This window comes from Phocoena sinus, chromosome 21 (genome assembly GCF_008692025.1).
Source record: "Phocoena sinus isolate mPhoSin1 chromosome 21, mPhoSin1.pri, whole genome shotgun sequence".
Classification (NCBI taxonomy): domain Eukaryota; kingdom Metazoa; phylum Chordata; class Mammalia; order Artiodactyla; family Phocoenidae; genus Phocoena; species Phocoena sinus.
In genome coordinates, this window is record NC_045783.1 from 6,415,259 (window position 1) to 6,559,437 (window position 144,179).

Genomic DNA, 144,179 nt, shown 5'->3' on the forward strand with positions numbered 1-144,179 from the left:
ATGTGGTCTCTCCCATTAAATGTGGTTTTTCCATGCGGAAAGAAAGCCATCACCTAGTCACAGGCCTCAGACTGGTCAGTGGCCAGTGGGAACTGTCCTCACAGCACTGCAGATGGAAAATTAGCCTGCATCATTTTGTCCAGTCCCGGGAAGGGCATTCTTGAATGATTCCATGAGCTGGAGCAATGGAGCAATGGCTTCTCCCCGGCCCCCAGGGAGGCCTTGAAATTTAATGGTTCATGCAGTTGTAAATTTCCTTCAGTTCATTGGCTCATTTAAGTTTGGGGAGAGCTTTTTTTTACTTTTTTTTTCATGAAAAACCAAACCAAAAAAGAAAAATAACACGGTTCTTTTTTTTAGCCTAAAGATGATAGCTTCCCAGTCACCGAAAAACAAACCAGCTTAAAATTTACCTTGATTTCCATGGACTTCTTTGAATGTTATACTGTCTTCAGGTCTTAATTGCAAACATTTATCAAGCACTTATATGCCAGCCCCGATGCACCGTTTCATCTGATTCTCCCAACTAATCCAACGGGGAAGGAACTGTGTTACCTTCTGCAGTTGCAAATGAGGAAACCAGGCCTCAGAGAGACTCTTCCCCAGAGCCACTCAGTAACGGCAGGGGGCCCAGGCTTACATGACCACCGGACACCAGACATGGGAGCAAAAGCCCGCACTCCATGACCCTCCTGTCTACGCCAGCTTCGTTCAATCTGGAAAGGAACGCATTTCAACAGTAACCCCAAGAATTAGGATCTGTTGCAGATTAGACATGGGGCCCTAAGCATTTTAATAACATTCCACAATGCATTTCTTCCCAAGACCTTCTTCAGAACCTTGCCGTGTGCATTTAGGGGCACGATTTTCCACTAGTCTGTGGAAGGGGAATTACCGAGGGGTGTTTCCTCTGTGTCTCCTGGCCTCTGAAATCCCCGCGCACCACAGGCCTCTGAGGCCAGGCTCTCTGTGATTCCCCTCTCTGCAGCTCTTGGAAGCTGTCCCCTTGCTCTATGCTTGCAGTCAATATATTTCCTCTGGTGTCCAAAGAGAAAGCAGACATCTCTACTTACAGGTATTCTGCACAGAGGGAAAATCAGTCTCACCAGCACGTGTTAGCTGGGCCTCCACCACTTACCAGCAACAGCAGCTCTCCTCCTGGGAGAAGGAAGCCCCCAGCCACCCAAAGGCGGGGTTGCATCCTAACTGAAAAGTGGGCTCTGCGTTACTGGTGTGCGAGACTGTGAAAGTGGGAGGTTCTGACCCAAGGTATGAGGTCCACAGTACACAGGGGAACTTCTGTCCTCGGCGTTTATCATATGAGCCATTTCCCCTCCTCCACGGGCCGCATTCCTACATCCAAAGGCCACCTGTGTCAGAATCGCCCGACAGGTGGTGAACAGAGTGAATTTCTGGGCTTATCTCAGACCTGCTGACCCCGTCTCTGGAGGATGGGCGTGGGAGCTTAAGGACCAGACCTCCCGGGACCCACCCCACCTCTCCCCACACTGCGAGGCAGGGGTGACTGCTAAGGGCTGGGGAGCTGTCCTGCCAGAAGGTCAGTTCTGTCCTCCCAGCAACTGGGAGGCAGGAGGGAGACGCTGAAAGGACCAGGTCACCCTTGGGGCAAGCGAGGGCCCAGGAGAGAACCCAAGACCTGAGGCAGCTACAGGGTCGCTCCGTGTTAACAGGATGGCCTCTTGTTGCCACTGCTGTTGTTTTGTCCTCTGCACCTTCGTATTTACCTAACGACTTGGATTCAGGCAGACCTTCCGCCTCGAGGGGCCGAACAGTCGTCTCTCCTCTCGCCACTAGATGGTGCCCCACCCCGGTCTCTGGCCCCTCGCCCGCCGGGAGCTGCGGGCCAGCGCCCACCCTGGCTGGGAAGGCAGGTTAGAGGAGAGAAAAGGGCAGGGGAGTCAAATCCAGGAGAGAATTTCGACAGCATCCAGGAAAAAAAAGAGCCAAAGGCAAATGTGCTGCATCTGGAAGCCCGTCTGGGAAAGAGTATGGAGCCAAAATAATTCCTGGGTCACAGAGGCCGGGATGCTCTCCATGGGAAGCGTCGTCTCAGGCCCCCAAAGGTGAAAATCTTACAAGAAACGGGGGCCCCCCACCGCCAGGAAGCCGCGGGGCCGCCCACGGGCCTCCCTGACTCCCTGTCTCCACCGCAGTTGCGTTCTCCCGGGCTCCGCTCGGAAGCAGGCGGTTGGTTTTGTTTTCAGCCTGGTCCTTCTAGCCGCTCCATCCCCCGCAGGAAACCCGAGCTGTCGGTGCCTCTGCGTCCACAGGACAGGCCCCGGCCTCCTGTGCTCACCAGGCTGGTTGTGAATCCCTTAGCACCTCGGGCAGGCTCATCCCCTGATGAGCAGAAAGCTACCACCTTTGTGGCCCGTCCTGTGGAAATTGCCTTTCCGGGCCGTGACTTTTGAGTAGGGCCCTTGGGAGCGGCAGGCGGCAGGGGAACTGGCTCAGGCAGCTGTGACTCCTGCATCCGGTGCCGTCAGCGCCCGCAGGATGCTGCCCTCCCAGGAGAAACAGGAAGGCCTGGGCAGAGGTCTGAAGAAGCAACAATCCCAGCTTCCCTGAACTTCACCTTGATCACCTTTGAGAGTGGTCTTCTTATCATGGAGGGGATAGAGGCTTTTCCTCGCCTCCTAAAACATCACCAGTTTGTTTGCTTCTGCCTCTGAAGTAAAATGAACAGAAACAATGAGGCCCTAAGTTTATATAACATCACCTCCTAAGTTGCTCCAGGCTCGCGGGCGGGATCCCTAGTCCTGGCGACTCATTAATTCACTTCGTGTTAATGGAAATCCTTCCAAGCCCTGTGCCCCATGCAGAGAGGAAAACTGCTTCCCCCCAGGGGTCCCCGTAGACCATCTCAGTCAGCCTGGGCTGCTGTAACAAAATGCAGCAACGCATGTTTGTTTCTCCAGGTTCTGGAGGACGGAAGTCTGAGATCAGGTGTCTGGTGAGGGCCTGCTTCCTGGTTCACAGACGGCCGCCTTTTCGCTGTATCCTCACATGGTAGAGAGCATGCCTGCTCTGGTCTCTTCCTTTAAAGGCACTAATTCCATTTTGAAAGCCCACCCTCTTGACCTCATCTAACCTAATGACCTCCCAAAGGCTCCACCTCCAAATACCATCACATTTCGGGGGGTAGGGGTTTAACATACGAATTTGCGGGGGGACACAAACATTCAGTCCAGAGCAACCTGGACCTGGTTTAACAAGGAGGGATAGTTTTAAGAGGTTTAACAAGGAAGGATGGTTTTAAGAAGGTACTAGTCAGCTCAATTTGGGGGAGACAAACCCCTGAGTTGGGTTTTGAGAGACGTGTAGGAGTTTGCCAAGGACATTACAGGCCAGGGGACAGGGGATCCCATCCAAGGGTGTAAGTAGTATCAATCTCTCTCAATTGTTCAAAGAGTGAAGCAATGAAAAAATCCATCCAATAAGTCACTCCTCCAAAAAGCATTTGCCTCAGCTCCTATGGATGTCCCTCAGAGACCAGCACAGAAGTCAGTCCTTGGAGAACCTCCAGAGTGACTGTTCCCCTATAATGGACCTTAAGAGATCTCAAGACTGAGAGTCACTGAGTTGCTTTTAGAATGTCAACGATAAGACGTTTATAGATCTCAGCAATTTTAGGATGGAAGGGAGACGGAAAAGCCTCAAGGGCATCTCGGTTCACTTCTGTCTAGACAGTTTCTGTATATTCTTGACCCACCTGAGAGGGTATTCCGTCCCCAGCAGCAGTGGAGCTGGGAGTGGAGCGGCAGAGGGGAGCCCATTGCATTTCTGATGGACCAGGTGTTTCTTAGGTGTCAGTGTCTTCTGCTGGACAGGGAGTCTCTGAGCCCAGCGATGATGTATTGTTGATCTCTGTGTTCGTTTGCTTGGCTGCCATAACAAAGTACCACAGTCTGGATGACTTAAACAACAGAAATGTACTTCCTCACAGCTCTGGAGGCTGCACGTCCAAGATCAAGGTGTTGGCAGGGATGGTTTCTCCTGAGTCCTTGGCTTACAGATGTCCGGCTCCTTGCTGTGTCTTCACCTGGCCTGTCCTCTGTGCACACACATCCCTCTTCTTATACGAACACCAGTCCTCTGGGATTAGGGCTCCACCCTAATGACCTCACGCTACCGTAATCACCGCTTTTAAGACCTTATCTCCAACTACAGTCACATTCTGAGGTCCTGGGGGTTAGGCTTAAACACACAAATCCGGGGGGACACAGTTCAGCCCATAACAATCCCCATGATCCACAATCAAGCACAGACACACGGACAGCCGGCACACCTGTGATGGCGGAGGGGACGGACACATATCCGTTCATTCACCCTGCAGGTCGCTTTGCTTCCACTGGACGCCGATAGGCCCCAGAAAAGAGGGCTGACAGATCAACAGTGGATTTGCACAGACCGGACACCCCAGGCGTTTTGAGAGCTGGGCTGGGCTGGGAATTTGGGCAGGGTCGAGTGCACAGGAGGGGAGAGTCAGGAGCGCCTCTGGGCCTCTGCAGACGCTCCTTCTTGGGGAAATGCCTACCTGGTGTCCAAAGAGCCACTTCTCCCCAGGTTTCACCTCGAGCATCCACACGGAATGGCACCACCCGGTAGACAGATGCCCAGCGAGAGTGCATGTGGATCTACTCACCGCCCCCCCAACCACCCAAGTCTATTCTTCAGCCCTGGTGTCACCTTACTGTCCTCACTTGCTTTCCTCTCTGTACATGCAAACCTCCCCCCACCCTGCACCCCAACACACCCCCCCACGCACAGCAGGAGCTTGTCTGAAGAAAGCAAACCAAAGCACAGAAAAGCTGAGAAACCCTGAAGGAGGATGTGCACATCGCAGCCTGTCCTCTCTGGGTTTCTGGATGAGTTGGTACATTGAGGTCATGGTGGTCCAAGCCACAGCTCCCCTGAAGGGAGACACTTTGTGAACAGGAAGGACAATGAGAAAGCAGGATGTCTGACATTGGGAAGAATCAGACCCTCGTCAAGGCTGATTTCAGTCCTGCCGGGCAGGTCCATCCTGGAGAAAGGGGAAGAACGCAATCAGAACTGCTCCACTGGGCTTCCCTGGTGGCTCAGGGATTAAGAGTCTGTCTGCCGATGCAGGGGACACAGGTTCGAGCCCTGGTCCGGGAAGATCCCACCTGCCACGGAGCAGCTAAGCCCGTGCGCCACAACTACTAAGCCTGCGCTCTAGAGCCCGCGAGCCACAGCTACTGAGCCCGCAGGCCACAACTACTGAGCCCACGGGCCACAACTACTGAAGCCCACGCACCTAGAACCCGTGCTCCGCAACAAGAGAAGCCACCGCGATGAGAAGCCCGCGCACCACAACAAAGAGCAGCCCCCGCTCGCCGCAACTAGAGAAAGCCCGCACGCAGCAACCAAGACCCAACGCAGCCAAAAATAAATAAAAAAACCAAAAAAACAAAACTGCTCCACAATAGCACGCGGGCTATGACCCAGGTCACCTGCCCAGGCTCTCGCTCTATGGGCAGAGTGCAGTCCACAGCCAAGAGCTTCTCAATTAGGCATTGGTTGGGATGACTTTTCTAGAAAACTGACCTTTTCTAGAGTCTAAAGTGAAAGTGACCTTGTGGATGATCTCAAGCCACCAACTTTCCCATGCACGAGGGAAACAGCCCAGAGCCACGGGTGCCGGACCAAGCAGAGCAAAGGCCAGGGCCACACCAGAGCTGCTTCTCCTCATTTCCAGCCAGTGATGGTTCTGGAGGCCTCACAACGGAGCTTCATCAGAGGCTTTGGGGGTGGGGGGGAAGCCCTGGTGTTGGGGTCAGACACACCAATTTGGACCTGGCTCAGCCCCTGACTCTTTCAGGAACTTTGCATAAGTTATTTAATCTGTGTGAGCTTCACTTGCCTCAGCTGTTAAAACAGGACAAACTTCTGTGTCACTGGGGTTTTGGAAGGAATGAGTGGGACAGTGCACAATTAAGTCCCCAGCGCGGCACCGCTGTGTCCCAGATGTGAGCCGTACATCCTCTCCTTCCCCGCAGCCCCACGTGGTGTCACCGCTACACATGCCGTCCCCACCGGCAGGCCCGGGCCCGACCTCACGTGCTCTCCTTGCCGGAAACGACCTTCCCTCTCCATCTCTCTGCCTCCTAGGGCTTTTCATCTATGACCAGTTCTACAGCCTCGGGCGTGTCCCTTCCCAGCTCTGAGACTTAGTTTTCTCATCTGTAAAGTGGGAACAGTGATGCCTGCTTTATAAAACGGTGAGGATGAAACATGTCAAACAACAGACGTGCGGTTGGCACTCGAGATACGACAGACGCGAGTCGTTTTTGCTGTAATTCCTCGAGTTTAGCTCAAGACCCGGCTGCTCTGCCAGGCCTAAGTGCCCCCTGGAAATGAGAAACAGTTGACACCTCACAGGTCTCGGGTCATTTCCAGGGCTGGTCATGTGTCCGGGGCCCGGGGTCCTGCCGCGGAGCGAGGCGCCCCGGGGGGTTCCACGCCTCTGGTCGCTCGGTGCAAAGCGGGGACGAGGCGCGAGCGCGGGAAGGGCCGGGCTTTGGGCTCAGCGCACGAACGTTCCCCATCGCTCCTGGGGTGGCCTCGGGCCACACCGCGCCTGGGGGCCGAGCCCTCCCGCCGGGAACACAGGACCTCACCCGCCGCCCGCCGGGGCCGCCGAGGAGAGCGGGCTGGCCCTGCTGCCACCCTGACGTCCAGGACCCTCGGGCTGAGCGGCTGCCGGCCAGGGCGGCCCGGGGCCGAGGCGACAGCGGCGCCCCACGCCGAGGGGCCCGGAGCCGGCAGACAGAGCCCGAGGGTCCCCCCGGCCCAGGCCCGAGCAGGGCCACAGGTGGGGGTCGTGCTGGGACGCCCTCGCTGTGCCCCTCACCCTGCCACCTGGGTCCAGGGGGACCACTGCCCCGGGATGGCTGTCCCTCGGCCGCTGCGGCATCCGGGGAGACCCGATCGCGGCCCCCCTGCCGGCCAGGCTGAGGCCTCTGTGCCCTCGTCACCGTCCCCGTGGCACACGTGGCACAGGACAGTCAGGGAGGCGGGGTCCAGGGCCCCCGGAGGAGGTGAGCCGGGGAAGGTTCTCACCCACGTGGCCTCCGGCTCTCACCTGAGAGGCACCTCCACTCCGTCTGCCCGGCTCGGAGGCGGCCCCGCTGGGTCCCCGAAGCCTTGGCGGCCGAGTCTATCCACTGGCCGCAGGAGATCACCCCTATCCTAACAGGACCCCAGGTGCTGTCCAAGGCACCCCGACCAAGGCACAGGGCCGCCGCCATTCCTGCCCCGACGTCAGCGTGAATGAGGATGAGGCAAATGCCTCCCCCGAGGCTCCTGCCGGCAAGTGGCCACCAAGGTGGGGGTCGAACAATCATGGAGAAGGGGCTGGAATACAAAGGCCCGAGGGCGGGGTTCCCACTCACCCTGTCTACACTTGATGCCCGCCTTTTACCCCAAAGTCCGTGAACCTAGAGGAACCCACCACTACCCACAGGGTATCTGGAAGTAGGCTTCAAAGTAACTTGTATCGTGAAAATCTAAGGTATTGTGCAATGCTGTCTATGAACTAGGCCATTTCTTTTCTTACATGTTTACGGTTCCAAAAGAAATTATTGGTGACTTCTTTTACCCTGTAAACCCTGCCCTCCCAGAGGCAGGGGAGCTGTTTTTCCAGCTGGCCTTGTCTCTGCAGACCTGTTTCATCCACTATGGACATAAGAGCAAATGTCAGGCGTCTCTTAGGACCCAGCTCTGCTTTTGGATGAGATTTTTCAAAGGTAATAAATATTCATTCTTACAACTAGGACATTTTAGGGACCCCTGTCTACTTCCCAAGGTTACCATGAGAATTTAAGTAGAATGTATGAAAAGCACTTAGCACATTGTCTATCAGATAGTAAATAATAACGGAGCTATTCTAATTATTATGAATGGGGCTTTTATTTGAATATGGGTATGGCTGATAATTTCAGAATTTTGTCAGCTGTGAAACCCTTTATTGATTAAATATTTTTGCCCTAGTTTAGTGAAGACAGATACACATGGCAGGACTATGCATATAAATGTATGTTTTAGGAAAGAAAGATTTCTACGAGGTAAGAGAGACAGTAACGGCATGGATGGATATTAGAGAACACAAGAAGTCATGTATCAAAGTCAGCCGTCTCTGGGACGAAGTGAGAGAGTGGCAGGGACATATATACACTACCATGTGTAAAATAGCTAGCTAGTGGGAAGCAGCCGCATAGCACAGGGAGATCAGCTCGGTGCTTTGTGACCGCCTAGAGGGGTGGGATAGGGAGGGTGGGAGGGAGACGCAAGAGGGAGGGGATATGGGGACACGTGCGTGCATATGGATGATTTGCTTTGTTGTACAGCAGAAACTAACACACCATTGTAAAGCAATTATACTCCAATAAAGATATATATATATATAAAAAAAACAAAGTCAGCTGTCTCCTAATTAACTAGGAGGCTTCAGGGCAGACGCTGGTTAAAGAGTTTATTATGCCATTGAATAGGAGGTCACCAGCTCAAAAAGTGCGAAAGGACTCTTCAGAGAAGGTCCCCGAGATTCTGGATTCAACATTAAAGAGGTGAAGAGAGGTAATTCAGTATTGCCTGAGAATTCTGATCGATTGTAAATCATATTTTTTTGTACATGTGCACGTATATACACACACACATCTCATTAATATGAACTCAGGTTTCTACATCCTGTACATTCTTTTGAACGTATTATACTCCTAATAAAGTCCCACCAACATTGATGATCACAGTTCAAAGTGGCTCTGGTTGGCATCACCACTCGCCCCTCTGCCTGTGAGATCTGAATCCAGTCCCCATGCTTCCTTGGTCGTCACGGTCATTTCTGTAAAGTGAGCCAGAGTGCTTGACTCTCTCCCTCTCCTTGGTTATTCCAACTCAAGCTTCCCTATTGTATCACTGCCTTGAGCTATTTAGAAACTGATCTGATATTGGGACTATTAGTCTTAACCTACAGTGAGACATTATTCACGAGATTACAAGATTGTTCTTGTAACAACTCGGGGAATTATCTTGTTTCCTATCCACTGCTGGAAATTAACTGCAACCTTCTTAAAAAGTCTCATTCTTTTGCTGTCAGCATTTTTCATGTGTCTTCTGAGGCCATTATAAACACACTGCCTTTCAACACAATTCATCCCAAGTAATTCCCTCTGGGAAGAATGAAAGGAGCAGACAGAAGTGACAAGATTTTAGCTCTTCATTAGAAGCCAACGCAATAGCGCACACCTATTTCCAATAACTATTTGGAAACACTGTACCACACAACATTAACCGATTACATTCATTTAGATACACCAGATAGAGGATTTTTCAATTCCTGCAGATTTTAAGACTTGACTGGTTAGTAATGATAAAAAAGCGTTGACATTTAACTAGTCATCATGGTACCATATGGAATTATGTTCAGAGAATATTGCTAAACAAAATAACCTATGTGCCTAGTACTGATAAAATTTAACATTTTTTAATTTGGAAAAACTTACAGATTAAAAAAAAAAAATCCCCCTCTCCCCGCACAGAAAATGGTTTGATGTAGCATCCACTCTAAGCCCAACCCACAATGAACACATTTCAATATTGTCCTGTTTGCCTCAGATTGCTGTTCCTTGGTTGCGCTTTACTGTCTTGAACATCAATTCCTGGATGGTCCTTCCAAATAGTAACTTCCCTATCACTTATTTTATTATTATTATTTTTTTTTTTTTTTTTTTGCGGTACGCGGGCCTCTCACTGTTGTGGCCTCTCCCGTTGCGGAGCACAGGCTCCGGACGCGCAGGCTCAGCGGCCATGGCTCACGGGCCCAGCCGCTCCGCGGCATGTGGGATCTTCCCGGACCGGGGCACGAACCCGCGTCCCCTGCATCGGCAGGCGGACTCTCAACCACTGCGCGCCGCCAGGGAAGCCCGCAGCAAGTGCTTTTTTTTTTTTTTTTTTTTTTTAAAAAAGGGACTTTTTTTTTTTTTTTAATTTATTTATTCATTTATTTATTTTTGGCTGTGTTGGGTCTTCGTTTCTGTGTGAGGGCTTTCTCTAGTTGTGGCAAGCGGGGGCCACTCTTCATCGCGGTGCGCGGGCCTCTCACTGTCGCGGCCTCTCTTGCTGCGGAGCACAGGCTCCAGACGCGCAGAGCTCAGTATTTATAGCTCACGGGCCCAGCTGCTCCGTGGCACGTGGGATCTTCCCAGACCAGGGCTTGAACCTGTGTCCCCTGCCTTGGCAGGCAGACTCTCAACCACTGCGCCACCAGGGAAGCCCAGCAAGTGCTTTTAATCTTCCTGGTTCCAGGTGAGTTGCCTCTCGGAAGAACATGCCAGCAATGCATGGCGTCACCAACAGCTGTCATCCGTGTAGGTCCTCGGGGCGTCATCATGGTCTGCGAAAACCTGAACGAGGGACGTGGCAGGGTGGCCGTGTCCAGCAGTATCACCTACTTCCTAAGATGTCTTTGGCTTTGCTGGATTCTTCACCATCTCTCCTTGCACCCTAAGTAGGCTCCTTTGGAAATAGCTGTGTCAGCTCAGCCCTCGCAGGTGCTCCGTGATATTTTGTGAGGTGAATGTGCAATGCTGGCTGCAGCTGTAGAAAATATGGGGAACAACAATCACACCCCCGAAATCTTCAAGTGACAGTAACTGTGCTGCTAGCTCTTGAGATCGCCTTTCAGCTAGAAGGTCAAACTGTAACCACCACCACCAAGAATAAAATCAAATCAGCCAAAGCAGGCACAGGACAAAGCCCCGTAGATATTCTTCAGACACCATCCAGGGTTCCAGAATGTTCTCCGTCAGCTCCCCACACCCCATACACAGCAGCTCGACAGGGAAATGCTCCTTTACTTCTAGTTTTCTTCAGCGGGTCCTGAATTTGAAACTGCTCTTCCTTCTAAGTTGGGTTCTTTCTTTCTTCATCCTGGTTTCCATTATACAGCAAGAAATGATCTCCAAATGCGCTTACTGGTATGTCCCATTCTGAGCAGTGATTAAGACACTGGGATGGGGTGGGGAGTGGGAAAAACACAACTTTCTTTGGCACCTTCCCCGAAACGAACTTCCAAAGACCTCGTAAAAGATGGAGACAGTCGTGAACAAATGAAAACTGGCTAATTGTCCTGTGATGCAGATGGAAAGTAACTCCAGGATGCATGGACAGAACACAACATAAACGTGATCCTGAATGACTCAAAAATGTTTAATGATAAATATTCCTATGTGCATCAGAAAATAATTATTTAGTCACACATTATACAGCAAGTAAAGCTGAAATAATTTAGGAAGAATTATAAAAATGAACTTTATGTAAGAACGTATTTTTTTTGGGCTGTGCTGTGCAGCATGCGGGATCTTAGCTCCCTGACCAGGGATTGAACCTGGGCCCCCTGTAGTGGAAGCACAGAGTCTTAACCACTGAACCGCCAGGGAAGTCCCTGTAAGAATGCATTTTTACAACTATTATCCCATTTGACTCTTACTAAACTCTGTGAGGTAAGTAAGTATTCTCTTCATTTTATAGATAAAGGAGGGCTCGAACAGGGAAGGCAATTGTTCTAAATTATAAACATGTAGTGATAAAGCACAGATTATTGTACAGTTGTGATTTCCCTTAGTAAGGGGACTTAGGTGGGATAATTTCAAACATTACGCTCCTCTGTGCCGCTGTAAGGAAAGCCCTCTGAACCTGCTGTTCACCTCCTTTACCAACGTGGGAAGGATGCTGTGCTACCAACCTGAAGGACGGGCACCTCCTTGGCTCTCAGGACCAACGTGGAGTCAGTTTGGAGAGACCATGAGACTGTCCTATGAAAATATGGAGAATCTCTCCTTCTGTGATCTCTGGATTATTTGATCTAGATTTAAGACAAAACCTGTTATCTTTAAATAACTGTGATCATAGTTACGATCATCCACCTTTAAAGGCACTTAAGTAGCTTGAAGTACTGTGTTACATCGTCACTAAGCAGAAAAGAATGGGAGCACTTTTTTCTGCCCGAATTATTAGTTATGTGACTTTGTATTATTTTAATCAAACTCTGAGCTTCAGTTTCCTCATCTGTAAAACTGGGGGCAGGAGGAACCTTCCAAGAACAAGACTTATTTAGCACCGGCTACATTCCATGCACTACATATCGTGCTTCAGACGCACTGACTTACTGAGTCCTCCGCAACTCTTTGAGGTAAACACGATTAGTATCGCTGTTTTACAGATGAAAAAATTGGGTCACAGAAACTTTAAACTTTAACTTGCCCAAGGTCAGATATCAAGTGGTAAAACCAGGACCCCAAACCTGGCAGTCCGCCTACAGACTTGTTACTCTCAAAGGCCAACAGATCCCCACTGCACGGGATCTATTATGAGGAGATCATCTATTATGGAGGAGATCATGCCTGTGGGTAAGCACAGTGCCCAACGCATAGTAAGCACTCAACAAGTCTTGGCAAGTATAAAAGCAAAATGAGCTTTTAAAGCAATATACAATATTCTATTGCTACAGTTGTCAATAAAACATACCTACGTATCACATATATATGAAGTAACTGTAACCAAATAGGCCCTTTACCATCCCATGTATCACCGAATAACTTTTGAGATTTATATTTTCCTTTTTGTTGAAATAAGGAAACACCAATAAGCCCAAGAATATGTCAGAATTTATTCTGAACATACCGTAAGGAGACAAGACTGTTAGTAAATATTCTCTCCTGCTGGGCACACGGAGAACATCCATAGCAACTTCTTCCACTTTTTTTTTCAGATGTAAAGATTCATGTAACTAAAATTGTAGAACATGTCTTTCTTACATATTCACATATAAGATCATGAATTGTCACTAATTTGGATGAATGACTGACCTGTCTCGTCCCCATCAGTAAACATTTATTGAGAGTTTGCCGCCCACATCAGATTTTCTCCCACACAGTAGAAGGTACTGAGCTTTCTATTTAGAATGGCCTTCTGAAAAAGTTTTTTTTTTTTTTTTTTTCCTTTCTGCTCAGGATAAAAACCAGGAATCTGTCTCTTTGACCTCAGGCATGAATGAGGTCAAAAATGACCCCCCAGTTGGTAGAAGTAATGGATTTACTTTATCATCCACAAATTGGAAAAGGTGTCAATGAAATCTTAGGGATTATGTCAAATCATAACTACTCTAAACTGACATAAATTAGTGACTGCAGACATGGCACTCCAAAACATCTGAACGAAAAGTTTTAGATTCCGTCAATGCAGATTTTACCTATAAAACATCAAATATCTGAATATTTCCAATGATCAGTTTGGCCAAGTACCGATTTTCAGTCTAATGCTTAGGTGTTAGGTTAAGTCAGTGTGTTTATAATGCCAGTTATACCAAATGGTAACATAATATTCCAAGTTAGCCAATCTTTAATCTAAAAATACGTGTAATTCATAATAAAAACACGTCCCTACCCAAAAAAGAAAACCTACTTATAAGCAGAGATGACATCTGGAATGGGGGCCAAGGAAACCTCTTCCCCATCTGACACTTCAAGAACAAACAAATATGATTAAGGTTACAGTTTAATTTTACTTGAGGGGCAAATTTTTTATATTATTTCTTTGTTTTAATGGTCAATTTATTCAGATCATTTTATCGACATGGACCTATTCAGTGAACATTAAGTATAAACCACATAATATTACTAAGGAAACGATAAAGTTTACGTAATCTGGCTATAAAGGAGAACTGTACCATTCTAAATGAGAAAAAAATCACACGGAACTGATACATACGAAAGAAATCACTGGTACGTGTGATGTAAGGAGTAGTCAGATTCACACTTGACTCACCAACCTGGCTAATTTCAGGCATCTGACATGTTTCTGTGAGGTCCTAATTATTACAGAATTGTTAAGTAATTAATATTTGCCATACATCTTATAAAGTATATGGATGAGTTAACCAAATATACTGCTTCACAAGTTTGAAGATTTTAATGTATTAAAAGAAAACTTGCCCAATACTTAAGAAAAATTATTATAGCTTTATATATTCAGAACACAAGGCCAGCCATGAAGCCTATTTTATGGAATAAGAGACTGCTGGTGAATTTTTGGGTCACAAAATAGCACAGACATTAGAGACAGTGAAAGATTTTATTTTTTCTTTTACTTTCATCCCAACACACCCTTCTGCGAAAAACATAAAAGCATGCACATTGATTGCATTCTTTTAAAGATAAACCAAGTACCAACTAAGCTGTAAATCAACAGTAGCACAAACAAAAGCTTAAATGATATTATGTGAAAAGATTTACAGGTATACAGGGCTCTTAATTTCATAAAATAATTCAAGTCATATCAATACATGTTAAAAAGAAGCTTCTAATTTTCCAAATATTTTGATACAAAAAAATTTTAAACAAATATTTTATAGACCTTTTGCGAGAATATAAGGATAGTTACAGGAAACATGCTGTTCAAGTGATCTTATGCAGGTCACCTGGCCTTCTTTAAATCAGTTATCATCAGCATGATTCCAATGGTATTGCTCCTTAAAATTTAAATTGAGAACATATCCATGACATTCAAAGTAAGTTACACAACTTACATTTCTTGTGATCCAATTAGAAATAGTTTCTAAGTTTAGGACTGTTAAAAAGAGTATTTAACGAAGACATGGGATTGATCTAAACTGCACTTTACAGGGTAAGAGAAAATTGCAGTTTGGCATGAGAACAAGTTTTACCTGCACCCCCATTCATAATGAAGCCAACTGTGTCCTGTGGGAACGTGTGTATCAATACATACACACATACTAACATACACAAACCAATTCACACCACCCAACTCTTCAGAGGGGTTACTTGAAATGGCTTACTCTGGTTCTGGAAAATCAGACCAAATTTCCCTTAATTTGTGTTTCCATTTTGTTTATCATGATTTAAATGGTGATAAAAATCCATTACTCGGAAGCAGAATTGGTATCTTAAATGACCAGCAGGCAATCAAGCTTGAATTGTAACATTAAAAATAGAGCAGATTACACTTTAAAAAAGGTCCTCTTCTAGGGGATTTATTGTTCCATGACTGAAAATTGTGTGATTTGGTTCCTGAAACAAAGCTCTTCTTTTCAGGTGATACAGATGAATTGTGTGGCCCCATTAATTAATACCAATGGGAATGAAACAAATTCACTCCGTCCTGATGGATTAAGTCTGTACTTCACTGGCTTGAGGAAGGTGATTTCTTGACATAAGACGAACGCAAAATGCCTTTGCTGTGGATGGTGGGCTGCTCACAAGAGCTTACAAGGCTCAACTCCGCATCAGGACCGACGCTGGCTGGCGACACAGCGCTTTCCCGTGAGCCCCTGTGCCAGCCCCGAGCAGCACCCCTGCCGGCGATCCAAAGGAAAAGAACTCGAATACAGTGGAAACCGACCACGACGACATAAACAGAATGATTTGGGGATTACATAGTTTGCTAAACCCAAGAGTAACAGGCAAAAGGCACATGCTAATAAACCTAGTCAGGTGTTTGAGAGCTCCCACCATCTCAAATATCTATGGACTCAGGTCCAACAAAGGTTCACACTGATTATTTCGATATAAAAAATAACAGGAAATCGTAAGGTTTTCAAGTACTTATGGCACAAATGTCATGAAGTGCTAGGAGCTTAGCTTAAATCTTCAAAAAGCTGAGCAATTTAAAGTTCTGCTACCATGAATCAGGATCACAATTTTAACTTAAACTTAATTCTTGTATTTTTATACATTATTCTTTTGTATAGAGTACAGGGTGTGCAAATGAAGCTGTTTCAGTAAATACCAGAGATGCTAATCACTTTGCCAACATAAAGTGAACTCAGCTAACAACACAATACAATACAAGTCCTCGCTAACCAGAGCGCCCCTCACCAGCATTCCTCAGCCTCTCCTCGTGTCCTTCTCCATACTTAACTACAATTTCTTTCATCGACTTGGAGAAATTAAACACAAGGCAGAATATTACACAGTTGCAAGACACTACATATTTCAGTGATAAGAGTTTGGACCAGTCAAGTTGTAAAAAACTGAAGAAAACAAATACAGTGAAATATACTGCCAATTGATGTTCACGAATGCAGCTATCGGAATTACAAAACAGTAACAAAATATATAATCCTAACAGTCTTCTGGAGTTGACATTAGTTCATAGGAAATGCCAACTATAACATAAACTCTGTTTATCTTTTCCCTTTCCAGCAGCTTCTGGACTAAAGTTGTAAAACCATGTATGTTTGCCCAAGACCAACTGCATATCGGCTTTAGTCAGAAATTCTATTTCATCCAATGTTCAATCAACAAGGCTTTATTTACACTTCTTATTAAATTCAGGAACAATCGGATGCAATGTGCAGCCGCCAGTAATAAACAACGTAGCACATCCCACTGCCTGGAGACAGCTACGCGTTTACGCTTTAATACTAACCCACAAGCAGCCAATTAAGGTTCCATAAATCCACGTTTTTACATATAGTTTCCTTCCAGCCTCGGTCATAAGCATACCAGCAGTCAAACCACTTAAGATCAAGAATGACGGGAAGGTCTTCTTGAGACTTAGTTTAGAATTAACACTTTCTCCGGGAAATTTGTTTCTTCTTTCCGGATCCAGTGAATCATAGAATTCTATAAGCAATCTATGGCCAGAATGAAAAAAAAAAAGTGTTAACTTTCAGGTTTAGCCATTTCAATATCGTAATTCAACAAATATTTATTGGCTGCCTATTATATGCTGGAGAAGTTATAGGTCCTTATAGGAAACACCCAGAGAGTTGGTTTAAGTGGAGTTTCTAGACATTAAAAATATCTTTAATATGCTCTATGATTAATGTATAGGAATTATATGTAATACGTAAAGACAGATGGTTTCAAGTAACTTTATGGGGATGTTTTTTAAACTTTAGATCTTTAAAACTTCACAGGGTCCTGACACGCACGCGGGCTTTTTCTCTGCCTCCCCCCCGCCCCCCCCCCCCGCGTCTTTACCCCTCCAGACACTCCTCCGCGCAGCTCCTATTCTACCACAAGTCAGAGAAAAGACCAGCAGCTCTTATAGATGGAGAGTTACCCCCCAGCGCCCCTATTCGCATGGAATTACAACAGCAGGTAAAAGAAGGAAAAGCAGCATAGCTAATGCAGTTTCCTTATTTTAAAAATGTAAAGTTATAATAGCAGAATACACTCAACATAAAAATCTGAAACACAAAGTACAAAAAGGGAAAGTCTTTCTGTTGCCTTTCAACTCACACTCCCTAGAGAAAATCACTGTTTTAAAACATCCAGACTCATTCTAAATATACATATAAACACCTATAACACAAAATACATAGGATATTAATCATATTGTTCAGGGTTTTTTTTTCTGATAACAGATTTTCATGTCAAAACACATAAATCGTACTTCTAAAATTTCTTCCATATCCCAAGTGGGTAGCGCTGATTAATTGGTTTAACACATTGTCATGCACAATTGAGAGTCAATGAAATACAGAAATTTGTTTATAAACTTCATATAGTTTCATTTTCAACACAGCACATTTTTTTTTTTTTTTTTTGCGGTACGCGGGCCTCTCACTGTTGTGGCCTCTCCCGTTGCGGAGCACAGGCTCCGGACGCACAGGCTCCGGACGCGCAGGCTCAGCGGCCATGGCTCACGGGCCCAGCCGCTCCGCGGCATGTGGGATCTTCCCGGACCTGGGCACGAACCCGTGTCCTCTATATCGGCAGGCAGACTCTCAACCACTGTGCCACCAGGGAAGCCCCAACATAGTACATTTTTAATAGCTTTCACTTGTTAAAGTTAATCTAGGAGGGTTAATTAGGAAATATTTTACTGCCATACAACAAGGAGAGGAGAAACAATGGCAGTTTCCTGAGAAGAAGCATTTTAGGAGACTAAAACACAGGTAAAATTTCTGAACATAAACAGAATTTTGGAAGTATTTTTTTCTTGTGGCTGCATTGGGTCTTTGTAGCTGCACGTGGGCTTTCTCTAGTTGCAGCGAGCGGGGGCTACTCTTCGTTGCGATGCACGGGCTTCTCATTGCGGCGGCTTCTCTTGTTGGGGAGCATGGGCTCTAGGTGCGTGGGCTTCAGTAGCTGTGGCTCGTGGGCTCAGTAGTTGTGGCTTGCAGGATCTAGAGCGCAGGCTCAGTAGTTGTGGCGCACGGGCTTAGTTGCTCTGCGGCATGTGGATCTTCTCAGAACAGGGCTCAAACCCGAGTCCCCTGTATTAGCAGGCGGATTCTTAACCACTGCGCCACCAGGGAAGCCCTGGAAGTATTTTCTAAAGCCTTTAAAAACCATTCTTTTCAATGTGGTCTTAATAAATTTAAATGGTGCATCCTATAACTCACAGATCCATTTTTTTCAGAAAGAGGAAAAAAAGTATAGATGTTTAAAACACATCTTTCAAAAAACAAAAAGGATAAAAGTTCCACTGAAAACAAAACGAATAGTAAATAAATAATATATGCTGAAGTTTTCATCCACGGAAATTCAATTTCTAAGTATTATATCTAAACCTAAGAACCCAGTTTTTATCTTCCTGAAAGGAGAAGAAAATTCTAAAATTTCTACCTTTAGAAATCTGTGTAAATCACAGGGAGACTAACAGGCTCACCCTCATCTGACCTCGAGCTCCGCCTTTGCCAGAGGCATCCAGAGGCCCCACCTGAAACTTAACTCACAGCAACTCTCAGCCAGGGGCCAACACTGCACTAGCTCCCAAGTCATGTTATTGGTGGGAGAAACACAAGGCCAACCCCAGAAACGGTTTAGGTCCCAAACTACTAAAAGCAAAAGGACACTTTTTTCGTGACAATGTCAACTGCCCCTTCTTCTTCCAACAAATACACTGGAGTCAGTTCCACATACACGTGAGACACCATCCTCCACCCCACAGCCCGATTCTCTACACACCGCCGGCCTGCCGGCCTGCCCTCAGCACGCACACACTCCCCTGGACCCGGGAGGGTGGGCCTGGGGCATCTCAACAGTACAAAGCTTTCTGTGTGTCTCTCTCTTCTTTAAAAAATTTTATATCTTTTTACACAAATTATCGAAATGCAGTAAATAACAAAGGACAGCCCCCATAACAAGATCTTTCACAGTGACTTGTAACAGTCAAGTTTAAAACATGGACAGAGGAGGCATGGAATGAGATCTGACTTGAGTTCATAAAAGACTTTCTTAAGATAATAAAACTGTTTACATTCGTCTCACGCTGTTTACTATAGTGACTGTGCTGAGCCACTGTTTCTGAAGGGCTAGAACTGTCGTTACTCACTTATCTTTTATTTCAAAACGTTCATGAAGCCATCTTTTCATGTATACTTGTTCTTCCGGGACATCTTTTTTGTCTATACGATCGATGTGAATATGAATTTTTGGACATTCTTTGCAGAGAAATTCTAACAAGAAACAAAAATATTTCATTTTTATTATTTTAGAATTCAGTTACATAAAACGATAAAAATGAGCTTTAAAAAAGTTTAAAAACAATGAAGAACAGATTTTTTTCTTTAGCCAAAAAAAAAAAAAAGAAGAAAACAAAGATCATAAACTGGTGGTTTTGGGTTTCAAGCTGAAGTAGTAATAACTTCCAAGTCTTCCACAGTTAACTAGGTCATGAGTTAGATCAACCAAGTGTGACTTTCCATACAACAACCTTTAGTAGATTCGACAGGCAGCCCAGGGTCAGGAGGCTGGCCTCTACTAGAAGCACGGACCCACCCTCCGAAGGGATCCCCAGATGCCAACCACCATCAGACCCACCAATCCCCTTCACGGGGCCACCAGCCTCCGGTCCTAAGCCTCGGGCTTGTCGCGCGTCCTCGCCGCTCCCACTGGGCGGTGAGCCCCACAGGGCAGGGACGGGTGTCGCTGGCAGCACTGGGTGCACAGGGGCACTTAACCCCTCGGTCCTAGTGCTGGGCCGGCCCGGGCCCTGCCTCCACGGCTCCACAGTCCTCCCCGCTCCTCTGTGACTTGCCAGTGGTTTCTACTCACTGGTACTCCTTGCTTTCCTGATCCTTGCTGTATTTTAACGTATTCTACGTGGTTCGGGAACCAAATTTCTTTCCGTGGAATAGCTATGAGCCCTTCAATAATTACAGCTCCCAAAACATGCTAATCTGAAAAAAGCAGATGGTCCTTTTTGCAGCCCACATGGCACAAGGGATAAGGTCAGGATTTATTCCAAGATAAGACAGAACTTTGAGTCCGGAAATACCCTTTTCTGCAGGTGGCTTTCTGTGGAGACATGAGCATATTAACATACTTAAATTCCTGGAGAACAAGGAAATATTGCTACGAGACTTAAGGGAAGACTATGTTCCCTGGGTGGGTACGCAAGTAGGAGGCCGAGACCTTTTATCTCAAGCCGATATGTGTCCAAAGACGTGTTCTGAGAAGCGGTGACTAGTGTGCTGCAGAGTTGGAGGAAGACCGTAAGCTAACCCTTAGAGAAGGTTCCGCCTCTGGACCACACACACCTCTTTCTGCCACGTGCTCGCCACAGCTGCTCTGAGCAACATGCTGCACTTCGGTCGTCAAAAAGTCTCTCATTTTTTCTACACTTTTAGGAGTGAATTGGCTTTGATGATAAATGTGCAAAAACACTGCCACAGGGAAGATTTCACTTTTTCAATATTTTTCTCTTAATTTTCCTCAAGTTCCATTTCCCTTTAAATCAAAGACTGGCTTAAGGAGTGCTTTCAGGAGCAGAACTGGGCATGGGCCAAGAGCACAGCCAGTGAGCCAGCGGCCTGGGTTCTGAGCCCTCACCAGCCCTGCGCATACCTGTCAGCCTCTCTGTGCCTGCTTCCACGTCCGTACGAGGGAGGTGACAGCAGCAGCCCCTGCCTGAGGTTGTCACGAGCTACGTTATTATGAAGGGAAACAAGACGTAGCCGACCACGGAAAGCCACCTCCTCTGATTCCTCTTTGCAACGTGAGGGTGTTGGGAGCACGTGGGACAGGACCCCACACACGCGTGCGCTCCAGGTGACTGACCAGAATCTGCTGGCCGCACGTGACTTCTCACCTCACCCTCCTATTTCTATTTCTGATACATAAAAACGCAGACGCCGACACCAACTTTCCTACCTTCACTTAATTACCTACGCCTGCCCCTCAACATTTCTGTTAATTAAGTGGTCATCCAACGGACACTGCGTTTATCCTTGATACTCCAAGTCCCATGCACAGACGTACAGAGTCCACAAGGAAACAAAACCGACTGCACTTCCAGCGTCAGGAACGAATGCTTGTGAACTCAAGTGTTTGGGACGTGTCAGCAGGGCCTCTAGTAAGATGCAGGCGTGAGGAAAGGGCCCTGAAGTTCGCATGGGTGCTTTTAGGTTTTCCCACCTAAAATGTACACGGTACTGTGGTATTTACACCACGCTTTCGTGCAGGTCACTTCACCGGACCGTCGTGCACCTCTCTAGGCAAGGACTGCTGTCTCCCCGTGGGGATGAACGAACCAAGGCCCAGTGTCGTCAGCAATGGAGACAGGCTGGCCCAGGCCCTGTGGTCAGGCATCCAGATACAGACCATGCAAGCACCAGATCAACTCTCAGCGCACCCAGGAGGTTCTCCCACCAAAGATAAGAACTGAGTAGCGAATACTTTCCTCGATAGTCAACAAAGCTTTTGTGTCTATATTAGTAAAAACGCTTTTAGTTGGGGCACATTTCATAGGGCATGAGCAACAATTATCCATAATATTTAGGGAATGTAGGAAAGTACTCAAATTAAGGTGTAACTGTTTTCTAACTATAGCTTTTCCAGCAGGTCCCTAGAGTATATTGATACGCTAGGGCCAAACAGAAAGTCTTCCAAGTATCCACACATGTCACAAGGTCTAGTCTCTGCAGAGACCGAGTCCCGAGTGCCCTGTGCCTGGGGAGCCTAGCGAGAAAGGCAGAGCACAGACAGCGGGGCCCAGGATGTGTGCGGGCTGAGCTGTGCGCCTCTGCACGCCGGGCCCGCGGGTGGTGCCCATACTGCTTACCGTCCGCCTTACAACTGCCCCCTTCCCTCTGAAAACAAAAACAAAAAACCAATATGACCTAAATCCAACAAAAACTGGATAGATACACTGTTGTATATTCACACCAATGAACACTACGTAGCCTTATACAAAAATTACATAAGTGTATATACTGACATGTAAAGATGTTCATGACACACTATTAAGGGGAAAAAACGCAGGATATGAAGATATATATACATATATAAAATCTCATTTAAAAAAATACATAAAGGCACATCACGCCAACATACAGACATTACAGAAAAGAAGACTTTGAGGGAAACATCTGAACTGTTTGTTGTCTGGGGCTGCATCTGGACAGGTGAGTTTGTAGAGTTTTTTCCCTTCTTTCCCTCTGAATATGTTCTCTTTTCGTATAAGAAAGTATTAATACAAAAAAGTTACCTAGAACCATATAAAACGCTTAAACAGAATATCAATTGTTGTCCTTTAGCTCACAATTTCTTCTGGTACACCACCCATTTTAAAAACAGGATTTATAAATCGATTACAATCAAACTGCCCTGTCTCACCTCTGCCCAATGGACGCTGTCCACGAAAGCGCTCAGACTTTGCTGAAAAGACCAGATGAACCACAAGAGGACGCCCAGATGGCTCTGAGCCATACCCACATTCCAATGAAACAGACCACGAAACGGGAAGGACACGGTTCACTACCTGCCGTCGCCCTCTCTGACACGAGGCCTCATGAGACCCACGCTACTAGACGCTGGCCACCGCAAGGACCCCTGCAGGGTCACCAGCACGCAGCTTCAGCCCCGCTGCAGCGAGCCCGTTAGCAGTCTGCAGTGCAGCTGAGGCCACCCAGGTAACTCTGATGGAACCTCGATCCTCCTACAGGGCTTTGAGAAACACCGGTCTACGGCATACCTATGAACAATCTAGCAACTTTATGGAAAAAAAATTTTAATTGGGCTATCAAATATGAATATTAAATAACAGCCCACTGTGTACGGAGATGGCATTTAATACTTATTCAACTCAGCCACAAGGTACCTACAATATTCCAAGTTATGGAATTTTATACTTAACCCTACTTACACCTAAATTTAAAGTGAATCTTAATTTATACTAGACTAAGTAGAGCAGCGTATCAATCAGTTTATGTAATAATGAGAGTTTTTCAAGCTACAGGTCTCAACTCACAATCAAAATCAACACACAACAGATGTCATCTCTTACGTGCACAGGTATATTTGTAGAGTAATGTCTCAGCAGTGGGAATGCAAATGCTCCTGTAACTTTGACAGACATTGTCTGGACAACTTCTACAGAGGTTGTACTGTATTGCACTCCTATCAGCAAAGTATGAAAGTCTCTGAGATACTTTAATCTCACCCACAGGGCCTGTTATCTAACCTGTTAATGGGGATTTTTGCCAGTCTGATAGTAAACAAATGGTATCTCATTATACGTTTTAATTTGAATTTTTCTTATTATGAATGAGGTTGAACAATTTTTTTCTGTGAACTGTCTGTTCTTGCCCTTTACCCATTTTTCTGAGTTACTACTGATCATATCAATTTATAGGAACACTTTGTACATTAAGGAAATCAGCCTTTTTCTCTGCAACCCTCTGCTTGCCTTTTGGTTTTACACTGCTATAGTCTTCCTTGCGGAAATATTTACTCTTAATTGACGAAATGACACATTTTGTTTTCCACATGGCTTCTGAGTGTGACAGCTAGGAAAGCCAGCCTTTTCAAAAACAGAGACCCTCCGTCATGAATACACAAAGCCCCGTCGGCTACGGTGCAGAGCAAGTGGAGCAACGAGATGGGGCGCCGGGTCTGGAGCCCGGGAGACACAGCTGAAAATGGTTTGCCTCCAAAGGCACTTCTGATCTACCTGGGCGGGGGCTGATTAGCCACATGCCAAGTGCTAATCTTACGTGCACTTTGTGCCACGGGAGTGGAGAGCAAGAGGAAGCTTCATGAGCTAGCAAGCAGAGGAGCGAGGGAAGCCTTCATGGGGACAAGGTTGCAGACCTGGATGAGAGCAACAGAGGGGAAGGTGGCCTGGCCTACACACGGCCCTCGGTCAGAGCCCGCGTGGAGGTGCAGGAGGGTTTCAGTGACAGCGAGGAAAGCGGTCCCACCCAGCAAGCAGCACAGAGTAGGAGGAAACGATGTGAAGGTGGGGCTTAGGGACCAGGATGCTGAGTCCCAGGACGCCAGCGCTGATCCCGTGGGCGTGGCCCAGCCCACGAGTTCCTAGGACTGGATGGTGACATGATAAAGCAGCATTTTTAAAAGGTTATTATGGGAATTAGATCTGGTTTTCATAAACAATAAAAATGTGTTTAATCTTACTTTTTGAACGTTTGATAAACGGATGGCAATACTGCTGAATAACTAAATGCACTGTCCTCAAATGTAGAACTGGGTGAATGACTCCTTCCATGGTTAAAAAAGAAAAAAAAGTATTATATGTTGCCTTTTCTGTAAGAGGGATGGACAGTAAATTTGTACACACGATACACAAGAAAGGAAGAAAAGTGGTTACCGCTGCGGAGGGGAAGGGGGAGACCAGGTGGATGGGGACAGGGTGGAAACAGGCCGTTTCACTGTACACTTTATATACTTTTGATTTTTAAACTGTATGATGTATAATATATGCCAAAGAATTACACTTAAAATAAAATTTAGAAAGCGTGAGCTTCCGGCTTTACTCGGAGTTGAAGGTGGTCATGAGAGCGGTCAGTCGGTCTTGCTTTAGGTGCAGCTGCCCCAGGTCTGACCTCCTCCCGCCACCATCAAATTTGCCACCTTTTAGTCCCTTCCTGCCTCAGCCCTCTGTCCGCTCTCCCAACATCTGGGAGCTACCCTCTGTGCCCCTGAGCACGTTCTGTACAGCTGCCTTCAACAGCTGCTATGGAGAGAAGCACCCTGACAAGCAAGCTAGTCCCACGGCCGGCAGCTGCCAAGGCGAAGCGTGAGGCCCCCAGCAACCGACACCCTGAGGAGCGGACGGCAGCTCCACACGCTTCCTGCGCCCACCCCACGTTCAAACGTCGACCGCAATCACGAGTGTCTGTGGGTATGTCTAACTAAAACATTCTGCTTGCTTACGATTCTAGTTTTTCCTGGTTATTCTGACATAAACAGTAGCTCAAAGGTCCCTAATACCTAGCACATGGCTGAAAAAAAGAAAAAGTCACATAACTGTCAGTGACACTAGATGTCACCAATGTTATATGAAAAACACATACAAAGATAGACACTGAGCATCAGTGCACACCTCAGCGCTGCTAGGTTGCACTCTCCTGTCTCACTCCTTCCTTAGATTCACCTCGGCGCTGCTAGGTTCCACTCTCCTGCCTCACTCCTTCCTTAGATTTATGTAACTTTTCCATTTCTTGGTGTAAACCTTGGGAGGAAAGAGGCTGAGTTAATGATATTGGGCAAGTTCAAGGACTAACAGGACAGCCAAGAAGTACCAAACTTAGCAGGACTAATGAAATTTCAACTGTTACAGATTAATAAAAAATATGTGAGAAATACAAGTATATATACTTGGAAACCATATCAATGTAATGTAATAGAATACACCTACCTTTTTTAAAAAATAAACTCTACCTGGGTAAACATATATGACTCACTCGAAACCAACTTACCAGCCATGGACGGCGCTTCCTTCCGCTGCCCTTTATCATCCACAGTCCCCTCAAAGGCCACTGTAACATCATAAATTGCATCTAAGTAATTCTTCATAGAATCAAAAGCAACATGAGTTGCCTTTATTCTTGGTGTCAGCACATGTTTTAATACTGGAAGGCCTAGAAAAGAAGTTGATTCAGTGTGGCCATAAATTAGTTACAGAACACCTTGGAAATAGAACATAACATCTAAATTGTTTTTAAGTTTCCACTAATAGACCAGTATATACTTTCGGTTAAATCTCATACCTATAGGACGTTAAGAAAGTTTAGACAGCACTCTCACATGACTTTCTCAATTTAAATCAACATTCATTTAATACACATTTATTAAACATCTACATGTATAAGACCCGGTGGGAAGCTGTTGGAAAACCTGCCCTCAAGAAGCTTATGGCCTCTCAGAAACCCTTTGATTTGGAAAACTCTGACAAGAGTAAACATATGATCCTCATTTCTGGCAACAGAATAAAGGTGGTAGCACCTTGCCCATGGTCACTCAAGATTCAGGAACAATTCCCTAATTTCTGACTCCAAGTCCCTGATTCTTTCAGTTCTATTTCTACTCAAATAGAGGTGCAGTGGGAACCTAAATGACCCCCACTGTGTACAATATTTGAACTAAGAGCTGATGTGGTCTATATAACATGAAATACTGGCCTGACTTTTAGGGTAACCAAAGAATCTAATTCCTCGGTAAACTTTTAAAAAAATCTGAACTCTAATTCACATACCATAAAATTCACCATTGTAAAGTATACAATTCAATGGTTTTTAGTTTATTCAAAGAGCTATACAACCCTCACCACTAACAAATCCCAGACCATTTTCACCACTCCAAAGACACCTTTCAGCCACGGCAGACACTGCTCCCGGCACACACCCACCCCACTACCACAAATCAACTTTCGGTCTCTATGGATTTCCCGATTATGAACATTTCACGTAAATGAAATCACAGCATGTGGACGTTTGTGTCCGGCACATACATCAGTACTTCATTACTTTTTCTGGCTGAATAATGTTCCATTGTATGGATATGCCACATCTTGTAAATCCACTGACTAGCTGACAGACACGTGGGCTGTTTTCACCCTCTGGCTATGTGAACAATGCAGCTATGAACATTCATGTAAACTGCATATGAGTGCTGCACACGAACACGTCTTGGTATGAACATACGATTTCAATTCTCTTGAGTATATTATTTATATATACACACACACATATACTTTTATTTTTTAAGTTTTTATTGGACTATAGTTGATTCACAATGTGTGTTAGTTTCAGGGGTACAGCAAACTGAATCAGTTATATACCACACCTATACTTTCAAAAGCTTCTTTAAGTGAGACAATATTGCAATTTATATAGAATAATTAATCACATTCATTAGTGTGCCTGCTAATGCTAAGAATTTGTTCCTTTCCCCTTCCTATTTCCTACTGTCCCCCTTTTCCTGGATTAGAATATTTATTGACAATTTAACAGAAAAGTGTAGCTCTCCGAAGAAGTGACATGAAAATAGACTAGAAAAAAACTTGATTTGGATTTTCTATGGCTTCTCTCCAGGGAAAATTAACTGCATAAGAAAGAACAGCTATAGTATGTTGGGATCTTCCCGCAGAAGAATTTTTAAAATGCAGAGTGGTGTGGGAAAGACAAAGATTCCCACAACCACATGTCTGACTTGAGTCCCTAGGGCAGAAACAGTTTAATTTATTCACAAACTTATAACAAAAATCTGAATAGTATACCAGGCTGGGAAACATTGGTTTGTCAATTAAATTAGTTAATACTTCCTTCTTTGCTATTGGAACTCACCCAGTTTTATTACGTCCATAGTTCTACAGAATCACACTGTGGTATTCAGTAAGAACAATTATTAGAATCTAAGTTAAGTCAGTAAGAAGATAAGAAGACAGAAAAGTAATACTTCCCTAAAAATGAGTTACAGTGAAGGTTTGGAGAAATCAACTTTGTGGCAGATGAATAAGAAATACCTATCACTAGCGTGTAGACAAAGTGAAGGCAAAGTCTTCTCACTGAGGAATGTACTAGGGGCCGCTCCAAACCTTGGGTCATTATTATAAAACCAATTTCATAGGGACTTCCCTGGTGGCGCAGTGGTTAAGAATCAGCCTGCCAATGCAGGGGACACGGGTTCCAGCCCTGGTCCGGTAAGATCCCACATGCCAAGGAGCAACTAAGCCCGTGTGTCACAACTACTGAGCCTGCGCTCTAGAGCACGTGAGCCACAACTACTGAGCCCACATGCCACAACTACTGAAGCCCACCTGCCTAGAGCCCGTGCTCCGCAGCAAGAGAAGCCACCGCAGTGAGAAGCCCGCGCACCGCAACGAAGGGTAGCCCCCACTCGCCACAGCTAGAGAAAATCCGCGCACAGCAATGAAGACCCAACGCGACCAAAAAGAAATAAATATAAAATAAAAAATAAAACCAATTTCATAATAACACTACAGAGACCAATTAGAGTTTCAGTACAGAGAGAGCCAGATAACAGGCATTTATAATTAACTGCTTGAGCTCGAGCTCACCATACTGAGGACTGCCTCTGCCTCTACGGAAGAGAAAACCCCTGAGCCCTAAATAGGAAAACGGTAGCTAATTAAATTGTTTCTGGTCAATATCTAGCCTGTTTTAGTATCTGCTGTGCCTTGTTTCCATCTCTAGATCTCCTGAACTTCTAGCTGGTACTAACGATACTCTACCTTACCTTTTGACCAAGCTTCTCCCCGAGGGCCATTATAGTGATGCTTGGTATAACTGAAATTGTGTTGTTAGTATTATATATTGGAAACATAAATGAATGATACTCATTGGACAGAAAATCTTTATTGATCCATGCAGGGGATTCTACATTTTATATCTATCTATCTATCTATATATAATATATATATACATGAACACACACATACGTATTATCATCTCACTTTACTCCCACAAATTAAGTAACCAAGGTTCAGAGGGATAAAATCATTTGCTCAAAGTCACACAGCTCACAAGACTTTATAATGTCTTGTTCAGTACTTTCTTATTCAGTAATTATTAACAAGATACTACTCTAAACCTATAAACATGTAGGTTAGAGGTTAATGAGACAATAAAATAAATAGCTATAGTACCTGGTAGAATGTCTTAAGAGATTAAAAATATCCTCAGAATATAAAAATATTACTCACACTTAAAGATACTGTCACTCACTCATAACTTACTGGTATAGGCTTCAGGAAAAACAGCACGTTGGAGCGAGGCCAGGATGGAGGCTAGTAGGGTAGAAAGTGGGGGAAAGCCTAGCGGATGAATGAAGGAAGAGAGGCAGGATGTGGAAGGTCTGTGGAGCACATGTCCAGAGCCAGTAAGGAGTTAAGACTGCTAAGTGCACCGGGCGACACTGCTGAAGGCTTTAGAACGACGGGCGGATGTACTTATGTTGGTCTGTGGGACTCCATGGATTTTAGGACAAAGGAGAAATAATATCTAGGTGCTAAGAAGAACGGTTTAGGTTTCAGAAATAGTTTAGGACATCAGGTCATAGGCAATGAGGTCCTGAATTAGGACTGAAGTAGTGCAACTGGAAAGAGAAAATGTAGTCAAGTGATGTTCAGAAAACCAAATATACATCGATTCAGCAAAAATTAAATGTGGCAGTTAAAAAAAAAAACGGAGTAAAAAGTAACGAGGCTTCTGCCCTAGAAGACATGGACGAGGCTGTGCCGTCAACAGGAAGAGAGGGGCATGAGGAAGCACCGGGGGAGGGTGTGTGTCAGCGTGTGTGCGGATACCCATCGTGCAGGAAGAGCACAGGTGGCAGAGCAGGAGGCAGCTAACAAGGAAAAGGTGAGGCAAGTTGGGGCGCTGAAGCTGAAGTTGGAGAGAACCCTCTACAAGTAGTTGAAAATATGGTGTATAAAATGGCAGAAGTAAACATTTGGGAATCATCTGACTAGACATGACAACTGAAGTAACGGCAGCGACTGAGAATACTAAAGGGAGAGAAGCCAAGGCGCGCGTAAGTAATGACTTTGTATATTACGTGAACATTAACAAATACGACAAGTGACCAAAGTGACGTGACACTCCGTGAGTCAGAGCTCACTGGGATTAGCTTCCGGAGGCTGGGTGGAGTCAATGTGAGCACGCGTGGGGCCCACACTTCTCTAGCGCCACAGAAAAGGACAGAGGCAACAGCAAAGCCTTAGGCGGGGTATATGTGCACACTCTCTCACACACACACACACACACACACGATCCATCCATGTGAGAAACAGGCTGTGCTTGTGAACCGGGGGAACAGTGTGGAGGTAATGCGAGCAAAAGACAACTGCTGAAGCATCAACATTAAGATTTTGAAACAGAGATAAATGTGATTGTATGATACGATCTTGTCAGAGAAACATAACTTCTTCAAGGCAGAGAAACCCTGAGATGTGAGGGGGAAAATCTGAAAAATAGAACAGATAGTCAAAAAGAGAAAAATAAAGAATCGCTAAACACAGCGTAATTGGCTCAGCTGAGATTTGATGGTGTGGATTGGTTGCAGACGGCAATCAGCATGGATTTTTATCACGTTCCCAGTTGCTGAGAAGGTAGAAAAAGCCGGGTTACTGACAGCTAAGGACTGTCAAAAGGCCAGGGGACGGGAAGTACAAGGTGAGGGGAGCAGAGTGCAGGGCCAGGAGACACAGGAGAGCTCCCGAAGGCCTTCAGAGTTACCTCAGGGCCAAGGAAAGACAGGTCAGAATTAAGCCAAAAAAGAAAAAGGTTCAGAGGAAGGAACAGCAAGGAGGAGGTAGAGGCAGAACCAGCTACATAATCTGCAGGACCCAGTGCAATTTCAAGACTATAAACGCAGAGCATTAAACCATCACTGAATCCTGTGCAAGAAAACGGACTTTCACCGAGAGCCTATGAACAGAACTACAGTTATGCCCACACTGATTGCAGCCCGTGAGACCCATTTCACACTCCCAGCTGCCGGCACTGTAAGAGGACACATCTGTGGCAATTTGTTACAGCACCACGGGAAACAAGTATGTCGTCTTAGCGCCCAGGAGAAAGAGAAGTGTGTCTTTTCCATCAAACCTGGGCCAACACTGGGCAGTAACTTTCTTTTTTAATGTTTGCCAGGTTGGCCTTCAAAAGCTGGTTTCACAATGCTCATTTAATTTGTATTACTTTGCTTATTAGGGAGGAAGGACATTTGTTCACTGGTGTGGATCATTCATATCTCTTAAATTTCCTATTCATGTCCTTTTCCCCATTATTTCATTTGTCTTTTTCTTACTAATTAGCAAGATCTCTTTCTATACTAAGTTTATTAATATGCCATATATTACAAATATTATTAGCTTGCCATTTAAATTTGTTTATATGATGTTCCAGATATAATAATAACTTCTACTGAGTGAAGTCTACCAAAAAAAATCCTTTTGCTTTTATGTTTTGAAAGGACCCTTAAACCTATAAAATAGGCAGTGTTATTCAAAGGATGAAAGCTGAATTCCACAAATCCTAAAGAGTTTTAAAACTACAAAGATCTTGATCAATAATATAACTTGCTCAATAACATGAAAATTCTAGGTATCTGTTTTGCCATTATAGGTGTGTCACTAAAATTTCTGTCTTCTACTACTAGAGTTCTAAAAGTTTATGTCTATCATCCTGCTGGCTGTTGTGGTAAAAACGACTTCTGAGCTCACTTTAATAGCTGCAGGGGGAAGATTAAGATACATAAGATGCCAAATTTCTTAGCAACCGCTGGAAGCCAATTTTCCTAGCAAAATATCTAAAACGCTTCTAAGGAAAATGAGTTCAAATGAAACACCTCACATAACTGAGAAAGATTTAAATTAGGAAAGCAGTACCTGAACGTTTACAGGACCCAGATGGAAAGCCCCTTCCCTATTCCCCATGTCTGTTCCCTACAATGGGTAAGTAACTGCTATTATTTTTTTCTTTTTCTTAATGAAACAAGAATAAAATGGAAGTTTACCAATAAATAATAGATCCACATGTTCTAGTTAAAACACCAGAATCTGACCCAACTAGCCTGTTGAACACACAACTAATCTTACTTGGACCAGTGGTTCTAAAACTTTGGGATGCCTCAGGGTCATCTGCAAGGCTGAGCCTCAGCCCCAGAGCTTCTGAGGCAGTGGGTCTGGGGTGGATCCTGAGAATCTGGATTTCACGCCAGTTTCTGGACAATGCTGATGTTGCTGGTTCCGGCACCAATCTGAGAACTGCTGACTGAGAGTTCAGACCAGGCTTGAGTGGATCAAGAATTCGCAAAAGGGCAGCTGAAAGGACTGTGAAAAGGCAGGAGGAGTAAACAGCAATATTTATTCTGGTAAAAATTTTTAAGTAGGGCTTCCCTGGTGGCGCAGTGGTTGAGAGTCCGCCTGCCGATGCAGGGGACACGGGTTCGTGCCCCGGTCTGGGACGATCCCACATGCCGCGGAGCGGCTGGGCCCGTGAGCCATGGCCGCTGAGCCTGCACGTCCGGAGCCTGTGCTCCGCAGCGGAGAGGCCACAACAGTGAGAGGCCCGCGTACCGCAAAAAAAAAAAAAAAAAAAAAATTTAAGTAAATGGTATGGAAATGACCTCAAAGAGGCAAACCAAAGCTCTCAAAATCCCTGAATGTTTGCTATGTCCAAAGCCCCACAGGAGTGTTGTGACAGGTGACCTGGTCTCCCCCCACCGCCGAGTTCTTCCAGATCTACAAGCACTGCTCCCTGCTGCCGCCGTTCCCCTGAGACTGCGACCTGAGCGGGTGCCAGTGGGAGCCACGCTACAGAAATGGAAGCAAGAGGCCAGAGGATCGAGAAGTGAAATAACTACAGCTGCGATTTAGACGGTGGAGGAGGATGGTGACTATATCACTACAAATATAATTCGAAAGCCTTCTCAACTCCCTTTGTTCACTCCTGTTCTTTTTCAAAAATGACCAGCATACAAGAAAACATTCTAGACTGGGAATATAAGGTTCGAGTGTGGTTTTCCAATATAATTCTTTTCTGTTTGTATATCCCGAACCATCTATGATCTCTGACTCAACAGTAATTGAGATCCATGAGATTTACTTTGTGGCCTTTCTAGGAACAAGAGCGTTCTACAAATCGCGGCAAAGATTAACAGACGCGCAACGACACAAAACAGCAATAACGCTCAACAACGGGCCGAAAATGAACTTCCTCGGGACGTCGGAAGAGGAAGAGGTCACTGTGTGATAGGCTGTTGGATTTAAATTAAAATAATCTAATTGGTTACTTAACAAAATAAACAATTTAGAAACACAAAAAGATCGTTTTTACCTGCCATATTATTTTCTTTATATTTATTTAATACTATTATACTGTATAGTACTCTTTTATACTATTTTATTTACATTTCTATAATACTGTTATACCATATAATTCTATTATATGTACATATTATGTTGAAGCTTTCCTTACTAAATGTTTTACCATAGTTTTCTGAAATGACAAGTTCTATGTTAGCATTTCTGAAAAAACAACTCTCTTTTCCCTAAATGTAGGGGATTGAGAGATTGCTCAATTCCCAAAATTGAGCAGCCTTCAATATATACCTTGCTTAGTAGTTTCTTGAAGACTCTACCGATATTTCAGACTTCTCAAAATCTTAATTTTTGTCCTGGAGAGGTTGTAGTTAAACAAAATCTTGACTAATTTATTTGGAAATATGAGTAAGTCTTTTTTAAAGGAATGACTAACATTTGGTTTCAAGTAAGAATGGAATTTAGAGATCATTAATCTGACAACCTTTGAAGTGGACTATATTAAGAATTCATGACGCTCTAACACAGACATACCTTAAACAACAACTCTAATAATAAATGAACATATTTTGTGGTTAATATTTTTTTGAAGCAACATATACTTCTAGGAAGTAGTGTTATCCAGGGGCTTGAAATATTTAGGGTTTATAAGACAGACAAACAGACACACCCACAGCCACTACTCCTCCCTCTTAAACCGGCCATCACCGTCAACGGTATATGGTATAATGACTTAAACATGTAAACAAGTACCAAATTTAAAAAATCTAAATTAAAAAGGTTCATTTTGGTTTGTTTTTCTATTTGTTTATCAAGTCAGATTCAAATGAAGGTGTACTTTAGGAGTAAAATTAATAATGTTTTGAAGCAAAACATATCACAGACTAACAAGTCCTACTAAGTTTCAATTTTCCTGAAGAAAAATTAGCTTAACAGCTGGATAAACAAGTTCATTTGTTTTTATTTTCAAGCAATGTCATTTAGTTGTGACCTAAGAGGAAAGAAAACAGGAAACACTTTTTCTACCTATACTGTTCACAAATCAATTTCCTTTATGTGTGGTGGGAAATAATTACCTTTATAGTTACAAGAAAATATATTTCTAATAGATAGCAAGTTTTCCCAGTTACAGAATTTAAAGAAAGAATACTTAGCGGTTAAAAATTATATCCATGAGACAAATTATTCATTCTTTTCCCCCTTTTGGTAACTTTGAGAAAGATCTACAACTCATAGAAAAATGACAGACCAATAATGGTCAGTTATTGGTGACTAGGGTACTATTAGATTTAAAAAGCTACAGTATATATCATTATTATGCTATTTTAAGAATTACTTAAAAGTACTTGTTTTAGGGCTTCCCTGGTGGCACAGCAGTTGAGAGTCCACCTGCCGATGCAGGGGACACAGGTTTATGCCCTGGTCCGGGAGGATCCCACATGCCGTGGAGCGGCTGGGCCCGTGATCCATGGCCACGGCCGCTGAGCCTGCGCATCCGCAACGGGAGAGGCCACAACAGTGAGAGGCCCGCATACCGCAAAAAAAAAAAAAGTACTTGTTTTAGCATTATAAAATTAGTGTGCATTTTTAAAAATAAGTAACTTTTAGTAGCTATATATAAGCTATTAAATTTATAAGGTAATAATATTTATTTAATGTATTTATATACATTGTTTTTTAAATGATAAATTAAGAAATATTAATATTAAATGTAATTACATATAGAAAAATAATTTAAGGCCCTTTATGGACAGAAGTGTCTGTCCCTGTCCCCACCCCACCCCTGCCCCACTAATTCATTTTGAAGCCCTAACCCCAAAGGGTCTTTAGGGAGGTAATTCAGGTTAAATGAGGTTATAAAGGTGGAGCTCTAGTCCAACAGGACCGATGTCCTTATAAAATGAGGAAGAGATGCCTGAGACCTCGCTCTGTGAGCGAGCCCACAGAGGAAAGGTCATGTGAGGACACAGCAAGAAGGTGGCTGCCTACAAGCCAGGAAGAGAGGCCTCAAGAGAAACCAACCCTGCTGGTACCTTGATCTTGGACATCCAGCCTCCAGAACTGGGAGAAAATAAATGTCTGCTGTTTAAGCCACTCAGTCTGTGGTGGCTTGTTACGGCAGCCTGAGGTGACTAACACAGGCCCTAAAACCTGGACTGAAACGACAAATCTGCGTAAACATAACACAGTAAATAAATCTATTTGCAAATAACCATTTGTCTTACCCAACTGAAAAAAGTACACCAATAAATAGGAATACACACACACACACACATACACACATGTAAATTGTACAAAAGAAATCATTAGTCCTTCAAAGCCAAAACACACAATAATTCTATGTTATTCTCCACACAGACAGTAATCTGGGATTATACTCATTCCATCATGCAAACTTATTATACCCCAACAACAACTAGTGATCTGACCCGTGACAAGATACAATAAAATGCCCAGGGCTAATTCTGACTTGCTTAATATATTTAATGAATTAGTCCATCACACATTATGAAAGGGTTGTAAGAGGTGAAGGTGTTGAAAACAGCGTACTAGTTTCTGGACATCTGGTTACTACTGTGAGGACCTCAACTGCCCCTGCGGAGCCACGCTCAGGCCTTCCTGCCAGTAGCGGGAACCCCCCAGGCTCTCACTCTGCCCCACGCCCCACACACTGACTGTGCTTTGAGACAGCAGAGAGCTCTCAGTGCTCCTGGGCTCGTGCCACCCTTTCCTACTGAAAGGCAGCCTCCCCACGACCAACGCCTCTTCCAGCGAGGCTCTTTACAGCTGCCCAGATGCTTCCTCTCCCAGGAAGCCTCACGGAACCCGCATCTGGAACTGAGTTAACCTCAAGGGCACTCTGCTCATCGGTGTCTCAGCACAGTCTAGCGCGATGTCACTATTTACGCAAAACTCCTACTTGAGCACCACTGAGGTCGGCAGCCTCTAGCACGGCCCTCTTTGTAGTCACACCCCTGTACAGTCTCCCCTGGGGTGTGGGCTGGACCCAGTGAACTGTTTCTAACGAAGAGAATATGGCAAAAGCGACGGGGTGTCACTTCTGAGGTTAGGTTCTGAGAAGGCCATGCTTGGCTCGCTCACCCTCCCCTATGCTCCCACTGTCACTGCCTCTCCCTCTTCCTGTCCCCGCCCCTCCCTGATCCATCGCTCTAGAGGAGCAAGCTGTCCTGTTGTCAGGAGCTCTGTGAAGAGGCTCAAGTGTCAAGAAACGGACTCTGCAGCCAACAGCCACAGAGGACCCGAGGCCTGTTGACAGCCGTGTGATGAGCACGGGGGCAGCTCCTCCCCAGGGAAGCCAGGATGTGACCACGGCCCCGGCGGACACCTTGACTGCAGCCTCAGACCGACCCTGAGCGCGAAGCCACCAGCTAAACACATCTGACCCACAGAGACCGTGAGATAATAAATGTTTGTCATTTTAAGCCATTAAGGTACGGAATAATATGTTACACCTCAACAGATAATAAATACAATCATGTTTATCTCTCCTTTTAAATTATAAACTCCTAGAAGACATTATGGCTAGTTGTACCACCTTAGCAGAATGTGTTACATGTTAGAAATCAAAAATGAAATCAGCACAGTCTGTGAGGACTTAAAGCACTCTAGGTCAACTTCTCCAGAGTTCAGCTCTCTGTTCAACTCATTGAAAACACGTGTTCCAAGATGTAGTTGATTATTTAATGACAACAAAATGCATCAGATTTTACAAGACACATGAAAAGTAACAGGAAAAAAATTCCTAAATATTAAGTTTATTGTTTCCCTTTCATCTCATCTAACATAAAATTGTAATTCCTAAACAGAATTAAAAGTGGATATAAGAGGTGACACACAAGTGTAACTGAAAATTTATATAGTTTATGGCCTTCATAACTCAAGTTTTTATGAAGAGTCTCAAACTAATTCATCTATAAACTATTTTAAGCTTCAAAGAGTAAAATATATATTTTGTTAAAGTCAGGGCTCAGCAATCTAGAATCATTGGAGAAGGAATAATTCAGGAGAGCCGCAATTTTCTGAAACCATAAAAATTTACTTCATGAAAACCCCAGATTTTGTGTAACCATTTTAGATCACTGTTTTCTTATACAAATCTAGAAAACGGTTCCTTCAACAAAATAAGACATTTTCACAACAGTACTTTTCTGAGACTAATACACAAACGTGAAGTATAACTCCCTGAGGAAAGGATATAAAATGCAACATTTTCTAAACCCATTTGGACATGAAACCCTTTTTTTCCCCAAAATATCTTGTGGGCTCAGTTACAGAACACGCTTTCAGAAAAATGGAATTAAGACTGTGACTTCTTAAATAAAACATAATGAACTAATTACAAAGCATACTGTTCAATGACTTCCATTCAACTCTGCAGTGACGCCCAGACCACTAAGCCTAAAATTCGCCGCCTGCCGTGACTGATACTCACGCCAGCCTGACGCACCAAACTCACACAGCTCTCCTTCACTCATCTTTTGCTTGAAGACATCAGACTCTTTGCTCTTAACTCCATGTCTTTGCTATTGTTATTTCTCATACCTAGAATTCCCTCCCTTCCCCATACGTGTCGGCCCTAATTCTACATTTCCGACGTCACCTCCTCTTGGCAGTCATCCAGACACCCTGTGTGTCACTAGTTCTCTTTTCCTTCAACTCCCAAGGAATGTTATCTGTACTTCTCACACCTTATCTCTTTGTACATCATATACGTGTGTTCTCATCTATCCTCGATTGGATAAGGACTCGTATCTGCCTTGTAATAAATATTTCTTAAAGGAATGTGGTTACAAGACATAGCCTTGCTTGCCTTTTACATAATAGCTCCAAATGGTAATGACTGGAGTTCTTACATCCAATTTTATTAGCCCTTCTGTTTTATCCCTCAGGATCGGCTATCAATTTTTGCCATTATTAATAGATTTACCTGTGGTGGTACCTCTCCTCCATTTTCTAAGTTAGCAGTAATGACTTAGTAAATATATATTACATACCAGGCTTTCTATAAACATTATGTCACTGAATCTCACAAAAGCCCTATGAAGGAGATATTATGATTCCTGATTTACAAATAAGGAAATAGACGAAAAAAAATAAAGTAACCTGCCTAAGGTTATAGGAATTAATATGTGCTTGGGAATGCGGCCCAAAGCTAGTGGTAATGTTCCTCTAAGACTAAATACTAGTTCAAGAGGGAAACGTGCATATTCTGTAAAGAAAAGCTGAAGGAACCTTGAAGACAGAGGCCCAGCTGATAGAGCGTATGAGTGGAAAGGTAAATACTGTATTTGACACACCAAGTCTGGGACGTGCCTTTGAGTCAGTCAGGTGAAGCTCTCCCTGGGCCACTGTGAATACAGGTCTTGAGTCAGGCAGAGAGGTGCAGATGGGAGAAAGCTTTCTGTGAGTCATCTGCAGTGAAATAAATGGTGGCGACAGCTCTGGATTTTAGATGAAGGCCACCATGAAAAACACAGAAAGTGAAATAAATGAGAAAGACCAAAGTCAGACACCAGAAATAACATGAAACAGGAAAGAATGAAGCAGAAGAGGAGGCTAGAAAGGAGACTAAGCGCGAAGCGCCAGAGGGTAGGAGGAAAATGGAGACTAGCCAGATGGAAGTCTAGGGGGGGAATTCCGTCTCAGATCATGATGAGTTGACTCAAACCAGCTAGAATTAAACATGCATTTCCTCTGATGCACCAACCACATTTCGAATGATCACTACCACATGGGTCAGAGCAGACACAGAACAGTACCACCCTTGCAGCAGGCTCTCATAACCTCAGAGGCCCTGGCAGAGCGCTGCAACAAGGCATCTGTTCAGGTAGCGCTGCTGATCAAAGCAGGCAGACCACATGCTAATCCACGGTCAATCTTCAGAGACACCTTTGAGAACACAGCCAATTTGGTTAAATTGTATAGCTTATTGGTGTATCAGTTATCCAATTTTCTAAAATATGATGTTAAGAACATTCTCATTATTGGGGACGTTAATAGCTTTTAAGAACTGTGAACCAACTGTGTGTAATATTCTCCAATAGGAACTTCACACATCTTCTACTCTAATTCTTACACAGACTTAGGCATACCCCTTGGTATCCACAGGGGATTGCTTCTAAGACTAGCCCCAATCCCAACTCCACCCCTTGGATACCAAAATCCACAGATGCTCAAGCCCCTTCTAGAAAACGGCCTAGTACTTGCACACATCCTCCTGTATGCTTTAAATCAGCTCTGGATTTCTTCTAATAACCGATACAACACAAATGCTATGTAAATAGTTGTAAGTGCAACGTAAATGCTTTGTAAATAGTTGCCAGCATGGCAATTTCAAGTTTTGCTGTTTGGAACTTCCTGAAAAAAATGTATTTTAGATGTTTTCCATCTGTGGTTGATTGAATCCATGGACGCAGAACCCACAGATCTTTCTTAAGAGACGAGCAACTCATGCTCAGTGACACCAGGCAGCTTGCAACCACACTGCTAATAAATGTCAGAATCTGGATTCCAATCTAGGCCTGTCAACCTACAAAACAGAAACTCTGCCCATCACACAGAACCCACACTGCAGAAGAAGGTTCCATCTAAATAAGCATGAGCCCAGATAGATTCTGCCTAAAGCCACGGTACCAAAATACGTGCTGTAGGAAGCACCTGAATTTAATCTCGCAGACATATGTAATAACACATATGAATTAATGAGAAGAAACTTCATTTCCTAAGGAATAATACAGACATTCATTCAAGGAATAAAAACATTCATTCATTTCACCTGTCGTAAAACATAAATATCTTCTCTAGGAACAAAAATTTAAAAGGTCATTATCTTTAAAAATTTTATTTTCAAATACAGGTAATGTTTTACTTACCTTCTTGAGCAGCAAATGTCTGACTAGCTGAAATGACCTTTGTTAGTTCTGGATTATACCTTGTTCCCTCTGGAAAAATCACAAGATACATCTGTGAAGCCATAAAGAAAATTTGGTTTGTTTTATGTGAGTGTTTTTATTGTTGCTGTTAACTTATCAATGCTAACCCTATTACTCCTAAGAGTATTTCCCATGGTGGGGGAAAAAAGAGGTATATTCAATTACCTATGACCTTCATTTCAAGCAGAACAACCAAAATGCACAAATTCAATTAAGTCTTAATATTAACATAGACTATATGTGAAATACCGTCCTACATTCATTTGTAGGTCAGCCATTAAGAATCCAACATTTCTAATTACATGCAAATATTCACTAATTTAAAAACTGGCCATAAATGACTCATACAAAGCCTCAATTCAACAATGAAAGAGGTTTTTTTTCCCCCTAAGATTCTGCAAAATGACTTTTGAAAAGGTGTACATTTTAGGGCTTCCCTGGTGGCACAGTGGTTAAGAATCCACCTGCCAATGCACGGGACATGGGTTCAAGCCCTGGTCCAGGAAGATCCCACATGCCGCGGAGCAACTAAGCCCGTGCGCCACAACTACTGAGCCTGCGCTCTAGAGCCCGCGAGCAACAACTACTGAGCCTGTGCGCCACAACTACTGAAGCCCATGCGCCTAGAGCCCGTGCTCTGCAACAAGAGAAGCCACCGCGATGAGAAGCTTGCACACCGCAACGAAGAGTAGCCCCTGCTCGCCGCAACTAGAGAAAAGCCCACACGTGGCAACGAAGACCCAGAGCAGCCAAAATAAATAAATAAAATGAATAAATAAATAAAAAGAAAACGTGTAAATTTTAGACATCAGGGTCCCTAAGTACATCTCATTTGAGGGATGAGATATATACTTATATACATAACTATATAAATTTCCACAATATAAAAGGTAATAGATGTTCGTATTTCAAAAGATTCACACAGCATTCTTATTTTATAAGACTCCCTTAATGCATTTTAAATGACTCAATTTACAGGTGGCCTCATAAATTAAAACAATGCAATTATAAATGAGTTATAAATCAAGCTGGATGTTTACTAAGTAATCAATTAGTCTAAACTTAAGGAGCTCATGAGAGAAAAGTATGCTCATTTTATCCATCCTTACCAGATCCCAGGTAAGACCATCTACCTAGATGTCCAGCACAGAAATATTCTTTTATCTGAATGGTCTATGATTTTCACATAGATATAAATGAACCTATGTGAAAATCTGAATTTTTTCATTAGATAAACATATGATCATTCTCTTCCAAAGTTTAACCTGAAAAGCTGGTATAATGGTGGCCCTGCAATTTTGTGTTTTCAACTTCCATGCAAATGCAGAAGCTTTTTATCCATCTGCATATATAATTTTTAGAAGCTACTATCTTTGCCTAACTTAGAAACTAATAGGTTGTGTTTGGTTATCTTTTCAGAGTGGTCAAAAAATGTAGAGAGAAAAAAAAAAAAGAGAAAAAAAAAAATGTAGAAAACTGGGTAAAGAAAAATTTTTAATTAAGAATTCCTTATTTTGTTTCAGGAGCCAGAAGGAAAAACCAGAAGAAAAATACTAAAATTAGTTCCCAAAACCACAAATTCATTCTCATGAGAAAACATTTTAAATTAGTAAAGTTTGTATTCAAAGCCATGAAAGCAATTACTGAAGCTTATTAGCTTTTCACTCAATGATTTATAAATAAAACAATTCATGATTGGAATGGTTAATAACTCATGTGGTATTATTTTCTGTCTCTCAGATGTTTTACTTAAAAAACACTGACGGTTAGCAAGAAAGTAAGAAAGAACTATTCATGCAGGGTTCATTCAAGAAATATTTCTTGTACACCTATTATGTGCCAGGTGCTATATACAGAGTAACAAAACAATATGGTCTTTGGAGACAAGTGAGAAAATAGTACACTAAACAAATACAAATATATAATTACACACTATGTGACTACGAAGAAAAAGAACAAGGTGATATAAAAGAAAATGACACGAGGGAAACTAGAATGGATGATGGGTCTAAGGCCTAAAGAATGATAAAAGAACGGGTGCTTTCCCCAGCAGACAAGGAACAAGGCAAGGACGCCCACCCTCACCAGTTCTATTCAAGGCTGCTCAGCAGCGGTAAAAAGAAACAAGCTATTGATACATACAGTGACTGGAGGAATCTCAAAATGATTATGCTAAGTGGAAGAAGCCAAACTCACTCCCAAACAAAGAGTACAAACTGTATGATTCCATTTATATAAAATTCTAAAAAGTACAAACTAATCCATAGTGACAGAAAGCAGCTCAGTGACTGCCTTGAGACGGAACAGGCACAAAGAGGCACAAGGACACTTCTGGAGCTTGTGGATATGGGCAGTATCTCGACTGTGGCAATGGTTTGTATACAGACACCCAAACTCATCAAATTCTGCACAGTAACTGTCTGCAGACTACCGCACATCAATCACACCTGACCAGCAGAACTTCAGTAGAAGAGAGAGAGGCAGCCACCAGACAGAAGACGCACTGCGTGCAGACTCGCAGGTGGGGAAGAGCCGGGGCGCTGCAGGACTAAGGCAAAGCCAATGTAACTCAATGTGGAAGTGGAAGAACGGCATGAAGCAAAATTAGACCACACAAGTTGTACAGATTTTCTAGGCGCAGGATGGGAAGAGGAGCAAGCAGGGAGCGACTGCTAAGAGGCACAGGCTCCTTGGGGTGATGAAGACGTTCTGGAATCACATAGTGGTGACGGCTGCACAACTTGGCCAATACGTGGAAAACCACTGAATGACATGCTTTAGGATGGTGAATTTCACGGTATGTGAATTACAGCTCAACAAACAAATAAACAGGCCAAAGCCCATTACTATCTTCCACAAGTCAGCGAATGGGTTCCAAACTGTAAAAGAAACTAATCATTACACAGAATAAAAGTTACATTAAAAAAGTAAAATATGACAGTCACACAATGAATTATTATTAAATTATTAAGGTCACTGGCTAAACAATAAATAAGGCTATTTTATGGCCATTACGCCACAGAGTAGGTGGTCTTCTATAGGAAATCGTATTTACACAGACTGTCACTAGAGAAAGCACAGAGCAGTATGAATAACTGACTTCAATCCCGACTCTCCCCTCACAGGCCCTGTGGTGGCCCTGGATGACCTCCTCCTCTCTGCACCTAAGTTTCCTCATCTATAAAATGAAGCGACAGTGGCACCTACGCCTCACTGGGATGTTACAACGACAGAAGGTGGTAAGTCGACGCGCCGCCGGGACCTGCCATGTCCAAGGCCTGGAGCTGCCGTGACCGTGGCGTCAGTCATTACCACTGCGGACACGCCCCATGAGGACGTGATTCCCGCAGGCTTCCCGAGCAGCCCTCCCTCTGCAGCGAGATGCCCAGGCAGACCACCGCGGCACCCGCCGGGCAGCCTGCTCATCTGACGACAGGCCCGTCAAGACCTTCGACGCGCTCAGCGGAGGAAAGATCCTCGTCGCCGACCTCAGGCGTCATGAGGGTCCTGTGTGGCGAGTGGCCTGGGCCCACCCCGTGCATGGCAATGTCCTGGCATCCTGCTCCTACGACCGGAAAGAGGAAAATGGCACCTGGGAGAAGACGCATGGGCTCACGGGACACGACTCCTCAGTAAACTCTGTGTGCTGGGCCCCCCATGACTACGGCCCGATCCTAGCCTGTGCGAGCTCGGATGGGGCCATTTCTCTGCTGACTTACACCAGGTTGGGCCGGTGGGAAGTGAAGAAGACCAACAGTGCTCACGCTATTGGCTGCAATGCCGTCAGCTGGGCCCCTGCTGTCGGACCTGGAAGCCTCACAGACCAGCCATCTGGGCAGAAGCCCAGCTACATCAAGACGCTTGCATTTGCTGTGGCTGTGGCTGTGACAACCTCACCAAACCGTGCACGGGGGAGGAGGGCGGCAGTGCAAGGAAGGGCAGAAGTTGGAAGTGCACAGTGACTGGGTTTGAGATGTGGCCTGGGCCCCCTCCATCGGCCTGCCCACCAGCACCATTGCCAGCTGCTCCCAGGATGGTCCAGTGTTCATCTGGGCCTGTGAAGGTGCCTCGGGCAGTGCGTGGTCCCCCAAACTGCTGCACAAGTTCAGTGATGTTGTACGGCATGGGAGCCAGCCCATCACAGCCCACATCCTGGCCGCCTCAAGGGGAGACAATAGGGTGACCCTGTGGAAGGAGTCGGTCGACGGGCAGTGGGTGTGCATCAGTGATGTCAAACAAGGGCCAGGGTGCTGTGTCCACTTCAGTCACTGAGGGTCAGCAGGACGAGCTGTGGCCAGACAGGCAGGGCCTGGTCTCCACCTGATGCCTCCAGGGCTGCCCCGTCCTGGGCCGACTGACCACACAGCTGGGAGGAAGAACGCCTCGCTCCCACAAGGTCACTTGCCCGGGAGTCATAACAAATGCAACCAGATTTATCATCTGCCTTAACATGGTTTGACATGGTTTGTAATTTACTGTCCAGCTGAACACACACTTGCTCTGAGGGAAAAACGACAATTAACCCTCAGCTCTATTATTTTAAGATATTTTTGGTCATTTTTAGGTACCTTTCAGGTTCAGGCATCATTTGGGCGGTGATCGTTTCCAGAGTAATTAAACTCATAGTGCTTCTTTAAAAAAAAAAAAAAGGCGGTAAGTCATATAATCTACTCAATACGGTGCCTGGTGCAAAATAACGTTGCAATTTGCTGTTACAGTGAAAACAGATCTGCTTTAGAAATCTGCGACAGTGCATCTGGTGGGAAGAAGAACAACGTGACATGAGTAGCTAATCACCCTGACCGAGGGGACCTGCCTTCCCTGCCACCAGCTTGGTGTGTTGCCTTCTCAATAACTCCCTCCAAAGGCCATGAGACAAAGCAGTTCTGCTTCTCTCAGGAATGAGAGCCCAGGACAACAGAGGTGTTCTCATCTGATAACTTCCTTGCTACGGCTTTCAAATTGCTGACCAAAAGGCTGCTCCCTTCTTTAGTTCCCCTGGAAATAGAGAAGGTGGCAGCAGAGGAAGTGGAGGGATTAAAAGTAGAGCACTAGGGCAAGAGAAGAATGGCCACAGAGACTGACATTTCTGGACCTGCTTCTCAATTAAGGAAAATATAAGTGAAATCCCTGCTCAAGGACAGGGAAGCAACAAGGAGGACAGGAAAAAACTGACAAACTGTCACAAACCAATCAAGTTATGCACAAGATTTTTGCTACTGTTCATATAACTCTTTTATTCTGCTAATTCTCATTTGGAAGGAACCAGAGAGTCTGTTTTTCTTTAGTGATGACCTTCCACATCAGAAAACTCTATATTCAAGATGTGACATACCACTTTAAACACACGCACTTTGGCCCCTACCTGAAAATTAGCAGGTTATTTCACGTTAACAGTCTATTCGAAAAGAAAAGAGCTATTTAAGAGTTTAAAATACGTTCAAATTGTAACCAACTATTGAACTGATGATTTTCTACTAAAAACAGCCTTTTCTCTATGCTTACGAAAAGTTAATTTACTTGTTAAGTGAACCTCAGTTTCTCACTCCCAAATGAAGACTCGGCTTTGCTGTGAGGATTAAAGGAAATATGTGATGATATCAAGCCCTGTGTGGCAGCTCTTCAAACATATTGTTTCCTCCCCCGCTGGTTTTTAAAAATTCTCCTAGTTTACTGAAGAGTTCCAAAGCAGGCGCATTTATACAGAAATAATATCTCAGAACGTAATAAGTTTTGATTAGCTAGACATCTTTTAATTACTTGCTTTCTCTTTATATAAAAAGCTATTTCATACCGAGATGCACAGAATATAAATAAGATGGTTCCTCTCTGCCTTCTGTCTCCCAAATTAAACCAATCTAGCACAGTATAACTTCTTTACAAAGTTTTCTACATTTATAATCAGAAACATTCAACCCATTAAAAATTCCACTGCACATTTACAGAGGAAAGAATACAAAAATGTGGAAGATACAAAGTATCTATCTCTTTCCTCAAAGAGTATATTACTTAATTATGCAAGTGCCCTATGTATGATCAGAAAACAGTGATAAAATCACACAGATGCACACGGGCGAGGCAGGCAGAATAAGGGCCCCTCCCCCAAACGTCCAGCTCCTAATGCTCGGAACCAGTCAATAGGGCAGGTTACGGCAAAGGGGGATTTAAGACTACCAGCCACTGGACCTCAGGGTAAGGGCTGATCGTAGAATGCCGGGGGTGGGGGTGGGGGTGGCCCAATGCGATCACGTGATCACAAGGACAGGAAAGAGGGAGGCAGAAGAGTCAGAACCACAGACACGGCCAGCACGAAGGAGACAGACCGGCCACTGCTGGCCTTGCAGACAGAAAGAAGTCGTGAGCTAGGAGGGCAGGCAACCTCCAGAAACTGGAAAAGGCAAGAGAATGGATTCTCCCTCGGAATCTCCCTAAGGACCTCAGTGCACTGCCACCTTGACTTTAGTCCAGTGAGACCCATTTTGAACTGCTGGCCTCCAGAACGATTTAGATAATAAATTAGTATTATTTTGTTTTCTGGCTTTATTGAGGTATGATTGACAAATAAAAACTGTATATATTTAAGGTACAACGCGATGCCTTACTATACGTGTACACCACAGAGTTACTGTATTTTTTTTATGGTAGAACACTTAAAATCTACTCTTTCAGCAAATTTCAGGTACGTAATATGTTATTATTAAGTATAGTCACCATACTGTACACTACATCTCCAGAATTTATTCATCTTGTAACTGAATCTCCCCATTTCCCCCAACTCCCAGCCCCGGGAACTACCATTCTACCCTCCGGTTCTATGAGTTCAGCCTTTTTAGATTCCACATATAAGTGAGACCATGCAGTGTTTGTCTTTCTGTGTCAAGCATATTTCACTTAGCATAATGCCCTTGAGGTTCATCCATGTTGTTGCAAAGAACAGGATTTCCTTCTTTTTTAAGGCTGAAACAATTCCACTGTGTGTGTGTGTCTGTGTGCACCACATTTGCTTTATCTGCTCATCTGTCAACGCAGCCTTAGGTTGTTTCCGTATCTTGGCTGCTGCGAATGAACATGGGAATGCAGATGTCTCCTCAAGATAGTGATTTTATGTTTTTGGATATATACCCGGGAGCGGAACTGCTCGCTCATACGGTAGTTCTTTTTGGATATATACCCAGGAGCGGAACTGCTCGCTCATACGGTAGTTCTTTTTGGATATATACCCAGGAGCGGAACTGCTCGCTCATACGGTAGTTCTTTTTTTAAATCTTTTGAGGTACCTCCATTCTGTTTTCCATAATGGCTGTACCACTATGGAATTCTTATATTCCCACCAACATCGGCTAACTTTTCTATATCCTTACAAACACTTTCATCTTCTGACTTTGTGATAAGAGCCATCCTAACAGGTGTGAGGTGATCTCTCACTGTGGTTGTGACTGGCATTTTCCTGATGATAAGCAATGCCGAGCACCTTTCATGCACCTGTTGGCTATTTGTATGTCTTCTTTGGAGAAATGTCTTTTCAAGTCCCTTGCCCATTTTCAATTGAGTTATTTGGTTTTTTGCTAGTGAGTTGCATGAGTTCCTCAAATATTTTGGAAATTAACACCTTATTGGATAGGATATGTGGTTTGCAAGTATTCTCTCGCATTCCGTAGGCTGCTTTTTCATTTTGTTGATTATTTCCTTTGCTGTGCAGAAACTTTTTAGTTTGATGTAGTCCCATTTGTTTATCTTTGTTTTTGTCACCTGTGCTTTTGCTGTTATATCCAATATTTGTGTTATTTTAAGCTGGTAAGTTTGTGGTACTTTGTTACAGCAGCGATAGGAAAATACAATAAGCATAATTTTCAAACATGTTATTTAATCCCATCTACCAAATTAAGTAATTATTAACAAATTTACCATATAAGTAAACTAAAGCTTAGAGAAGTTAAGTGATGCACAAAGTAACAAAGTTTAAATGGCAGATCTGGAATTTAAACTCAAATCTGATGTCAAAGCCAATACTCTTATGCACTAGGTTGCCTCACATTTGAAAAGGAACTTGAGTTAAATCTGGGAAGAAACAAAGCACAAGATTCCATATTTGTGCTGTAAACTGCATGGCTCCAATGCTGACTAAGTGACTTCTATAGATGAAGTAGTTATTTTTATCATAAATGTTTCATTTGCACCCCCAACCGATAAGTACCTTATAAAAATATTGTCTCAGCAATATTTATTGAGAAGATGTATTTCTTAGTAATTGATAATTCAGACATATTTTTGGAAACAAAATTCTGCAGTCTCTCAAATAATACTAGTAGTGAATAGTAAGAGCTGATTTAATGATTAACCATAGATTTCTGTGAGGAAAATTAAGCCATATGGAAGTTGACTTGATATATTCCACCCTGTCAATTATGTGATTAACTTTCAGAAACAAAAGAGCATAATGAAGAGTCTGAGATTATGTATCTGTTTCATAGCCTTTAATATTAAAAAATGAAGGGCTTCCCTGGTGGCGCAGTGGTTGAGAGTCCGCCTGCCGATGCAGGGGACACGGGTTCGTGCCCCAGTCCGGGAAGATCCCACATACTGCAGAGCGGATGAGCCCGTGAGCCATGGCCGCTGAGCCTGCGTGTCTGGAGCCTGTGCTCCGCAACGGGAGAGGCCACAACAGTGAGAGGCCCGCGTACCGCAAAAAAAAAAAAAAAAAAAAAAAAAAGACGATTCATCCAGGTTCTAAAAACCTGGCCTCAGACCTGTAGTGACCTGAAGTGACAGCGGCTCACAGCACTGCCTCACGAGCCTGCCACTCAGCATCACTGCATGAACATCAAAACACTAGACTCTTGCCCTTGAAAAACAGAAAAGTTCTCCGGTAGCCCAAGATTAGGTTATTTGAACTGACTTTCCTACTGAAAACAACTTAAAAAGCTGGATATAACATCATCTTAAAAGTATCCAAGAGCTGACAAGATGGTAAGACCAAGATTAAAGCAAACACAGTAAAGCAGAAGTAAGCCCAGGAAAGAACTTTCATTCTAAGAGATTCAAAAGGTGAGGGGAACCGAAATCGAAGGCCACAGACCTCCTATTGGAAACAGTGAGAGTGAACCAGAAGTGGAGGGAGCGCCACAGGCTTCACTCCTGGTACAAAAGTAAAGCAGGCAATCCAGGCCTCACGTGCACTTGCCACCTTGGTTGCGTCGCCTGGGTTGTCCAGTCAGCCTCAAGCTCAGCATTTGGTCTGGGCAGGCCCAGGCGAGAGGAGCCTCGAGGGGCCCAGCTAAAACAAATGCCACCGTTCTCTGGGGGAAGGCACTTTCATCTTACGCTTGCGCTGATTTCTGCAAATAATTTTCCAGGTACAATCAGCAGACAAATATCACCAAGCACACAAGGAAAGAAGGCACCATGAGCAAGAAGAGAAGACGCGGAAGGCGGAGAGCGGGAAGGAAAGAAGAAAAGAACTGGTAACTGGGAGCTAAGCCCCTGAGCACCAGGACAGACAAGCATGCCATGCACTGGGGAGTAAAGCTCAGGAGGTCACTGCAGTCACGGTGCTCTGTCCTCGGAGAGCGCCGGGGAAGAGCCATAGGGCAGCAATCGGCATTCTTCAAAGAGAATATTGAGATTCCTTCTGGGCGGAGCAAGGTTTTATAAGTAACATTTACACTCAATGATTCTTCATTTGTAGATATTCATACTTTTCCTGACTTTTCAAATAACTCAACAGATACAAGAAATCCAAATTTATACCGACAGAAAACAGCTGTTCTAAAACTCCATGTGACTGAAGAAGCGGAGTTGGAGGAGCTCTGAAGTGGCTGAAGCTAAGGTTACAAGCGCAGTTCTGTTTTCTATTTATAGACTGAAGACAGCAAATGTTCTTGTTACTCCTCTTTAAGGTCAATACTGACAACTACCGGCAAAGGATCCAATCGCCTGGAGCAATCTTTCTAGTGGCCAAAAATAACTGCTTACCTATATTTAGAGGGTTTTTGTTGCCTCGAAAACTCTGAATTATTTATTACACACGGGATACTATATTTTCAAAACAATTCTTAAATGCTAATTTAATGTTTAAATTAAAAAATGAGAGTTGATAAGAAAAATAATGAAAATGAGCGTAATCTTACTGGAGTTCCTGCATTGATGTAGCTCTGCAGCTTTTTTCTCATTTCCTTTTCATTGAATTTGGCACTTCTCTTTACATAGATCCCTCCATGCTGCCACATAAAAAAAGAAAAAAAAGAAAAAAAAAAGAGGGGAAAAAAGTATTTACTATTAAAATATCCAATGGCCAGTCATCAAAAGGGTTAACTTTATTCCCAAAGAGTGAAGAATAAAATTACATTTTAGGAATTAAATTATATTTAATACATTCATATGTTAGCATCTAGAGAACACTAGCTGAAAATTCTCCTACGTTTTTAATACAATTCAAATAAAACTGTGTGCGACATTTTACTGGAAAACACATGAATATTTAGTTCTGTTGGCAGTTAAAAATGCTTTCTTTCTTAAAAATACATTTTTTTAAAATCAAAAATTCAATCAGATGGATCTTAGCTCTCAATTTCTCCAATGACTTATTATGGAATAACTAAAAATTCTCCTTTCAACAAATACTATCTTCGAAATTTTAGAAACTGACCCTGCTACATATTTATGTCGTACTGTCATTGACCGAATTCGGTTCTCCCCCGTGAGATTCTTATGTTGAAGCCCTAACCCCCAATGTGACTGTATTTGGAGATGGGGCTTTTAGGAAAATAAATGAGGTCATAAGAGTGGGCCCTGATCCAACAGGAATGGAGCCTTAAAAGGAGAGATTAGGACACAGAAAAGTGCACGCAAAGGAGAGACACAGGAGAAGGCAGCTGTCTACAAGCCAAAGAAAGAGACCTCAAGAGAAACCAACCCCGCTGACACCAGGACTTGATCTTGGACTTCCAGCCTCCAGAACTGTGAGCAAATAAATTTCTGTTGTTTAAGCCACACAGTGTGATACTTTATTATGAGAGCCCTAGCAGGCTAATACAGGCACCTTCATAAAAATTAAGGTAGCCTTAATTAAACCTCATAAGTGCACTTCATTGAAACTTTGCATCAGGTCAGCTATTTTTTTGTACTCCTTTCTACTAATTTGAACGCATCTGTAAAATTAACCGACTGGATGAATTTGATTTTGTCTTAATCAAGAATATGAGTAAAAGGAAATAAAGAGAAGCAAGGAGGGGAGAGGATAAAGAGGAGAGGAAGGGTGGTCTCAGATTCTGGTCATGGTTCCTTCCACGTATGAACTGGCTTGCCCGAGCGCGGAGAAGAAACTCAGAATGCTCTACAGAATGTATGTCGCCATTTACGCAGACTAAGAGGACTGACGGGAAGAAATTCATTCTTCACTAACTCTTTAGAATTAAAGCCAAAGAATGCATATATTGCAGTGTGAAACTTCCCCAAGCTTTCAATGCCATGACGTCTATTCTTCACATACTATTTCTTCCCAGTCATTTAATTTGCTTATTGAAGTTTTTTTTTTTTTAGAGAACTAGGAGCATCTTTTGTTCTTTTTTAAAATATATTTATTTATTTTTGGCTGTGTTGGGTCTTCATTGCTGCACGCAGGCTTTCTCTAGTTGCGGAGAGCGGGGGCTACTCTTCGCTGAGGTGCGCGGGCTTCTCATTGCAGTGCCTTCTCTTGTTGCGGAGCACAGGCTCTAGGCGCACGGGCTTCAGTAGTTGTGGCTCGTGGGCTCAGTAGTTGTGGCGCACGGGCTTAGTTGCTCCGCGGCATGTGGGATCTTCCCAGACCAGAGATCAAACCCATGTCCCCTGCACTGGCAGGCGGATTCCCAACCACTGCGCCACCAGGGAAGTCCCTTAAAGTCTATTTTAATTAAAAAACATCTGAGTTCTTTCCCAGGTATATGGAAGCTACGGAAGTGAAGACCAGGTATCTTTCCTTAGGAACTCCCTGATTAGTGAGGAAGCAAAATATGTATACGTGTGTGATATAAAGAGAATTGATAAGTGTTATAATAAAGATAGCCAGAAACGAAAGCAGAGTGGAGGAAAGAGTGTGGAGGTCATTCACAGCTGTCATACATATCTCTAGTTCTACTCACAGGGCTTAAATGAGCAAAAGCTCGCTATTGCCCTTTTTATTTATTTATTTTTTAATTTAACCCAACAGTAAGGTTCCCCAAACACCTGCTTCTGGTTGGGATGAGGGAGCAAAGAGACCTCTGCTCTGAATGCTACAGTTAATCTGCACCTTATAACGCTCACAAGCTGGCAGTTTGGAAATATTTAGTTTTCTGAATGTCTATATATTAATATGCATTTTTCTACACATATAAAATACTTAATATTTTATAAATACAATAATTATAAGAAATATAAAACTGGAGAGTCTGTTTCCTCGTATTTTGCTTGTAAATAACTATTTTTGAATAGCATTATTTCTGTCTCATACAAACTGTAAAAAAAAATCCTTTTAAAAGAAAATTTTACGTCGTGGCATAAAGTCCACTACTTATTAATCTATTCCTGTTTATACATGCACCCAGTAGTTTAAAATACTTTTCGTCAAAATATATATGAATTTTATTTCCCTTTAAAAGACTCAGGAAAAGAGGAAAGGAGACGGGCAGTAAGTACACTAACCTCCAACACCACAGGGTCACTGATCATGGGACTTGGGGCAGCACGGATCGGTGGTACCACTGTCTTGTGCCCAGCGGATGACTTTCAGATTTATATATTTTCAGAGATCACCATAACTTTAGCTTTTCTTCTTTAATCGATTATTAAAGTCTTATTAACAAGTCTGTCTTCCATACAAATTTCATTCTTAATATTTAGAAAATTACATATCAAATAATATATTCAGAAAAGGCATAGAAAAATGCTAGTAATCCCCTTCTGAATATCAAAGAGCCTGTTATATAGTTCCATGACCTGATGGTTATTATGTAATTTAAAGGATTTGCATAAAATAACATATATTGAATATTTATTATGTACCTGACACTCATGCTAGGCACTTTACATATATAGCTCACTATTTTTTTATATCCTACAGATAATTACTTTTTAGTTTCTTAAGGTAAGTGTCCATCAGGTTCTAGGTCTTTAAATTTTTCTATTTATTTGGTTTTTGTACATTTGCATTTTTTCTATTTAACATTAAAAATGTCAGACAAAATCATGTTAATTTAGAATAAACTATTAAACCCATAAAAATAAACCAAAAAAACTCATACATTCATATTAAATGTATGTAAAATTTTAAAATCTAAAATTTTCATAAGCTACATATATATAAAGAAAGAAGCATGGGAAAGTTACCTGAGAAAAATAACACCCATACAGTGGAAGCCATTTGAGCCCATCTTTCAGCACATAGCGCACATGTCCGAGAGCGTTCTGCCTGATGGCCAAAATATCAGCAACGATCCAGTCAACTGCAAAGACAGAATCAATTAGTGCATAAGCGGCCCCGGGTGAACTCCAGCATCCCCTCCACAGAAACACAAAATGCCTCTTCACAAGACTGTATGAGGATATGCTTTGAAAAATATTAGGGTTAGAATTGTTAAATTACTATAAAACAACCTCAGACATTTGCAAAATATAAATTCTGTGGAGTTTTTTAGATTTGTTTTTTGTTGGTTTTTGTTTTTACGGTTCTTGAAAAGCTTCTCGTCTCACGGATAAAATGCAAAAGTCACAAACCATCAGAGTAATCCAAAAGCAGCATGAACAAAATAAAACAGGCTTCTCTCATTCTTGACGTCTAGAAAACATGAAATTATAAGCAAAAAAATGGCTAAATGAAGCTGTCACGTGGAAGTAAATATTCTGTATATACCAATATGTTCAACAAGAGGCAAGGACATTTTATCTTGACCAATGACTTTCAGGACACAATAATAGGTTATAATGGAATTCAAAAGAAAGATCTCTCAAAGCTTACAACTATGCTGGGCACATATGTGTTCTTTACATAATCAAAGGACACGTAGCCAGGCTGCTAATAACTCTAATTCCATAGATATGACTAAAAGTTCAAAAAAACACAAAAATAAGAAGGCACGAGTGAGGTGCCAACAAAAAACTCAAAAAACCTATAAGAAGAAATAGGTTGTTAACTGATCTTTCGAGCAGAGCAAATTCTGAACAGAAGTAGCCCTTCCTTGGGACTAGCCTTCCCGCCAAAGCAAAGGACCGGAGACCAGCAAACTGTACAGAAGATGGCAAACAGAAGAGATGATTTAAAGAGATCAAGAGGAAATAAAATGAAGTTAAGCCAGCAAATGGTAATGGGTCTGGAGGACCAGAGAGATCTGGATTTGAAAATAAATGGCTGCCAACTACCCTATTTCTTCATAAGAATGAAAATGATAAAAATGAAATGTGAGGGAGACTTTTCTCGTATCTACAGATGAACTTGAAGATGGGATACTTGAAAAAAAAATTAATAAGAAGCTGTGAAAGGATTCAGTCATCGGATCACAAGTGTATTCAGGGCCAGGGACATGAAAACAAAAGGAGCAAATTCGAGAGGAAATTTTTTTTTTTTTAAAAAATAAAAACCCGGTAGGAAATAAAAACCAAGAAAATAACGGAGTAACAATAAAATTTCAACCAAAAGGGACAGTTTTCCACAGGATTACAGGAAGATTAACTCTTAGCTGTGTGATATTCTTTAGGCAATGCACCATACTGGACAGAATATCCTAAAGAAGTATATTAGCCAAGTTAAACATTAAAAATTATCCTTTTGCAAAAATGTTTTATCAATTATTATAAATCTTTCTTTTTAATCTTTTTTATCATTCATAATTAACTCTTTCTTGATGATTTAAGAGGTACAATGATTACATCTATAATTGCTATTATGGCTCCTTTAAATAGAGTGATGCAAAGATTTTCCCCTGTAGTAAATGATCCCCACCAGTGGTGTCTATCAGTTGGCGACACCTACTCTATGGAACTATCAATTATCACTTTTCTCTAAAATATTTACCTCCCTATAGAAGCCCTCTCCCTATCCCCTTCCCTGTAATTCAGATCAATTAAACAGTCACTGAGAAACACATTTCTTTCTAACCATGTTTTGGAAACTAAATAATCAAGCAAATGTTATAAATATACCTAATGTAAAAGTAAACAGACTCAATAAATTCTGAGAACTTAGCGTATGGTTTCCAGGCTACAGTATATTCTGGAACATATTTGGGATACAAGGCTAAAAACAAGATTTGGTATCTTTTCCTGAAACAATCATTTTTTAAAATGTGGAAGAATTTGAAAATTCATTTTTATATTAAAACACACATGGTTATATGGTAGCCTAGGATACATCTTCCAATAACTTATAAGAGAAAGTGTAAAATTTACAAAGTATGTCATGTTGTAATGCACTGTCCTGGCTATACCCTTAGATTTCTGAAATATTTAGTGGAAAAATTTTAAGAACTAATTTAGGAGTCAAAAGACACAAGCTTTGTGCCATCAATTTTTGCTACTCAATTATCTTTTTTACTTTTTAAAATTCTCAACTAGGTTTCAGATAGGAGACACTAGACTACAGCTGAGTTACTGACGGCTGAGATGCTAATGTATCACCTTTATAATAACTATTCACACATTTTGTGTTCTGGCATGAGATCAAGAAATGCAGCTGTGTAAGAATTCTTCTATGGCGATCCGGCCCAAGCCGTTGTTCCCATTAACTGGGAAGAGAGGAGGGGAGGGCAGTGAGGAGAGGCAGCAAGAGATGACAGCGTTTTCATCTGTGCTATCAGGTAACAACAGCTCCCAACTCATAAGGGCATAGCGCGGTCTGAAGGAGACCCTGCATGTGAGCACTCACCTAACACGGATCCGGCGTGCCCTCGGGATTAGCTGTCATCATCATCACCCCTACTGTTCGCTGCCCGTGTGAGCCGGGCTCTCTGTGAGATTACGAGCTAGCCTATGGAAACTGCCTAAAAGCCTTGACCAGTAGACATGACTCACACCTGACCAATAAGGCTCAGAGAGGCTAAGTCATTTGCCCACAGTCACACAGCCTATTGCAGAATAGCTTATGAATTGGGGTCTGACTCCACAGCCCAGACCTCACCATACATGTTGTTAGTCAAGACAAATGTCACCTAAACCAAGAAAAGGGAACCTTTGTGAGATTAAAAAGTTACAGAGTGTCCAAAGCAGAGAGCTAAAGAAGGCCGAGAGGAAGGAATAGTGGTCACTGCAGCCTTGCTGACTCTGGAGATAAATAAGTTAACAGAGACTAAGAATGCAGAGGCAGCAAGGGCACATCAAGTGAAAACAGGGGACCAGAGGGACGAATTCAAATGCCAATTCTTTGGCTGCCTGGCCAAGGAAAGACTCTTGTATTCTGGCAGGCCTCGCAGAGGGAGAGCAAGGAAGCCTAAGCTGAACAGCAGTCCTTGACATGTTCTTTCTGCTACTGACATTTTTAGATTACTCGGTTGTGGTTTTTAATACCTCAAAAGGGTTTTAAAAGGGGTACCTAGACATAGCAGGCCAACGAGCCATGTCCCTGGATAAGTTTTAGGGGCCTCTGGAACCTCAAACTCTAGGCAAAGTTTTATGTGCCCATTTTTCTGGGAAAAGGCTACGTATCTTCTATCATATTCTAACTGAAGCCTATAATTCTAAAGTAATTTAAAGTCACTATCTAGTTATGTTCCTAAATTATGGATTTTTTAAAGCATTCAAAAAGCAACCTTCTTAACCCCGAACGACGGACTGGTACGGGGCCGGTACTAAAAGTCCAGGCACTCAGAGGTCGGGTGAGAGGACGGGAATGCAGACTGGTTCTCTGTGATGAGACAGGTAACGTTTTCACGTCAGCCGTGGGTTGCCTAAGGAGCTCACACTTCCCATTTTACCCTTCCAGGTCCAAACACAGAATCGTGAAAACTCTGTCCTTCCAAATGTTTTCCCAGAAGTCCTCACTCTGGATATAAAGGCCAACATATAGTAAGCACACAAATGACAGCAGTGGCTATAATTTTTGTATTATTATTTTTATTGCTACTACTCCCACCTCCAGGAATGTTCAGGGAGTACTTATTCCACAGGTTCGTGCTAGTACCAAAGCTCTGTTAGCAGAACACTGTTTCCATTGAAACCTGGAAAAAGGAAAGTTGGCATGGAACCTGAACAAGAAATTTTAAGAGAGAATTCTTTAAACAGAAAGAAAACGCTAAATGAAATTAACCAGGGGCTCAATATAAAGGAAATTGGGCTATCATGAGCCACTCCCTGCCCTAGACCCACAAATCCTTTTTATTTGGATATTGGAACCCTGGTAGACATATGCCATCAGCAGCAGAACAGGAATAGCAAGACTGTGCTAGCAGTAAAAAGCCCGATATGACTGGAGAAACAGTCAAAATAAAGAGAAAGTCAGGCTGCTTTATAGGTCAGAGTTAGAAGTAGACCCTGACCACAGGGCTGGTTGCTTTGCTAAAGTCAAATGGAATTAAATCAAATAGTCTTAGCAGTCATGGTAACAAAGCCAGGGAAATACAGATACCTCAAATTCCTACTCACCCTCCAGAGCATCAGCTCTTGACCTAGAAAACTGAGTGTAATCAGTAACAAGTTGAGAAAGATGCACCTCAACTTCTTTACCTTTCTTTACCTTCCAGAAGGTATACGTAGTAATAAAAGTAACCGTGAAGAAACACAGCTGACAGGAGGAAGATAAAGGACAGCCACAGGCATTAGTGTTTTCTCAATCAGGTGTTACCATTCATCAGCTTGTTTTTAGCTTTGAACTTCTGGGTACTACATTTTTTAAAGTAATAAAAAGAGAATTTAGGAAGTGTGTATCAAAAGCAGTTACAGCTTTGAAAAAATATGAAGTGGGATGTTTCTTGGACTGAATTATTTGGAGAACTGAAAAGTACCTTAACCACTGTTAATTTCTTAGTTTGGTTACTGTATAAGATGCCGTCATTGGGACAAACTTGGTGGAGTCAATGGACTCTACATAGTATTTTTGTAAATCCTTGTGAATCTACAATTATTTCAATATAGAAAGTGTTTTTTTTAAGTACCTTGAGCTAATTTAACGTATATACTGCGCTACACTGGAGAGCAGGGTCTTCTGTGATTCCTCTGATAGAAGAGTAAGATATAATTAAACCCAAACATTTGAAGAAGCAAAAGGAACTGCAGACATTAGTAATTAATACTGTGTTCAAGGAAATGAGTACTCACAAATCAGTACAACCTTTCTGCAGCTTAACAATCAAAAATATAAAATGTTTATACAGTATGATCCACAAATTCCACTTCTAAGAACAAGACTTAAAAAGGAAGAATATTCAAAGAAAGAGAAAAAAAGCAAAGAAAATAGCTTATATACACCCAGCAGAGGGAAAAGGAAAATTCATAGCTTTCACATTCCTGATTTTCCAAAAAACTAAAATCACAAAAATACGAGGTCACATATAATATCTGCATTGAAAATTCATGTTTTACCACCACCAACAAATCCATTTAAAAATATCAGAACATTACTTTGAATTACTTTCCTACTGTGTGTAGAGAAACCTGTTTCATGCAAATGAAATACAAACCTGTGCTTTGATGATTTGCCAAATATATTATATTTTCTTTGTTTTTTGGCAAATCTCCATACAGCAATATCTAAAAGATAAAATAAAGAGAGACATTACTTTGATATTTTAAAACATGTACTACTGTAACATACAAAATATGACAATGTCAAAAAATTGACAAATACGTGATGTCATGAATAGTCCCATCCATGATTAACAACCACTAGACTTCTCTTAGGAGTCTCAGAGACCATAAACAGCACATGTCTATAAAGCAGTTGAGCGCAGGGCAGGTTAATGGTCATAAAGTAAAGCAATGATCAGTATCCTCCTGAGTTTTTACTGACTGCTTACAACATCGGAAACACTGTTCATAAGGTACGGCGTCCTTCAAAGAGTCTACAGTGCGGTGGAAGAGACAGGCGTGCATACAATAACTGTGATGAGACATAATGCAAATATTATGAAAATACAGTCTATTTTAAAGAACTGTCAACTGCAGGCAGTAGTAGCATTCATTAGGTGCGGTTTCAGCAGAGAAGGTGAAGGAAGGGATGTTCATGAAGAGAGGAACAAAGGAATGGAAGCAGCAGCATCTGAGGCCAGTAAGGGTGCACCTGGCAGGCTGCCGGCACACCCAGGCTGCACCTAGAGACGGTGAGGGGTGCAGGCGGACCGGAGGAGATCTGAACCAGAACGTACAGTCTTCTGACTACCAAGCTAAAGATGAAAACTTTATTCTGTAAGTAACGGGGAAACTTGGTCCCATGATTGGGACTCTTTACATCTCTACACAGAGCACAAGGAGTTCAGGATCAGTGGCTTCTAGGAAGGGGAAGCTGCACAACAGGGCGGGGTGTTCACAGCAGGCTGCAACTCCAGCTGTCGTGCTTCCTTTCTTTAGCTGGGTGGTGGGTACACAGATGCTCCTTATATGAATCTTTCTGTAGTTCTCTCTGTCTCAAATATTTCATAATAAATTATTTAAAGAAATTAGAAGTACATTTTTAAAGACTTCAAACGAAATGACTCCTAACAGTGGTATTTTTTTATTCAGGGCGTTTTTGTTTCTGTATCTTGTCATCACAGATTATTCAAGATTATGGCAATCTTTTTAGATAGCCACAGAGATTATCTTTTGATCACACCACTACTCATTTATATCTTAACAACAGAACAAAGAAAAAGACATTAAGCCAACCTCTCGGTAGATAAACGGAGTTAGATGACAAAGTTCTGGAGACCAGGGACTCAGACTGAGATTTCTTATATCTTCCCCAGAAAACTATACAGTGCGATGCAGGTAATATGAGTTTAGATTTCTCCTCAATAGTTTTTCATTAAGAAAGCTTATCAGCGCCAAAACAAAAGGACGAAATCAATGACTTGATCCACGCAGGGTTAAAATTGCAGCCCTGGTGTGTGAGCAATACCCCTTCCTACCAACGAGCCAGAATTGCTTTGAGACCACTGGGTGGCACGCGCTGGGTTTAAAGTACTGCAGCTACACCACAGAGTATTTCTGGCTTCACTTCCGTGGATGAGACATTCACAATGGAAGGCTGTGGTTTAACGGATTCAATCTGAATACCACTCTTTGGAGACCTGCCTGCCCCCAGGCTGAAGACAGAACTTGAACCACTAGGAGACTCTCCTTCCCATTTCTTGCTCTGAGCTTCATTTAGAGACTACAGCCTTTGAAGGTAAATGGCATACAAGCTATTGAAAGGCATTTTTTAAAGTTTCATTGTGGTAATCATTTCATAATGCATACGTATATCAAAACATCACATTGAACACCTTAAATATGTATAATTTTATATTTTTGAAAAATAAACTAAAAATTTAAACAATGGGTGAGCTCCCAGGCCGATCCCCTGCCCTCCAAAGCCCCCTCCAGGCTGCATAGGTCCTTGGGGGCATAGGTTGGAGGCCGGGCAGATCAGGAGAGGCAGGTGGAAGGGACCCTCCCAGACCGAAGGAGCAGGAGAGGAGGGTGTTTGCCCCGCCCACTGGAGCCCAGGAAGCCTGCTGGGCTCCCAGGTGAGGTCCCCTGCCCTCTGAGACCAGGGATGGGGGGCGCGCCTGGGCCCCTTTGTTTCTTGAGCTCAAGCCCCACTGCCCACAGCCCCCAGGGCCTTTTCCAGCCCTGTGGGTCCTGAGCATTGACCCCACCCACCACCCAAAGCTTGCCCCTGCTTAGGCCCCGCCCTCCACAGCCAAGGCCTCCCCCCCCCGCCCCCTTTTTTTCTTTTCCCTCCTCCTCTTTTTTACTATTGTGGTACTAATGTACCTTCCGGTTGTTGATTCAGCTATATTTTTATTTTTATATTCTTCCTAACATACCTGTTAGTTTCCTAGTCTAATTTTATTTTTTACTTTGCTATTTTTTTATTGTTTTTTTGTTTTTTGGGTTTTTTTGCTGCCTCAGATGCCTTGCGGGATCTTGGTTCACGAGCCCCTTGTCGGACCAGAGCTCCTGCGGTGGGAGCTCCAAGTCTGAACCACCGGACTAACAGAGAACCTCAGACGCCAGGGAATATTCATCAGAGTGAGGTCTCATGGAGGTCCTCATCTCAGCACCAAGAACCAGCCCTATCCAACAGCCTACAAACCCCAGTGTAGGAAACCTCAGGCCAAACAACCAGTAAGACAGGAACACAACCCCACTCATTAAAAAAAAAAAAGAGAGAGAGATGGCAAAAAAAATATGTCACAGATGAAGGAGAAGGGTAAAAACCTACAAGACCAAATAAATGAAGAGGAAACAGGCAATCTACATAAAAAAGAATTCAGAGTAATGATAGTAAAGATGATCCAGAATCTCTGAAACAGAATGGAGGCATGGATTGAGAAAATATAAGAAATGTTTAACAAAGATCTAGAAGAACTAAAGAACAAAAAAACAGATATGAAGAACACAATAACTGAAATGAAAAATACACTAGAAAGAATCAATAACAGAATAACTGAAACAGAAGACAAATAAGTGAGCTGGAAGACAAAATGGTGGAAATAACTGCCGAGGAGCAGAATAAAGAAAAAAGAATGAAAAGAACTGAAGACTATCTCAGAGACCTCTGGGACAACACTAAATGTGCCAACATTCGAATTATAGGGGTCCCAGAAGAAGAAGAGCAAAAGAAAGGATCTGAGAAAATATTTGAAGACATTATAGTTGAAAACGTCCCTAACGTGGGAAAGGAAATAGTCACCCAAGGCCAGGAAGCAGAGTCCCATACAGGATAAACCCTAGGAAAAACACACCAAGACACATATTAATCAAAATAACAAAAATTAAATTCCAAGAAAAAATATTAAAAGCAGCAAGGGAAAGACAAAAAATACCATACAAAGGAATCCCCATAAGGTTATCAGCTGATTTTTCAGTGGAAACTCTGCAGGCCAGAAGGGAGTGGCAGGATACACTTAAGGTGATGAAAGAGAAAAACCTACAACCAAGATTACTCTACCCAGCAAAGATCTCATTCATATTCGATGGAGGAGTCAAAAGCTTTTCAGACAAGCAAAAACTAAGAGAATTCAGCACCACCAAACCAGCTTTACAAGAAATGCTAAAGAAACTTCTCTAAGCTGGGAAACACAAGAGAAGAAAAAGACCCACAAAAACAAACCCAAAACAACTTAAGAAAATGGTAATAGGAACACACATATCGATAATAACCTTGAATGTAAATGGACTAAATGCTCCAACCAAAAGACACAGACTGGCTGAATGGTTACAAAAACAAGACCCATCTATATGCTGTGTACAAGAGACCCACTTCAGACCTAGGGACACATACAGACTGAAATTGAGGGGATGGAAAAAGACATTCCATGCAAATGGAAATCAAAAGAAAGCTGGAGTAGCAATAGTCATATCAGATAAAACAGACTTCAAAATAAAGACTGTTACAAGAGGTAAGGAGGGACACTATATAATGATCAAAGGATCAACCCAAGAAGATATAACAATTATAAATGTTTATGCACCCAACAAAGGAGCACCTCAATACATAAGGCGAATGCTAACAACCATGAAAGAAGAAATCGACAGTAACACAATAACAGTAGGGGACTTTAACACCCCACTTTCACCAATGGACAGATCATCCAAAATGAAAATAAATAAAGAAGCACAGGCTTTAAATGACACAATAGACCAGATAGATCTAATTGATATTTATAGAACATTCCACCCAAAAGTGGCAGAATACACTTTCTTCTCAAGTGCACATGGAACATTCTCCAGGATAGATCACATCCTGGGTCATAAATCAAGCCTTAGAAAATTTAAGAAAATTGAAATCATATCAAGCATCTTTTCTGACCACAATGCTATGAGACTGGAAATCAGTTTACAGGAAAAAAACTGTAAAAAACCACAAATACATGGAGGCTAAACAGTGCACTACTAAATAACCAAGAGACCACTGAAGAAATCAAAGAAGAAATTAAAAAATACATAGAAACAAATGACAACAAAACCACGACAACCCAAAACTGATGGGACACAGCATAAGCAGTTCTAAGAGGGAAGTTTATAGCAATACAATCTCACCTCAAGAAACAAGAAAAGTCTCAAAGAAACAATCTAACCCTACATTTAAAACAACTAGAAAAAGAAGAACAAAGAAAACCTAAAGTCAATAGAAGGAAAGAAATCATAAAGATCAGAGCAGAAATAAATGAAATAGAAATGAAGAAAACAATAGCAAAGATCAATAAAAGCTGGTTCTTTGAGAAGATAAAGCCAGACTCATCAAGAAAAAAGGGAGACAACGCAAATCAATCAAATTAGAAATGAAAACGGAGAAATCACACTTGACACTGCAGAAATACAAAGGATTATACGAGACTGCTACAAACAACTATATACCAATAAAATGGACAACCATGAAGAAATGCACAAATTCTTGGAAAGGCACAACTTTCCAAGACTGAACCAGGAAGAATTAGAAAATATAAACAGACCTATCACAAGTAATGAAATTGAAACCGTAATTAAAAATCTTCCAACAAACAGAAGTCCAGGACCAGATGGCTTCACAGGTGAATTCTATCAAACACTTAGAGAAGAGCTAACACCTATCCTTCTCAAACTCTCCCAAAAAATTGCAAAGGGAGAAACACTCCCAAATTCATTCTACGAAGCCACCATCACCCTGCTACCAAAACCAGAAAAAGATATCACAAAAAAAGAAAATTATAGACCAATATCACTGATGAACATAGATGCAAAAATCCTGAACAAAATACTAGCAAACAGAATCCAACAGCACACTAAGGATCATACACCATGATCAAGTGGGGTTTATCCCAGGGATGCAAGGATTCGTCAATATATGCAAATCAATCAATGTGATACACCATATTAACAAATCAAGGAATAAAAACCATATGATCATCTCAATAGATGCAGGGAAAGCTTTCGACAAAATTCAACACCCATGTATGATAAAAACCCTGCAGAAAGTAGGCATAGAGGGAACTTTCCTCAACATAATAAAGGCCATATATGACAAACCCACAGGAAGCATCATGCTCAATGGTGAAAACCTGAAAGCATTTCCACTAAGATCAGGAACAAGACAAGGATGTCCACTCTCACCACTCTTATTCAACATAGTTTTGGAAGTCCTAACCACAGCAATCAGAGAAGAAAAAGAAATACAAGTTGGAAAAGAAGAAGTAAAACTGTACTGTTTGCCTATGATATGATACTATACAAAGAGAATCCTAAAGATACCACCAGAAAACTACTGGAACTAATCAATGAATTTGGTAAGGCTGCAGGATACAAAATTAATGCACAGAAATCTCTAGCATTCCTATACACCAACAACGAAAAATCAGAAGGAGAAATTAAGGAAACACTCCCATTTACCACTGCAACAAAAAGAATAAAATACCTAGGAATAAACCTGCCTAAGGAGGCGAAAGACTTGTACTCAGAAAACTATAAAACACTGATGAAAGAGATCAAAGATGACATAAACAGATGGAAAAATTTATCATGCTCTTGGACTGGAAGAATCAGTATCGTGAAAATGACTATACTACCCAAAGCAATATACAGGTTCAATGCAATCCCCGTCAAACTATCAATGGCATTCTTCACAGAATTAGAACAAAAAATTTAACAATTCGTATGGAAACACAAAAGACCCCGAATAGCCAAAGCAATTTTGAGAAAGAAAAAGGGAGCTAGAGGAATCAGGTTCCCCAACTTCAAACTATACCAGAAAGCTACAGCAATCAAGACAGTACAGTACTAGCACAAAAACAGAAATACAGATCAGTGGTACAGGATAGAATGGCCAGAGATAAACCCACGCACATATGGGCACCTAATTTACGAAAAAGGAGGCAAGAGCATACAGTGGAGAAAAGACAGCCTCTTCAATAAGTGGTGCTGGGAAAACTGGACAGCTACATGTCAAAGAATGAAATTAGAACACTACCTAACACCATACACAAACATAAACTCCAAATGGATTAAAGACTTAAATGTAAGACCAGACACTATAAAACTTTTAGAGGAAAACGCTCTGTGACATAAACCACAGCAAGATCTTCTTTGACCCACCTCCTAGAGTAGGAAATAAAAACAAAAATAAACAAATGGGACTTAATTAAACTTAAAAGCTCTTGTACAGCAAAGGAAACCATAAACAAGACAAAAAGACAACCTTCAGAATGGGAGAAAACATTTGCAAATGAAACAACAAAAGATTAATCTCCAAAATATACAAACAGCTCATGGAGCTCAATATCAAAAAAACAAACAATCCAGTTAAAAAAATGGGCGGAAGATCAACATCACTAATTATTAGAGAAATGCAAGTCAAAACTACAATGAGGTATTACCTCACATCAGTCAGAATGGCCATTGTCAAAAAATCGAGAAACAATAAATGACAGCAAGGGTGTGGAGAAAAGGGAACCCTCTTGCACTGTTGGTGGGAATGTAAACTGATACAGCCACTATGGAGAACAGTATGGAGGTTCCTTAAAAAACTAAAAATAAAACTACCATATGACCCAGCAATCCCACTACTGGGCATACACCCTGAGAAAACCGTAATTCAAAAAACCGTAATTCAAAAAGTGTCATGTACCACAATGTTCACTGCAGCACTATTTACAATAGCCCGGACATGGAACCAACCTAAGTGTCCATTGACAGATGAATGGATAAAGAAGATGTGGCACATATATACAATGGAATATTACTCAGCCATAAAAAGAAATGAAATTGAGTTATTTGTAGTGAGGTGGATGGACCTAGAGTCTGTCATACAGAGTGAAGCAAGTCAGAAAGAGAAAAACAAATACCTTATGCTAACACGTATATATGGAATCTAAAAAAAGATGGTATTGATGAACCTAGTTGCAGGGCAGGAATAAAGAGGTAGACATAGAGAATGGACTTGAGGACATGGGGTGAGAGGGCGAAGCTGGGGAGAAGTGAGAGTAGCATGGACATATATACACTAACGAATGTAAAATAGTTGGCTGGTGGGAAGCAGCAGCATGGCACAGGGAGATCTCCTCGGTGCTTTGGGATGACCTAGAGGGGTGGCATAGGGAGGGTGGGAGGGAGGCTCAAGAGGGAGGGGATATGGGGACACGTGTATGCATATGGCTGATTCGCTTTGTTGTGCAACAGAAACTAACCCAGTACTGTGAAGCAATTCTACTCCAATAAAGAGCTATTTTTTAAAAAATTTAAATAATGGGCATGTCTCACAGGATTTACAGTGTCAATCATACAGAAAACATAGCGCTGCAAACTTTATCTCCCATAAAACCCAATATATCCCACTTTAAAATAAAACAAGCATGTTGAGGGTGAAAAGGAAACCACAAAAATAAGCACAGTCATCTAATGTCATGACAAACAATTCCCAACGGTGAATATAATCAGTACATGCATTGCCACCACAACAACGTCTGGCCGCTATCTGGTCTGGCTCCCTGATTTCACACTTTAGCAGGCTGAGGCACAGAACCACCAAGTTGCCTTGTTCAGTGACCCATGATCAGTTAATGGGCACCACCAGTTTAAGATGCCACACCTCCACTACTTGGGCTTAGTCCATATACTACATACCACGCTGGCTTTAAAATGCCACAGTTTTCCACTTTGTTTACAGACACAAACATGAACTGAAAAGCTTTGCAGGAAAGCCATCTCTGCAATCCCTGTAAAACTCACTAATTTTCCCCATCCCTAAATGGCTTCCAAACAATCGACATTTTCTATATTTAGCTTATCTCAGTAACAAAGTTAAACATGCCCAGTGTTTAAAAATAGATCTTCAGTGGTTATCTAGAGAAAGTAAGATAAGTAATGAATTCTGGTGGGCAAAACAGATGGGCAAAATGTGAAAGGAACAAAATCTTAATTCCTAGCCATTGAAGGGAAAATAATACATACATAGTTCATACTTATTAAAGTTTATTTTTCAGTATGCATCTTGCTGAAATAAAAGCTATTTCCAATTAAGATGCAAAAGAAGATGGTAAGCCTCTGACATAACATAATTTAGGATCTCAACGTAGATATTTGGATTGATTGCCTCTTAAGTTGTTTCTTTTTTATTTGTCATTATCACTTGTTTGGAATTCAACAGAAATAAAAAGTTACAAGGAACAGCCCTTCATATTTAAAAATTTACAAGCTCTAAAAGCAAAGTAAATGAAATGATGAACTGCAAATCTTATTGCAATAGACGCAAATTATTAAGTACTTCAAATAAATGTTGATTATCCAAAGAAAGGAATGCATGGCTACAATGTTTATGTACCACATATATGCAGTTTTTAAGGCCCTTCACTTAATTTATTTCCGAGGCTTCAATGGAAAAGCATTGCACTCTAACTTAAAATTATCAAACTTCTTCTGTTCATTGAAGTGAAAAGGTTATTTGCTTTTAAATTTACTAACATGGAGGGCAAGTAAAAGTTTTCATTTAAGAGTACAGATTCTCAAAATACTTAATAAGACAGTTACTACTATCTTACTAACAAGTATATAATTAATAAGATAACTGTAGTGTTTTCTGAATTTAAAATTTAATAATAACTTACAAAATGCCCCTACAAATAAATTCTTAAACGACTCTGATTACCTAAAAGCCCCCTGCGCTCTCTCATTGTAGTCATCTTAGATCAGCTTTTCCGCTTGTTTACCTCCTCACAAAGCCCCCCTGCCTTCTAACCCAGACCTCAGAATTAATCTCTCCCCCTTTTGCATTACAAGGAACCCGGTCACGCTGTGCATCCTTATTTCCAACTCACATCACATCCCCCTCAAGGCCCACAGGCTCCTCAGGGGCAAGGACTGCATCCTTGTTCGACCCAGAGCCCAGCACTCAAATGCTTTTCAACAGATAGATGTTCACTGAATCAAGAAACTGCACGTTTATTTTTCACAAGTGGATAAGCTATACCTCATTTTCAACAGTAAAGAGGCGGGGAATAAACAAATACTTTAAATGCACCAGTGACGTTTTAAAGGCACCATTCTGTGAATCTTCTAGTACATGTATTTCAAATTACAACCACTTTCCGGCAGGTAATTTGTTCCTTCAAACAAGCCATGTGAAAAACACGGCTTTTTGGCTCTTCCTCGTTCTCTAAGTAATTTTAAGTCATCATAATTGTTCAAGTTGGGGGTCCTCCATTTTTAAAACACTCATGTAAAGTCCCTCTAGAGAAAAATAACAATGTTCTCTCTTCATTTTATTAATTCAGTAAAAATGCTCTTTGAATGATTATCTTCATTGCGACTGACACACTAGTTACAATTCTGCTTTAGTCAAACAAGCTTGTTTATCTTGCACAAAGCGCCTTTCAGAAGACTTGGATTTAAATGTAGACACTCTCTTCTCACATGGCTCGCATCTTCACCTTGTTTTTAATTTGCTCCCATGATCTGATAAACTACTTGAAGACTCCCTCTTTTGTATCCTGAGAAGACGTGGTAAAATGGAATCTGAAGTAATCACATGTCTAACACAGTGGACTATCTAACCAACACCGCCTTGGGTACATAAGGTACAGTATTCTTCCTCTTCAAAAAAAGAAAAAAAAATTGAGATATTATTTATCTCAATAATATTCATTTCCTTTCCACATGCACATTGAAATTTTTTTAAAAAAACTTCTTTCACTGTCCTTAGATACAGATGATGCTGTAGAAGAGGATCAGAACACGCCGCCCCAAAACATGCCACTTTGACATGAGGATTATTTTGAGCTGAGGGCAACTGAGAAGCAGCACACACAGCTCTCTGCCCTCCCCTTTTCCGCCTAAAGAAGGCCTAAACTTCACTTTGTAACGGTGACATCAAAAACACTCGTAAAGCTGTTCCTTCCTAGAGGACCAGGAAAATCAGAGACAGCACCGAGATGAGTCAGCAAGCCTTACTTAACAGTCCTTATCTACCATACATTTCCTAGGGACCTTCCCACAACGTACCAGCCCTAGGAGCCCAAACCCACCTTTCCTGCACCTAGCTGTGCCTCCGCAGGTTACTGCCTTGTGCTGACTCTAACCGCCTCTTTTAGTTTCCCCTTCTTTTCTGAGAGGGGCCAGTAAAAACCCTAGCGTGTAAAATATTAAACTACACGTAAAGTATCAACATCCGTTAAATCTGTGTGCCTCTTCTCCTGCGGATCTGGCCTTGTCAGTTTGATCTGCGGGCCCAGCTACAGACAGCTCTATCTCCTCTATGCACAGCACACCAGTCACTAAGGGCCCGGGCAGAAACCCTGGGTTAAAACTGAGCCTCGGACCTGAGCACTAGTCCATCCCCTCACCAACTACGTGAACTGCAGCAGAAGTCCCTAACCTCCCCATGCCTATTTTTCCTTACCTGTAGAGTGAATGTAATAATGGTAACTACTCACCACAGGTGTGGTGAGATAAACAAGACCACGTAAGCTACCTGCCACAACTCCTGTATCATAGGAACTGTCCCCCAAAATGTTAGCTGCTGCTCTTATTATTATTATTATCCAACAAAGTCAGATTGTTTACTCAAAATCGTGTTAAATGGTGAATGGATAGGAGAAACATCTATATAATTTCTCTTCCTTAAAAAAAGCTCTCTGATTACGTACAAATGCAGCCATGAAGAATTGCAGCATAAATAAGTTTGCAGATACAATTTACACTCTATGACGTTTATAATTATTTGAAATGATTTTTAAATGTATTTCTGTGCCAATGAAATATATCACTTCAAGATCAAGTACAAGACTTCCACCGTAATACACACAAAACTATGGTCTTTTTCTGCCCAATTTGAAACCTTTCCCTGAATAGGAAAAGTATGATACCCCTCCGAAACAATGTTAAAATATAAACATAGTCATTTGTCTAATAATCAGTACACAGAAATAATTATTATGCAACATTTAAATGGAACCATACAAATCACAAGCCTCCTTTTACACATTCGTCATATCTGTCTCTCTGTATTGTCCTCATTTACAGGGCGTGTTTTTCCTGAGCATCTATGATGTCACTGAGCTCAGCAGTTTCACATATTATCTCATTTAGTCTTCACAAAATAACATGACAATAAGTATTCCATTTAAGAATGAGAATGCTGAGCTGAAAAGTTGATTTATTCAAGCTGACAGAGAACAGCAAAGAACTAGGAATTACACCCAGGTTTCTCACCCAAGATCCAAAAATCTTTTGACTACAACAAAATTATTATCTGCAAAAATTCCAAATAACAAATGTCAAATGAGGCTTCCCATAAATTAGAAGCTTATGCAATTCTTTCACTTTGAACATTAACCACAAGGAGATAAGAAACTTGCGAAAAACTGACATAAAACACTTTCCTACAGAAAAATACAAATTAAGAATGAGAGCAAAGCAACATGTAAGCACACGAAGAGCTGGCATTCAGTGCATCGCATCTAACGTGGAAGAATCATTTCCTTATATTCACATACCTCCCCTCAGTTAAGCAACCACTTGCATTCAGTTGTAGTACTCCTGTATTTCCTCAGCTCTTTGCTCATTTTGTCATTTTGTAACATCTCATTATACCTTCAGTTAAAAAAAAAAAAGGGTACTTCCCTGGTGGTGCAATGGTTAAGACTCAGCGCTCCCAATGCAGGGGGCCCGGGTTCGATCCCTGGCTAGGGAACTAGATCTCACATGCATGCCGCAACTAAGGAGCCCATGTGTCGCAACTAAGGAGCCCATGAGCCACAACTAAAGGAGCCCACGAGCCGCAACTAAGACCTGGCACAACCAAATAAATAAATAAATATATTTTAAAAAACTGACCTCTAACTGCTAAACTGTGTGCTGAGAGTAGAGACTAATTTATCAATGGAAATGCTAGTGCCTCACATGTGGTTAGCACTTAACATAACTCCCCTTTCCAGGTACCACCCGCCTCATTTCTTTCTGCTTCCAACTATCACTTACACTTACACACACATACAGCCCTCTAAATCCCCATGCAACACTTGCTTATTTGGGGTTTTCACTGCTAGACCGTGCAAAGAAGCAGAGGAAACAAAGCTTACAGAATTGCTTACCTTTAAAAATTGCAAAAAGTACAGGTTTTTACTGACAAGTAAACAAAGCCTTCTCTGCATTGCTAGCTGTTCCAGAATCCCCTCTTTTATAAGGTCTCTGACCTTATTCTCAGTCTTACTTCTGTGGGTAGAGTGCATGTTTTCTCCCCCATCTATTAAGTAAAGAAAGCAAATTGACTCAGTCCACCTGTTGACCCTGTTAGATCAAAACTTGTCAACTAGAGGGCCATTCAAGAGCCCCCATGCCTTAAAAGTGAGATTCTCATCCACATTTCCACAGAAACACAGACCACTGTTCCCTGCAGAGTGCTCTGCCCTTTTGTAAAAAGGGAACAATCAAGGCAAGTCACTCTCCACTTTATTGCCACCTCCGTGGGGCTACAATCTTGTAAAGGGGATAACATATATATTAAAATAAGCTAATGCTATGTTAATATTACATATAAGTGATCCTGACATGGAGACGGGGTGAGATCATGACAGATGAGGAAAAGCTGCCCGAGTTGGAAGGAAGTGTACAGAGGAGTCTAAAAGCACATTCTTGAGAATGCACTGGTAATTTAGGGGAGGGACTGGTGAGGAAGCAGTAGTTGGGCTACGGTGAAATCAGTGAATGGGAAAGCTGGCCAGGGAAGAATTCAGACAGCCTTGAATGCCATGCTTAGGAGCTAATAAACACAAACACTCCACTTTCAGTATTATCCTCTACTGTAACGGTTTGCCAGTTACAGTAGAAGGCACTCCTAGAAGGCACACCTTGAGAGTGGGGCTGTTCTCTCAACAAATGTAACCACACCACCTAGCAAAGCATCTTTGGAAAATGGACCCTGAAGCTAGACTGCCTTGGACTAAATCCTGGCTTGACCATTACAAGTGTGAACTCCGGGTGCCTTAGTTCTCTAATCTGTAAAATGGGAAAAACAGCGCCTATCTGGTAAGGATGAGATGACTCACATAAGACAACAGTACCTGGCACACAGTCAGCGCTCACTAAATGCTAGGTGTGTTGCTAACACAATCCTCTCCTTTCCACTCCGTATCCAATTACAAAGCCCCATCAGCTACCTTAAAATACTTCTGGGATTTTTTCCATTCTCTCCGTGCCCACTCTTTCCACGACTCTGACCATAATCTCTCACCTAGATTACTACAAATACTTCCCAAACTGGCCCTTTTCAGAGCTCAATGCATATGTTACTTGCTCAGGGACATTTCCCCAAAGCCCCAACCTCTACCCACTAGGTTAACAAAGTCACAGAGTACTTATATTTTGTGTCCCACTAGAATGTGAGTTCCCTGAGGGCAGGGACCTTGTCTATGTTTTTCTTCATTCCATCCCATATAGTCCAGCACAGGACCTGGAATTCAGGGCACACTCCAATATCAGATGAGTGAATAAAGAGCGGGTTCTGAGACGTTACTACTTAGTTTTGGATCGTCTAACTACTAATATTAACCTGTTTAAGAAACTATAATAAAATGAGAAAATATCAAAGGAAAAATTAACTTATAATTCCATTTAAGAAGAGCCCACTCTCAATGTATTCAGTTCTACAAAATTAGACAAATTTACGAAAGAGGGAAAGTAAATCGTGTATAGAGAGTCATATTTTCTTTTGCTTTCCATAACAATGGCACAGAGGTATCCCCATAGGTTATGGTATATTTAGTGTTACTATAAAACCCATCCAAGAAGTTAATTTAATGGAGAAGGAGTCTTCCCACAATTCATACATTTATATAAAAGCTCTTGGCAGAAATCCAAAGTTACACACCAAACTGTTGCAGGCCTAGGAAAGGTGTGTGTAGGTAAGGGGAACTTTAACTTTCTCAATATATTTTTGCAGTGTTTGAATATTTTATTGTACCTGTGACTCATAACAGAAAAATAAGATATTTTTAAAAATCTTGCACAAATGCAAACTAAAATAACTGTCTTGCGCAGTCCAGGATTTATGTTTATAGAAAGTATAGAAACAAGGTTCTAATTACATTTCTCTAAGAGTTTCTTATAAGTCTATTCCCTGGCCAGACTTAAACTGTGTTAGACTGGAATCACATTTGATTGAGAAATGTTTAATTTCCTCTTAAAGGTTTGTGTCATTTTACTTAAGCAAACCCAGAAGCACATCCAGATCTCCCTGGCTCTGTTACTCCCAGTTAAACTGTAGGAAGGTCTTTAAAGGTCTTAACATGAATGATAAATAAGCAGAGGAAAAAAAAAGTAAGGATACAAGCAACAATTTATATTCTATCTAGAACTACTGATATTTGAGAAGAATCTGGGCAACATTTTAGCAGAAATGCAGAAAGAATCCAGACTTGAAAAAAAAAGGTGTTGGACTTGTGAGGTCCCTTCTCTGATTCTAAATAAACATGTTTCATTCAAATACAACAGTTTAGCTGCTTTTTCAACAAGATACAGAATACAAATTTAATTCATTAAGAGTTTAGGACTATTTTTCAGGATACAGTGCTATCAAAAGATAGAACTAGTTATAAATGGCCGCTAGACATGAAGGCCTTGAGGGTTTCTGAGGAAACTGAAACAATCTTTCAAGTAAGTGTATAAATTATTAGAGAAGTTAAGGGTATTCTAACTGAACACATTATATATATAAAACGTTAAAATCTTAGACTTAAATTCTATGTTTTTCTTTCAGTGTTATTTGAACTAATTTATACTTGAAGCAGGTCAGCTGAAAAACTAAATTTATTTTATATCAAATTTTACTTTTGATTGTTATAATGTATCATGTTAGCATTTGGGGAAGTGGGGATTAGCAGACAGAGCCATTAGTGTAAAATATATTTTAAAGTACTGATTTCAGCAGGAAGAAAATGGTGACTAAAATATTTAGAGGGTGTTAATGACGAGGCATGTTGCATATGCCTAGAAATAAATATCACTAGATATTTTGGCCTGCAAATATCAATGATCAGTTTTTGTTGTATTCCAGTAGAAGGAGGGGAAAGAGCAACAAAAAAAAATTTTTTAATAAAGAAAAATGAATTCTGATATTTAGAAGATTATAACTGAATACTGGTTCTTCATGTATTTATAAAAGGATGCCTGATGGCCCTCAATTATAATTCAAAGTTTTATTTCACGCAGGTTCCTTGATGAAGTTTGTTAGGAATCCTAGAACTGAGTGTCCGTTGATCATCATCAGATTAAACTTTTTAAAAACCATGTGCTGAGAACTCAAACAATAAATTGGAGGTCTATACGGAACAAATATAAGGTAAGATACACAATTTGAGAAATACTGTGAAATTTTACAGTCATTTTTTTAAAATAAGAAACTCGCTAAACACAAATTACTTCAATGGTATATGTTACATTGCATGGGACATATTATATGCTTTTAACGAAAATTTTAAAACCCGCCATAGGTAGAATTACTCTTCTAAGAGGTAAATGACTGTCGTATATTCTGATCCTGTATCCTAGCCCAGGCCAGTTGTCATATGATGTGAAATTAAATACTTATCATGATAAAACCATACATTTAGACAAACGTGGTGAGGTAAGAACAGAGTGGGGAAATGACTGGTCTGAATTAGTGAAAATTTTAAATGTGGCCCATTGAAAAAGTCAATTATCAGGAAACCAGTATCTGGAAAAGCGATCTTTCTTTCTTTCCTAGGAAACACTTATAGATACTGATTTAAACACAGTCCCTGCCTTCTAGTTCCCTTCCCCCAAACCTCCAACTGGGGCAAACGCATAGAGTCATCAGGAATCAACAGCAATGCAACTATAAATTCAAAATGGTAGCTGGTGGACAAAAGGGTGAAAGCAGCTGCTCTAGGGGAAAAAAAAAAGACAAAAAGACAAAATAATGCCATCCCATTCACTCCAACCCGTCCCCACCAAGAAAAGAAAAGAAGAGGACTAACTGAATATAAGGAAAACCAAGAATTAAGCTCTCTTTTTTTTTTTTTCAAATTGGAGAACAGAAGGAAAACACAACGGTTATTCCTGTGTAAGAGACTTCAAATAATTAAATGGAGTTAAAAGGGCCTTCTACTTTTGTTTGTTTTACAAATTTAATCTACAAATCCAATCTCTATAGAGAAAGAAAATAACAGAAAGTAAGCAGACAAAAGATTAGCCACACATGGAAGCCTCGTCTAAGTTGGCAAGAATTTTATCTCTGGTAAGGCTTCTACAGTAACAAATGGATTAATTTCCTTGCCCAGCTTTCACTTGTACTGCGGAAGAATGCAAAACAAAGTTGTACTTCTCGCCCAAACAGTAACACCAATCTGTTTCAAGAAAAGGTCTCCGATTTTTAAAAGCGCACTGTTCAGTTCAACCACTACCATCTTCTTAGACCAAACGCCAGAAGCTGTCAACTGCTTGCCCTATTTAAACGTTCATCTGCACCTACTTCTCCCAGCATCAAGACAGGCAGTTGCAAGACAGGGCGAGGGCGGGCGGTGGATCCCGCTTGGGGCCGCAGAGCAGCGTTACCGCAGCTACCTAGTAATCCTGGAGTACCCGCAAGGAAGCACCTGGCCAAACCCTAAGCGAGAACGTGAAACTGCCCCCACGGTGGGAGGACGGCGTAATGGCACGTGTTCCCGGGGCCGGATCTGCCCGCCACGGCGGAGCGAGGCTACATAGCTGGACGGACGCTGGGTGGGTGGCAGCTGGGGGATGCGCCTGCGACCCCCCAGGGCCCCAGACGTAGGGAGGGGCGGCAGGTGCGGCGGGCGGGGCCTCACCTGCACGCCGGTGTAGTTCTCGAAGAAGAAAAGCACCATGCTCTGATAGATGCAGTAGAGCCGGTCGTCCACCGCCTGGTAGAAGCGCGAGGGCAGGAAGGCGGAGAGCAGCCGCCAGGCCCCCCAGGCCAGCACGTAGGTGGGAGCCGTGCCCAGGAGCACGGCGGCCGGCAGCACGCAGCACATCGAGTACATGTGGAGCACCAGGGACAGCAGCATCTTCCCGGCTCCGCACGAGGAAGGCTCCGCCGGCTCTTCCCCGCCCCGCCGCCGCCGGCCGCCCGGCGGCCCTCAGTCGGCGGCCAATCACCGGGCTGGGCCGGGCCCCGCCGCCGCCCCCTCACCTCGCCGGGCCGCCGGCCGCCCCTGAGACGCCCAGCCCGCGCCGGATCCGGCCTCCGCCCCCAGCCGCATGGGCCGCGCCGCCGCTGGACGGTGGGCGGGCTGGCGAATGAAGGGCCCGGCGCGCTGCTCCCGGCCACGGGGCAAGGGGAAGCCGCGGCCCTTGGGGGGTCGAGAGCTCAGGATCACTCACACCCCATGACCCTCGCCCGTCACCCTATGCCCCTACCGGGGGCGGGGCTCCGCGCCAACAACACGACTCCTGATTGGTCGCCCGTTACCATAGTCCCCCTCCGCGGGTGGGGCTCAGCGGCAAGAACTCGTCTCCCGATTGGTCGAATCGTGCTGACAGTCGACACGCAACTGCCGCCCGAACGCGTGGACTGCCCGCTCTGGCTACTGCGCATGCTCCAAAGCTTGCCCTCCCCCCGCCCCCTCCCCAAAGGGAAGAGGCGACTTCCGGGTGGAGAGGGTTGAAGGTGGGTGTCGGCCGAGGAGGGGCCCGGGCGGCCTTGTGCCCCTTGGTCCGGCTCTGTGCCCCTTGGATTGGCTTGAGGGAACGCCCCACCTCCTGCCTGCACACCTGAGGGCCCCTGGACCCCGGGATGGACCCTTAAGCCGAGATGTCCCCTTCCGAGGGGCGCACCGGTGACCCGCGGTACCTCGCAGGTGCTGCAGACCTTGGCTTCGGGCGGCTAAGAGGATTCCTGCTGGCAACAGAGACTGGTCAGGCCTGCTGTGGGAAGGCCCGCAGTGACAGCAGTGCGATAAGCGCTGTCAAGGCGTCAGCCCTGGGTTATCGGGCCAGGCTCACCTTCCGCTCCACGGTGGCTCTCACCCCCTCCGCCTTCCTGGCTTCCTCCTCTTCTCCCAGCCAGGTGCACAGGACCCCCTCTCTTGCCCTTCACTCGCCCACCTGCATGTTTCTGAGTCAGACCCCTGCCTTCCCATCGCTACAAGTTTACGCACAGCTGGACAGCCTGTTTACAAGGTTCTTGACACACTGGTTTATTTTATCAGGCCTTATATCAAATTCACTCTTGCTTCACTTCCCCAGGCCTGGCGCTTTAACTTCTGATAGTTTATGATGAGCCTCAGTTTTTGAGTAGTTCTTGAAGGTACTTGAGTGCACATGTGGGATAAAGTACTAACATTCTTCTGTGACCTTCACAAAAATCTGGGAAATCAGGGCAGCCGTTTTATTGATGTCAGAACAGACTCTGAGGCCTTCTGAATCCTTCTACTGCCCTTTGGCTACAGTGAGTGTGGTTTACTGTGTAATCCTTTCCAGGGATAGTTGCACTTCAGAAGAATGCCGAATGATTTAAGTGGAAAAAAAACTTTTTTTTTTTTTTGCCTGAATGCAAGCCTGTGGTGTAGCTTTATGCAGGAAGACATGTTAGCGGAAAATTCTAATCAGGGCCAGGACGGTGGCTGCTTGATTTGACTGTCTCTACGTGACTGACATCATGTAACGTGATTGGTAAATGGTGACCTTGAGGGACAAGTCCAGGTGAATAGAGATTGCTCGAGGAACAATTATTTGGACAGGTATATTGCCAACAGGAAGCATTAAACACTCAAAAGATTTTCAACGCGGTTTCCCCTCTTTCTGTGGAAAGTAATGCCCTGTGAGAGCTAGAGTCATTCCGGAGGGAAAAAGTCATGGGTATGGATGCCGTGCGCAAGCAATGCTAATCACGCTTCCTTTAACTAACTGAGACCAGACGTCCCTACAATTAGGAAAATGTATGAAGAGATAAAGCTGGTTCAGTGTTAATGTTACAATCTGTACACATGCAGTCAGTAAATGTTGTGATGTGTAAGTGTGTTACTTCCTGTGAATTACCCCCATATTACTGTTAGTCACCTGGTTATAGAGTTTTGTGCCAGGTTCTGACATGGGGACACTGAGAACGTGAGCCTCTCTCGTCCCCTGTTTATATCCAAACCCAGCCCGACACACTCACTTATCCCCTGTGCTCTTCAGCCTCCTCTCTCCCTGCTGGTCACAGATTTACCCTCCTTTCTGCCTTCCCCTCTCTCATGCAGTACTCAGCGCGCACCCTCTGCCTCTACTTCCTTACGGTGTACATTTTTTAACCCCTTGCAGTCTGACTTCCTTTTCCACCCCTCTACTGAAACGGTTCCTTGTAAAGAGCGCGTCTAACCCAGGCTGCGTACAATGGCTCTGGGATATAACAGTGAAAAGACTGATCGCATTTAGCAGGGACTTAGGTGTGGGGTGAGCTTTACGTAAAGGGGGATATTCAGGATACACTGGGGACGTATACCAACGAGATCTCATTTAGTCGGGGCACATAGAAGGCTTCTCAAGTAGAGATTTGAGATGAAGTTTGAGGGTGGAGTTAGATGAGAGCTAGAGAAGGGAAGGAAGGTGAAGAGCCTTCCAAGTGAGAACAGCGAGTCTCAAGGACTGAAGCTAAGAGCCCACAGGTTCTCAAGGCTGAAGAGACCTGTGTGCAGCATGGTAATGAGCCGCTCTTCTCTGTTTTTCATTCGGATGCCCCCTAGAAGTGTGCTGTGTATTTCCCTCACACATTTGTAAGTTAATAGCTAAAATTATTTTTATCATAAGTTTAATTAGTTACAAAAGAAATAAGTTCTGATGAGTTATAAGTGAAATTTTAAAATTAATTACAGAATTTAAAAATAGTTAAAATAAAATAACAGAAATCTTTTAAGTGGACCCCATGGGTTATAAATACCGTGGTGATTTAATACCAACATTCTCCATGTAAAAAAGATTTTTACCAATTAGAATTTTACATTGATCCTTTGTCTCCTCGAAAACATTTTCATTCCACTTCTGCCACATAATTTTATCTTAATGGAATATATTTTATGCTTCCAAGTCTTTTATTGATCAGACTATGTCATCAGGGTCCTAAGAGTTAAAATTTCTTCTGGATTGAGCTATGACTCTTGTTAGCAACATACAATTTAATCCATGTATATCACAAAATCTGATAATTATTGTAAATAAAGGTAAAGTTTGATTGGAAATGCTTGTCTTAATGGTACCTTAATTAAAAGAAATTGGCGAATTATCCTCTGGTGTCCTAAAGTTATTACACCTTTCCCACCTCACTGCGGAACAGTGTGGTAAGGTTGGGGACTGGGGAGCAAGTGGGCAGGACGGTTGTGAAATGCAAGGCGGTCTGTACTCCATGAATCTTCTCAGGCATATCAAATGGACAGATACTTTGGAATCAAGAAATCTACTTAAATGAACCACTTAGCAGAGTGGTTACATGAATACACAAAGATGCCACATGAAATGTTATGCAGCAGTTAGAAAAAGACCAAGTAGACCCAAATGTACCTAAAGGTACCCAAATGATCTGCACGTTAGGTGAAAAAAGCAAGTTGCTGGATAATACATGCACTATTACCTCATTTCTGTAAAAAATAAAACAATATATTTCTAGATGCAAATGTCTAAAAACTGATGACGGCAGGCGGTCTTCTCAGGGGAGGGAAAGTAAGATTAGATGAAGTTCAGCTGGACTTCCTGTATTGTTTCAAGTTTTTACAAAGAAATATTGATTCAACAAATATGTATCCAGTTTAACATGTCCCACTTCATGCTGGGTGTCAGGTAAAGAGAGAGAACAGATAAAGGCCCTGAGGTCATGACCCTTGCGGTCTGGGGTGGGGCAGTGGGATTAATTTATTTCAGAGGCAAATAAAAATAAAGGAGAAAAATAAGAGATGACTTTTGCAGGAGATAACTAGAAGGTGGGATCCACGGGAGTCTTGACCTTGGCGATAAGGAGGGGCAGGGAGGGTGAAGAATGCCTCCCCAGTTGCAGGCTTGAGTAACCGGGTGGCATTTGCTTTCATCTACGAGGAGTGGAAACAGGTTCTGCGGAGCACAGAGCTTCCAATCAGCCTGTGCGGCAGAGAGCACTTCAAGGAAAAAAAAGAACACAAGTTTACAAATAAAAAATTGGATTTGAACATGGATATTTATTTAGAATGAGAAAAATAATTTTTAAGTATATAAATTTTTACAAGCTGACATATCACAAAAATAAAATACTCAGAAAAATAACTTTTATTATGTAACTATCATAGATCAGCGATAAAGTATACCTTTCTTTTGACTGTGAAAACCATTTTGCATTTTCTCTACAGAAAAGTAATTGCCTTTCTAGCATGAGAAATGTAAACTTGGTTTTTATCGTTCATTGTCAGGATGCATGATATTCAACCTCACACTATGACTTTAGTACATTTTCAGTAAAACTAGGTTTATTTCGTGAAGAGGGGGAGGTGCGAAGGAGAGGGAACTTGACAAACGCATTGTAAAATTCATGTAGGGAAACAACTCAAAATTTTTTGAAGAGGAGGGCTACTGAGCATGGCGGTCGGAGTGACGGCCATCCGAAGACATCCCTGTAATTTCTGGAACCCATGAATACGTTAATTTGCCTGGCAAAGGAGAATTTAGGGCACAGGTGGATTTAGGATTGCCAATGCACGACCTTACGGAGCCAATGCCGGGTTTTCCAGGTGGGCCCAATGTAGTCACGAGGGGCCTTAAAAGTGGGAGGGGGCAGTTAAGGAGCTGAGAGCGACGTGCTGAGGGCGGGGCTCGTCCGCCCTCGCTGGCTTCCTAGACGGAGGAAGGGGGCCAGGGAGGGAAGGCAGGCTCCAGAGCATGGAAGGAACGCGGGTGCGGACTGTCCCCCGGAGCCCCAGGAGGACACAGCCCTGCTCGGTACCTTGCCGACTCTAGTGACACCTGCTTTGAGCTTCTGACCTCAAAACCGTAAGATATGTTGGTTTTATTTTTCTAAGTAGGTGGTGATTTTTGATAGCAACAATAGGAAGCGGGTCCATGGAGGGAGGGATTTTTCCGGTAGGTACCGACACATAGTGTAACGCTGCAGTAATAGTGTCTTGCTAGTGTGGAAGCGGACGGCTCAGCGGGGCAAAAGGAAGAGTCTACAGACGCAGGTGCTGCTGTGTATGTGTGTTTTGTATTGTGTCTCATGAAAGTGGCATTTAAAATCTGAGGGAAAAGAATGAATTAGTCAAAAAATGCTAGTACCTCTGTACATTTGGGGAAAATGTTATATAAACAAACTCGACAACCTACACCCAAATAAAAGCCAGACGGGAGGATTTAAACATAAAACTTCATCTAAAAAGTTAAAAACAGGCTTCCCTGGTGGTGCAGTAGTTAAGAATCCGCCTGCCAGTGTAGGGGACACGAGTTCGAGCCCTGGTTCGGGAAGATCGCATATGCCGTGGAGCAGCTAAGCCCGTGCGCCACAGCTACTGAGCCTGCGCTCTAGAGCCCACAAGCCACAGCTACTGAAGCCCGTGTGCCTAAAGCCCGTGCTCCGCAACAAGAGAAGCCACCGCAATGAGAAGCCCACGCACCGCAACGAGGAGTAGCCCCCGCTCGCAGCAACTAGAGAAAGCCCTCGCGCAGCAACGAAGACCCAACGCAGCCAAAAATAAATAAATTTTTAAAATTAAAAGTAAAAAAATACTAGAAAAGATACAGGGTAATCGTTTTATAAACTTCACGAGGAGGAGATTTTACTTGGCATGATACTAAGACAAAGTATTGAGTCTCATGTGATCTTGGGGTCTCCACGGAGCAATCTGACAGCAGAATTGAATAAACTTGTGTCTCTGAAAAACCACGAACGTTCACCCTGAATGCTGTGAGGTCGTAGTATGTGTGAGGGCCTTGGAACACCCAAATTGATCCTACCTGAACTCAGGTGTGGAATGTAATTAAAGCTGTAACATGATCAGCTGTACTGTAAACTGACTACCGTTAAGTGGGAACAGAAGGGTGCTATCTGAATGTAGAAGCAAAGGGAAGCTTGTCTCGGTGTGAAGGAATGGAACAATCGGGCACAAGAGTACCTTCTCTTCACTAACAACTTAGAATGTAGCCCAGCACTGCCTGTGTTTGTTCAGCCACTATTCGAGCTTTCATTTACTTTTATCTGTAAAACTAAAACGAAAAGGCATTCTTTTTTTTTTTTTTTTTTTGCGGTACGCGGGCCTCTCCCTGTTGTGGCCTCTCCCGTTGCGGAGCACAGGCTCCGGACGCGCAGGCTCAGCGGCCATGGCTCACGGGCCCAGCCGCTCCGCGGCATGTGGGATTTTCCCGGACCGGGGCACGAACCCGTGTCCCCTGCATCGGCAGGTGGACTCTCAACCACTGCGCCACTAGGGAAGCCCAAGAGAAGGCATTCTTGTTCTAAAAGATTTAAACACTGTTTTGAATATTGAATGAAGTTCTTGCTGCTGTCTCGAATCCGACTTACTCACCTAGAGGTTATGGTTGTAATGAGCACCTAGAGGTTATGGTTGTAATAAACATAACTTTCTAGTTATTGTGCTTCCGTCAGTGGATGTTTGTGCATATGCCCTGCCCTGTTCCGCTCTTGAGAGCCCTAAGATTTCCATTTGGACCAGATATCCACCGCTCCCCAACAAACTCGTGCTTTGGGGAAAGTTGATTCCATCCACTGTCTCAGGAGAGGCCATGATCCATGTAAGGCAGTGGTTTCTTGTGGGTTTTCTTGTTTTCATTTTGAAGTCTGGACATTGAACCCTTGAAGCTCCTGAAGACCTTTTCAGGTGGTCCAAAGTCAAAAGTATATTTACAATGACACTGAAACATTATTTGCATTGAATTTGGAGTAATGTTGGTGGGTAAACCTGCTAGCGCCTTGGCATCAAGGCAGTGATACCAAAGTGCATGGTGGTCACGCGTTCATCGCCATGGACTCTCGGTGAAAAACCACTCATTTCACTTAAGAATACCCTTGACAAAACAATACATGTGAATTCTATTAAATCCTGACCCTTGAGTACACATCCTTTTCACATGTGTGAGTAAAAGGTAAGTATGTGTGAAGCATGTCTGCACCCTGATTAATGTACAGTAGTTCTCTAGAGGAAAAACATGGATTTGTGAGCTCAACTAGCTAGTTTTTTCACAGAACATAATTTTACTTGAATAACAGATAAGCTGTGGTTATTCTGGCAGATATTTTATCAAAAATGAATAAACCAGCTCTCACTTCAAGGAAAAACAACTGATAGTATTGCTAATAACCTCGAGCTTTTCAATGAACATCAGAATTTTGGAAAACCTAGATTTGCTCTCATGAACTTGACATGTTCTCAGTAATTGGATTTCTTTGGTTCTGTGGTGATATTACTTATCGTGCTTTCAGTATTGTATGTCACCATTTAGAAGATCTGCGTAACTCAGTGAACCAATATTTTATAAATCAGTGCTTGGACTCTAAAAATCACGTGTGGGTAAATGGTTATTTCAAAGTGCAAGACAGACCAATGGATTTTAATGTAACAGGGTACAAAAATTTGATATGTCAAATTCCACATTGCTAACAACCTTTAAGAAATTACCAGTTCCTGAGTTTTAGAATGATACGAAATAATATTCACATTATCTGAAGGCTATTGAAACTCTTTCCCTTTTCTAATCACATATCTGATTGAGGCTGGATTTTCTTCAGATGCCTCAACCAAAAAATCATGGCAGCAGATGGAATGCAGAGAATCCAGCTGTATTCAATTAAGCCAGACATTAAAGAGATTTAACAAAAAATGTAAAACAATGCCACTCCTCTAAATTCTTTGTTTTGAATTTTTCCCATAAATATTAACATACAATGGACTTTACTGTTCTCTAAAAGGACTTACTAAATATTTTAAACTTTCCACTTTAATTTCCAGTATAGTAAATAGCAGTAAGTATAACCTGGGTTTAAAAAAACAAGGTAAAAAAATGGGTAATGGGTTCCTGAACCATTCCTCTAAGACAATCAAAGTAGCCCTACTTCTGTTTCCACACAAAAATTGTTTAGGGATGAACTTAATCCCCTTAGGGCTTCTGAGACTCAAGTGGAGGTTATTGTGGGTCCTGGAAATGAAGCTTGTTGATTCTGCCAAAGATGCTACCAGAAATGTTCCTTCCTCTCTTTGGGCTGATGAATTAATATTAGGGTGAAACTTGGCACTCTACAGCCAGGAAGTCAGCTTCAACCTGAAGGCAGAGCTAAGAAATAGGACATGAAGGCTTTGAAATCCGTAGGGTGTGTTTCACAGCTGATCTGATTCAACAGCCCATCTCTCAGCGTTCTAGTTAACGAACAAAGAAGCCTCTATTAAAGCCAGGTTGAGGTGGGTTTCATCTCTCATCTACTCAGTCCTCCCAGCTGGAAACCTAGAGGTTATTCTGTTTCCCTGCTCCTCTCCTGCTACACCCATTGGCACTAGGTCATTCATTCATTTGCTCACTCATTCAATTATTGAGTGCTTGTTATGTACCAGGCCCTGGTCTAGGACCTGGTCATATAGGCAGATAAGGTCCCTGTCTCAATGTCAGTAGTGAGAGATGGATCCAGTTACAAGGGCAAGCAGTGAATTAAAATAGGGAGGTGTGAGAGAGAGTTGTGAAGTAGTTCCTTTAAATCATAAGGTCAGGAAATGCCTCTGTACGGAGGAGACATTTAAGTTAAAATTGGAATGATGAGCAGAAGGAAGATGAGAGCATTTCAGGCTGAGGGAACAAGTGCAAAGGTCCTGAGGCAGGAAGGAAGGAGCTCAGTAAGCAGCAGTTCTAATTTACTGGTGGCTAAAATCCTCAGTCATTTTTTTTTTTTTTTTTTTTTTGTGGCTGCGTTGTGTCTTCCTCGCTGTGTGCAGGCTTTCTCTAGTTGCAGCGAGAGGGGCTTCTCATTGCAGTGGCTTCTCTTGTTGCGGAGCATGGGCTCTAGGCATGCGGGCTTCAGTAGTTGTGACTCGCAGGCTCTAGAGCGCAGGCTCAGTAGTTGTGGCACACAGGCTTAGTTGCTCCGTGACATGTGGGATCTTCCCAGACCAGGGACCAAACCAGTGTCTCCGGCATTGGCAGGCAGATTCTTAACCACCGTGCCACCAGGGAAGTCCCCTTAGTCATCCTTAACTCTGCTCTATCCACCCCACATCCAATCCCTCAGTAAACTATTAGTTTGACCATCACAGTCACCCAGACCCCCCCCACCTCATCCAGGTGCTGTCATGTCTCACCTGTACGAATGTAGCCTCCCTATTTCCATCCTCGAGCCCCCTCCCCCTTCCCAGTCACTGTATCTTCTGCAAGCAGCTGTTGTGGGTGAACTTTGTCCCCTTGAAAATCCATGTGACGAAGTCCTAGCTGCCCCCCACCTCGGGATGTGACTGTATTTGGAGATAAGGTCTTAAAAGTGGCGGGTGGGGTAAGATGAGGTCCTGAGGGTGGGCTTTAATCCAGCATGACTGGCATCCTTGGAAGAAGGGGAAACTGGGACACAGACACACAAAGGGAAGATGATGGGAAGGAACACAGGGAGGAGACGGCCATCTCCATGCCCAGGAGAGAGGCCTGGGGCAGATCCTTCCTCACAGCTCTCCGGGTGACCCAACCCTGCCAACATCTTGCTTTTGGATTTCTAGCCCCCAGAACTGAGGGACAATTTCTGTTGTTTAAGCCCTCGGTCTGTGGGGCTTTGTTAGAGCAACCTGAGCGAACAAAAACGGCAGCCAAGGCCATCTTTCTGTTAATTCTCTGCTCGAGGTAGTTGACCTTAAACCACTTGGGGCTAGGGGCTCTGGGGCTCCACACCATCAAAAATTCGAGTGTAACGTAAAGGTGGTTCCTCCAGTACTGTAGTGTTTACCATTGAAAAAAGTCCAAGAACAAGTGGACCCTTGCAGTTCAAACCTGTGCTGTTCAAGGGTCAACTGCACTCCCATCTCGGAGTCAAATCCAAATTAAGCCCTGCCTGTGATGCTTCCCCGACTCCAGGCCTCACCAGGAACACCCTCCCCACTGCACCACAGCCGTGCCTGGGACTCCCAGCTTCAGCTGTGCAGTGGCCGTCAGGACGGAGCCCTCCTCAAACCCAGACCCCCCAAACCCATAAATGCTCTCTCTTCTCCCATCTGGGTGACATTCTTTACTGCAGTAAGGAACTGGTTTCAGTTGATCCGTGAGTTACTCTGGTCATTCTAAAGCGTCAGCCACCCTGACCTCTTGCTGTCTTTCCTGTGCCTCGAACAGGACAGACCTTCCCAGAACCTGGAATTTTCCTCCCCATATATGGACATGCTTGTCCTCTCTCTGCCAGTCTCAGTTAAATGTCATCAAAGAAACTCTTAACCATGTGTGCTCTTTTGTTATTACTTGTTTACCTTGCAACAGACATCGCTAGTTTTTCCCCAATACCCACCTCCCATTTTATAATAATTAGATCCCTAATTTTTACCTAGGTACATGGCTGCCTAAAATAAAGACTGTTTCCCAGCTTTTCTTCCTCCTAGATGGTTTGACTATCCAATGAAATGTAAAAGGAAGTGGTGTATGTGAGGTATAAGATGCGCTGTGTACTCTTTCTTACTGGAGCGTCAGCCATGTTGGCAGGCACACATGGCAGAACAATCGTGTGAAAATAGCTTGAGTTCCTGACACTATGGAGCGTCATACCAGCATTGGGTTTATTACCTCCAGGCTTCTCGAAAGCAAAAAAACCAAAACTACAAAAACCTTTTAACTTGTTTAAGCTTGTTTCAGGTTTCTGTTATTTGCAGCAAATCTGATCCTAATAGAATCCTTCTTGCTCCGCTTGATGTTCTATTACATTTATTTCTATGTGACACAGCGTGCGTCATCTGTGCCCCCCTGGCTGTAATAAGGTAGAGGCTCCTGGAGAGGTAGGACTGTGTGTTTTTACTTTATTCGCTAGGCATTGATCAGGCTATAGAAGTAATTAATCAAAAGCTGATGAATTAAACAGGAAATCTGCACTCCACGAAGATGTGCCATGTTTTTTCTCTAGGATTTACTGAGTACCCCCAGCACACTGCAGCTATGTAGAAACATGGGGGGTGCTTTCCTACTCTATGCCCCCTTCTTTGGCAGTGCTCCCCAGAGGCGAGACTAAGTGAGACAGATCTAAAAGATCAGGTTTGTACAAGGGAATCCCTCTCTCCAGCCTCCAGTGTTGGATCCGAGGTAATGAAGTCACAGACCATCAGGTACAGATTATGAGCCAGACAGGACTAAACACTAGAGCATAGACGTCATGAGGAATTGCAGTCATAATTGGTGCCGTGGAAACCCCAAACACACGTGTTGATGCTTTGGGAGAACAAATGAACGTGCAGAGATATGAGTGCAGGTTGCACGCAGCTCATGTGCCCTGAAAGAAGGGGAGAGAAGCAAGGCAAGCTGCCTACTGTCTCTCCTATGATCTCCAGCTGACTTCCAGCACCTGGCTTCATGCAAGTTCCTTGATTCTTCATGATAAATTCCCTTTTACCTAATCCACTCTGAGTAGGTTTGCGTTCGTTGTTTAGGAACAATCCTGCTAAGAATTCTTACGTCTCTTTGGGGTACGTGCTCTTAAGGACACCTGTAAAGCTCTTACCAGTCTGGTCCAGACCTGCCTTTCTGCCAATGTTTACCATTGCTTGCCGCCTTCTAAACTAAGCTGCATTCCCACAGACCCCTTTCATGGTTTAAAACAACCATGCTGTTTGGTATCTTAGCATTTTTGTAAGCACCATCGTTTCTGCTGGAATGTTCTTCCTCTCTAATTTACCCATCCGGACCTAGCTCAAGTTTTCTTTCTGCTGAAAGGGCCCCCAGACCGTAGTAAATGCCCCTTGACCTTCAACACTCCCTTGAAGGTGCCTCTATTACAGAACTTACCCTAAGTTATTGCAATTTGTTGAAATACCCATTGGTGCTTCTCTTACCTGAGAAGGTGCTTTTGACACCATCTTTTCCTCCTCTGTGTGGCCTCCGCCCAGACCATTGTCCCCGTGTCAGATGCTCAGTCCTTCACTCAACCTTTTTAAGCCTGTCTGTGATCAGCCTTTGCCTACTGAAAATGCCTCTCCGCACTCAACCACTCTAGTTCCCCAGACGTCCTTGAGTTTCCATCTGTGGGTTTGGCTCAGCCACTCTTTGCTAATGGCCCCCAAATCCACAGATTACTTCTCCCGAGCTACAACCATTTTTTTAAAAACCTGCTTTCTTGGACTTCCCTGGTAGCCCAGTGGTTAAGAATCCGCCTGCCAGTGCAGGAGTCACGGGTTCGAGCCCTGGTCTGCGAAGATCCCACATGCCACAGAGCGACTAAACCCATGCGCCCCAACTACTGAGCCTGTGCTCTAGAGCCTGCGAGCCACAACTACTGAGTCCGTGTGCCACAACTACTGAACCCGCGCACCTAGAACCCGTGCTCTGCAACGAGAGAAGACACCGCAAGGAGAAGGCCGTGCACCGCAACGAAGAGAAGCCCCTGCTCGCCGCAACTAGAGAAAACCCACGCGCAGTAACGAAGACCCAACGCGACCAAAAATAAATTTAAAGAAAAATCTGCTTTCTTGACATCCGAGCCTAAAAATTCTACAAGAATTTTAAATGTTCTTAGCAGAAAGTATCTCCACCACCACCACCCCACTCTTTTCCCTGAATCCTCTCAGTTTGCTGCTAAAAGACTTGACGTCACCCTTCCATCTTCCCTCAGCTTCATCCGTGCACTCCCTACCCTATATATTATCCAGCTGGCTGGCGGGCTTCCTTTATTCCAGTTCCTTTTTTAGGAGATGCCTTTTGACTTCTCCTGTCTTCTGGTAGCAGGGACTTTGCTGAGCCCTTGACCTCTCATCTGGACCGCTGTGCTGCCGCCCTACTTCAAATCCTCCCCACGCTGCTGCCAGTGCCACCTCGCTAAAACAGTCTGATCTCACTCCTCCCCCTCTGGAAAGCCTTCAGTGACTCCTCTTTTCTAAGCTTAAAATCACACTCTTCATGGGCTCCTAGGCCTTTCGCAGTCTGGCCCCGCCTGCTCTGCATCTGTACAAAGCACCATGTAAGTCGCTGGCTCTACACCCAAGCGGTGGCCCGACTTACAGCCACCTTCCAGCTGCCCTGCTCGCAGCAACCCTTCTGTAGACGCTAACGTCCGGCCACCTGTTTCTCCTGGACCCCATTTCAGATATGACTCATGCTTTTGGCGGGACGCTGCAGTCGTGACTTTTCTAATTTTGTCTGTTAGTGAAATATTTAAATGACATATGGTGATAACTTTTCATTAGCTGTGTGTACATTTCAGTCTGTTACAAATAAACTATGCGGCAGCTTACAATGATGCCTGCAGAACAGAACAAGCAATAAAATGAGAACACTGAGGAGAGGTGGGTACCTGACTGCAAGATGAGGTTGGTGCCCTGCAGACCTCTTCGTGATGAGACGACAGCTTTATCCTGAAGTAGGCTCTCAGCTTTTGGAGCCAAGAGTACAGAGAAGTACAAGTCGTCTTTACGTTTAACACTAGAGAATGACAATAATAAATATGTAACAAGTAACACAGCAACAATTGCCCTTGATATACACAGTTTATGGTCACCAGGCACAGCACAGGGTGGTGACTGAGTAGAAGGCTCTTTAATGGTCTTGCCAAATCCAGGTGTACAGTAAGTCCCCTACAGACGAACCTGCAAGTTGCAAACTTTGAAAGATGCAAACGTGCCTGCTAGTCCCTGTAGATCGGCTGTCATGCTGTACTTTTCAAGGTATTGTACTGTTAGATTAAAAGTGTTTATTTTTTGTTTGTTTTTTATGTATGTATTATTCATGTGAAAAGTATTATAAACCTATCACAGTACCGTATTATATAGCCAATTGTGTTAGTCGGGTACCTAGGTTAACGTTGTTGGACTTATAAACAAATTGGACTTACGAACACCCTCTCAGAACGGAACTCGTTTGTATGTAGGGGACTTACTAGGCATCTGAGCCAGCTGAACTGTGATTTACACATCGATAAGGTAGACAACCATTTTTCTTCTCCCACTCCCAGGAAGAGGACACACACACACACGCACACACAAGCAGCTTGGAAACATTATTTTTGGGTTAGAGGTAGTAGCAGAGATCCCTGATATCAGTTCTCCTCTTCTTTGTAGAACGAATCCAGAGTCAATCTGGGAAGGTTGCCATGCAGCTAGATGACTGCCTTTCCTAACTTCCACTTGTAGCCAAGTGTGGCCACGTTGACTACATTTTGGTCAATGAGACGTAAGCATAGTTGTTGTGAGACCACTGGGAAATGGCCTTAGAAAAAAAGGGGTGTTTCCCTTCTCTCCCACTTATCTCTTCTGGGTGGTGGAATGAAAAAGTGATGGCTGGAGCTTGAAGAGCTACTTTGGGCCAGGGGGCAGAGGAGTAAGATGGAAAGAGCTGGGATCTTGGAGCTTCTAGGGCCATTGCTGAGTGTGGGTGTGTATGAGAATTATAGCTAAAGCTAATCTTAACTGAGAAAAAGAGGATGTTGTTTGGAAGCTGGAGTCCATGGGCCCCATGGGTGACTGTGAAAGATTGCGGTCAATGGAGGGGGATGGTTTGACATGTTTCCCACTGGGCACTTTGGAGGAGGTTGAGTCCTCAAAGTTAGAATTCTCTCAGAAGCTAAAAGAACCTTTTTAGTGAGAGACTTTATAAAAGTTTGGGCTAAATCAGAGGTCTTTTGGTTCCTGAGAGATGGTGTCACACATCTAGGGGAGAACCGCTCTCTGCATCCTCAGAACAATTAGATGGAGAGAGGCCAGAGTAAGTACCCTTCACAGATGTTATTGTTCTCCTGGTGGGGACATTCTCATTCTACGGATCAGTACTTCTTTCTTTTTAATTGTGGTGTAGTAATTTATTATATGCATAGACTACAATCGATTTACCTATTGTGTGGACGGGCATTTGTATTGAGTCCAGATTTGAACTGTCATGAATACAGTTAAACAGTCTTATACTTGCCCTCTGGCGGACATATACAATACCATTTTGTTCACTGTTTTCTGGCTGTTCTGTAATTCCTTTGTTCCTTTCTTCTCTTGCTCTCTTTCTTTGTGATTTGATGATTTTCTGTAGTGGTATGCTTAGGTTCCTTTCTGTTCAGCTTTTGTGCATCTATTATGGATTTTTGTTTTGTGGTTACCATGAGGCGTATATAAAATATCGTGTATCTATAATAGTATATTTTCAGCTAACAATCTAAGTTTGAATGCATACAAAAGCTCTACATTTTTACTCTAATCCATTTTCTTTCTGATATCACAATTTACATCTTATTTTATTGTGTATCCCTTAACAAGTTGTTTATAGTTATTTTTAAGACATTTTTGTCTTTTAACTCTTATTCTCACTTTGAGTAATTTACCCACTACCATTAAAACATTAGAGTATTCTGAATTTAACTATACATTTGCCTTTACCTGTGAGATTTATACTTTCATAGTAATTGGCACCTTTAATTGCAGCTTGAAGAAATCCATTTACCATTTCTTGTAAGGCAGGTCTAATGGTAATGAACTCCTTCAGCTTTTGCTTTTCTGGAAAACACTTTATCTCTCCATTTCTGAAGGACAGTTTTGCCAGATGGAGTATTCTTGATTGGCAATATTTTTCTTTCAGCGCTTTACATACATCATACTACTCACTTCTGGCCTGCAAAGTTTCTCCTGAAAACTCTGCTGATGGTCTTACGGAGGTCCCCTTATATGTAACACGTTGTTTTCCTGCTTTTAAGATTTCTCTCCTTGTCTTTAACTTTTGACATTTTAATTATAACGTGTCTCAGTATGAGTCTCTTTGGAGTCATCTTCTTTGGAACTCTAGAATTCCTGGATGTAGATGTCTGTTTCTTTTCCCAGTTTAGAGAAGTTTTCAGCCATTATTTCTCTGAATAATCTTTCTATCCCTTTCTCTCTTCGCTTCTGGTATCTCTGCAATGTAAATGTGGGTGCCCTTGGTGAAGTCCTGTAAGACTGAGCTGTCTTCATTGTTTTTCTTTTCTTTTTGCTCTTTGGACAAATTCTACTGCCCTTTCTTGGAGTTTGCTGACCGATGCTTCCTTTGCTTCATCTATTCTGCTAACGAACCCCTCTGTGGGATTTTTCAGTTCAGTTATTGAATTCTTCAATTCTGTGATTTCTGTTTGGTACTTTCTTGTATTTTCTATCTCTTTGTGGAAATTCTCACTTTGTTCATGCATTTTTTTCCCTCCTGACCTCGGCGAGGACAATTTTGAACTGTTTACGAGGTAAATGACTTATCTGTTTCATGAAGGTCTGTGCTGGAGTTTTATCTTTTTGTTTGGAACATAGTCCTCTGTTTCTTCATCCTCCTTGACCATCTGTTGTAGTTTCTGTGCGTTAGATAAACAGCCACCTCTCTCAGTCTTGAGGGAGTGGTCTTGTGTCAGAAATGAAACTTATCCTTCCTCCCAACCCCACCTCTTGATTCCTTCATACCTGTGTGAGTGACCAAGCTTTCTTCTTTGTGTTTGGTGGCACGGGGTGGGGGGGTGGGAGGGCATTGTTTCTTTCTTGTTTCTGGCCCCCAGTACTTGAGGGTTTTTGAAGAACTGTAAGCGTCCCAAAGGAGAAGCCAGACCCTCAGGCAGCAGCTTTTAAAGAATGCAGATAGACCTCTTTAAGGGAAAGACCGGGAAGTGGGCCTTTCCGTCTCCTCCCTCTGGACTGAGCCCTGGGGAATACCCGGTTAAGAACTGCTTTGTCTTTTGTTACAGTCCTGTGGGACTGGTGAACAGTAAGCTCTCTTGGCCACCGCAGCCAGGGGGCGTGACCCCAGGGTGGCAGCTGCAGAAGCCGTGGCATCAGACATGTGCAAAAGCTCCTTTCAGGGAGACACTGGTGACCTGGATTCGGGAGAAGGAGAGTGGCAAGATGGTGCCGTCAGCCTCGCTGGTCTGCAGAGACGGTCCCATTCAGCCCCTACATGTGTGTTAAATAGAAGCCTGACCATCAGACTGCGGCTTTTAAGATACATAAATAGGCCTAGCTCATGGAAAGACCATGAGATGGACGTGCCAGTCTGCAGCCTTTGTGCTGAGACTTGGGGGGATCACCACTGAGTCCTGCGAGCCCATTGGTTTCCTATACATTGTGGATCTCGTGGGTGCAAGCCCCGTTGGCCTTCAGAGCTAGGTATTTGGGGGCTTGTCCCTTGGGTGGAAATTTAAAAGCTGGGCTGCGAAATTTTGAGTTCAGACTGAACCCACACTCCTTGGATGGGACTTGAACCCACCATCCCTGACTTAGGAGGGGACTCAGAACCACTGTCTTTTACTTAAAACCATTCACCTGGTCTGAAACCGCAGAACTCAACTCAGGACTTAATGAAGTCCAGGTTCTTCTGTCTCAGTGCAGAAGGAATTCACCAAGAGGCAAACTGACAGGCCACAGAAGTCATTTATTAGTATAGGATGCTTGTGAGAGATACCAGCGGGCAGGCAAGAGGGTACCGTCCTGAGAACTTAGTGGGCTACAGTTTTAGAATCGAAGGAAAAGTGGGGAGGGGGAAAAGACCACCTTCTTCCTTGTTCTTTGAGTCTTCCATCATTAACTCCTCCGACACTTTGGGTTGGGGAGTTTTTGACCCTATATGGCCCAACCGGGACTGTCATGGTGCTATGGAAATAAGCAAAAAGGTGGTAACATATACTAAAATACGGTACATCATCTCAGGTTTCAGTATAATGTCACCTTTCCCCTGTATTTTTATTTTTAGTGTGCATAGAGCGACCTCAACCAGCAGGGTGCAGGTGTCATTGCCTTGATTTACAGTTTTGTTGTTTGTTTCTGTTGTTAAGCCTGCTTTCTTGAGTGATCATTAACTTACAGGGGTCTCCCAAAGTTCCCTTTCTACTTATGATCCCCTCATGGGATTAAGTATTTAATCACCTCCTTTGTCCCTTTACTCCGTCCCTCTCAGAGCCCTTCACTCTTCAGAAAGGAGCTGGGAGTTGAGTTCCTCCTGAATGTATGTCACCGTGCGAGGGCATTTCTGGACTTCTTTCAGAGGGAATTCTTTTCATTTGTAGTTGTAGATTCAGTGTGTCCCCGGGAGAGAGTGAGTTCAGGAGTCTCCTACGTGACCATCTTGAACCAGAATCCATCTACGTTTAACTTTTCAAGGAAACTCCATATTGTCTTTCGTAGCGGCCGTACCAATTTACATCCCCCAAAACAGTGCACGAGGGTTCCCTTTTCTCCATATCCTTACTAGCGTTTCTTTTTTTTTTTTTTTTTTTTGCGGTACGCGGGCCTCTCACTGTCGTGGCCTCTCCTGTTGCGGGGCACAGGCTCCGGACGCGCAGGCTCAGCGGCCATGGCTTATGGGCCCAGCCGCTCCGTGGCATATGGGATCTTCCCGGACCGGGGCACGAACCCGTGTCCCCTGCATCGGCAGGCGGATTCTCAACCACTGTGCCACCAGGGAAGCCCTTTACTAGCGTTTCTTATGTTTTATCTTTTTAAAGATAGTCACTCATGGAAATTCCCTGGCGGTCCAGTGGTTAGCAGTCTGCGCTTCCACTGCAGGGGCACAGGTTGGATTCCTGGTTGGGGAACTGAGATCCTGCATGCCGTGTGGTGAAGCCAAAACTGAAAACAAAAAATACAGTCATTTAGCAGGTCGAAGGTGATGTCTCATTCTGGTTTTGATTTGGAGACTTTAGGAATATGAATATATATATGCATATAAAATTATGTTATCAAATATAGAAAACTTAAATTATTTCTTTTCAATTCTTATGCCTTTCATTCTTTTTTTTTTTTCCTTGTGGTACGTGGGTCTCTCACTGTTGTGGCCTCTTCCGTTGCGGAGCACAGGCTCCGGACGCGCAGGCTCAGCGGCCATGGCTCATGGGCCCAGCCACTCCGCGGCATGTGGGATCTTCCCGGACCGGGGCACGAACCCGCGTCCCCTGCATCGGCAGGCGGACTCTCAACCACTGCGCCACCAGGGAAACCCTTCATTCTTTTTTTTTTTACCTCATTACTCTGGTTAGGACTTTCGGTACTATGATGAACAGCAGTGGTAGGGGTGAGCATCGTTGTCGAGTTCCTGATCTTAGGGGAAAAGCTTTCGGCTTTCCATTGAGTATGGTGTTAGCTATGGGTTGTCATGTATGGTTTTATTATGTCGAGGTACATTCCCTCAATACCCACTTGTTGAGACTTGTTATTATAAACATATGTTGAATTTTGTCAATTGATTTTCTGCATCTATTAAAATGACCATATGATTTTTTTTCTGGTGTACAACAGTGATTCGGTATCTCTATACATTACAAAATCATCACCACAATAAATCTAGTACCATCTGTCACCACACAGACATATTACATTATCATTGACTGTATCCTACAACTGTACATTACACCCCCATGACTCGTTTATTTTGTATCTAATCTCCCTCACTTATTTCATTCATCTCCCCTCTGGCAACCGCTTGTTTGTTCTATGTATCTATGAGTCTGTTTCTGTTTTGTTATGTTTACTTGTGTTTTTAGATGCCACTTGTAAGTGAAATCATACAGTGTTTGTCTTTCTGTCTCTGACTTATTTCACTTAACATAATACCATCGAGATCCAGTCATGTTGTTGCAAATGGCTTTTTATGGCTGAGTAATATCCCATTGTATATACATAAATATATATATATCACATCATCTTTATCCATTCATTTGCTGATGGACACTTCAGATTGTTTCCGTATCTGGGCTATCGTAAATAATGCTGCAATGAGCCTAACGGTGCATGTACCTTTTCAAATTAGTGTTTGCGTTTTTCTTTTTTTTCAGAAAAATACCCAGAAGTGGAATTGCTGGATCATATGGTAGTTCTATTTTTAATTTTTTAAGGAGCCTCCCTACTGTTTTCCATAGTGACTGCACCAATTTTACATTAATTTTGTAAATCATATTGATCATATAACTTTTGTCCTTCTTTTTTTTAATGAAGTTGTATATCACCTTGATTTCACAGATATTGAACCATCATTGTATCCCTTGAGTAAATTACACAGGCAATGGTGTATGATCCTTTTAATGTTGAGTTTGGTAATATTTTGTTGAGGATTTTACCAACTATGTTTATCAGGGATATTTGCCTGTAATTTGCTAGTGTCATCCTTGTCTGGTTTTGGCATCAGGGTGATGCTGGCCTTGAAGATGAACTTAGAAGTGTTCCCTCCTCTTCCATTTTTTGGATGAGTTTTAGAGGATTGATTGGTATTAATCCTCCTTTTAATGTTTGGTAGAATTCGCCAGTAAAGGCTGAACTTTGTTTGGAGGTTTTGTTACTGATTGAATTCTCCTTACCAGTAATCTTCCTGTTCATGTTTTATATTTCTTTCTAATTCAGTCTTCGTAAGTCATATGTTTCTAGGAATTTCCCCATTTCTTCTAAATATCATATTTGTCGGTGTATAATGCTTTTTATAGTAGTCTCTTAATCTTTTGCATTTTTATGTTATCAATAGTAACATTTCCTCTCTCAGGTCTGTTTTTTTCATTTAAGTCCTCTCTATTTTTCTTGGTGAGTCCAGCTACTCATCTGTCAATTTTATCTTTTCAAGGAACCAGTTCTCAGTTTCACTGATCTTTTCTATTGTCTTTTAAAACACTGTTTTATTTATTTCCTCTCTGATCTTTGTTATTTCCTCCCTTATAACTTTGGCCTTTGTTTAATCTTCTTTTTGCCTTGTTCCTGAGGTATGAAGTTAATTTCAAATTGTTTCTTGACGTAGGTATTTTTGCTATGAACTTCCATCTTAGAACTTGTTTTGTTGCATCACAAAAGTTTCGAAATGCTGTATTTCTAATTTCATTTGTCCCAAGGTATTTTTTTAATTCTTTTGATTTCTTCTTAGACCCACCGATTTTTCAAGGAGCTTGTTGTATAATCACATATTGTGAATTTTCCTGTTTCTTTCTGTAATTGATTTCTAGTTTTATACCATTGTAGTTAGACAAGATGCTTGATATGACATGTCTTCTTAAATGTATTAAGACTGGCTTGTCTCCAAACATATGATCTATCCTGGAGAATGTTCCATGTACGCTTGAGAAGAATGTGTATGCTGCTTTCGGATGGACTGTTCTGTATGTATCTGTTAAGTCTAGTCTATTGTGTCAGTTAAGGCTAATGTTTACTTATTCTCCACTGATGAAAGTGGGGCATTAAACTCACCTACTATTATTGTGTTGCTGTCTGTTTCTCCCTTCTGGTCTGTTCATGTTTGCTTTATATATTTAGATGCTGCTCTGCTGGGTGCCTGAGTATTTACAGTTTTATCCTCTTGTTGGATTGACCCTTGTATTATTTTGTAATGCCCTTTTTTGTCTCTTATTACAGTCTATTTGAAAGTCTGTTTTGTCTGATATAAGTATAGCTACTCCAGCTTTCTTTTGGTTTCCATTTGAATGGAATGTCTTTTTCTGTCCCTTCACTTTCAGCTTGTGTGTGTTCTTATATCTGAAGTGAGTCTCTTGTAGGCAGCATAGTCTTGTTTTTTATTTTTTAAAATTTTAAATTAAATTTTTAAATTAAATTTTTAATATTAATCACTCTTTTTCATTCTTCTTTTTGCTGCTCTGAGTTCCACTGCTCTTTGAGTTCACTGATCATTTTTTCTGCCTCATGTAGTTTGCTCTTGAACCCCTCTAGTGTATTTTTCAGGGCAGTTATTGTGTTCTTCAGCTCTTTGACATCTATTTGGTACTTTCTTATATTTTCTCTCTTTGCTGAAATTCTCATGGTGTTCATCCATTCTTCTCCTGAGTTTGGTGAGCACCTCTGTGACCATGACTTTGAACTCTTTATCAGGTAAATTACTTCTCTCCATTTCATAAAGATTTTGTTTTTCTTTTAGTGAGATTTTATTTTCTTTTGCTTGGAACACACCCTGTGTTTCTTCATTTTTTCTTGACTCTCTGTTTTGGTTTCTGTGCATTAGATAAAACAGCTCCCTTTCCCAGTCTTGCAGGAGTGGCTTCATATAGATGATACACCTTGTCGTTCAACACTACCCTCACACTTGGTTGTCTCTCAGACCTTCTGAGTGTCCAACATTCTTTTATTTCTGATGGTTCACTCTATTTTATTTTTATTTGAGGCTATGCCAAGACCTGTCAGTGTCCCAGGATCTCAGTCAGCACCTAGATTCAGGCTGATTGTAAGCCAGACCCTCTGACAGCAGTTCTTTAAATATGCAATATATACAGTCCTATGGGACCACAACTCTGGCCACCAGTGCCAGATGAACTAGAAGTGTCCCATGGGCAGCAGTCACAAAAGTCAGGGCTCTGGTCTGGGGGTACCAATGAGCTGTAGTGAGAGGGAGTGCACAGATGGCATGCACTGGTCTACATCCCCTGAAAACACATCTGCAGTCCCCTGGATGTGTGCTAAACTGGAAGCCTGCCCTGTATTCAGAAGCTCCAAGATAAGCAAATAGGCCTCTTTTAAAGAGAGACCAAGGATGTGTTTCACTCTTGTTTTTATACAGCGCCCTGGTGGTGGTAGCATGCCAAGAACTATCTTTCAGGTTGTTACAGTCCCATGGGACCCAGGATCACAAGGCTCCCTGGCCACCAGTGCCAAAAGATGCTGGGGCATCCTCGGGTAGCAGCTGCAAAGACTGAGGCACCAGATGTAAAAGCCAGGGCACCATATTAGTGTAAATGCTTCTCTTTAGGAGATATCGGTATTCTGTAGCACAGCAGAGAGAGTGTGAAGATAGCACCTGGTCTCTGGGAAGGATTATAGTTAGATGTGTGTTTAATTAATCTAATTAATGCATCTATGATGATAAGCTAATAATCTTTCACAGAAAGACTGAGCTCCTGGGTCTGTTCACTCCTGCCGTGCCACAGCAGTGGTGGCCTTTAAAGAATCCTTTCTCTGTTGGTTACAGTTCTGTGGGACCCCTGAGTGTAAGCCCCGTTGACAAACCAGAGCCAGGCAAAACAGAGATGTCCCATGGTGGCAGCTGCAGAAACTAGGCACCAGGCATAAAACCAGCCCACCAGTTTCACGTAAAAGGTCCCCTCTGGGAGTATCTGTGCTCTGGAGTGCAAAGATGATACCACTGGGTGGAGCAGAGGGTGAGCAACACGATGGCATCTGCTGGGAAACAGAAATGAAAAAAAGAAAAAAGGCCTTCACCAGCTAGTGCACGAGGCAGGGTGATTGTGAAGACGGTGCCCCCAGGAAAGAAAAGCCTAGAGTTAAAAGACAATGGCACCCACAGCTGTAGCAAGACAGAGGGAGAGCCAGAGACGGCACCCAAGAATCCTCTGTCCCCAGTCAGTCCCCAAGTGTACGTTAGATCAGAAGCCGGCCCTGGTCTGATGCTCCAAGACAAGCAGATGGGTCTCCCCAACACAAAGTCTGGGCACCCCTCGATCAGCCACTTCCACGCTGGGCCCTAGGGCACATGAGTCCAGGTGTGTATGCCCTTTAAGAGCTGTTTCTCAGGTTGTCTATAGCCTTGTTGGGGACACAAGCCCCATTGGTTTTGAAAGCTAGATGGTTTGGGGGCTTGCCTCTCAGGGGCAGGTCTTAAAAGTTGGAGTGCTGATGTGGGGTTTAAGCCCTTCACTCCTCAGGGATTGCTGAGTTCCCTCCTGACCGTGGGTTTCGGCTCTGGAGGTGGGGCTTTATGGCGAGATGGTGTCCCAGCCCCTCTCACCTGCTTCAGGGTGGGCTGTCTCATTTGTGCAGTGTGTAGGAGTCACTCAGCCAGGTGTTAGGCTTTTTCAGAGGAAGGTGTTCAATAGGTAGCCATAGATTTTGTGTGTTTGTGAGAGGGGGTGAGTTCAGAATCCTCTTACGTCACCATCTTGAACTGGAACTGCCCAGATGATCTTTTTTACATGGAGATAATAAGATGTTCTACCAGCTTTGTGGATTTGAATGTCCCGTTCCTTCCCCAGGTTTGGGAAGTTCTCAGCTATTATTTCTTTAAATAAACTCTCTGCCCTCTTGTCCTTCTGGTACATCAATTATTCTTAGATTTGCTTTTCTGATTGAATCCCGTCACTCTCATAGGGTTTCTTCGCTTAAAAAAAAAATCTTAGTTCTCTTTTCTCTTTCAACTGAATCATTTCTAACTTCACATCCTCTGAGTCTCTCATTCTTTTTTCCATCTGATCTGTGCTCTTACCTATGCTGTCTAATGAATTCTTCTTCTCATTCATTGATTTCTTCGGCTCCAGAATTTGTTGGTTTATTTTTATAATTTTAATGTCTTTGGTAAAGATCTCCTTCCGTACATTTATTTTTGAGTTCATTGAATTGCATTTCTGAGTTTCTTGTAGCTTGTTGCATTTCTTTATGATAGCTATTTTGAATATCTGTTAGATCTCAATGTTCTGTGCCTTTGAGTTCGGTTGCTGTAGAATTATTTTCTTTTTATGATGCCATAATACCGTGATTTTTCAAAATGTTTGATGAAATAGTACCTTTGCCTTCACATTTGATGTAGGAAACACTTTTCTTCATTAAGGAATTATTCGTTTACTTTGGCTTTTGCAGTTCAGCATGCTGGCGCTATATGTATATAGTGTGTGTGTGGTGTCCAGAAAGTTCCATAGGCTTTCTTCACTCTTCTTTTTGCTCTTCTGACTGAATAATTTTACATGACATATATTCAATATTTGAGTTTGATTCTTTTCTCTGTGTGGTTGAATCTTCCTTTGAAGCTCTCTGTTGAATTCTTCAGTCATTGAATTCTTCAGCTCTCTAATTTCTGATTTTGTTTCTGTTTCATTGTTGAACTTCTCATTTTGTTCATGCATTGTTTAATTCTTTTATTTGTGTGTCTCTGTGTTCTTGTATTTTACTAAACTAAGATTATTTTGAGTTCTTAGGCAGTTCATAGATCTCAGTTTCTTCAGGGTCAGTTACGGGAGCTTTGTTAGTTTCATTTGGTGGTGTCATCTTTACCTGATTTTGTGTGTGTGTGATTTTTTTTTGCGGTGTGTGGGCCTCTCACCATTGTGGGCTCTCCCGTTGCGGAGCACAGGCTCCGGACGCACAGGCTCAGCAGCCATGGCTCACGGGCCCAGCCGCTCCGCGGCATGTGGGATCTTCCCGGACCGGGGCACGAACCCGCGTCCCCTGCATTGGCAGGCGGACTCTCAACCACCGTGCCAGCAGGGAAGCCCGTGTGTGTGATTCTTGATTCCTTACATTGGTATCTAAGCATCTGAGTAAGCAGTCTCCTGTTCCAGACTTCACAGGTTCACTTTGGCAGAGACAGTTCTTCTCCAGTCCACTCTGCTTGGGTTTTTGAACGGGGCAGCTGGTAGCATCCTCGGGCACATGGCGTTTGCTGCTGGGACCTATTTTTAGGTGAAGCTGCTGCCTGAGCTCTGAGGTCTGGGGGCCGGGGTGGGTGGGGCTGACTGAGAACCGGTAGATAGCACTGCTGGCTTGGTTCCCTGCCCACACACAGGGTGTGGATGGGCCCTGCAGTTGTCTGGATTCTCTGGTCAGGCTTCCCAGTTGGGTGGGTATGAATTAGCCTCACTGTTTGGGGGAGGGTGGTAGAATAGGCCCCAAGGCCAGCATGGCTCATTGTCTGGGGACTCAGATCTGGCAGAACCGCACACTGAGTTACCTGGCCAGATGGGGCTGCCGACTTTGCAGACAGAGCTGCTGGAGGCTCTCTGCTCATTTGCCACTTTAAGTGGGGCTGAAGGATGGGCGACTCAGCCTCCTGGGTGCACTGGCTAGGTTTCCTTACCAGGCAGGTCTGGGGACAGCAGCAAGCAATAAGTTGGGCTGTGAATGAGCTTTCCTGCCTGGGGCGGGCCGGCAGAACAGGCCCCAAGACGGCAGTGGCAATGAACATGCTCCAGGGCTGGCAATGCTCATTGTTTAAAGTCTCTAATGAGGCAGAACTGTGCGCTGAGTTCCCTTGCCAGATAGGGCCACCATCTTGGCTTTGCTGCCCTGCAGAGCAGCTGGCCGGGCTCTCAGCTTGAGTACGCTGGGTTACGTAGCTTCTCAGGTGCTCCAACCAGGCTTCCTGGTCGTGTGGGACAGGGAGTGTATACTTAGCTGTAGATGGGGCTGTGAATTAAGTTTCCCTACCTGGGAAAGTCAGCAGAACAGCCTCCAAGGCTGGCAAGGCTAGCCATTTGGGGTCCTAAACCAGGCAGGACTGAAGTTCCCTGGTCAGACTGAGGCACCACTTGGGCTGTGTAGATGTGCGGAGCTGCTGGTACATACGACTACTTGGGCGCAGTGCGTAGGTACTCATTCTGTCAGGATCTGAGAGCCGGTTGCCATAAAGCCCCATCTCCTTCTGCCACAATCCGATCTGCAGTCACCAGGCCTCACAGGACTCCCCTTGAGAGGTGGGCGTGAACGGGCTTCCTGGGAAGCAACTCACGACACTGGGTGTCCAACTTGGGCTTTCTTTTTCCCACTGGGGAATCTGTAGGCTCAGGGATGCCGTCTCGGGGCAGTGCTGCAACGGCCTGGAGGAGGGGCGTCGTGGTCCGAATGTAGCTGCTCTTCTTAGCCTTCTAATATGAGCCTTCTTGGTCTCCAAAATTTGTCGTTTCTTTTCCTATCTCTTTGTCAAACTTACTTTGTTCTTGTATTTTTAAAATTTAGATTGTTTATCTGTGTCATCTGTAGCTGTCTGAGCTTCATCCGATCAATTGTTTTGAACTCTTTATCAGGCAACTTGTGCAACTCCATGTTGGGGGGGGCGGTCAGTCACTGGTAGTTTATTGTGTTTCTTTGGTGGTCTGTTTCCGTGACTCCTATGAGCCCTGTAGCCCTCCATGGGTATCTGCACATTTGAAGAAGCAGTCACCTCTTCCAGACTTTACGGGCTGAGTTTAGTGAGGAAAGACCACCTTCTGCGGGTGGGGACGTGCTTTAGCATACTGTGGCCCTGTGTCGAGTGGTGCAGGGCACCGAGCGTGAGGGCACGTGACAGTGCTGAGTTGGGGGTGGACATGGTGTCGCGCTGGCTCAGGCCACCAGGGTCCATGGCTTCAGTTGGGGTTTTCAGTGATGCCTCCAGATCAGTGGTGTGGGATCAGGGCAGGTGACTTGTCACGGCAAGGGCTGCTGGCACACAGGCTGTGGTGAGGGCCAGGTCCAGCGGTGAGGCCTGGGGCCAGCTGGGGATGTGAAAGCAGTTGCAGGGGCCGGGGCTGTGGGTGTGCGCTCACACAGCTGGAGGAGCTAGGTGTAGGTGTGTGCGTGACGGTGAGAAGTGGTGATGGGAATCGGGGCTTGCTGCACGCAGGCACAAAGACACAAGACTTAACTGGGCACACGTGGCAGGGTAGGCCAGTGACAGGATTGTCACTGGGGCTGGATCCAGGGGCACGGGCAGCTGCTGGGAGCTGCAGGGCTAGCTGTGGGTATCTGTGCCAGACGTCAGGGCGGCTTCTTGCAAACGGGCGACCGCAGGGCCTCGCCCTGTTCACGTGCCAGTGGTGGTGCGGGCTGAGGCTGGGTGCCCCAGCAGCGGTGGGAGCCTGCGCTGTTGGTGTGCGCTCGTGCAGTTACAGGGCTGAGCGGCGGCTGCGTGCACCGCCGTGAGGCAGCCACAGGGGACTAGACTGCTGTTAAGCACGCACTCCGCCAGAGGCCGGGGCTGCCTGCTGGCTTGGAGCCTCGCACCCAGGGTGCCCCCCGTGGTGCGAGCTGGGTCAGCTCAGGCAGCTGGAGTCTACACGTGTGCACTGCTGTGAGGCCCTCAGCAGCGGACCCTGCAGAGGGTCCGCTGCCGTTACGCTGGCCCCTGGTCTGCTCCGCGGTGAAAGCTACTGGGTTTTCTGCAGAGCACCGCAGTGGGGGCTCCATCACTTACACCGCACGGCTGGTGATGGATACCCCTGCCCTTCTTCCCTGTTCCTGGCCATCTCTAGACGTCTCAGCTATGCCAGTCTCTGGGTGGCGACACTGAAGCAGGCCCTTCATGAGGGGCCCTGAAAGGCGGGGAAGCTGGTCCCTGACCCACCTCTCCCTTTCCCATAGAGGGGAAGCCTTTCCAGCCGGTGAGCTCCCTCGTGGCGCTGAGCAGTGACAGCCTGAGGGGTGGGATGATGCGGGCTAATGAAACTATTCCTCTTACCCTTTTTGTGCTGTTATTCTGAGGGTTTTTGTTCCACTGTATTGGTGAAGCTTCTTAAGTGAATCCCTGAGCTCTCCCCGAGCGATGTTCATTTGCGGAGAGCGTCTAATTGTAGTTTGCTGTGGGAGGGCAGAGACGGGGGTCTCCTATTCTGCCATCTTAGTGACGTCACTCATCACCAAGGATAATTTAGAATTGCATTACTTAATTTTCATACATTCAGAAAATTTCTAGCTATTTTGTTGATTTCAAACTTAATTATTGTCACGTAAATTATTCTGTATGATAGTGATCTTTTGAATTTGTTGTGATTTGCTTTGTGGTGCGACACGTAATCTATTTAGATAAATGTTCCAAGTAATGGCAAAAATAACGTGTTTTCTTTGGTTGTTGGGTATCATGTCCTGTATATGTCAGTTAGGTTAACTAGCGTATCGGGTCCAATATTCTATATCCGTACTGATTCTTTTGTTTCCTCAATTCATGATTTACTAAGAGATGTGTCTTAAAATCTCCAATTATGGTTGCTGATGTATCTATTTCTTTTTTATTCTATTTTTGTTTTATATCTCTTAAAGCTATAGTATTGGTTGCAGTCAAACTGTTTCATCTTCCCATTGAATTTACTCCTCTAATTACTGGGACATCTCTCTATCTCTAGAAATATTGATACTTTACCTGAGATTCATGAAGACCCAGCAGTTTTCTTTTGCTTCATGTTTGCTGATTTTCTTACCTTTTCAGTTCAATCTGTCCTTACATTTAGAGTATGTATGTCTCTCATAAATAGTACATAGTTGAGCCTTTGAAAAAAAATTCCCTCTGACAATTCCCTTTTAATTGGAATGTTTAGTCTACCACCTTGCTATTTTTTTAGAAGAAAAATTTCCCATTTATCTGGAATCCTTGATTCTAGAAACAAATTGGGCTTTATAGCATGGATAAAAGGCTCAAGTAATTCCAACAAAAAAGAACACACACACACACACACACCCACACCCACACCCACCAAGTAGCTCTAAATCACAGTTAGAAAAATGAGCATCTATAATTTTGACTTTCAATTACCACTTAATATGTAATGGCATTGCTTTAAAATGTGTGTGCCTAACAGCCATGGGTTAATGTTATATCAGGACAATGATAATGAGGTTCTCTAATTCCCCCTGGTCTGTACCTGGGCTTGGGTGACTGTCAGTCTAAGTGACAATGCATCCTGTGACATATACAAATCAGTTATCACTTTCTGGATAGAAGATGTTTTCTATACTTTGAATTCACTGACAAATTAAAATAGTTAATATTAAGTCATGATATATTCTTCTGCAGTGGATGGCTCAGATTACACAGAAAGGTTTTCCTTTCAGTCTCCCATTTGTCATTATTTATAGACTATTGACTACCTGGAGAGTCATCTGACATTCCTTTCAAAACCTTTTGCATTTGGACTTGGCTCAAAATAAGGCACGGCTGAAGGATCATTCCTTGTCTCCCTCCCCTCCCCCAATGTAGATAGATACCTTTGCCCCAAAGTACACTGGTGGAAATTGATTTTCTGCCACATACCATAAAATCACCAGAAAAACACAACATAAAGCAAACATTTACTGCCCGCAGGGGAGAATGAAGCTCAGTTATAAGATGGACATCAGCAAAGTTCATGGTTTAGATTATAGGTTAATAAAGCGTTCATTAGAGGTTAATAAAGCTCAAAATTAAATCATTCTGCTTAAAATCAATCAGAGACTTACTCTACTTATTGCTCTGACTTCCTAACAGATGTTTAAAGTAGGACTTTACGTGCCTGTGGAGAATGTCTTCGGACCTGTGTGGGCTGAAGGTGGGAGGATATGCACAAGCTGTAAACGTAACTAGAATGAAGAATGCGGTTTTTTCAAGGGAAGAAAAATCTTTAACAACAACAACAAAACATAGTCACCAGTGCACAAACGATTACCTGAGAAAAGAAATAGTAGGGAATAAAAGATGGGATACATATAAAAGGCACTAGATTCATTGGTCCCCGGGTCATCCTGGAGACACACCACAGAGGAAATCTGGAGTCACCCTTTTATTTTTCATTCAGGTATAGTTGTCATAAAACCTTATACTATTTTCAGGTGTACAATATAATGATTTGATATTTGTATATATGGCAAAATGATCACCATGGTAAATCTAGTTAACACCTGTCACCATACAGTTAAAAACATTTTTTTTTGATGAGAACTTTTAAGAGCCACTCTCAGCAACTTTCAAACATACATTATTATTAACAGTAGTCACCTCGCTGTATATTGCATCCCTATGACTTGTTTGTTAACTGTAAGCTTGTACCTTTTGACCACCTTCACCCATTTCTCCCAACCCCCAGCCTCACGCCCACCTCTGGCAACCACCAATCTATGTTCTGTCCCTGAGTTCAGTGTTTTGCCCACAGTCAGTGAGATCATATGGTATTTGCCTGATTTATTTCACTTAGCGCATAATGCCCTCAAAGTCCATCCGTATTGTTGCAAATGGCAAGAGTTAATTCTTTTTTATGGCTGAATAACACTCCATTGTGTGTGTGTGTGTGTGTGTGTGTGTGTGTGTGTGTGTGTATATATATGACATTTTTTTATTCATTCAACCATCAGTGGACACTTAGATTGTTTCCACAGCGGTGCTGTGGCCACCACTGAGGCCACAGCGGTGAGGGGCCCACGTACCGCAAAAAAAAAAGACAGTAATAGGGTTTTTATTTTCTATGAGTTGTATGAGTTCTTAATATACCTTAGATATTAACCTTAGATATTAATCTTATTAGCTATATAATTGGGAATAATATAATAATTATTGCTGTTATAAATAATGCTACAATGAATGTCAGGGTGCATATGTCTTTTCCAGTTAGTGATGTTTTCTTCAGATAAATACCCAGAGTTGCTGGATCATATGGTAGTTCAATTTTTAATTTTTTGAGGATCTTTCATGCTGTTCTCCACAGCGGCTGCACCAACTTACCTTCCCACTAACTGCACAAGGGGTCCCCTTTCTCCACTTCCTTGTTGACACTTGTTATCTCCTGTCTTTCGGATGATAGACATTCTAACAGACGTCAGACGATATCTTACGGTGGTTTTGATTTGTATTTCCCTGATGATTATGATGTTTAAGATATTTTCATTTACTTTTTGGACATCAGTACATCTTTAAGAAAAATGAGGCTCTGCCCGTTTTTTAAAATATATTAAAAAATAGGGCTTCCCTGGTGGCGCAGTGGTTGAGGGTCCGCCTGCCAATGCAGGGGACGCGGGTTCGTGCCCCGGTCCAGGAAGATCCCACGTGCCGCGGAGCGGCTGGGCCCGTGAGCCATGGCCGCTGGGCCTGCGTGTCGGGAGCCTGTGCTACGCAGCGGGAGAGGCCACAGTGGTGAGGGGCCCGCGTACCGCAAAAAAAAAAAAAGATAGTAATAGGGTTTTTATTTTCTATTGAGTTGTATGAGTTCTTAATATACCTTAGATATTAACCTTAGATACTAATCTTATTAGCTATATAATTGGGAAATATTTTCTCCCATTCTTTGGAGTGCCTATTCTTTTTGTTTATATTTGTTTTCTTTGTCTTCTTTTGCTGTGAAGAAGCTTTTTAGTTTGAGGTGGTCCCTCTTGTTTATTTTTGCTTTTGTTGCCTTTGCTTTTGGTGTCAAAAAAAAATTATTAGCAAGATTGCCGTCAAGAAACTTATTCCCTATGTTTTCTTCTACAAGGTTTATGGTTTCAAGTCATTAATCCATTTTGAGTTAATCTTCTTTTTTTATTATTATTTATTCATTTATTTTTGGCTGCGTTGGATCTTTGTTGCTGCGCGTGGGCTTCTCTAGTTGCAGCGAGCAGGGGCTACTCTTCATTGCGGTGTGCAGGCTTACATTCTGGTGGCTTCTCTTGTTGTGGAGCATGGGCTCTAGGCACGAGGGCTTCAGTAGTTGTGGCATACGGGCTTCAGTAGTTGTGGCTCGCGGGCTCTAGAGTGCAGGCTCAGTAGTTGTGGTGCACGGGCTTAGTTGCTCCGTGGCTTGTGGGACCTTCCTGGACCAGGGCTTGAACCCATGTCCCCTGCGTTGGCAGGAGGATTCTTAACCGCTGTGCCACCAGGGAAGTCCTTGAGTTAATTTTTGTGTTAAAAGTTTGTTTAAATTACTATTGAGTTTCATTCTTTTGCATGTGGCTGTCCAGTTTTCCCATTACTATTATTGAACAGACTGTCCTTTCCCCATTGTATACTCTTGGCTCCTTTGTCTTAAATTAATTGACCACAGATGCATGGGTGTATTTCTGGACTCTACATTCTGTTCCATTGATCTATGTGTCTATTTTTATGCCAATACAATGTCTCTAGCTTTGTAATATAGTTTGGAACCAGGAACTGTGATTCCTCTATCTTCTCCTTTCTCAAGATTGCTTTGGCTGTTTGGGGTCTTTTGTGGTTCTATACAAATTTTAGAATTGTTTGTTTCATTTCTGTGAAGTGTCTTTGTAATTTTGATAGGGATAGCATTATATCTGTTTATTGTTTTGAGTGGTATGGATATTCTAACAATATTCTTCCAATCCCTGAGTAAGGAATATCTTTCCATTGATTTGTGTCTTCAGTTTCTTTCATTTATATCTTATTTATCAGTGTCCAGGTCTTTCACAGCCTTGGTTAAATTTATTCCTAGGCATTTTATTTGATGCAATTATAAATGGAATTGTTTTCTTCTTTTCTGATAGTTTGTTATTTAGTGTATTGAAATGCAACAGATTTGTATATTGATTTTGTATTCTGCAGTTGTACTGAATTTGTTTATTCTAACAGTTATTTGGTGGAGTCTTTAGAGTTTTATATACACAACATCAGGTCACCCGCAATTAGTGACAATTTGGCTTCTTTCCAATTTGAATGACTTCATTTCCTTTTCTTACCTATTTTTTCTTGCTAGGCCTCCCAACTATGTTGAATAAAAGTGGTAAGGGTGGACATCCCGACTTGTTCCTGGTCTTAGAGGGAAAGCTTTCAGCTTTTCGTTGTTCAGTATGATACAGTGGCTTTGTCATACGTGGCATCTCACATTGATTGATTTTTGTAGATGTTGAACGATCTTGAATCCCTGGAAGAAATCCCACTTGACCATTGTGTATGATCCTTTTAATGTTAATTCAGTTTGATAATATTTTGTTGATTTTTGCATCTATGTTTCTCAAGAATGTTGGCCTCTAATTTTCTTTCCTAGTGGTGTCTCATCTGGTTTTGGTATCAAGGTAATGCTGGCCTCATAAAATGAGTTTGGAAGCATTCCCTCCTCCTAAATATTTCAGGATTGGTGTTAATTCCTCTTTAAATGTTAGAATTCACCAGTGAAGCCGTTTGGGCCCTGACTTTTGTTTTTTGGGAGTTTTTTCGTTACTGATTGAATCTCCTAACTTGTAATTGGTCTGTTCAGATTTTCTATTCTTCATAATTCATAATTTTATATTTTCTCCAAATTCACATAATTTCTTCATGTTTCTAGGAATTTATGCATTTATTCTAAGTAGTCTGATTTATTGGCATTTAACGGTTCATAGTAGTCTCTTACAATCCTTTCTATTTCTTTGGTATTCGTTATAACGTTTCTTCTTTCATGTCTGATTTTGAGTCCCTTCTCTTGGTGAATCTTGCTAACGATTTGTCAATTTTGTTTATCTTTTCAAAGAATAAGTTCTTAGTTTCATTGATCTTTTCTATTGTCTTTTAAAAATTTATTTATGCCCTTTATTTCCTCCCTTCTCCTAATTTTGGGCTTTCTTTGTTATTCTTCTAGATCTTTGAGTTGTAAAGTTAAGTCATTTATTTGAGATTTCTTGTTTTTAGATATAAGCATTTACTGCTATAAACTTCCTCTTAAAGCTGCTTCAGCATCATCCCATCAGTTTGAATATGATTTATTTCCGTTTTCATTTGTCTGAAGGTAGGTTTCAACTTCTCCTTTGTTTCTGCATTGACCCATTGGTTGTTTATAACGTGTAATCTCCACATATTTGTGAATTGTCCAATTTTCTTATTGTAATTTCTAGTTTTATACTGTTGTGGTCAGAAAAATATTTGATATGATTTCAGTCTACTTAAATTTGTTTAGACTTGTCTTGTGGCTGAACATGTGATCTATTCTGGGGAATGTTCTATGTGCACTTGAAGAATGTGTATTCTGTTGATTTTGGATGAAATGTTCTGTATATTTTTGTTTAAGTGTCTGGTCTAACATAGCATTTAAGGCCAGTGCTTTCTTATTGATTTTCTGTCTGGAAAATCTATCCATTAACGTATGTGGAATATTAAAGTTCCTGACTATTATTGTATTGCTGTTTCTCTCCTTATTTCTGTTAATATTTGCTTTATATATGTAGGTGCTCCTCTGTTGACTGCCTAAATATTTACGAATGTTATATCCCCTTGTTGGGTTGATCCCTTTATCATTATGCAGTGCTCTTCTTTATCTCTTATTACTGTCTGTTTTAATGTCTATTTTGTCTGATATATGTAAAGCTACTCAGCTCTCTTTTGGTTTCCCTTTGCATGAAATACCTTTCCCCATCCCTTCACTCTCTCTCTCTCTCTGTGTATACACTTAAAACTAAAGTAAATCTCTTGATGGCAGCATATAGATGGGTCTTGTTTTTTAACCATTTAGCTACTCTTCTAAGAATTTACTCCATTTACATTTAAAGTAATTATTGATAGGTACTTTATCAGCATTTTGATCCTTTCCTGTCTGTTTTGTAATTCCTTGCTTTTTTGCTCTCGTCCTTCGTGGTTGATGACCTTCTTTAGTGGTATGCATTGATACTTATTATCTTTTGTGTATCTACTATAGGTTTTTGCTTGTGGTTATAATGAGGCTTACGTATAACAACTTACATTTTTAAGAGCCTATTTTAAGTTAATAACAACATACGTTTAAATGTATTCTATACTTCTATATTTATACCCCTCTCATTTTGTCTTTGATGTCACATTTTACGTTTTTATCTTGTGTACCCCATTAACAAATTATTTTTCTGCTTTTGTCTTTTAATCTTTGCACTAGCCTTACAAGTGATTAACCCACTACCTCTTTATGTACTTACAATTACCAGTGAGATTTATACATTCATGTGTTTTCTTGTTACTCTTTAAGGCCCTTTCTTTTTAGCTTAAAGAAGTCCTTTAACATTTCTTGCAAGGCCAATCCAGTGATGTTCAACTCTTAACTTTTGCTTGTGTGGAAAACCCTTTCTCACCTTCAATTATGTGTGATTCCTTTGCTGGAAAGACTATTCTTGGTTGGAAGTTTTTTTCTTTCAGCACTTTGCAGGCCATAAGGGAGTGAATATATTCAAAGTTTCTTTTGAAAAATCTGCTCACAGTCCTATGGGCACTTCCTTGTGCCTAACAAGTTTTTCTTCTCTTACTACTTTTAATAGTCTCTCTTTTAACTTGTGACATTTTAATTACGATGTGTCTTTGTGTGCGTCTCCTCAGGTTCCTCTCAACTGCCACTCTCTAGACTTACTGGTTATGGATATCTATTCCCTTCCCCAGGTTAGACAAGTTTTCAGCCATTACTTTTTCAAAACAGATTTCTGCCCCTTTTCCTCTCTTCTTCTACTGGGACCCCTGTAATAGGAATGTTAGTAAGCTTGATACTGTCCTGTATCTTCACTCTTATTCATTCTTTTTCCTTCTTTTTCCTGCTCTGATTGGGTGAGCTCCACTGCCTTGTCCTCAAGTTGACTGATTGCTTTTTCTGCTTCATCTAGTTTGCTGTTAAACCCCTCTAAGGCATTTTTTCAGTTCATTTATTGTATTTTATTTATTTATTTATTTTTGGCTGTGTTGGGTCTTTGTTTCTGTGCAAGGGCTTTCTCTAGTTGTGGCAAGTGGGGGCCACTCTTCATCGCGGTGCGCGGGCCTCTCACTATCACGGCCTCTCTTGTTGCGGAGCGCAGGCTCCAGACGCGCAGGCTCAGTAGTTGTGGCTCACGGGCCTAGTTCCTCCGCGGCATGTGGGACCTTCCCAGACCAGGCCTCGAACCCGTGTCCCCTGCATTAGCAGGCAGACTGTCAACCACTGCGCCACCAGGGAAGCCCCATTTATTGTATTTTACATCTCTGTGACTTCTGTTTGGTACCTTCTTATATTTTCTCTCTGTCGAAGTTCTCACTCTATTCATCCAGTCTTCTCCCAAGGTTACGGAGCACCTTATGACCAGGACATTGAACTCTTTATCAAGGAAATTACTTACCTCCATTTCATCGAGTGGTTTTTCTTTCCTTCGTGGTTTTATGTTCTTTTGTTGGGAACCTACTCTTCCTTCATTTTGCTTGACACTGTGCCTGTTTCCATGCATTCGATGAAAGACACCTCTCCCAGTTTTGAAGGAGTGTCCTCACGTAGGAGAGGAACCCTCTTGTTCAACCGTGTTCTACCTCTTGGTTGTCTCTCAGACCTTATTTATTGTTGAAGTGGTCTCTTTTATTTGTAATAGCTCCCATGTGTTGAGGGTGTGCAAAGACCTGTCCACGTCCCAGAGGGGAAGATCGCAGTCAGCACTTAGGTTCAGGCTGATGGGAAGCCAGACCCACAGGCAGCGGCTTTTCAAGTGGGCAGATATCCACAGTCCTGTGGGGCTGCTGGTGTTTGTGCTGTTGGTCATCAGACCCAGGTGATCTGGAGGTGTCCCTTGGAGTCGCAAAATCAGGGCTCCAGAGGTGTGCATAGGCTCCATTCTAGGACATAGCGGTGGGCTGCAGCAAAGCAGGGGAGGAGCTCAAAGGTGACGTCCACCAACCTGTGGTCCCTGAGAGCTCCTCAGAGGGCCCTGCATGTGTGTTAAAGCTAAAGCCTGCCCTTCAGTCCGAAGCTCCAGAATAAGCGAATAAGCCTCTTTCACAGAAAGCTTGGGAGTGTGTTTCAGTCTGCTGCTGTCTGTGCATTGCCCTCAGGGTGGTCACCAGCCCGGAACTGTCTCTCCAACTGTTACAGTCTCACGGGAGCCGGGAGCAAACCTCCCTGGCCACCGGGACCAGGAGATCGAGGGACATCCCCTGGGGGGCAGCTGCAGAAACTGGGGCATCAGAAACCTGTAATAGGTCCCCTTTGAGAGATACTGGTGCTCTGGAGCATGGTAGAGAGAGAGTGAGAAGACAGTGCCTCCGCCTGAGGTCTCTTGAAAGGGTCATAGTCAGCCTTAGATGTGTGTTTCATTAGAAGCCAGCACCTCAGGCTGCAGCTACGATGGGAAACTAATTGGTCCCTTTCACAGAAAGATTGAACTCCTGGGTCTGTGTCCTCTTGCTGTGCCCTGAGCCTGGTAGCTGTTTAAGAACTCTTTCCCCATCAGTTACGCCCTGTGGGACCTGCAGGCACGAGCCCCTTGGCCACAGGGGCCAGGTGATGTCAGGTGTCCCCTGGTGGTAGCTACAAAAATCGTGTTCCTTTCAGGGAGACACAAAGTTGGAGTGGGGCAGAGGGGAGAGCATGAAGATTGCATCACTGGCCCCATTTCCCAAGAGCAACTCCATAGGCCCCTAAATGTATACCTAACCAGAATCCTGACCCCAGCCCAAAGCTCCTAGACAAACAAATAGGCCTCTTTCTCAGAAAGACGAGGGGTGCATTTCGGTCTGCTGCCCGTGCAGTGCCCTTGGGGGCGGTAGTCTGCCAAGAACTGTCTCCCTGACTGTCACAGTCCACTGGGTGCCAGGAGTGTGAGGCCCCCTGACCTCCCTAGCCAGGTAGTCGAGGTGCTTCTCCTTAGTGGCAGCCACAGAAGCTGTAGCACCAGACATGAAAATCAGGCCCACAGATGTGGGTGACAGTTCCCCTCCGACCCCTGGGGACATACCTGTGCTCTGGAGCGCTGCCCAGGGAGAAGGGAGCAGGGGGTGCCTGATGCCTCAGGCAAGGTGGAGGGGGTCTTGATGCTTGCTGCCAAGGCGGGGGAGCAAAAACAAAGGAGCATGCTGGAGCTTGGCAGAGGGGAACATTAGGTGTGGGGGGAAAAAAACAGATGGCAGGGGTAGGTGGTCCCTAGCAGCTTCTGTCCCCGGTGAGTATCCCTGCAGGCCTCTAGGTATATGTTAAGTTGGAAGCCTGCCACTCGGGCCGGTGCTTTAAGACTAGCCAATGAGGGCTTCCCTGGTTGGAGCAGTGGTTGAGAGTCCGCCTGCCGATGCGGGGGACGCGGGTTCGTGCCCCGGTCCGGGAAGATCCCACGCGCCGCGGAGCGGCTGGGCCCGTGAGCCATGGCCGCTGAGCCTGCGCGTCTGGAGCCTATGCTCCGCAACGGGAGAGGCCACAACAGGGAGAGGCCCGCGTACCACAAAAAAAAAAAAAGGCTAGCCAATGAGCCTCTTTCACGTGAAGTCTGGGTGTGATTAACTGCTTCTGTGCTGAGCCCTTTGGCAGGTGAGTTGGAGCGGGTGAGGGCCGTTTCTCAGGTTGCTATAGCCTGTGGGTCTCAGGCACAGAAGCCCCTTTGGTTTTCAAAGCTGGATATTCGGGGGCTTCTCGGGAGCAGGTCTTAAAAGTTGGAACGCTTGATGTGAGGATGAAACCCTCTGTTCCACAAGGAGAAGCTCAGGGTTGTGAGTTGCCTCCCAGTTGGTGGTGGCCCGGCCTGGTGGGTTTGTGGTAACTGTGTCCCTCCTACTAGTTTCATTGTGGTTTTCTTTTCATTTGCTTAATGTGTAGTCATCGCTCAGCTACTTTCTAGGGGTTTTTTTTAAACAGAAAAAATTGTTCCATGTGTAGCTGTAGGTTCAGTGTGTCTGTGGGAGGAGTGGGGTTCAGAATCCCCCTACATTGCCATCTTGAACCAAAAATGTTTCCCTGGATGCCGGGTGATGCCATTCAGGTCCAAGTTTGTACCTGAAAGTTGTGCCCCACGGCCACCGCCATGAGGCTGCAGAGGCAGACAGGTTTGTCTCCCAACTCCACAACCAGTTGTCGTCTTCTTTTTTTTTTCTAGTAAACATGTGGATCATCAAACCTCTACTAGGTGATTTTGAAGCTCTTTAACTTCCCTTTGCAGTGGCACCAGAATTGGGGAGAAGATTCTAGGAAGAGTATTGCCTTTGCCAGCAAAGAGCATTTAAACTGTGCTTTTGAGAAAGAGAATTTTTTTTCTTTGTCACCGTGCTTCACGTTGGCTCTGCACCCCCAGCGCTGACGGGGTCCCTCATGGCCCCGTGATTGTATCTGAGCATCCGTGCTGCCCTGGCAGGGGAGGTAGCCTAGACTGCAACGTCTTGAACTTACTGTATCTCTAGCTGGGCTAGAGGATGAGCTTAATGCAAAGGATACAACTCAGGGGCACCCATAAAGAAGCGATGAATGAAACCAGGTATGGGGGAAGGAGTGTGGAGCTAGCACTTCCTTTCTAGGGGCACCACCCAAAAGATCTTGCTAGTTTTTCAGCATTAAAGTTTTTTTATTGAGTTATAATATGCATACAGAAAAGTACACATGTCATAAACATACAGCTGGAAAGTTTTTATAAACTAACCAATTCCATGTAATCAATACCCAGATAACAAGGCAGAATTAGCAGCACCCAGCCCCTCTTATTCACTGCCTCCACCCAATAACCACTATCCTAACTTCTAACATTATAGATTAGCTTTTTAAAGTAATTTTTTCAACTTATTTAAACGAAAAAAAGAAAACATTTCTGCCATCCCCACCTCTAGCAGCTACCAATCTGTTCTCGGTATCTGTGAGCTTTATTTTATTTTTTAAGACTTCACATGTGAGAGAGCTCTTTCTGTATTTGCCTTTCCCTGAGTCTATATCACTTAGCATAATGCCCTCGAGGTCTATCCATATTGTTGCAAATGGCAAGATTTCATTCTTTTTTATGGCTGAACAATATTCCATTGTGTGTATGTATACCACATCTCTTTTATCCATCTATCTGTTGTGATACTAGGTGGACACTTTGTCTCCATATCTGGCTATTGTAAATAATGCTGCAGTGAACATGGGGGTCCATATATATTTTTGAGTTAGTATTTTCATTTTCTTTGGTAAATGGCTGGATCATACGGTAGTTTTAATTTTAATTTTTTGAGGCCCTTCCATACTGTTTTCCATAGTGGCTGTACCAATATACAGAGCCACCAGTAGAGGGCGCAAGGACTCCCTTTCCTCCACACCATCACCAACGCTTGTTATTTTTGTCTTTTTCATAATGGGCATTCTGATAGGTGTGAGATGATACCTCATTGTGGTTTTCATTTGTATTTCCTTGATAATTAGTAATATTTAGCATCTTTCCTTTTTTTTTGCGGTACGTGGGCCTCTCACCGCTGTGGCCTCTCCCGTTGCAGAGCACAGGCTCCAGACGCGCAGGCTCAGCGGCCATGGCTCACGGGCCCAGCCGCTCCACGGCATGTGGGATCCTCCCGGACCGGGGCACAAACCCGTGTCCCCTGCATCGGCAGGCAGACTGTCAACCACTGCGCCACCAGGGAAGCCCAGTATTTTATTCTTTTGATGCAACTGTAAATGGGATTTTTTTCTTAATTTCCATTCCTGGTATTTGTTATTAGTGTATAGAAAAAACAAAAATTTTTGTGTATTTTGTAACCCACAACTTTACTGAATTTTTTAGTTCTAATAGTTTTTTGATGGAGTCTTTGGATTTTCTATATATAATATGTCATCTGCAAATAATGAAGTTTAGTTTCTCCTTTCCAATTTGGATTTCTTTCACTTTTTCCTTACCTAATTGCTGTTGCTGGGACTTCCAATACAGTGTTGAATAAAAGTGGCAGGAATGGGTATTCTTGTCTTGTTCCTGATCTTACAGGAAAAGCTGTAAAGTGTTTTTGTATTGGGTATGCTGTTAGCTCTAAGCTTGTCATACATGGCTTTTGTTATGTTAAGGTATGTTCCCTCTACGTTCACTTTGCTGAGGATTTTTATCATGAACTGACTTTGTATTTTTTCAAATGCTTTTTCTGCATCTATTAAGAACATATGTTTTTCTTTTCCCTTCATTTTGTTAATGTGGTGTATCACATTGACTCGGTTGTGGATATTACACCATCCTTAAAACTCTGGAATAAATCTCACTTGATAATGTGTATGACCTTACTGTATTGTTGAATTCAGTTTGGTAATATTTAGTTCAGGAGTTTTACGTCTATGTTCACCAGGGTCATTGGCCTGTAATTTTCTTTTCTTGTGTCGTCCTTGTCTGGTTTTGGTATCAGGGTAATGCTCGCTTTATAAAATGAGCTTGGGAGAGTTCCCTCTTCTTTTTTTTGGGAAGAGTTTGAGAAGGATTGATATTCTTTGAGTATTTGGTAGAATTCACCATTAAAGCCATCTGGTTTTGAACTTTTGACCGTTGGGAAGTTTTTGATTACTGATTCAATCTCCTCATTAGTAATTGGTCTGTTCATATTTTCTATCTCATTTCATGATTTAATCTTTGTAGGTTGTATACCATAGGAATTTATCCATTTATTCTAGGTTGTCTAATTTGTTGGCATATACAGTACTTGTTCACAGTAATCTCTTATGATCGTGTGTATTTCTGTGTTACTTGTAATTTCGTTTATTGCTGATTTCATTCATTTATGCTCTTTATTTTTCCTTGATGAGTCTGGCTTAAAGGTTTGTCTATTACCTTTTCAAAGAACCAGCTCTTAGTTTCATCGATCTTTTCTATTGTTTTTTAGTCTCTATTTTTGCTCTGATCTGAAAGTGAGTTTCGTTAGCAGCATACAGATGGGTCTTGTTTTTTTTATTGGTTTGTTTGTTTTGTTTTTTAATCCATTTAGCCACTCTTTTTTTTTTTTTTTTTTTTTGGTGGTATGCGGGCCTCTCACTGCTGTGGCCTCTCCCGTTGTGGAGCACAGGCTCCGGACGCACAGGCTCAGTGGCCATGGCTCACGGGCCCAGCCACTCCGTGGCATGTGGGATCTTCCTGGACTGGGGCATGAACCCATGTCCCCTGCATCGGCAGGCGGACTCTCAACCACTGCGCCACCAGGGAAGCCCCCGCTTTTTCTTTTGATTGGAGCATTTAGTCCATTTACATTTAAAGTAAGTATTGATAGGTATATGCTTATTGCTATTTTATTGTTTTCTGGGTGTTTCTGTAGTTCCTCTCTGTTCCTTCTTTCTTGCTCTATTCTTTTGTGGTTTGAAGACTTTCTTTATTGGTATTCTTATATTCCTCTCCCGTTATGTTTTGTATATCTACTGTAGGATTTTGCTTTGTGATGACCATCAAGCTTCCATATAATAACCTATATTTATAAGTCTGTTTTTTAGCCGATAACAAGTTTGAATGTACTCTTTAAGTTCTACATTTTTACTCTTCCTCTCCCACGTTTTATGTTTCTGATTTACATTTTACATCTTTTTGTCTTGTGTATCCCTTAACTATTGTAGTTACAGTTATCTTTACAAGTTTTGCCCTTATCTTTATACTAGCTTCACAGGTGATTAATTCACTACATTTACTATATATTTACCTTTACCAGTGAGATTTATACTTTCATATGTTTTCTTGTTACTAATTAGTGCCTTTACTTTTTCCCTTAAAGAATTCCCTTTAACATTTCTTGTAAGGGCAGTTTAGTGGTGATGACTCTTTTAACTTTTGTCAAGAAAACTCTATCTCACCTTTAATTCTAAATGATAACTTTGCTGGATAGGGTATTCTTGGTTTGGGAGTTTTTTTCTTTTCAGCACTTTGAATCTATTGTGCTATTTCTTCCCATTCTGCAGAGTTCCTGCTTGGGGATTTCTTTGTATATAACAAGTTGTTTTTCTCTTTTTGCTTTATTTGAATTTCACCAGTTTTTCCAGTAATGTCCTTTTTCTGTTCCACAATCCAATCCAGAGTACCACATTGCATTTGCCTGCCCTTTATTTTTAATTAACCAAATTTTCCTCTATTAGCTTCTAGTTACATAGTCTCATAATTATTTTTGAATGTTTAGCTTTGAACAAAGTAACTTATACTTTCTGGAATGAGCTAGTTCCTTATCTGTGGATAACAGATTAAGTTGCCTTATTTTTACCTAATATAATTTTTTTTTACCTAATAATTATTTTTACCTAATATTATTATTACCTAAAAACCAGTTACAAGTTGGGAGGTACCTACTAAAAATGACAAGTTTTGTTTTAGGATAATTGACCTCTGTCTCTGTTTCTAATGGTAGTTAGGTTGCAGGGCTAGTTATCTATTTGGAGTCTCCTAGTGTGTGATATAAACAGCGTCATCTTCATGTCGGGAATATGCATCCTCCTATTTTGTATGTTAGAAGGAGAAACACTAAGCTGCACTACATAACCTGGGCTTCCCATTCCTCCCCGCTCTTGTACTTTATTTGCATTTGGCTTATGTGTTTGTGTACATGCTCAATCAAGAATATTCTTCACGCAGATTTAAATTTGGCTTCATATATTTCTGTTTATCTCAGCAGATAAAATGGACTTTATTTTTCTCTTCTTGAGAGTGACACACCCTATCAGAGCTTTTGTCCTTTTAAAAATTTTATTTATTTAGGCTGCTTTAGGCCTTCATTGCTGCGCACGGGCTTTCTCTAGTTTCGGCGAGCAGGGGCTACTCTTCTTTGAGGCGCACGGGCTTCTGATTGCGGTGGCTTCTCTTGTTGCTGACACGGGCTGTAGGCCCGCGGGCTTCAGTAGCTGTGGCTCGCGGGCTCTAGAGTGCAGGCTCAGTAGTTGTGGTGCAGGGACTTAGTTGCTCCGAGGCATGTGGGATCTTCTTGGACCATGGATCGAGCCCGTGTCCCCTGCACTGGCAGGTGGATTCTTAACCACTGTGCTACCAGGGAAGTCCCTAAAATGGACTTTAGAGTGAGCACTCTGATTTCTTTCTCTGCAGCTTAACTTCAATTTTATTATAGCTCATCTAGTAGGACAAAAATCACACTTAGACTTGATTACCAGTTATTATTAAATTGCAAACAAAAAAGTATAAATTTAAAGGTCGTTCCATTAGTCAGATCACTAGAGCATGGAAGGTTTCTCCCCAGCTTTCCTCATAAGTTACTGGACATTGTTCAGTTTATCACTGGTGTCGCTAGTGCCATTTCTCCCTCCTCACCTCCCCGACTGATCTCTTTTTCTGTATGTCTGTAATCCAATAATAATGATCACATTGGCTAGAAATGGTGACCATATTGTTACATTCAGTGTTTAAGGCCTTTCATGTTTTAAAACAAATACTGAAAATCATTTAAATTATTTTTTAAAGTGTTTTCCTATAAATAGCTTCAAAATTTCTGGAAGAAATAAGACTGTTAAGATTCAACCACACCATTTCTTGAATCGGTACTATTCGAATAATTTACGAGATTTAAATACATCGTTCTTTTTCTGTTGAAAGATACGTATTTTGGAAATCTTCCTTTCCCCCCCTCCCTTTCATTTTGTAACGAAAACACTACCACTGGAGACAGACCATTTGAACGACCTACAGCTATGTGTGGCTAAACATCAGCCACTCTTCTGTTCTACTAAAGAATCCCCATGATAATTCCCCTTGTCATCTGCCAAGGGATGTCAGCAGCCATCCTGTGTAATGTTACTTCTTCTGTACTGATGACCCTCGATATGGGTCACTTGCCTTGACCTGTGACCATTTTGTTATCCGGCATCTGAGTGTCTTTCTGAAGCTTCATTTGAACAAGCACTGACACCTCATAGAACAGTTAGAAAGGACATCTCCCATTGTCTCTGGCTTTCAAACCTTTCATTAGGCATTGTTCAGAGTGGACAGTAGGCTTCCTCTCTTTCTTTATTTTCTATACCTCACACTATTACTGTTTCTCTTATCAAAACCTAAAGCCCAGATTTTTTAATGATTGTTTTTCTCTTTTTTGGAAATCCATGCCAATTTCTATTGTTTACCGAACAGTATATTACTTTCAGGTTTGCCTTCTCTGCCAAGAGCTTTGTTTATTATTTAATATTACAACAGCAAAATTCCTCTACTTATCTTTCAAAACCCTGGTATGTCTACAGAGTTTTTATCATTAATCTCCTGTCTTAAGCAAAAGATCCATCATTCTTATACCATTATCTCATATTTAGTCGCCCTATACATGTTCTTGGTTAACTTCTTTTTTCTTAATCATTTCAATATTTTCTTACTCATTCTTCTTTGCCCAATATTATTTAATTCAAAACCTATTTTGATCTCACCATGTACCACACTGGATCAGACACATCACATCACATTGGAGAAGAGACACAGTCCATGCCTTCCTGGAGCTGACAGCCCAGTAAGAGAGATAGATGAGACTTACTTTTTTCATTTAACAAACATTTGTTACTCCTTAACTCTCTAGTTGATTGTAGCTAACCTCTCTAAAAAGGATACAAATAGCAACTACCTGAGGACTGAAAAGTAAACAACAGCAGGCACATTCAGGGGGAAATAAGAATTTGAAAAATGACCAGTACCAGTGAGTGTCCAGGAGTGTTTTTCTTTTATCTCCTGACTTTCACCTGAGTGCAGTCCGAGTTGCAGAACTACACAGCAGGTGCAGACAGCAAAACCTCCAAGAGAAACCCTATTTTTTCTGGCCAGAGAACTAAGAAAAGGGGACCCTGTGAGCTGAAGGGGGCAGGGGGGATGGGGAAGCTGTTTTCTTTTTCTTTTTTTTTTTTTTTTGGCCTTTTTTCTCTCTCGGCTCAGCCATAAAGCTAACTCATCTTGCAGAGGCACCTAAAATCCCAAGGGAAAACTCTCTTTATGGACAGAGGAACTGGGGAAAGAGGCCCTGGAGAGTCAGACTTGGTCAGGGAAGTCCCAGAGAGGAGTGAGTTTGAGAAGGTCATCCCCCAAGTCTGTGTAGGAATCTGCGCAAGCCCCATGCTCATCCAGAGCTGTGAATGCACAGAACAGACCCAGTGAAGAATAGAAAGGCTTGGAAAACTGAACCGAGAGAGGAAACGCTGCCCACTGAAGGCAAAAAGGACTTGCAGTCTCAACCTGGCCAGGCTGACGGCCCGCTAAAACAGACAACACAAAATGAGCATTTGCAAAGCACTCAAATAGGACCGAAGTCTCATATCACAAATACTTAATGTCTAAGATAAAAGGCAGAATTACTTAATACAAAAAACTAAGGAAAGTATGACCTCCTCAAGGGAAAAGACAATCAAATGCCAACAGTGAGATGACTCAGATGTTGGAATCTGTGGACAGTGTCTTTAAGTGGCTAATTATAACCATGCTTGAGATAAACAAAAGGTACAAATAAGTTCTCAACAGAGAGAGAAAATCTATTTTTAAAAAGAACAAGATGAATATTTTAGGACTGAAAAATACAATGTAATACAAATTTTTAAAAAATTTACTGGATGGGCTCAATAGAATGGACACATCGGAAAGAGACACACTAGAAAATAATTAATTGAAATAATCCAATCTGAAGTATACAGCAAACAAAGATTTAAAACAAAATTAACAGAGCCTCAGGGACCTGTGGGGACAATATCGAAATAATATCTAACATTTATATCATTGGAGTCTCAGAAGGAGAAGAAAAAGATTGGTGCAGAAAAGATACTTAGAAAAAAATTGGCATGCTTAAAACTTACCAAATTTGAGGGAAAACATAAACCTCAGTGAACCTCGATCAGGAAAAACTTGAAGAAAACCATGCCAAGACACATCATAACCAAACTGAAAAAAGAAGAAGGATGGAGTGGAAAGCAGGTAAAGGAGAAGAGGAAGGGGAGAAGAAGACTTAAAAGGAGGAGAGACAGACTGAGAGGAGAGAGACAGGAAGAGAGAAGAAGAAAAAATGAAAAACTATGAAAGCAGTAGATAGAAACACATTACATATAGGTAAAAATTACATATGATGGAAGATTTCTCATCTGAAACCATGGTGGCATGAAGACTGTCAAACATCTTTAAAGTGCTGAAAGAAAAAAAAAGCTATCAATCCAGAATTCTATATGTACCAAAAATGTCCTTTGGAAATACAAAATACATTTTCAAATGAAAAAAGCTAGGAGCTATTGGCACCAGCACTTCTGCTCTAAAAGAAATGCTAAAGGAAGTTCTCCTGGCTAAGGGAAACTTGAAACTTAAGGAATGAAGGAATAGCAAGAGAAATTATAAATATCTGGTAAAGTATTTTTTTCTTTAAGCTCCTTAAAATGTGTGTGATGGAAAGCAAGCAAACACTATATATAACATTGTTTAGTGAGGCTGCCAATGTACATAGTTGTGATACATATGCCAGTAATATAAAAGGGATGAGGCTAAAGGGACTGATAAGCTTGTAAGGCTTCTATGTCTTGCTTAAAAAGAGAAATTAACTGTAACTGGACTATAAAGTATGTATGTTGTAGTAGAGCTACCAGGAAAAAAAAAATACACAATAGGCGGTTTTTTTTAAAAAGATAAATTTAAATTTAAATGGAATAGTAATAAATACATTCAAATAATACATTGAAAAAGTGCAGGAAAGGGGGAGGATAGGAACAACAACAAAAACCAGGACAAACAGAAAACAAAATGATCAGCCTAAATTCAAACACATCCATAACATTAAATGTGACAAGTCTAAATGCACCCAGTAAACGACAGAGGTTTTCATATTAGATAAAAACAAGACTCCATTATTACAAGAAACCCACTTTATATATGGTGATAGCTTAAAAGTAAAACTATGGGAAAAGTAATATCCAAACACGAATCCAAAGAAAGCTGAAGGGGCCAAAACAAAATACATGATGATAAAGGGGTCAGTTCATTAAGAAGACAAAACAATCTTAAATGCGAATGCCCCTGACTACAGGCTATCAAAATATATGGAGCAAACTCTGATAGAATTACACTAAAGTTTCAAAAACAACCAAAAAAACCCTGCTAGAGCTAATAAACAAAGTTGCAGGATAAAAAATGAACACACAAAAATGGGTTTTATTTTAATGCACTAGGCAATCCAAACAGGAAATTAAGAAAAAATCATGTATGATAGAATCAGAAAGAGTAAAATATTTAAGGATAAATTTAACCAAGGAGACAAAAGACTCCAAAAACTACAAAAATTTCTGAAATTAAAGACATAAGTAAATGGAGAGGGAACGCACATTCGTAGATTGGAAGATTTAATATTGCTAGCATGACAAACTACCCAACATTATCTACAGGTTCAATAAAATCCCTCCCCAAATCTACTGGCAATAGAAAAAAATACATTAATTGGAATTTATCAAAATTGAGAGATTTTATTCATCAAAGGACACTATCAAGATAGTGAAAAGATAGACATAGAATGGGAGAAAATATTTTCAAATCGTATACTTGATAAAAAATAAGTTAGAATATATAAAGAACCCCTGCAATTCAACAGCAAAAATCAACACAATTCAGAAATGGGCAAAATACTTAAATAGACATTTCTCCAAAGAAAGTATATAAGTGGCTAAAAAAAACACACAAAATGGTACTCAACATCCCAAGTCATTAGGAAAGTGCAAATCAAAACCACAGTGAGATACCAGTTCACACACAATGGGATGACTATTTTTTAAAAAAAGAGAAAAATGAACAACTATCTGCCAATAAGAACGTAAAATGTGCAGCCACTGTGGAAGAATGTTTGATTCCTTCAGAAGTTGAACAGAATTACCATATGATCCAGCAATTCTACTTCCAGGTATATATTCAGAAGAATTGAAAGCAGGGACTCAAATACTTGCACACCAATGTTCACAGCAGCATTATTCACAATAGCCAAAAGGCAACCCAGACATCCATCAACATATGAAGAGATTTTTTTTTAATGTAGCATATATACATACTAGAATATTATTCATTCTTAAAAAGGAATGAAAATTTGATATATGCTACAACATAGATAAACCTTGAAAACATTATGTTAGGTGAAATAAGCCAGACACAACATGACAAATACTGTATGATTCCATTAATATGAAGTACCCAGAGTAAGCAGTTTCCTAGAGCCAGAAAGGAGAACAGAGGTTACCAGGGTCTATGGGGGAAGGGAACCTTCGGAGTTAGTGTTTAGTGGGTAAAGAGTTTGTTTGCCATGATGAAAGAGTTCTGGAAATGGATGGTGGTGATGGCTGGACGACATTGTGAACCTATTTAATGCCACTAAGTTGTACACCTGTAAATGGTTAAAATGCTAAACTTTATGATATGTATTTTTACCACGTTAAGCAATTAAAAATGTTTTTAAATATGAGAATTTAAAAGAGATAAGTCTACAATTAGAGATCTCAAGACCTCTCTCTTGGTAACTGATAGAACAAATAGACCAAAAATCAGCAAGGCTGTAGAAGACCAGAAAAACATTACCAATCGATGTGATAAAGTTGATAATTATACTTCACCCAAAACAGCAGAATACATATTCTTTTCAAGTGCATAGGAAACATTTACCAAGATAAACCATATTCTGGACCATAAGACATACCTTAACAAATTTAAAAGCATAAATAGAAATTATTCCAGTTGTTTTCTCTGACCCTAATGGAATTAAATTGGAAATCAATAACTGAAAAATTCCCAAATATTTGTAAATTAAACAGTGTACTTCTAAATAGCCAATGGGGCAAAGAGGAATTTTCTAGGGTAATTATAAAGTTTGAACTGAATAAAAATGAAAATGCAATATGGCATATTTGTGGAATATAAAAAACAAAAAAGCAAACTCAAAGCAGGAAGAAATAGTAACAATAAATGAAATTCAAAACAGACATTAGAGAAATTTGACCCCAAACTAGTTCTTTGAAAAGATCAGTAAAATTAATAAACTACCAACTAGGCTGACCGAGAAAAACATGAGAGAATACACAGATTACCAATAACAGGAATGAAAGATGGGATCCCAGTACTGATTCCATAAACATTCAAAGAACAAGGGAACACTATAAAGAACTCTAGTCTCATAAATTCAACAATTTAGCTTAAACAGACCAATTATTTGAAAGGCACAAGCTACCAAATCTTGTTCTAGAAGAAGTAGAAACTGGATAGTTCTATATTTATTAAACTGGATATATAGCTTTAAAAAAAAATTTTCCCATTTGGAGAACTCCAAGCCTAAATGCCCTGATTTACTGGTGAATTTTATCAATCTCTTCCAGAATACAGAAGAGGAAAGATAACTTCCCAGCATATCTTACAAGGCATTATTCTGATGCAAAAGTCATATAAAGAGGGACTTCCCTGGTGGTTCAGTGGTTAAAACTCCACGCTTCCAATGCAGGGCACGAGGGTGCGATCCCCGGCTGGGGAGCTAGGATCCCACATGCCACGCGTGGTGTGGCCAGAAAAAAAAAAAAAAAAGTCATACAAGGAGAAAACGAGAAGAAAACTAGACATCAGTATCCTTCAGGAACAGAGTCATGAAGTTCTCAGCAAAATATTAGCAAATCAAATCTGGCAATATGTCAAAAGGATAATATATCACAACCAAGTGAGGTTCATTCTAGGAACTCAAGACTAGTTCAACATTCAAAAGTCAATATAACTCACCCTACTCATAGAATAAAAAAGAAAACCCAAATGGTAATCTCAATAGATGAAGAAAAACATTTGGAAAAAAATGAAAAATCAATGTAATTCATCATATAGAAAAAATAAAAACCATATTGTAATATCAGTATATGCAGAAAAAGCATTGGTGAAGTTCAGCATCCATTTCTGATTTAAAAAACAGAAGCAAAAGGTTCCAGCAAACTAGGAATAGACAGTATATTAGTTTTCTAACACTGCCGCGCAAAGTACCAAAAACTGTGTGGCTTAAAGCGACAGAAATTGTCACTTCATACTTCTGGAGGCTAGTCTTAACCATTCTATGGAAGGATCCTTTCTTGCCTCTTCTAGCTTCTGCTGTTTGCTGGCAATCCTTGTTCTTTGGCTTGTAGATAAATCCGTCCATTCACGTGGCTGTCTTTTACCTGTGTGTGTCTATGTTTTCTTCCTCTGTATATGTCTGTGTTCAAATTTCACCTTTATGTGAGATGCTATAGACTGAATATGTGTCCCTCCAAAATTCATACGTTGAAATTCTGATGCCCAGCGTGATGGTATTGGGAGGTGGGGGCCTTTGGGAGGTGATTAGATCATGATGGCAGAGCCCTCATGAATGGAATTATGCCCTTAAAAAGGAGACCCCAGACAGCACCTTGACCCCTGCTGCCAAGTGCGACACAGCAAGAAGACAGTTGTCTATGAACCAGGAAGCAGGCTCTGACCAGGCACCAAATCAGCCAGGACTTGGACTACACACCCTCCAGATCTGTGATAAACTTTTGTTGTTTAAGCCACCTAGTCTATGGTGTTTTTGTTATAGCAGCTCAAATGTACTGACATAAGGACATCAGCCATATTGAATTAGGACCCACCCTAATGACTTCATCTTAACTTGATAATCTGCAAAGACCCTATTTCCAAATAAGATCACACTTATAAGTTTTTAAGGTGAGTATTTAAACATATCTTTTGGGGGGGGACATAATTCAACCTATAACAGATCTTTGCAAACAAGCGAAGACAAAACAATGGAGAGAAGATTGTCTTTTCAACAAATGGTGCTGATTAGATACATATATAAAACCACTACGTTGAACACCTTAAACTTATACAGTGTTATTTGTCAATTAAATCCCAATACAACTGGGGGGAAATGGTGCTGGAACAACTGGACATCCACTTGCAATAAAATAAACCCAGACCCAGAAATTACACCTTTCACAAAAATTAACTCAATATGGATCACAGACCTAAATGTAAAATGTAAAACTATGAAAACTTCTAGAAGATAACAGGAGGAAACCTACGTGACCTTGGGTATGGTGATGCCTTTTTAGATAGAACACCAAAGACACAATCCGTGAAAGACATGATTGACAAACTACCCTTTGCTGAAATTTAAAACTTCTGCTCTGTGAAAGACAATATCAAGAAAATTCGAAGACCAGCCACAGACTAAGAGAAAATATTTGCAAAAGACACATCAGGTAAAGAACTGTTCTCCAAAATACTCAAAGAACCCTTAAATCTCAAAAGTAAGAAAACAGATAACCCAGTTAAAAAAAAAAATGGACCAAAGACCTTAATAGACACCTTGCCAAAGAAGATATACAGATGACAAATAAGCAGAAGGTGCGCCACATCACATGTCATCAGAGAAATGCAAGTTAAAACAAGGAGAAACCACTACACACCTCTTAGAATGGCCAAAATCTGGAATGCTGACGCCACCAAATGCTGGTGAGCATGTGGGGTGATAGGAACTCTCATTCATTGCTGGTGGAATACAAAATGGTGCTCACTTGGGAAGACAGGGGACGGTTTCTTACTATGCTAAACAGACTCTTACCATGTGATCCAGCAGTTATGCTCCTTGATATTTACCCAAAGGAGCTGAAAACTTATGTCCACACAAAAACCTGCAATGCACGTTTTTATTTCATAATTGCCAAAACTTGGAAGCTACCGAAATGTACTTCAGTTAGTAAAAGGATAAACTATGCCACATCCAGGTAACGGGATATTAATCAGTTATAAGAAGAAATGAGCTATCAATCCACAAAAAGACATAGAAGAACCTTAAACGCATGTTACAAAGTAAAAGAAACTAACCTGAAAAAGGTTACGTACTGTATGATTCCAACTTTATGACATTCTGGAAAAGGCAAAACTCCGGAGAGAGTAAAAAATCAGTACTTGCCCAGGGTTGGAGCGAGGAAGGGGTGAATACAGAGCACAGAGAATTTTTAGGACAGTAAAACTATTACTCTGTATGATACTGTAATGATGGATACATGGCATTATATAATTGTTAAAACCCATAGAATGTACAACACAAAAAGTGAACTGTAGGGCTTCCCTGGTGGCGCAGTGGTTGGGAGTCTGCCTGCTAATGCAGGGGACACGGGTTCGAGCCCTGGTCTGGGAGGGGATCCTACATGCCGCGGAGCAACTAGGCCCGTGAGCCATAACTACTGAGCCTGCGCGTCTGGAGCCTGTGCTCCGCAATAGGAGAGGCCGCGATAGTGAGAGGCCCGCGCACCGCGATGAAGAGTGGCCCCCGCTTGCCACAACTAGAGAAAGCCCTCGCACAGAGACGAAGACCCAACACAGCCAAAATTAAATAATTTTTAAAAAAGGAACTGTAATATAAACTATGACCTTTAGTTAATGTTCATATTGGTGCATCAGTTGTAGTAAATGTACAACACTAATGTAAGATGTTAGAAATAGGGGGAAATGGGCGGTGTGTGAGGGGGATATACGGGAACTGTCTACTTTTTGCTCAATATTTTTTGTAAATCTAAAAGTAAAAATTGTCTTAATTTTTGTAAATCTCTAAAACAATTTTATAGCATCTCATTTCCGCCCCCCCCCCCCGCCTTTTTTCTTTAACCAAAATATAAAACAGGAACATAAGATTTACTCACATTACCTGTGTTCACTGCTGTCCTTTCTTTGTTAATTTTCCTGCCATTTAGGAGACTGGCTAATTTTGCTTTCTCCACTGTCAAAAATAACTACCAGCAGAGGCTGCTAGAATGCAGGCATCCCTCTCAGGAGAGGCACTTCTATGCTGCTCTGGCTTTGCTCTGACTGCCATGGACATGCACCATGGGAAAGCGTTTGATGGTAGAGGTTTTTCAAAGAATTTAAAATCTGTGTGTGTGTTCTATAGGGTGTCTTACGAATATTCTTGAAGTGAGGAGATAAATAGTCTGATTGCTGAACGGCTTGAAGTGAACTCACATCTTTATTTCTGGATGTTTATGTGTAAAGAAAGTTGAAGGAAAAAAAAATTATTTTCATTTTGTAGCCTCCACAGTTCCCAATCTAGCTAAGTTCTCAAGAAAATTAGGATAAATTTCACTTAAGTTAAATCACAACTCTAAGTGAGGGGTCCAGGTTCTGGCTTCATTTTTTTTTTTTTTTTTACAAAGAAAATTCCCAGTATCGAGAGAGAACAGATGAGGATTTAAAAGCTTATTTTAAAAATACATTCCTCAGGACTTTTTGATGAATTTGTAGAATCATTTTACTTTCAGTGCTTTCAATATCTGAGGAATGTCTAGAATTGCTAATAGGTTCATTAAGAGTTTCGTTAAACTCCCTCAATAAAATTCTGAATGTGATTTCACTTTATTCCCAGAGGTTATCCAAGAAAGGAAGTGGAGAATGTTCTTTTAGAAAACATGAAGTGGGAAAATGTTTAAAACTATTTATAGCAGCACTTAGCTGTGGAAATCCCAGACTCTACCATCTATTTATAGTTATTCTTTGGGTTAAAAGGGTGAAACCAGAAATCTTGAAAATGCTGCATGCTTTTATCCAGCAGTTGAAACTAATCAGCTGTCTTTTCGTGGTTATGATACCCAGATACTTACAAGAGTAATTCTGCAAACGACAATAAATATATCTTGACTAACGAGGAAAAAACCTGTTTAAATCTAAAAGAGCGATGTTTTTCCTGAGTGATTCTTACTTGATTTTCTTGTGTTTCTAGTTTAGTGCAAGTTGGATTCTGTCTGTAGTATGTGGGCTTTTCTAATGTAGAGGAGGCAGGAGAGTGGGCTTAGGAAGGAATTCCCAGCACTGGTTGATTAATCTGAATAAAAAAGAAGGCCAGGTAAAGTTACCAAGGCTTCAAACAGCAGACTTGAAACGTTCCTCTGAGGAATACCAGTTTCTGGAAATTCCACCAGACTGTAACAGCAAACTCTGGCCTCGAATATGGGACACAGGATCTGCACATACATACACAACATGAACCGTATATTCTCTTGACCCTTAGGAGCTTGAGGGTTGTTTTCCTAATATGTTCTTCTGGAGGAAAAAGACACGTTAGGAGGTTATTGCAGTGGAATGTCCAGAGCTCGTGAGAGGGTGGCCCAGGGCAGGTCAGGAGCCTGAGCTGGGAGGCCTTGCCGAGGTGTTCAAGCGCTACGAATGAACTTCCAACCGAAAGGAAAACTTTGTCTCAATCGTAATGTGACCTTTGGCTGTGGATACAAATCTTAGAGATAATTTAGAACGAATTCATACAGCGGTGGGTAAACAACAAGGTCGGGTTCCTGCCTCAACCTTCTTTGCATACACCTCATACGAAATCCCACCCAGCTGGGAATTTATGAATCATCCCTAACGCAAACCTGTAAGCAGAACTTTTGCAGGACCCAATATGCTTTCGTGTCAACCACTTTAGACAGAAAAATCAGGCTTCCAAAATGCACGGAAGCATTTCCTCTCCTGTGGCCACGTTTTATCAAAGTCCAGCCTGTTGCCCAGGCAGCTCATCCTGGTATCACCTAAGAGCAAGGTCGACACCTCCCTGGGACCCTGAGGCGTCCATGCCTTTTCATCCGAAGGATAAACCTACCCAATAACTTCTTTCTCATCCAGCTACGTCGTGATCTCATCTTTTCAATTCCCTAAGCGGTAGTTGCTAAGCCGTCCACTTGTCACTTCACCCCATGCTGCCTTATGCCACTTCTGGCGCCACTGTCCTTTCTGTCTGTTTCCTGCGGCCACTGTGCTTCCTCTGTGTCCACCTCTGGGACCCCAGCCTCAGCGACCTCATTATCTGCCGTTGAGGACTTGCCTGATTTCCCTGGAAACCCCATATGCTGCATTCAGCAGAGGGAGACTGGGGGACAAGTCAGGGCCCTGGGGGCCTCACCCTTTTCTGCCATTAATTCCAAGCGATTCTGTATGATCATTTCACCTCTCTAAGTCTGTTTCCTCTCATTTGAAATGAAGGTTTGGGCCAGATAATCTCTGAAGTCGCTCTGCCTCTAAAAGGCTTCATTCTCTCCCCTCTTGACTAAACTCCGAGGACCAGTGGATGGATCATCTGACTTACACCTTCCACCCGTCGTGCAGGAAAAGACCTACAAGCCCACCCCCAGATCAAATCATTGTAAGAGGGTCCAAGTGGGTTAATGAACCAATGGAAGATCTCACCTAGAAGCTGCAGTGTCCCTGAAGGGCCGAGGATCTGACCTTCCTATGCGTTGAACCTAAGTCTTGTTTCCGTACTTGGTTGCGAGATGCACGTAAAGCATCTCACCCAGAGGCGTCGCAGAGCAGATCCTCAGTGGATGGAGCCGTGCCTGTGATAAGGTGCCTTGTCCTTGAATCTTGGCCACTCACATCTGCTTGACTCGGCCTCATCCTGTCGGCACAAGCAGGCTGGCCTTCTGCAGGGCTGGTCACGGTGATTCTCGGTCACAATGGGGCGGCGTCCAGGTGGCCAATGGGTGGAGTCAGAGGGGTGTGGGAAGGCAGGCCTGGGGCCATGAGGGGGGGGGGGGTCTGGGGTCCTGCAAGCTGAGGTCCGAGAGCCGCCTCCCTTTCCACCTGGATCCCAGCTGTGCTCACTGGTGATGGCCTGGGGGTCACAGTTCCCAGCTACGAGCGTTGCCGTCCAAGGTCCCTGGGTCCTCATTCTTCATTTACTGTGACAGAACTTTGGGGAAAGAGACCTGGGGACCAAACAGACCCCTCCTGACGATGGCCAGCCTCTGGGCACTGTCGCACCCTCCCCCGAACCTACTGTAGCAGCTCCCTTGTCCCCTAGCCCAGGGTCGGGGGGTGTACCTCCCGTCTCTCCTGTTGCAGGCTGACGAGTGTCTCTGAGTACATTGGGTAATATCATTTTGACGGGGAGAGGACGGGGGCGCTCACAAGGCTTGATCCCAGTCGCAGCTTCAGAAACACCCAGGGAAATCCCGAGGAGGCCAAGTGTCTCAGAAACACGCACACCCCGTGTCATCCAGGCCTTATAACCCAGTCCCTCCAATCCTGACACCCTCTGGGTATCGCATGTCAGCTGAGGGAATGCACATTCATGGTCATTTTCAGTTTCTTCTGGAAGGTCATCAGTTATTCTTGTACCATGAATAAGAGACACTGCAAGGAAGAATCATTTAAAAGTGCACTTGGTGGAGGGGGGTAGCTTCTGAATCTCTGGGACTGGGGGGTGAGGATGGGAAATAATCTCAGGTAACTCCAAGCCACAGCCAGAGTTGAAATTCACTACCTTAGCATTATGACCAGACAACAAATGATTCAGCTCTCAATCTTCTGCCCTTGGCCTCATTCCTGTTTAATCTCCCAACAAATCTTGTTTCATGCTGGATAGATTTTTCATGTATTCTACCCTCGTGGACGCTGTGGCAGAGATTTTGATGGAATCACGTTGTATACTGTACCTCAGATCAAAGTGATTTAATAATACCACCGAAGCAATCATGAAACTACCCTAATTTTATATGGGAAATTTGATTATGCACGGTGCTTAAATATTTGTGACAAAACTCTTTTGTGCGCTCAGATAAGAAAGCAGTTTTTTGTTTGTTTGTTTGTTTTGAGTCAACAAGCAACCCAGTACCGCTACCTGTCATTGGTAGTGATGGCGGAAGCCTGGCTTAGAGTTGGAGTCAAAGTCTTAGCTCATACAGAGGGGTGGTTTGCACAGCACACGGAATCTTCCTGTATTCAGGCATGTGTCATACAAAGGAACGTGGTTGGAGGCTATGCAGCTGTAGGCCTGGAATCGCTTGGGGAACTGCACGTGGTCAGCAGAGGACAGAGAGAGGTTGTCCACTAAACAGAATAAGATCACTTGTCTACCATATTTTTCATAGAATCAGAAAGGATTCCTTGTTGAGTTTGAGTCCCAAGTTTAAGCCTCCCCTGGGCGATCATTTGGAGTCAGGAGTGGTCCTGACTGGGGCGAACTTAAAGGTTCAATGGCACCGTGGGATGGTGGGGAAATTGAGCACCAAATAACAAACACAGTACAGCATCCATCTTCAGACTTCTTGGTTGGTCTTGGTGCATGGGTTTTGTGGTCCTTCAGTGTCTGTTTGCAGACTATGTGTTTAATGTCAAGTATTTGTGCTGTCGAGGGTTGCCTAGTCATGAAACTTTGCATGGATATTAAGATGCTCTTTGAGGAATTCAATCACGTAAGGATCCATCCAACTGGTCCTTAGAGATTTTAATCCAGAAATCCTACAGGCTCCTCAGATTTACCTAGTACTCAAATTCATGTTCTTTCCTCTAAGCCTCTTTATCCTTGTATCCTCCCTAGTTGATGGGACTAAATTATCCCTCTATCCACTGAGAATCCCGATTATCTAAATCAGGCAATCAACAGGTCCTATCGATCAACCCTCCTTCAAGATGACTCACTAATCTCGCCCTTCCTCTCTCTGTTGCTGCCCCAGCTCCGAGGCTCCTAATCTTTCCATGGCAATAACCTCTCTAGTTTTCACCTCCAGTCTAGCCCCACCCAAGCCATCCAACGCTCTCCTATCAGAATTACCTGCCCCAAACACAGATTTGATCACACCATTGTTTTAAAACTTCTGGCGACTTTCCAGTGCTTACTAAATTACAAACTTAGCGTGAGACACCCAGGGTATCACTCACTCATTCCATCTAGTGTCCGTTTCTGGCATCATCTTTTCTGCATCTTGAACCCTACAGTCTAGTCTATGTAGATGGATACGTTACTATTTCCTGTAAGTGCCATGTAGTTCCATCTATATGCCCTTATCAATGCTGCTTCCTTTTTCTGGAATGGCCTCTACACCATCCTCCCTCTGTCCAGAAATCCCATTCACATTTTCCAAGGCTAATTCAAGTGCCATCTGGCCTATCACTCTCCCTCCTCCTTCCTCCACTTAATTCCTATCCTCACTGTACTTGAAATACAACTCTATGTGATAGACTTAACTATCAATATTTATCCTAGTTTATGACTGCCTCAGATGCAAGCATTCTATTTTTTTGAAAACTCCATCTCAAATAGGTGTTGTGTGTGCGTTTGCTCAGCCTGGGAAACTGGAGGAGACCTTTGTTTGTTGAGACAGAACTCAGTGAAACTTCAAATAGATCCCTTGGCTTTGCTTCCTACTTTTGTCACTTGGAAGAGTTTACTCACAGCTCAATGAATTCCTACCAGACACTTATCGAAAAAGCAACAGGCTATTTTCCAGCGTGGTTACAAATTGAGCCCAGTCCCTTAGACTTTCCACAAACACAGCATGGTACAATAATTCTGAGGTTCTGGAAGAAAGATTCTCTGGTGAGTACGTTGTGCTTATTAGGACAAGAAAACGGAGGAAAAAAACGTGAAAGACTTTCAGAAGGAAGGATTGAACTCAAAAAGGGTTTCTGGTTAACCACTTTAACCGGGGAACTCAGAGAACTATGACATTCCTGTCTCTGAATATCACTGTTAGCTGAAGATTTATTACATTTGAAAGCAGTAAATAATGGGACACACTTCTTAGCGGGCTGTAGAGTTACAATTGTGAATGTGAGATTTGAAACTCGACTTCCTTCACCAAATCTCTACAGCTTAGTTTTACTATATTAAGGTAATTCAATGTAGATGGGATCTTTACTTCTTTACATGATTTTTTTTTTTTTTTTTTTTTGGTGGTACGTGGGCCTCTCACTGTTGTGGCCTCTCCCGTTGCGGAGCAACAGGCTCCGGACGCGCAGGCTCAGCGGCCATGGCTCACGGGCCCAGCCGCTCCGCGGCACGTGGGATCTTCCCGGACCGGGGCACGAACCCGCGTCCCCTGCATCGGCAGGCGGACTCTCAACCACTGCGCCACCAGGGAAGCCCTCTTTACATGATTTTAACTTTTCTTGTCTGATTTTTTTTTTTTTTTGCCTATACTCGTGAGTTTGAGAATCTCATGCATTTCACGGGAAGTATGCAGTCATATAAACTTATTTGTTTTTGTTGTTTTTAATCCTCGAGGGATAATTTGTCTGGCAGAGGTAGCGTTATCTGATTAGTTCTAAATCATCTCAAAATTAGTATTTTGGTTTGAGAACATTACGTGACAACTGAATGTATTGAATTGTTTGAAATTCTCCCGTGTCCCCTTTTCCTTCAGAAGCGTTATTAGTTACCGTGGTTTAACTGGTGCCTGCTGGTAAGGCATCTCAATAGGCTCTGCAAGAAGGAACGTGCACACCAGCCTTGATGAAGCAACCGCTTAGGGCTGGCACTCTTGTGATTTGCAATTGTGCTTTTCTTGAGCCAACCCGTGTTTCCTCCTCCAGCAATTCCTCCGTTGCGGAGATTTCCTTGGGGGTGCTCGGGAGTCCCCTGTGGCTGCAATACAGATCCCATGCGTTTATTTCACGGGCGGGAGAGGAAACAGGAGGCAAAGCACTATGAACCTGAAGTAACTGGTTCGGGAAGGACCCCTTCATCCCTAAGGAAAGGGTTCTCGCACATCGTCGGTCTTTGGAAATTTGTTTGGAAAGAATGTGGCTTTTGGAATCAGCCTGGTGGGATCTGAATCTCCCTTCTGCCACTGAGGCGTGGGCGCCCTCGGGAGGTGGTTTCACCCACAAGGACAGACATTCCTTCTATGACGTGGGTCCCTTTCATCTGTGTCCTCAATCTCTGAAAAAGCCGTTGGCTTTTCAACTTTGCTGTGAATTACTTTACTCAGGTGAGTCATGGAGATGGTCAAGGAATGCAAGATTTGATTAGGGAATAGAAATCTGGCCATGGCAGGCCGGCCAGAGTAGGGTGGTGACTTTAGTCCCCACAGAGCTGCCCAGGGGTGGCGGCGGGAGGGGTCTCACAGAGGGAACCGGGGCCGGCCCGGAAAGGACTCCTCTGATTTTGCAGTTTTGATCAGGTGCCTCTTTGCAGGTGGCCTCACCAGGTTCAGTAAGTGCTGCGAGCCAACACTCTCCATTCAGCCCATTTTCCCCTCCCTAGATTGTTCCAGTCTTCTCGATCCAAAGCTTGCCTTTCTTCCCATAGAGGGAGAAGACGAGGAAAGAGGAGAACTAAGTCTCTCCTTGGGTCTTCAATCCCCTTCCTCCCCATTTTATCTGTGTGGTACCTTCTGGTGCACCGGGCACCGAGGGCTTCCCTGTCTCTCTGACGAGTGCTGCTAGGAAGCCGGGATGCAGGACCAAGGACGCGGTGTATGAAAAACACACGTGCTTCACATCATAACCTTTCATCCATTTAAGCTTCGGAAGAAAAGGCAGCGAATGTCTCTGAGCTGATGTGGAGCCCCTCACCACTATTTTAGACTTGATGAGAATTGGCAGATGGGATGGACATAGCTGAACAGATGCACTCAAGGCTTGGACCCCATGCACAAATAAATATGCATATAGTAGCACAGAGGCCCCAACTAAGACCTTCAGATCCCCTCCCAACTCTGTGAGTCTAGGGCTAACAGACCCCTCACTACTTTTCTGGGCCTCCCTGGGAGCAGAGGACTCCTTTTCCTTCCCTGGCTTCCCCACCACGCCGGGGGCACCCCCAGAAGTCCTAAAGCCCATTTCTGAGGAGGCAACTCAGTAGTTGAGGGTCTCAAAGCCAAGTCGACTGGTGGCTCCCCTATTACTGTAGTTGCCCAGACCTGGGGACTCGCAGAAGCTCTGGACCAGCAGCTTTCTCGCTTCTCTTCCCAGGCCTGAGTTACCGCTACCCTCATGGGAGACTCCTGGTAGCCTCAGCCCCCCCTGCCGTGGAGGGGAGGTCCTGGCTGTGGTGGTCCCGTCGTCTTTGCTTCTGTGGAAGTTGTCAATTTCGCTGGCATTCCCACCCACTCCCCATCGCAGCTGCACTGCTCCCCGGAACCCTCGGCCCAGGCACCATTCACATGCCACGTGAGCCTCAGTTTACCTCTGGGGAGGATGTAGAAGGGGCACTAAGAAACTCTGGGCTACCCACACTCCAGCCTGAAAACCCTGTGAAGGCATCCATCCTGGCTAGATCCTACCTGGGTCCCGAGGCCCACACCTCTCCCCAGCTGACCATGGCTGCCTTGTCCACGGCCTGCCCGTGGCCCTCCAAACACCAGGAATACCCCAACTCTGGAACGCTTTCCTCCTCTTCACTTGGCTGCAGAAGTCCTCATTCCTCCCCACACGCGTTTCTTCTGCCCTCTCCTCTCTTCCCACAGCCTCAGGGGCCAAGTCTTAATCCCCACAAGGGGTGTCATCCCAGGGGTGCCCCAAACCGGAGTCCACCTGACACAGGAAGAGTTTCAGCTAACACTGAATACTGTGAGTGGGCTCTGAACACTGGACAGGGGCCTAGAGGGATGGGGCTGAGTCAAGTGTTCGGTGGCTCCCGATCCTTACGTCCTTGGAGGTTCTCGGAACTGCCCTGTGGAATTGACGTTCCTCCTTCCTGCCCCAGGAAGGGAGGGCTCTGGCCCCCTACGGCAGTCTTTGCCCACTGGCTGACCGCCCAGCAGGCCCCTGGGGCTCCCCTTGCTCTCTTCCTCTTCCACTCCTCTTAAAGGCTGGGGGAGACCTCCAGAGGTAAGTGCCCCTTCCTTTGCTGGAGACCACAGACCTTCCCTGCGCTGTGAACAGTGCTCACCCCTTTTGGAGTAGGTCCTACAGTTCCCACACCCTTTCCTTGGACCAGTGGTCAGTTGAGGACAAAATCCAAATTGCCTGGCCAAAAACGAAACAAAAAAAGAATGGAGGAGACAGAGCTGAAGACTGGGTTAGCTGACCAGGTCCTGTGAACTATGTCTGTGTTGTAATATGGTTAAGAAAAATGGTTGCTCCACAGCGTTATTTCCTATTGTAAATATTATAATACCTCAGTGATGCTATGGATAAGAGTTATATAATGGTAAGACCAGGAAGCAAGTACCAGCTAAGAGCAGTGTTTCTGTAGAATTCCAAACACCTGACTCACAAACTCATAACACACTGTAATTTGGGGACTGTTGGCGTTTTGTAACTAGTAAGATGCAAATTCAGGTGATTTCTGAGTCATTTTTACGTCAAGAAGGTGTCTGGAGGTAGTGTCTGTCAATAAGGATAGCATCCAGCTGGTCAGTAAGACTTGAAAATTTACAACCATGTTTTGTGGTAGAACCGATGAAATAAGAACCTTGTGGTAAAACCCACTGGTCCAGGAGTTAAAAACAAATTGTCAGCCAAAATTACAATGTAAAATTGAATAAAACAACAGATGATTTGGTTTAAATTTTAAAACAGTTACAAAGGAATCAGCTGGCTGGATGGAGAGAAAACGGTTGAGGAAAGTTTTCATTGTGAGAGCTGAAGGGTTGCCCCATGCTACCAGCTGAAAGAATGAATGTTTTTCTGGCATCATCTCCATTCAAGTACAATCACAAAGTATCTTTTTTTTTTTTTTTTTTGCTATTAAAAGATCTGAGCAGTCGCCCTGCAGTATCTGAAGTGAATACCAGAGCCGGGCCACACCAGCACCCCTGTTCCCCAGCACAGGGGTACCATCAGGTCCTTACACACGTGCTGCTCAGGCAGTGAGGGGGCAGTTGGTATTGGGGGGAGGAAAATACAGCTGCTCTTTTGAGGAGACTGAAGGGAGAGAAGGAGGTAACCATCTAAAGTCCATTTTCCCTGCTGGAGCTTTTAAACTGGGTGCAGATTTAAAAATTAACCTAAAATATTTTAATAATGAGGGATGTATCAAACGTTATAAATTATAGTTCCCAGTAGGAAAGCATAAGGAATCGTTGCTTTGATTTCCTTTTTACCCTAGCCTATCAAAAAGGCAGCCACTTGCTTTTTCTGAATAGTCTAATACTATCCTAAGCCCCCATGGAAAATCTTGAGGCTTGTTGATTTACTAACTCTAAATTCTCTCTGCTCAAAGCAGTTGTCAGCTTTATTTAGCTTTTCGTCTGCTTTGGCATTTCATTTATTTCTCTTCACATCTCTGGAAGATAGATACATTTTTCTGTTCTTTTAGTGGTTACCTTTGAAACGTTTTATAGATACTTCACAGTCCAAAGTTAATGGCTATTTTACCGTCCTCCTGAGTGGTACAAGGATTTGAAGATGCTTTGGTTCCACTGTCCACTGCTTCCACCTTACGTGCTATGGGGATACCATATTTTGAATGTTTTCATATTTCTCCGGTTTTAACCTTGCTGACTAGGTTACTATGGTCCTTAACTGAATGTGTGTTTAAGTTTACCCATATGTTTACCATTTTGTTTACTTACGAAATCTTTCATTTTAGACTTTCTTCCTGGGATTGTCTCGTTCTTCCTGAAGTCTCGTTCTTCCTGAAGGAACCCTTTGTATGTTCCTTCCCTGAGTTTTGGGGGGGGTAAACGTTCTCAATTTCTGAGAGTGTCTTTAGGTCTATAATGATTTTCTAGCACATTGAAGATATTCTACTTCCTTCTGGCTTCCATTGTTGCTCTTAAAAAAACTGTTGTCAGCCTAATTGATATTCTTTGGTAGATAATCTGGTTGATTTTGTAATCTTGTCTCTGTCTTTGATGGTATATAGCGTCACTAAGAGATATCTATCCATGAATTTATTTTGCGTTGTATATTTTTGTGCTTCCTCAATTCTGGAAAATTCCTGGCCATCATTTATTTAACATCTTTATTGGAGTATGATTGCTTTACGATGGCGTGTTAGTTTCTGCTGTATCACAAAGTGAATCAGCTATACATATACATATATCCCCATATCCCCTCCCTCTTACGTCTTCCTCCCACCCTCCCTATCCTACCCCTCTAGGTGCTCACAAAGCACCGAGCTGATCTCCCTGTTCTATGGGGCTGCTTCCCACTAGCTATCTAATTTACATTTGGTAGTGTATATACGTCCATGCCACTCTCTCACTTCGTCCCAGCTTAGCCTTCCCCCTCCCTGTGTCCTCAAGTCCATTCTCTACGTCTGCGTCTTTATTCCTGTCCTGCCCCTAGGTTCTTCAGAACCGTTTTTTTTTTTTTTTTTTTAGATTCCATATATATGTGTTAGCATAGGGTATTTGTTTTTCTCTTTCTGACTTACTTCACTCTGTATGACTGACTCTAGGTCCATCCACCTCACTACAAATAACTCAATTGCGTTCCTTTATATGGCAGAGTAATATTCCATTGTATATATGTGCCACATCTTCTTTATCCATTCATCTGTCGATGGACACTTAGCTTGCTTCCACGTCCTGGCTATTGTAAATAGTGCTGCAATGAACATTGTGGTACATGACTCTTTTTCAATTATGGTTTTCTCAGGGTATATGCCCAGTAGTGGGATTGTTGGGTCCTATGGTAGTTCTATTTTTAGTTTTTTAAGGAACCTCTATACACTTCTCCATAGTGGCTGTATCAATTTACATTCCCACCAACAGTGCAAGAGGGTTCCCTTTCCTCCACACCTCTCCAGCATTTATTATTTGTAGACTTTGATGATGCCCATTCTAACTGGCATGAGGTGATACCTCATTGTAGTTTTGATTTGCATTTCTCTAATGATTAGTGATGTTGAGCATCTTTTCGTGTGTTTGTTGGCAAGCTGTTTATCTTCTGTGGAGAAAGGTCCCTTTAGGTCTTCTGCCCATTTTAGGTTTGGGTTGTTTGTTTTTTTGATATTGAGCTGCATGAGCTGCTTGTATATTTTGGAGATGAATCCTTTGTCAGTAGCTTCATTTGCAAATATTTTCTCCCATTCTGAGGGTTGTCTTGTCATCTTGTTTAAGGTTTCCTTTGCAGTGCAAAAGCTTTTAAGTTTCATTAGGTCCCATTTGTTTATTTTTGTTTTTATTTCCATTTCTCTAGGAGGTGGGTCACAAAGGATCTTGCAGTGATATATGTCATAGAGTGTTCTGCCTATGTTTTCCTCTAAGAGTTTGATAGTGTCTGGCCTTACATTTAAGTCTTAAATCCATTTTGATTGTATTTTTGTGTATGTTAGGTGTTAGGGAGTGTTCTAATTTCATTCTTTTACATGTAGCTGTCCAGTTTTCCCAGCACCACTTACTGAAGAGGCTTTCTTTTCTCCACTGTATATTCTTGCATCCTTTATCAAAGATAAGGTGACCATAGGTGCGTGGGTTTATCTCTGCACTTTCTATCTTGTTCCATTGATGTATATTTTGGTTTTTGTGCCAGTACCATACTGTCTTGATTACTGTAGCTTTGTTGTATACTCTGAAGTCAGGGAGCCTGATTCCTCCAGCTCTGTTTTTCTTTCTCAAGATTGTTTTGGCTATTCGGGGTCTTTTGTGTTTCCATACAAATTGTGAACTTTTTTGTTCTAGTTCTGTGAAAAATGCCATTGGTAGTTTGATAGGGATTGCATTGAATCTGTAGATTGCTTTGGGTACTATAGTCATTTTCACAGTGTTGATTCTTCCAATCCAAGAACATGGTATATCTCTCCATCTGTTTGTATCATCTTTCAATTCTTTCATCAGTGTCTTATAGTTTTCTACATGCAGGTCTTTTGTCTCCTTAGATAGGTTTATTCCTAGTTATTGTATTCTTTTTGTTGTAATGGTAAATGGGAGTGCTTCCTTAATTTTACTTTCAGATTTTTCATCATTAATGTATAGGTATGCAAAAGATTTCTGTGCATTAATTTTGTATTCTGCTACTTTACCAAATTCATTGACTAGCTCTATTAGTTTTCTGGTAGCATCTTTAGGATTCTCTATGTATAGTATCATGTCATCTGCAAACAGTGACCGTTTTACTTCTTCTTTTCCGATTTGGATTCCTTTTATTTCTTTTTCTTCTCTGCTTGCTGTGGCTAAAACTTCAAAAACCATGTTGAATAATAGTGGTGAGAGTGGGCAACCTTGTCTTGTTCCTGATCTTAGAGGAAATAGTTTGTTTTTCACCATTGAGAATGATGTTGGCTGTGGGTTTGTCATATATGGCCTTTATTATGTTGAGGTAAGTTCCCTCCATGCCTACTTTCTGGAGGCTTTTTATCATAAATCGGTGTTGAATTTTGTCGAAAGCATTTTCTGCATCTATTGAGATGATCATATGGTTTTTCTCCTTCAATTTGTTAATACGGTTTATCACATTGATTGATTTGCGTATATTGACGAATTCTTGCATTCCAGGGATAAACCCCACTTGATCATGGTGTATGATCCTTTTAATATGCTGTTGGATTCTGTTTGCTAGTATTTTGTTGAGGAATTTTGCATCTATGTTCATCAGTGATATTGGCCTGTAGTATTCTTTTTTTGTGACATCTTTGTCTAGTTTTGGTATCAGGGTGATGGTGGCCTCGTAGAATGAGTTTGGGATTGTTCCTCCCTCTGCTGTATTTTGGAAGAGTTTGAGCTGGATAGGTGTTAGCTCTTCTCTAAATGTTTAATAGAATTCGCCTGTGAAGCCATCTGGTCCTCAGCTTTTGTTTGTTGGAAGATTTTTAATCATAGTTTCAATTTCAGTGCTTGTGATTGGTCTGTTTATATTTTCTATTTCCTCCTGGTTCAGTCTCGGAAGGTTGTGCTTTTCTATGAATTTGTCCATTTCTTCCAGGTTGTCGATTTTATTGGCATAGAGTTGCTTGTAGTAATCTCTCATGATCCTTTGTAGTTCTGCAGTGTCAGTTGTTACTTCTCCTTTTTCATTTCTAATTCTATTGATTTGAGTCTTTTCTCTTTTTTTCTTGATGAGTCTGGCTAATGGTTTATCAATTTTGTTTCCTTCTCAAAGAACCAGCTTTTAGTTTCATTGATCTTTGCGATTGTTTCCTTCATTTCTTTTTCGTTTATATCTGACCTGATCTTTATGATTTCTTTCCTTCTGCTAACTTTGGGGTTTTTTTTTTTTTTTTTTTTTTTGCTTTTTCTTTCTCTGATTGCTGTAGGTGTAAGGTTAGGTTGTTTGTTTGAGATTTTTCTTGTTTCTTGAGGTACGTTTGTATTGCTATAAACTTCCCTCTTAGAACTGCTTCTGCTGCATCCCATAGGTTTTGGGTCATTGTGTTCTCATT

At 42.7% G+C, this 144,179-nt stretch overlaps 1 protein-coding gene and 1 pseudogene across 2 annotated transcripts; one reads left to right on the forward strand and one right to left on the reverse strand.

Moving 5' to 3' along the window:
* Positions 1–14,161: 14,161 nt before the first annotated feature.
* Positions 14,162–76,554, reverse strand: AGPAT5 (1-acylglycerol-3-phosphate O-acyltransferase 5). Of its 2 annotated transcripts, XM_032618531.1 has the most exons (8): positions 75,974–76,294; positions 58,676–58,745; positions 53,400–53,515; positions 50,183–50,272; positions 39,996–40,086; positions 25,739–25,900; positions 19,351–19,474; positions 14,162–16,699 (listed from the first exon to the last, which is right to left on the reverse strand). In XM_032618531.1, the coding sequence occupies exons 1-8, from the start codon at positions 76,190–76,192 to the stop codon at positions 16,474–16,476; spliced, it is 1,098 nt and encodes a 365-aa protein (XP_032474422.1). In that variant the 5' UTR covers positions 76,193–76,294; the 3' UTR covers positions 14,162–16,473. The 2 variants fall into 2 exon arrangements, with proteins under 2 accessions (XP_032474422.1, XP_032474423.1); XM_032618532.1 differs by lacking the exon at positions 50,183–50,272 and having other exon boundaries at positions 75,974–76,554.
* LOC116746729 lies at positions 42,078–44,379 on the forward strand (annotated as a pseudogene).
* Positions 76,555–144,179: the final 67,625 nt, after the last annotated feature.

Excerpts from the sequence above, each read along its gene's own strand:
- AGPAT5 (XM_032618531.1), bottom strand. The coding sequence starts at position 76,192 with ATGCTGCTGTCCCTGGTGCTCCACATGTACTCGATGTGCTGCGTGCTG. Across the intron at positions 40,087-50,182 it reads ACATCAATGCAGGAACTCCA|ATGTATCTTGTGATTTTTCC; the intron begins GTAAGATTACGC and ends ATGGCTTCACAG. Across the intron at positions 19,475-25,738 it reads GGAAGCGCCGTCCATGGCTG|AATTTCTCTGCAAAGAATGT; the intron begins GTAAGTTGGTTT and ends GTTTCTTGTTAG.